Source organism: Pseudophryne corroboree (genome assembly GCF_028390025.1).
Source record: "Pseudophryne corroboree isolate aPseCor3 chromosome 12 unlocalized genomic scaffold, aPseCor3.hap2 SUPER_12_unloc_1, whole genome shotgun sequence".
NCBI lineage: Eukaryota > Metazoa > Chordata > Amphibia > Anura > Myobatrachidae > Pseudophryne > Pseudophryne corroboree.
Genome location: NW_026967485.1, coordinates 720,145 through 843,661, shown reverse-complemented (window position 1 = coordinate 843,661; position 123,517 = coordinate 720,145). Strand labels below are relative to the sequence as shown.

General features: G+C 45.2%; 73 non-coding genes and 11 pseudogenes across 73 annotated transcripts; 45 read left to right on the top strand and 39 right to left on the bottom strand.

The window, feature by feature from the left end:
* Positions 1 to 4,237: 4,237 nt before the first annotated feature.
* Positions 4,238 to 4,311, top strand: TRNAN-AUU (transfer RNA asparagine (anticodon AUU)). The gene has a single exon. It is a non-coding gene; the product is annotated as a tRNA-Asn (tRNA).
* A 5,868-nt stretch (positions 4,312 to 10,179) lies between these two features.
* Positions 10,180 to 10,330, top strand: LOC134982318 (U1 spliceosomal RNA; annotated as a pseudogene).
* A 152-nt stretch (positions 10,331 to 10,482) lies between these two features.
* LOC134982882 (U1 spliceosomal RNA) lies at positions 10,483 to 10,645 on the top strand. The gene has a single exon (XR_010191514.1). It is a non-coding gene; the product is annotated as a U1 spliceosomal RNA (small nuclear RNA).
* Positions 10,646 to 20,508: 9,863 nt separating this feature from the next.
* Positions 20,509 to 20,672, bottom strand: LOC134982585 (U1 spliceosomal RNA). The gene has a single exon (XR_010191268.1). It is a non-coding gene; the product is annotated as a U1 spliceosomal RNA (small nuclear RNA).
* Positions 20,673 to 21,326: 654 nt separating this feature from the next.
* On the bottom strand, positions 21,327 to 21,489 carry LOC134982769 (U1 spliceosomal RNA). The gene has a single exon (XR_010191435.1). It is a non-coding gene; the product is annotated as a U1 spliceosomal RNA (small nuclear RNA).
* Positions 21,490 to 21,641: 152 nt separating this feature from the next.
* LOC134982617 (U1 spliceosomal RNA) lies at positions 21,642 to 21,805 on the bottom strand. Its single transcript, XR_010191297.1, has one exon. It is a non-coding gene; the product is annotated as a U1 spliceosomal RNA (small nuclear RNA).
* Positions 21,806 to 22,479: 674 nt separating this feature from the next.
* LOC134982967 (U1 spliceosomal RNA) lies at positions 22,480 to 22,642 on the bottom strand. Its single transcript, XR_010191581.1, has one exon. It is a non-coding gene; the product is annotated as a U1 spliceosomal RNA (small nuclear RNA).
* A 152-nt stretch (positions 22,643 to 22,794) lies between these two features.
* On the bottom strand, positions 22,795 to 22,958 carry LOC134982492 (U1 spliceosomal RNA). Its single transcript, XR_010191183.1, has one exon. It is a non-coding gene; the product is annotated as a U1 spliceosomal RNA (small nuclear RNA).
* A 691-nt stretch (positions 22,959 to 23,649) lies between these two features.
* On the bottom strand, positions 23,650 to 23,791 carry LOC134982877 (U1 spliceosomal RNA; annotated as a pseudogene).
* Positions 23,792 to 23,943: 152 nt separating this feature from the next.
* Positions 23,944 to 24,107, bottom strand: LOC134982491 (U1 spliceosomal RNA). Its single transcript, XR_010191182.1, has one exon. It is a non-coding gene; the product is annotated as a U1 spliceosomal RNA (small nuclear RNA).
* Positions 24,108 to 25,411: 1,304 nt separating this feature from the next.
* Positions 25,412 to 25,485, top strand: TRNAN-AUU (transfer RNA asparagine (anticodon AUU)). Its single transcript has one exon. It is a non-coding gene; the product is annotated as a tRNA-Asn (tRNA).
* A 5,384-nt stretch (positions 25,486 to 30,869) lies between these two features.
* Positions 30,870 to 30,985, bottom strand: LOC134982439 (U5 spliceosomal RNA). Its single transcript, XR_010191135.1, has one exon. It is a non-coding gene; the product is annotated as a U5 spliceosomal RNA (small nuclear RNA).
* Positions 30,986 to 31,259: 274 nt separating this feature from the next.
* On the bottom strand, positions 31,260 to 31,375 carry LOC134982359 (U5 spliceosomal RNA). Its single transcript, XR_010191061.1, has one exon. It is a non-coding gene; the product is annotated as a U5 spliceosomal RNA (small nuclear RNA).
* A 144-nt stretch (positions 31,376 to 31,519) lies between these two features.
* Positions 31,520 to 31,682, top strand: LOC134982914 (U1 spliceosomal RNA). Its single transcript, XR_010191543.1, has one exon. It is a non-coding gene; the product is annotated as a U1 spliceosomal RNA (small nuclear RNA).
* A 671-nt stretch (positions 31,683 to 32,353) lies between these two features.
* Positions 32,354 to 32,517, top strand: LOC134982584 (U1 spliceosomal RNA). Its single transcript, XR_010191267.1, has one exon. It is a non-coding gene; the product is annotated as a U1 spliceosomal RNA (small nuclear RNA).
* A 152-nt stretch (positions 32,518 to 32,669) lies between these two features.
* Positions 32,670 to 32,832, top strand: LOC134982298 (U1 spliceosomal RNA). The gene has a single exon (XR_010191026.1). It is a non-coding gene; the product is annotated as a U1 spliceosomal RNA (small nuclear RNA).
* A 671-nt stretch (positions 32,833 to 33,503) lies between these two features.
* On the top strand, positions 33,504 to 33,667 carry LOC134982525 (U1 spliceosomal RNA). The gene has a single exon (XR_010191213.1). It is a non-coding gene; the product is annotated as a U1 spliceosomal RNA (small nuclear RNA).
* Positions 33,668 to 33,819: 152 nt separating this feature from the next.
* LOC134982236 (U1 spliceosomal RNA) lies at positions 33,820 to 33,982 on the top strand. Its single transcript, XR_010190980.1, has one exon. It is a non-coding gene; the product is annotated as a U1 spliceosomal RNA (small nuclear RNA).
* Positions 33,983 to 34,653: 671 nt separating this feature from the next.
* Positions 34,654 to 34,817, top strand: LOC134982758 (U1 spliceosomal RNA). Its single transcript, XR_010191425.1, has one exon. It is a non-coding gene; the product is annotated as a U1 spliceosomal RNA (small nuclear RNA).
* Positions 34,818 to 34,969: 152 nt separating this feature from the next.
* Positions 34,970 to 35,132, top strand: LOC134982940 (U1 spliceosomal RNA). The gene has a single exon (XR_010191566.1). It is a non-coding gene; the product is annotated as a U1 spliceosomal RNA (small nuclear RNA).
* A 615-nt stretch (positions 35,133 to 35,747) lies between these two features.
* Positions 35,748 to 35,911, top strand: LOC134982516 (U1 spliceosomal RNA). Its single transcript, XR_010191205.1, has one exon. It is a non-coding gene; the product is annotated as a U1 spliceosomal RNA (small nuclear RNA).
* A 151-nt stretch (positions 35,912 to 36,062) lies between these two features.
* LOC134982956 (U1 spliceosomal RNA) lies at positions 36,063 to 36,204 on the top strand (annotated as a pseudogene).
* Positions 36,205 to 36,896: 692 nt separating this feature from the next.
* On the top strand, positions 36,897 to 37,060 carry LOC134982489 (U1 spliceosomal RNA). The gene has a single exon (XR_010191180.1). It is a non-coding gene; the product is annotated as a U1 spliceosomal RNA (small nuclear RNA).
* Positions 37,061 to 37,212: 152 nt separating this feature from the next.
* On the top strand, positions 37,213 to 37,354 carry LOC134982259 (U1 spliceosomal RNA; annotated as a pseudogene).
* Positions 37,355 to 38,049: 695 nt separating this feature from the next.
* LOC134982718 (U1 spliceosomal RNA) lies at positions 38,050 to 38,213 on the top strand. The gene has a single exon (XR_010191390.1). It is a non-coding gene; the product is annotated as a U1 spliceosomal RNA (small nuclear RNA).
* A 152-nt stretch (positions 38,214 to 38,365) lies between these two features.
* Positions 38,366 to 38,528, top strand: LOC134982296 (U1 spliceosomal RNA). The gene has a single exon (XR_010191024.1). It is a non-coding gene; the product is annotated as a U1 spliceosomal RNA (small nuclear RNA).
* Positions 38,529 to 39,198: 670 nt separating this feature from the next.
* On the top strand, positions 39,199 to 39,362 carry LOC134982938 (U1 spliceosomal RNA). The gene has a single exon (XR_010191564.1). It is a non-coding gene; the product is annotated as a U1 spliceosomal RNA (small nuclear RNA).
* A 9,354-nt stretch (positions 39,363 to 48,716) lies between these two features.
* Positions 48,717 to 48,880, top strand: LOC134982859 (U1 spliceosomal RNA). Its single transcript, XR_010191511.1, has one exon. It is a non-coding gene; the product is annotated as a U1 spliceosomal RNA (small nuclear RNA).
* Positions 48,881 to 49,032: 152 nt separating this feature from the next.
* LOC134982293 (U1 spliceosomal RNA) lies at positions 49,033 to 49,168 on the top strand (annotated as a pseudogene).
* Positions 49,169 to 49,866: 698 nt separating this feature from the next.
* On the top strand, positions 49,867 to 50,030 carry LOC134982583 (U1 spliceosomal RNA). Its single transcript, XR_010191266.1, has one exon. It is a non-coding gene; the product is annotated as a U1 spliceosomal RNA (small nuclear RNA).
* A 152-nt stretch (positions 50,031 to 50,182) lies between these two features.
* LOC134982837 (U1 spliceosomal RNA) lies at positions 50,183 to 50,345 on the top strand. Its single transcript, XR_010191498.1, has one exon. It is a non-coding gene; the product is annotated as a U1 spliceosomal RNA (small nuclear RNA).
* A 674-nt stretch (positions 50,346 to 51,019) lies between these two features.
* Positions 51,020 to 51,183, top strand: LOC134982301 (U1 spliceosomal RNA). The gene has a single exon (XR_010191027.1). It is a non-coding gene; the product is annotated as a U1 spliceosomal RNA (small nuclear RNA).
* A 152-nt stretch (positions 51,184 to 51,335) lies between these two features.
* Positions 51,336 to 51,498, top strand: LOC134982811 (U1 spliceosomal RNA). Its single transcript, XR_010191474.1, has one exon. It is a non-coding gene; the product is annotated as a U1 spliceosomal RNA (small nuclear RNA).
* A 674-nt stretch (positions 51,499 to 52,172) lies between these two features.
* Positions 52,173 to 52,336, top strand: LOC134982700 (U1 spliceosomal RNA). The gene has a single exon (XR_010191373.1). It is a non-coding gene; the product is annotated as a U1 spliceosomal RNA (small nuclear RNA).
* Positions 52,337 to 52,488: 152 nt separating this feature from the next.
* On the top strand, positions 52,489 to 52,651 carry LOC134982810 (U1 spliceosomal RNA). Its single transcript, XR_010191473.1, has one exon. It is a non-coding gene; the product is annotated as a U1 spliceosomal RNA (small nuclear RNA).
* Positions 52,652 to 53,325: 674 nt separating this feature from the next.
* LOC134982697 (U1 spliceosomal RNA) lies at positions 53,326 to 53,489 on the top strand. Its single transcript, XR_010191371.1, has one exon. It is a non-coding gene; the product is annotated as a U1 spliceosomal RNA (small nuclear RNA).
* Positions 53,490 to 53,641: 152 nt separating this feature from the next.
* LOC134982768 (U1 spliceosomal RNA) lies at positions 53,642 to 53,804 on the top strand. The gene has a single exon (XR_010191434.1). It is a non-coding gene; the product is annotated as a U1 spliceosomal RNA (small nuclear RNA).
* A 674-nt stretch (positions 53,805 to 54,478) lies between these two features.
* LOC134982560 (U1 spliceosomal RNA) lies at positions 54,479 to 54,642 on the top strand. Its single transcript, XR_010191245.1, has one exon. It is a non-coding gene; the product is annotated as a U1 spliceosomal RNA (small nuclear RNA).
* A 152-nt stretch (positions 54,643 to 54,794) lies between these two features.
* LOC134982824 (U1 spliceosomal RNA) lies at positions 54,795 to 54,957 on the top strand. Its single transcript, XR_010191486.1, has one exon. It is a non-coding gene; the product is annotated as a U1 spliceosomal RNA (small nuclear RNA).
* Positions 54,958 to 55,501: 544 nt separating this feature from the next.
* Positions 55,502 to 55,665, top strand: LOC134982696 (U1 spliceosomal RNA). The gene has a single exon (XR_010191370.1). It is a non-coding gene; the product is annotated as a U1 spliceosomal RNA (small nuclear RNA).
* A 152-nt stretch (positions 55,666 to 55,817) lies between these two features.
* On the top strand, positions 55,818 to 55,969 carry LOC134982918 (U1 spliceosomal RNA; annotated as a pseudogene).
* An 839-nt stretch (positions 55,970 to 56,808) lies between these two features.
* On the bottom strand, positions 56,809 to 56,971 carry LOC134982767 (U1 spliceosomal RNA). Its single transcript, XR_010191433.1, has one exon. It is a non-coding gene; the product is annotated as a U1 spliceosomal RNA (small nuclear RNA).
* A 468-nt stretch (positions 56,972 to 57,439) lies between these two features.
* LOC134982766 (U1 spliceosomal RNA) lies at positions 57,440 to 57,602 on the top strand. The gene has a single exon (XR_010191432.1). It is a non-coding gene; the product is annotated as a U1 spliceosomal RNA (small nuclear RNA).
* Positions 57,603 to 58,451: 849 nt separating this feature from the next.
* Positions 58,452 to 58,593, bottom strand: LOC134982950 (U1 spliceosomal RNA; annotated as a pseudogene).
* Positions 58,594 to 58,745: 152 nt separating this feature from the next.
* Positions 58,746 to 58,909, bottom strand: LOC134982288 (U1 spliceosomal RNA). Its single transcript, XR_010191018.1, has one exon. It is a non-coding gene; the product is annotated as a U1 spliceosomal RNA (small nuclear RNA).
* Positions 58,910 to 59,583: 674 nt separating this feature from the next.
* LOC134982823 (U1 spliceosomal RNA) lies at positions 59,584 to 59,746 on the bottom strand. Its single transcript, XR_010191485.1, has one exon. It is a non-coding gene; the product is annotated as a U1 spliceosomal RNA (small nuclear RNA).
* A 152-nt stretch (positions 59,747 to 59,898) lies between these two features.
* Positions 59,899 to 60,062, bottom strand: LOC134982542 (U1 spliceosomal RNA). Its single transcript, XR_010191229.1, has one exon. It is a non-coding gene; the product is annotated as a U1 spliceosomal RNA (small nuclear RNA).
* Positions 60,063 to 60,736: 674 nt separating this feature from the next.
* Positions 60,737 to 60,899, bottom strand: LOC134982983 (U1 spliceosomal RNA). The gene has a single exon (XR_010191588.1). It is a non-coding gene; the product is annotated as a U1 spliceosomal RNA (small nuclear RNA).
* Positions 60,900 to 61,051: 152 nt separating this feature from the next.
* Positions 61,052 to 61,215, bottom strand: LOC134982669 (U1 spliceosomal RNA). The gene has a single exon (XR_010191343.1). It is a non-coding gene; the product is annotated as a U1 spliceosomal RNA (small nuclear RNA).
* A 674-nt stretch (positions 61,216 to 61,889) lies between these two features.
* Positions 61,890 to 62,052, bottom strand: LOC134982896 (U1 spliceosomal RNA). The gene has a single exon (XR_010191526.1). It is a non-coding gene; the product is annotated as a U1 spliceosomal RNA (small nuclear RNA).
* A 152-nt stretch (positions 62,053 to 62,204) lies between these two features.
* Positions 62,205 to 62,368, bottom strand: LOC134982276 (U1 spliceosomal RNA). The gene has a single exon (XR_010191007.1). It is a non-coding gene; the product is annotated as a U1 spliceosomal RNA (small nuclear RNA).
* Positions 62,369 to 63,042: 674 nt separating this feature from the next.
* On the bottom strand, positions 63,043 to 63,205 carry LOC134982821 (U1 spliceosomal RNA). Its single transcript, XR_010191483.1, has one exon. It is a non-coding gene; the product is annotated as a U1 spliceosomal RNA (small nuclear RNA).
* Positions 63,206 to 63,357: 152 nt separating this feature from the next.
* LOC134982541 (U1 spliceosomal RNA) lies at positions 63,358 to 63,521 on the bottom strand. The gene has a single exon (XR_010191228.1). It is a non-coding gene; the product is annotated as a U1 spliceosomal RNA (small nuclear RNA).
* A 674-nt stretch (positions 63,522 to 64,195) lies between these two features.
* On the bottom strand, positions 64,196 to 64,358 carry LOC134982981 (U1 spliceosomal RNA). Its single transcript, XR_010191586.1, has one exon. It is a non-coding gene; the product is annotated as a U1 spliceosomal RNA (small nuclear RNA).
* A 152-nt stretch (positions 64,359 to 64,510) lies between these two features.
* LOC134982668 (U1 spliceosomal RNA) lies at positions 64,511 to 64,674 on the bottom strand. Its single transcript, XR_010191342.1, has one exon. It is a non-coding gene; the product is annotated as a U1 spliceosomal RNA (small nuclear RNA).
* A 674-nt stretch (positions 64,675 to 65,348) lies between these two features.
* On the bottom strand, positions 65,349 to 65,511 carry LOC134982894 (U1 spliceosomal RNA). The gene has a single exon (XR_010191524.1). It is a non-coding gene; the product is annotated as a U1 spliceosomal RNA (small nuclear RNA).
* A 152-nt stretch (positions 65,512 to 65,663) lies between these two features.
* LOC134982635 (U1 spliceosomal RNA) lies at positions 65,664 to 65,827 on the bottom strand. Its single transcript, XR_010191312.1, has one exon. It is a non-coding gene; the product is annotated as a U1 spliceosomal RNA (small nuclear RNA).
* A 698-nt stretch (positions 65,828 to 66,525) lies between these two features.
* LOC134982209 (U1 spliceosomal RNA) lies at positions 66,526 to 66,661 on the bottom strand (annotated as a pseudogene).
* Positions 66,662 to 66,813: 152 nt separating this feature from the next.
* On the bottom strand, positions 66,814 to 66,977 carry LOC134982846 (U1 spliceosomal RNA). Its single transcript, XR_010191505.1, has one exon. It is a non-coding gene; the product is annotated as a U1 spliceosomal RNA (small nuclear RNA).
* Positions 66,978 to 70,205: 3,228 nt separating this feature from the next.
* On the bottom strand, positions 70,206 to 70,369 carry LOC134982815 (U1 spliceosomal RNA). The gene has a single exon (XR_010191478.1). It is a non-coding gene; the product is annotated as a U1 spliceosomal RNA (small nuclear RNA).
* Positions 70,370 to 71,039: 670 nt separating this feature from the next.
* On the bottom strand, positions 71,040 to 71,202 carry LOC134982843 (U1 spliceosomal RNA). The gene has a single exon (XR_010191503.1). It is a non-coding gene; the product is annotated as a U1 spliceosomal RNA (small nuclear RNA).
* Positions 71,203 to 71,354: 152 nt separating this feature from the next.
* On the bottom strand, positions 71,355 to 71,518 carry LOC134982571 (U1 spliceosomal RNA). Its single transcript, XR_010191255.1, has one exon. It is a non-coding gene; the product is annotated as a U1 spliceosomal RNA (small nuclear RNA).
* A 695-nt stretch (positions 71,519 to 72,213) lies between these two features.
* Positions 72,214 to 72,355, bottom strand: LOC134982258 (U1 spliceosomal RNA; annotated as a pseudogene).
* A 152-nt stretch (positions 72,356 to 72,507) lies between these two features.
* On the bottom strand, positions 72,508 to 72,671 carry LOC134982597 (U1 spliceosomal RNA). The gene has a single exon (XR_010191279.1). It is a non-coding gene; the product is annotated as a U1 spliceosomal RNA (small nuclear RNA).
* A 671-nt stretch (positions 72,672 to 73,342) lies between these two features.
* LOC134982273 (U1 spliceosomal RNA) lies at positions 73,343 to 73,505 on the bottom strand. Its single transcript, XR_010191004.1, has one exon. It is a non-coding gene; the product is annotated as a U1 spliceosomal RNA (small nuclear RNA).
* A 152-nt stretch (positions 73,506 to 73,657) lies between these two features.
* Positions 73,658 to 73,821, bottom strand: LOC134982582 (U1 spliceosomal RNA). The gene has a single exon (XR_010191265.1). It is a non-coding gene; the product is annotated as a U1 spliceosomal RNA (small nuclear RNA).
* Positions 73,822 to 74,492: 671 nt separating this feature from the next.
* Positions 74,493 to 74,655, bottom strand: LOC134982913 (U1 spliceosomal RNA). Its single transcript, XR_010191542.1, has one exon. It is a non-coding gene; the product is annotated as a U1 spliceosomal RNA (small nuclear RNA).
* Positions 74,656 to 74,799: 144 nt separating this feature from the next.
* On the top strand, positions 74,800 to 74,915 carry LOC134982358 (U5 spliceosomal RNA). The gene has a single exon (XR_010191060.1). It is a non-coding gene; the product is annotated as a U5 spliceosomal RNA (small nuclear RNA).
* A 270-nt stretch (positions 74,916 to 75,185) lies between these two features.
* Positions 75,186 to 75,301, top strand: LOC134982403 (U5 spliceosomal RNA). Its single transcript, XR_010191101.1, has one exon. It is a non-coding gene; the product is annotated as a U5 spliceosomal RNA (small nuclear RNA).
* Positions 75,302 to 75,575: 274 nt separating this feature from the next.
* On the top strand, positions 75,576 to 75,691 carry LOC134982395 (U5 spliceosomal RNA). Its single transcript, XR_010191094.1, has one exon. It is a non-coding gene; the product is annotated as a U5 spliceosomal RNA (small nuclear RNA).
* A 275-nt stretch (positions 75,692 to 75,966) lies between these two features.
* Positions 75,967 to 76,082, top strand: LOC134982438 (U5 spliceosomal RNA). Its single transcript, XR_010191134.1, has one exon. It is a non-coding gene; the product is annotated as a U5 spliceosomal RNA (small nuclear RNA).
* Positions 76,083 to 81,462: 5,380 nt separating this feature from the next.
* Positions 81,463 to 81,536, bottom strand: TRNAN-AUU (transfer RNA asparagine (anticodon AUU)). The gene has a single exon. It is a non-coding gene; the product is annotated as a tRNA-Asn (tRNA).
* Positions 81,537 to 82,834: 1,298 nt separating this feature from the next.
* On the top strand, positions 82,835 to 82,998 carry LOC134982487 (U1 spliceosomal RNA). Its single transcript, XR_010191179.1, has one exon. It is a non-coding gene; the product is annotated as a U1 spliceosomal RNA (small nuclear RNA).
* Positions 82,999 to 83,149: 151 nt separating this feature from the next.
* Positions 83,150 to 83,291, top strand: LOC134982971 (U1 spliceosomal RNA; annotated as a pseudogene).
* Positions 83,292 to 83,982: 691 nt separating this feature from the next.
* Positions 83,983 to 84,146, top strand: LOC134982686 (U1 spliceosomal RNA). Its single transcript, XR_010191361.1, has one exon. It is a non-coding gene; the product is annotated as a U1 spliceosomal RNA (small nuclear RNA).
* A 152-nt stretch (positions 84,147 to 84,298) lies between these two features.
* LOC134982961 (U1 spliceosomal RNA) lies at positions 84,299 to 84,461 on the top strand. Its single transcript, XR_010191577.1, has one exon. It is a non-coding gene; the product is annotated as a U1 spliceosomal RNA (small nuclear RNA).
* Positions 84,462 to 85,132: 671 nt separating this feature from the next.
* On the top strand, positions 85,133 to 85,296 carry LOC134982684 (U1 spliceosomal RNA). Its single transcript, XR_010191359.1, has one exon. It is a non-coding gene; the product is annotated as a U1 spliceosomal RNA (small nuclear RNA).
* Positions 85,297 to 85,448: 152 nt separating this feature from the next.
* LOC134982960 (U1 spliceosomal RNA) lies at positions 85,449 to 85,611 on the top strand. Its single transcript, XR_010191576.1, has one exon. It is a non-coding gene; the product is annotated as a U1 spliceosomal RNA (small nuclear RNA).
* Positions 85,612 to 86,265: 654 nt separating this feature from the next.
* Positions 86,266 to 86,429, top strand: LOC134982581 (U1 spliceosomal RNA). Its single transcript, XR_010191264.1, has one exon. It is a non-coding gene; the product is annotated as a U1 spliceosomal RNA (small nuclear RNA).
* Positions 86,430 to 96,527: 10,098 nt separating this feature from the next.
* Positions 96,528 to 96,690, bottom strand: LOC134982881 (U1 spliceosomal RNA). The gene has a single exon (XR_010191513.1). It is a non-coding gene; the product is annotated as a U1 spliceosomal RNA (small nuclear RNA).
* Positions 96,691 to 96,842: 152 nt separating this feature from the next.
* On the bottom strand, positions 96,843 to 97,006 carry LOC134982719 (U1 spliceosomal RNA). The gene has a single exon (XR_010191391.1). It is a non-coding gene; the product is annotated as a U1 spliceosomal RNA (small nuclear RNA).
* Positions 97,007 to 97,681: 675 nt separating this feature from the next.
* LOC134982752 (U1 spliceosomal RNA) lies at positions 97,682 to 97,844 on the bottom strand. Its single transcript, XR_010191420.1, has one exon. It is a non-coding gene; the product is annotated as a U1 spliceosomal RNA (small nuclear RNA).
* A 152-nt stretch (positions 97,845 to 97,996) lies between these two features.
* On the bottom strand, positions 97,997 to 98,160 carry LOC134982514 (U1 spliceosomal RNA). The gene has a single exon (XR_010191203.1). It is a non-coding gene; the product is annotated as a U1 spliceosomal RNA (small nuclear RNA).
* A 2,729-nt stretch (positions 98,161 to 100,889) lies between these two features.
* Positions 100,890 to 101,068, top strand: LOC134982304 (U1 spliceosomal RNA; annotated as a pseudogene).
* The last annotated feature ends 22,449 nt before the right edge of the window (positions 101,069 to 123,517 follow it).

Sequence of the window (123,517 nt, the reverse complement as noted above, 5' to 3'; positions counted from 1 at the left end):
ATGCATCCTCATTTCAATATCTACTGAAATAATACAGGTTGACACCAGGAAACATTAACGCCACTGCATCCTTGCTGCTTTCTCATGTGGAAGTCTGTTTAATGTGAAAACAAGGTGATATCTAATTAGCACACAGGTAAGGAATTAAGAAAATCTTTATTTAAGGGTGAAGATTTTTCTCACAAAATCGTTGCCCCAATGCATCATTGAAATTCAAGCTGGAAAGATGATTTTAATATATCACTTGTACATTTTGTATTGCTCTTCTGGTGACAATGTAGTTTGTTTTTGTCAATTACCATTTTAATAATCGGGTAAAGAAAATTAAGTGGATTTTTGAAAGAAAACAATACTGTCAATATACTATTAAAACAAATTAAAATGGTAAAAGTTATTGTACTTTAAGTAAAAATAAAAGAGCAAAAATATCAATCCCAGTTTTGGTTTACTTTAATTAACAAAAAAAAATGCATATAGCAGAGGATAGTTTCAATCTGCCTACCTCTGGGTTATGGACCCAGCATGCTTCCATTACAGTACTCTGCTGCACATGTAATTGCAAGAGATCCTGAAGCACTCACTCATCATGGGAAAGTACCAATGTGTTTCTTCATTGGTTGATGGAAGAAACATCTTACAAAAACTCTCCAGATTATTGACTATTTAAAGTTTTTCTAGGAAACGTTCTAGATGAATGCTTATTAGCCTTTGTCAGTATGTACTTTTGCAAAGTGTCGCTGTGGCGCAATCAGTTAGTGTGTACGGCTATTAACCAAAAGGTTAGTGGTTCAATCCCACCCAGGGACGTAATTGACCTTGTTATCAGATTTTGGTGATCTTTAAGTAGACAAGTCAAAATTTCAAAAACCCCTGTTATGGTGTAGGGTACCTGGCCTTCTCTGATGTAATCAGAGTTAGATTTGATTCAGTGATTTTATAAAAACAGCTAGGAAGCACAATTTAGCAGTGGTTTGCAGAGAAAAAGAAATATGCTGGCAAAAAAATCCAATTGAGTGATTAAACAGCTCTTCATTTTCTGGCTTTATTTTTATGCTAACAAATTTGTTCTCTGAAAAGTGTCCACAAAGCCAAGTATCTGATTAACATCTTTGTAGGGATGGTTTTTCACCTATTACTAAATTAAACTTGCTTCATTGGAAAGGCAGCAAGATGCATCCTCATTTCAATATCTACTGAAATAATACAGGTTGACACCAGGAAACATTAACGCCACTGCATCCTTGCTGCTTTCTCATGTGGAAGTCTGTTTAATGTGAAAACAAGGTGATATCTAATTAGCACACAGGTAAGGAATTAAGAAAATCTTTATTTAAGGGTGAAGATGTTTCTCACAATATCGTTGCCCCAATGCATCATTGAAATTCAAGCTGGAAAGATGATTTTAATATATCACTTGTACATGCTCTTCTGGTGACAATGTAGTTTGTTTTTGTCAATTACCATTTTAATAATAGGGTAAAGAAAATTAAGTGGATTTTTGAAAGAAAACAATACTGTCAATATACTATTAAAACAAATTAAAATGGTAAAAGTTATTGTACTTTAAGTAAAAATAAAAGAGCAAAAATATCAATCCCAGTTTTGGATTACTTTAATTAACAAAAAAAAAATGCATATAGCAGAGGATAGTTTCAATCTGCCTACCTCTGGGTTATGGGCCCAGCATGCTTCCATTGCAGTACTCTGCTGCACATGTAAGTGCAAGAGATCCTGAAGCACTCACTCATCATGGGAAAGTACCAATGCGTTTCTTCATTGGTTGATGGAAGAAACATCTTACAAAAACTCTCCAGATTATTGACTTTTTAAAGTTTTCTAGGAAACGTTCTAGATGAATGCTTATTAGCCTTTGTCAGTATGTACTTTTGCAAAGTGTCTCTGTGGTGCAATTGGTTAGTGTGTTTGGTTATTAACCAAAGGGTTGGTGGTTCAATCCCACCCAGGGATGTTATTGACCTTGTCATCAGATTTTGGTGATCTTTAAGTAGACAAGTCAAAATTTCAAACCCCCTCTTATGGTGTAGGGTACCTGGCCTACTCTGATGTAATCAGAGTTAGATTTGATTAAGTGATTTTATAAAAAAACAGCTAGGAAGCACAATTTAGCAGTGGGTTGCAGAGAAAATGAAATATGCTGGCAGAAAAATCCAATTGAGTGATTAAACAGCTCTTCATTTTCTGGCTTTATTTTTATGCTAACAAATTTGTTCTCTGAAAAGTGTCCAAAAAGCCAATTATCGGATTAACATCTTTGTAGGGATGGTTTTTCACCTATTACTAAATTAAACTTGCTTCATTGGAAAGGCAGCAAGATGCATCCTCATTTCAATATCTACTGAAATAATACAGGTTGACACCAGGAAACATTAACGCCACTGCATCCTTGCTGCTTTCTCATGTGGAAGTCTGTTTAATGTGAAAACAAGGTGATATCTAATTAGCACACAGGTAAGGAATTAAGAAAATCTTTATTTAAGGGTGAAGATGTTTCTCACAAAATCGTTGCCCCAATGCATCATTGAAATTCAAGCTGGAAAGATGATTTTAATATATCACTTGTACATTTTGTATTGCTCTTCTGGTGACAATGTAGTTTGTTTTTGTCAATTACCATTTTAATAATCGGGTAAAGAAAATTAAGTGGATTTTTGAAAGAAAACAATACTGTCAATATACTATTAAAACAAATTAAAATGGTAAAAGTTATTGTACTTTAAGTAAAAATAAAAGAGCAAAAATATCAATCCCAGTTTTTGTTTACTTTAATTAACAACAAAAAAATGCATATAGCAGAGGATAGTTTCAATCTGCCTACCTCTGGGTTATGGACCCAGCATGCTTCCATTACAGTACTCTGCTGCACATGTAATTGCAAGAGATCCTGAAGCACTCACTCATCATGGGAAAGTACCAATGTGTTTCTTCATTGGTTGATGGAAGAAACATCTTACAAAAACTCTCCAGATTATTGACTATTTAAAGTTTTTCTAGGAAACGTTCTAGATGAATGCTTATTAGCCTTTGTCAGTATATACTTTTGCAAAGTGTCGCTGTGGCGCAATCAGTTAGTGTGTATGGCTATTAACCAAAAGGTTAGTGGTTCAATCCCACCCAGGGACGTAATTGACCTTGTTATCAGATTTTGGTGATCTTTAAGTAGACAAGTCAAAATTTCAAAAACCCCTGTTATGGTGTAGGGTACCTGGCCTTCTCTGATGTAATCAGAGTTAGATTTGATTCAGTGATTTTATAAAAACAGCTAGGAAGCACAATTTAGCAGTGGTTTGCAGAGAAAAAGAAATATGCTGGCAAAAAAATCCAATTGACTGATTAAACAGCTCTTCATTTTCTGGCTTTATTTTTATGCTAACAAATTTGTTCTCTGAAAAGTGTCCACAAAGCCAAGTATCTGATTAACATCTTTGTAGGGATGGTTTTTCACCTATTACTAAATTAAACTTGCTTCATTGGAAAGGCAGCAAGATGCATCCTCATTTCAATATCTACTGAAATAATACAGGTTGACACCAGGAAACATTAACGCCACTGCATCCTTGCTGCTTTCTCACGTGGAAGTCTGTTTAATGTGAAAACAAGGTGATATCTAATTAGCACACAGGTAAGGAATTAAGAAAATCTTTATTTAAGGGTGAAGATGTTTCTCACAAAATTGTTGCCCCAATGCATCATTGAAATTCAAGCTGGAAAGATGATTTTAATATATCACTTGTACATTTTGTATTGCTCTTCTGGTGACAATGTAGTTTGTTTTTGTCAATTACCATTTTAATAATAGGGTAATGAAAATTAAGTGGATTTTTGAAAGAAAACAATACTGTCAATATACTATTAAAACAAATTAAAATGGTAAAAGTTATTGTACTTTAAGTAAAAATAAAAGAGCAAAAATATCAATCCCAGTTTTGGATTACTTTAATTAACAAAAAAAAATGCATATAGCAAAGGATAGTTTCAATCTGCCTACCTCTGGGTTATGAACCCAGCATGCTTTCATTACAGTACTCTGCTGCACATGTAAGTGCAAGAGATCCTGAAGCACTCACTCATCATGGGAAAGTACCAATGTGTTTCTTCGTTGGTTGATGGAAGAAACATCTTACAAAAACTCTCCAGATTATTGACTTTTTAAAGTTTTACTAGGAAACGTTCTAGATGAATGCTTATTAGCCTTTGTCAGTATGGACTTTCGCAAAGTGTCTCTGTGGCGCAATCGGTTAGTGTGTTTGGTTATTAACCAAAGGGTTGGTGGTTCAATCCCACCCAGGGACATAATTGACCTTGTTATCAGATTTTGGTGATCTTTAAGTAGACAAGTCAAAATTTCAAACCCCCTGTTATGGTGTAGGGTACCTGGCCTTCTCTGATGTAATCAGAGTTAGATTTGATTCAGTGATTTTATAAAAACAGCCAGGAAGCACAATTTAGCAGTGGGTTGCAGAGAAAAAGAAATATGCTGGCAGAAAAATCCAATTGAGTGATTAAACAGCTCTTCATTTTCTGGCTTTATTTTTATGCTAACGAATTTGTTCTCTGAAAAGTGTCCACAAAGCCAAGTATCTGATTAACATATTTGTAGGGATGGTTTTTCACCTATTACTAAATTAAACTTGCTTCATTGGAAAGGCAGCAAGATGCATCCTCATTTCAATATCTACTGAAATAATACAGGTTGACACCAGGAAACATTAACGCCACTGCATCCTTGCTGCTTTCTCATGTGGAAGTCTGTTTAATGTGAAAACAAGGTGATATCTAATTAGCACACAGGTAAGGAATTAAGAAAATCTTTATTTAAGGGTGAAGATGTTTCTCACAAAATCGTTGCCCCAATGCATCATTGAAATTCAAGCTGGAAAGATGATTTTAATATATCACTTGTACATTTTGTATTGCTCTTCTGGTGACAATGTAGTTTGTTTTTGTCAATTACCATTTTAATAATCGGGTAAAGAAAATTAATTGGATTTTTGAAAGAAAACAATACTGTCAATATACTATTAAAACAAATTAAAATGGTAAAAGTTATTGTACTTTAAGTAAAAATAAAAGAGCAAAAATATCAATCCCAGTTTTGGATTACTTTAATTAACAAAAAAAATGCATATAGCAGAGGATAGTTTCAATCTGCCTACCTCTGGGTTATGGACCCAGCATGCTTCCATTACAGTACTCTGCTGCACATGTAAGTGCAAGAGATCCTGAAGCACTCACTCATCATGGGAAAGTACCAATGTGTTTCTTCATTGGTTGATGGAAGAAACATCTTACAAAAACTCTCCACATTATTGACTTTTTAAAATGTTTCTAGGAATCATTCTAGATGAATGCTTATTAGCCTTTGTCAGTAAGTACTTTTGCAAAGTGTCGCTGTGGCGCAATCAGTTAGTGTGTAAGGCTATTAACCAAAAGGTTGGTGGTTCAATCCCACCCAGGGACTTAATTGACCTTGTTATCAGATTTTGGTGATCTTTAAGTAGACAAGTCAAAATTTCAAACCCCCTGTTATGGTGTAGGGTACCTGGCCTTCTCTAATGTAATCAGAGTTAGATTTGATTCAGTGATTTTATTAAAACAGCTAGGAAGAACAATTTAGCAGTGGGTTGCAGAGAAAAAGAAATATGCTGGCAGAAAAATCCAATTGAGTGATTAAACAGCTCTTCATTTTCTGGCTTTACTTTTATACTAACAAATTTGTTCTCTGAAAAGTGTCCACAAAGCCAAGTCTCTGATTAACACCTTTGTAGGGATGGTTTTTCACCTATTACTAAATTAAACTTGCTTCATTGGAAAGGCAGCAAGATGCATCTTCATTTCAATGTCTACTGAAATAATACAGGTTGACACCAGGAAACATTAACGCCACTGCATCCTTGCTGCTTTCGCATGTGGAAGTCTGTTTAATGTGAAAACAAGGTGATATCTAATTAGCACACAGGTAAGGAATTAAGAAAATCTTTATTTAAGGGTGAAGATGTTTCTCACAAAATCGTTGCCCCAATGCATCATTGAAATTCAAGCTGGAAAGATGATTTTAATATATCACTTGTACATTTTGTATTGCTCTTCTGGTGACAATGTAGTTTGTTTTTGTCAATTACCATTTTAATAATCGGGTAAAGAAAATTAAGTGGATTTTTGAAAGAAAACAATACTGTCAATATACTATTAAAACAAATTAAAATGGTAAAAGTTATTGTACTTTAAGTAAAAATAAAAGAGCAAAAATATCAATCCCAGTTTTGGATTACTTTAATTAACAAAAAAAAAATGCATATAGCAGAGGATAGTTTCAATCTGCCTACCTCTGGGTTATGGACCCAGCATGCTTCCATTACAGTACTCTGCTGCACATGTAAGTGCAAGAGGTCCTGAAGCACTCACTTATCATGGGAAAGTACCAATGTGTTTCTTCATTGGTTGATGGAAGAAACATCTTACAAAAACTCTCCACATTATTGACTTTTTAAAATGTTTCTAGGAATCGTTCTAGATGAATGCTTATTAGCCTTTGTCAGTATGTACTTTTGCAAAGTGTAGCTGTGGCGCAATCAGTTAGTGTGTAAGGCTATTAACCAAAAGGTTGGTTGTTCAATCCCACCCAGGGACTTAATTGACCTTGTTATCAGATTTTGGTGATCTTTAAGTAGACAAGTCAAAATTTCAAACCCCCTGATATGGTGTAGGGTACCTGGCCTTCTCTGATGTAATCAGAGTTAGATTTGATTCAGTTATTTTATAAAAACAGCTAGGAAGCACAATTTGGCAGTGGGTTGCAGAGAGAAAGAAATATGCTGGCAGAAAAATCCAATTGAGTGATTAAACAGCTGTTCATTTTCTGGCTTTATTTTTATGCTAACTAATTTGTTCTCTGAAAAGTGTCCACAAAGCCAAGTATCTGATTAACATATTTGTAGGGATGGTTTTTCACCTATTACTAAATTAAACTTGCTTCATTGGAAAGGCAGCAAGATGCATCCTCATTTCAATATCTACTGAAATAATACAGGTTGACACCAGGAAACATTAACGCCACTGCATCCTTGCTGCTTTCTCATGTGGAAGTCTGTTTAATGTGAAAACAAGGTGATATCTAATTAGCACACAGGTAAGGAATTAAGAAAATCTTTATTTAAGGGCGAAGATGTTTCTCACAAAATCGTTGCCCCAATGCATCATTGAAATTCAAGCTGGAAAGATGATTTTAATATATCACTTGTACATTTTGTATTGCTCTTATGGTGACAATGTAGTTTGTTTTTGTCAATTACCATTTTAATAATAGGGTAAAGAAAATTAAGTGGATTTTTGAAAGAAAACTATACTGTCAATATACTATTAAAACAAATTAAAATGGTAAAAGTTATTGTACTTTAAGTAAAAATAAAAGCTAAAATATCAATCCCAGTTTTGGATTACTTTAATGAACAAAAAAAAAATTCATATAGCAAAGGATAGTTTCAATCTGCCTACCTCTGGGTTATGGGCCCAGCATGCTTCCATTGCAGTACTCTGCTGCACATGTAAGTGCAAGAGATCCTGAAGCACTCACTCATCATGCGAAAGTACCAATGTGTTTCTTCATTGGTTGCTGGAAGAAACATCTTACATAAACTCTCCAGATTATTGACTTTTTAAAGTTTTTCTAGGAAACGTTCTAGATGAATGCTTATTAGTCTTTGTCAGTATGTGCTTTTTGCAAAGTGTCTCTGTGGCACAGTCGGTTAGTGTGTTCAGCTATTTATCAAAAGGTTGGTGGTTCAATCCCACCCAGGGACGTAATTGACCTTGTGATCAGATTTTGGTGATATTTAAGTAGACAAGTCAAAATTGCAAACCCCCTCTTATGGTGTAGGGTACCTGGCCTTCTCTGATGTAATCAGAGTTAGATTTGATTAAGTGATTTTATAAAAAAACAGCTTGGAAGCACAATTTAGCAGTGGGTTGCAGAGAAAAAGAAAAATGCTGGCAGAAAAATCCAATTGAGTGATTAAACAGCTCTTCATTTTCTGGCTTTATTTTTATGATTACAAATTTGTTCTCTGAAAAGTGTCCACAAAGCCAAGTATCTGATTAACATCTTTGTAGGGATGGTTTTTCACCTATTACTAAATTAAACTTGCTTCATTGGAAAGGCAGCAAGATGCATCCTCATTTCATTATCTACGGAAATAATACAGGTTGACACCAGGAAACATTAACGCCACTGCATCTTTGCTGTTTTCTCATGTGGAAGTCTGTTTAATGTGAAAACAAGGTGATATCTAATTAGCACACAGGTAAGGAATTAAGAAAATCTTTATTTAAGGGTGAATCGTTGCCCCAATGCATCATTGAAATTCAAGCTGGAAAGATGATTTTAATATATCACTTGTACATTTTGTATTGCTCTTCTGGTGACAATGTAGTTTGTTTTTGTCAATTACCATTTTAATAATCGGGTAAAGAAAATTAATTGGATTTTTGAAAGAAAACAATACTGTCAATATACTATTAAAACAAATTAAAATGGTAAAAGTTATTGTACTTTAAGTAAAAATAAAAGAGCAAAAATATCAATCCCAGTTTTGGATTACTTTAATTAACAAAAAAAATGCATATAGCAGAGGATAGTTTCAATCTGCCTACCTCTGGGTTATGGACCCAGCATGCTTCCATTACAGTACTCTGCTGCACATGTAAGTGCAAAAGATCCTGAAGCACTCACTCATCATGGGAAAGTACCAATGTGTTTCTTCATTGGTTGATGGAAGAAACATCTTACAAAAACTCTCCACATTATTGACTTTTTAAAATGTTTCTAGGAATCGTTCTAGATGAATGCTTATTAGCCTTTGTCAGTATGGACTTTTGCAAAGTGTCGCTGTGGCGCAATCAGTTAGTGTGTAAGGCTATTAACCAAAAGGTTGGTGGTTCAATCCCACCCAGGGACTTAATTGACCTTGTTATCAGATTTTGGTGATCTTTAAGTAGACAAGTCAAAATTTCAAACCCCCTGTTATGGTGTAGGGTACCTGGCCTTCTCTGATGTAATCAGAGTTAAATTTGATTCAGTGATTTTATAAAAACAGCTAGGAAGCACAATTTAGCAGTGGGTTGCAGAGAAAAAGAAATATGCTGGCAGAAAAATCCAGACAAAGGCTAATAAACAATCATCTAGAACGTTTCCTAGAAAAACTTTAAAAAGTCAATAATCTGGAGTGTTTTTGTAAGATGTTTCTGCCATCAACCAATGAAGAAACACATTGGTACTTTCCCATGATGAGTGAGTGCTTCAGGATCTCTTGCACTTACATGTGCAGCAGAGTACTGCAATGGAAGCATGCTGGGCCCATAACCCAGAGGTAGACAGATTGAAACTATCCTCTGCTATATGCATTTTTTTTGTTAATTAAAGTAATCCAAAACTGGGATTGATATTTTTGCTCTTTTATTTTTACTTAAAGTACAATAACTTTTACCATTTTAATTTGTTTTAATAGTATATTAACAGTATTGTTTTCTTTCAAAAATTCACTTAATTTTCTTTTCTGTGTGCTAATTAGATATCACCTTGTTTTCACATTAAATAGACTTCCACATGAGAAAGCAGCAAGGATGCAGTGGCGTTAATGTTTCCTGGTTGTAGTGGGGGACTGTGTTTTACATGCCTTACAGAGCAACTCTGGAGCTGTTACAGTGCCCAGCTGCGGCAAGAAATCAGCTTGAATGCTTCAGGGGCTGGGGCATAGCCAACATGAGCCCCACACCGAAGGAGGGTGGAGGTGTTTAATGTGAACTAGGGGTCATCCAAGCACCGCAAAAGGCCGCCATGCCCTGCATAACCCTTTTCTCTTTTCATATGCAGATGAGGGTTCCAGCCAACTTTGGCCCACTGCTTGGATGACATCACCGTATGCAAATCCGTCTTCTGCAGACCTTCACCCAGGAATGCTTTTACTAGTTGTTGCATTTGGTTTGTTGTTTGGGGGTGCTTCAGTATTAGGCAGCCTTCTGCCCTCCCATGTTCATCTGAAAATATGTGTTCTCCCTGCAGTTGTTGTCCCCAGATGAGAGTTCCCTTGTGCTGCCTCAGTTGAATCTCCTTTACTTGACAGAGATGTGCCTGAGCAGCGGCCCTCCCCAGCCCTATCCCAAATCATACTTATTACCATGGTCATGAAGATTGTTCTCCCAGGGTGAGGTTCATTCATTGCATTCTGGGTATGCTGACCCCTGTGATTTCCCCAAATGTGGGAAACTCGACTGCATTATTTGTGGTAGTGGGGGACTGTGTTTGTGCTTTCCTCTGGTCAGCTCTGGTAAAAGTCAGATTTCTTTGTCTCAGATATTCCTCTAGCCTTGTTCTTCTTTCGAGAGTTCCCTTGTGCTGCCTCAGTTGGATCTCCTTCACTTGACAGGGGGGTGCCCGAGCAGTGACCCTCCCCAGCTCTAGCCCAACTCCTACTTACCTGCCAGGTGAGATACTATGATCATGAAGGTGCTTCTCCCAGGGCAAGGCTCACCCATTGCACTCTGGGTGTGCTGCTCCTGCAATTTCCCCAAATGTGGGAAACTTGATTGCATAATTTGTGTTTCCCCTGGTCGGCTCTCGTATAATTCAGATCTCTTTGTCTCAGGTCTCTCTCCAGCCTAGTTTGCTGTCTGTTTCCACTTCTCTTTTCTGGAGCCGCTCCCTTCTATGCCCTTGCGCACTATCCTGACTTCTCCCGTCTGCTTACTTTGTGCCTTCCAACGCACAATGCGAACTACAGGTAGTGCTGCAGGGCCCACACCCTTTTAGTTGCCTTACAGAGCAGCTCTGGAGCTGTTACAGTGCCCAGCTGCTGCAAGAAATCAGCTTGAATGCTTCAGGGGCTGGGGCATAGCCAACATGAGCCCCACACCAAAGGAGGGTGGGGTTGTTTAATGCGAACTAGGGGTCATCCAAGCACTGCAAAAGGCCGCCATGCCCTGCATGCCCCTTTTCTCTTTTTATATGCAGATGAGGGTTCCAGCCAACTTTGGCCCACTGCTTGGATGACATCACCGTATGCAAATCCGTCTGCTGCAGACCTTCCCCCAGGAATGCTTGTACTAGTTGTTGCATATGGTTTGGTATTTGATGGTGCTTCAGTATTAGGCAGCCTTCCGCCCTCCCATGTTCATCTGAAAAGATGTGGTCTCCCTGCAGTTGTTGTCCCCAGACGAGAGTTCCCTTGTGCTTCCTCAGTTGAATCTCCTTAACTTGACGGGGGAGGGGCTGCCCGAGCAGCCACCCTCCCCAGCCCTATCCCAACTCATACTTATTTTGCATATGAGATCTCTTGATCATGAAGATTGTTCTCACAGGGTGAGGTTCATCCATTATATTTTAAAATAGGAAGGTACAAATTACATATTTGAATTGCATCTATGTGCTGGATTCAAATGTCCCCCCCCCCTTCCTTTCTCAATTGTGCCCGTCAGCAGCTATTCTAAGGTTGCTGCCAATGGGTGTGACACATTAATTTCTTCTGTGGGGTACACTGGACCCCACAAGGATTCACATTGGGGTGTAGAGTAGGATCTTGATCTGAGGCACCAACCGGCTCAAAGCTTTTGACTGTTCCCAAGATGCTCAGCGCATCCTCCTCTATAACCCCGCTTCCATGAACAGGGAGCTCAGTTTGTAGTTGGTGCCTTCAGTAGCAGGCCACTTAACAGGGGCCTGCCTCAGGCAGCCTATTCTTAGCTATTAATTTTGACAAGAAAAGAAGAACTTGTTTTATGAGAATCTACAAGGGCTGCAGCAGGCTAGGTCTAATAGACATCTTTACTGCAGCTTCATCACTCCCAGCGGCGCTGTATACTCCCGTGCCCTGGTTGCTGGGTCACTGCAGCGGAGGCTCCGGTTTCTTCCTAAGGTCAGTCACACACACACCGCCCTTCCGGATCACGAGGCCGCTGATGAAGGGGAGCATGGCCGTAGGGGGTGGACCGTGTGCGCACTGGTGTGGACACTGATTACTGGGCAGCCGCTCCACTAGAAACCAGGTACAGTTAAGGAGCACAGGTCTGGGGGTTTTTCTCCTATATTAAACCAATTTTGTACTGCCCGCAGCACATTGTGATAGGTAATGGGGCCTGATTCAGTTTGGATTGCAATCACAATAAGCTATCCAACTGCAAAAATTGCTAAGAGCATACGCATGTGCCTGCATTTTCTGCGGCACCCCGCAGAGAATGCGATCGCCTCTGCCTGTCAATCGGGGCAGGGGGGGGGAGAGGGGGGTCAGCAACACTCCATTTCCAAGTCAGGGATGGAGCGGTGCGGGGGCAAGGCTTCAAAATGGGGTCTGCAATGGAGGAGACACAGGGGGCGTGGTCACAGCAGCTGTATGACATCACATTCAGCCGCTGTGATCACAAAAATGGTGGCGGCTTCCTGCGCGCACATACAGTCTGTACCAGCAGGAGGCTACACCATTTTTTATGATCACGCTGAACTGCAGTGCGACTGCAATTACAGCATGGTCAAGAAGGGAGGCGTCATGCTGGGTGGCCATTAGAGATGAGCGGGTTCGGTTCCTCGGAATCCGAACCCGCCCGAACTTCACCCTTTTTTGCACGGGTCCGAGCAGACTCGGATCCTCCCGCCTTGCTCGGTTAACCCGAGCGCGCCCGAACGTCATCATCCCGCTGTCGGATTCTCACGAGACTCGGATTCTATATAAGGAGCCGCGCGTTGCCGCCATTTTCACACGTGCATTGAGATTGATAGGGAGAGGACGTGGCTGGGGTCCTCTCCGTTTAGATTAGAAGATAGAGACGAGTGACATTTGATTTACTACTAATTTGGGGAGCAGTTGAACTTGTCAGGAGTACTCAGTAGTGCAGAGTTTTGCTGATAGTGACCACCAGTTTTATTATTTATAATCCGTTCTCTGCCTGAAAAAAAACGATACACATACCATATCTGTGCTCAGCCTCAGTGTGCTGCATGATATATCATCTATGTATATCTGACTGTGCTGAGTGCTCACTGCTCACACAGCTTAATTGTGGGGGAGACTGGGGAGCAGTTATAGCAGGAGTACAGTGCACACTTTTGCTGCCAGTGTGACCACCAGTATATTGTCTGCCTGAAAAAGTTAAACACTCCTGTGGTGTTTTTTTTTTTTATTCTATAAACGCATTCTGCTGACAGTGTCCAGCAGGTCCGTCATACATTATATTATATAAATATTTACCTGCAGTAGTGTTATATTTTTTTTTTCATCTCTATCATCTTTATCATCTCTATATTAGCAGACGCAGTACGGTAGTCCACGGCTGTGGCTATCTCTGTGTCGTCAGTGCTCGTCCATAATTGTATACCTACCTACCTGTGGTGGGTTTTTTTTTTCTATCTTCTTCATACTAGTAGTTTAGGAGTCTGCTGACAGTGTCCACCAGGTCCATCATTATATTATATACCTACAGTAGTAATATATTTATTATATTATCTATACTAGCAGACGCAGTACGGTAGTCCACGGCTGTGGCTATCTCTGTGTCGTCAGTGCTCGTCCATAATTGTATACCTACCTGTGGTGGGGTTTTTTTCTATCTTCTTCATACTAGTAGTTTAGGAGTCTGCTGACAGTGTCCACCAGGTCCGTCATTATATTATATACCTACAGTAGTAATATATTTAGTATATTATCTATACTAGCAGACGCAGTACGGTAGTCCATGGCTGTACCTACCTCTGTGTCGTCACTCGTCCATAATTGTATACCTAACTGTGGTGGGTTTTTTTTCTATCTTCTTCATACTAGTAGTTTAGGAGTCTGCTGACAGTGTCCACCAGGTCCGTAATTATATTATATACCTACAGTAGTAATATATTTAGTATATTATCTATACTAGCAGACGCAGTACGGTAGTCCACAGCTGTACCTACCTCTGTGTCGTCACTCGTCCATAATTGTATACCAACCTGTGGTGGGGTTTTTTTTTTCTATCTTCTTCATACTAGTAGTTTAGGAGTCTGCTGACAGTGTCCACCAGGTCCGTCATTATATTATATACCTACAGTAGTAATATATTTAGTATATTATCTATGCTAGCAGACGCAGTACGGTAGGCCACGGCTGTGGCTATCTCTGTGTCGTCAGTGCTCGTCCATAATTGTATACCTACCTACCTGTGGTGGGGGTTTTTTTTCTATCTTCTTCATACTAGTAGTTTAGGAGTCTGCTGACAGTGTCCACCAGGTCCGTCATTATATTATATACCTACAGTAGTAATATATTTAGTATATTATCTATACTAGCAGACGCAGTACGGTAGTCCACGGCTGTACCTACCTCTGTGTCGTCACTCGTCCATAATTGTATACCTACCTGTGGTGGAGTTTTTTTTCTATCTTCTTCATACTAGTAGTTTAGCAGTCTGCTGACAGTGTCCACCAGGTCCGTCATTATATTATATATACCTACAGTAGTTATATATATTTTTTTTATATCATTAATTATCATCTCTATACTAGCAGACGCAGTATGGTAGGCCACGGCTGTGGCTATCTCTGTGTCGTCAGTGCTCGTCCATAATTGTATACCTACCTACCTGTGGTGGGGTTTTTTTTCTATCTTCTTCATACTAGTAGTTTAGCAGTCTGCTGACAGTGTCCACCAGGTCCGTCATTATATTATATATACCTACAGTAGTTATATATATTTTTTTTTTATATCATTAATTATCATCTCTATACTAGCAGACGCAGTACGGTAGTCCACGGCTGTAGCTACCTCTGTGTCGTCAGTCACTCGTCATCCATAAGTATACTAGTATCCATCCATCTCCATTGTTTACCTGAGGTGCCTTTTAGTTGTGCCTATTAAAATATGGAGAACAAAAATGTTGAGGTTCCAAAAATAGGGAAAGATCAAGATCCACTTCCACCTCGTGCTGAAGCTGCTGCCACTAGTCATGGCCGAGAAGGTGAAATTCCATCAACGTCGTCTGCCAAGGCCGATGCCCAATGTCATAGTACAGAGCATGTAAAATCCAAAACACAAAAGATCAGTAAAAAAAGGACTCAAAAATCTAAATAAAAATCGTCGGAGGAGAAGCGTAAACTTGCCAATATGCCGTTTACCACACGGAGTGGCAAGGAACGGCTGAGGCCCTGGCCTATGTTCATGGCTAGTGGTTCAGCTTCACATGAGGATGGAAGCACTCAGCCTCTCGCTAGAAAAATTAAAAGACTTAAGCTGGCAAAAGCACAGCAAAGAACTGTGCGTTCTTCAAAATCACAAATCCACAAGGAGAGTCCAATTGTGTCGGTTGCGATGCCTGACCTTCCCAACACCCCCTGCAAGTGCTGGAAGGAGCACCCACAGTCCAGTTCCTGATAGTCAGATTGAAGATGTCAGTGTTGAAGTACACCAGGATGAGGAGGATATGGGTGTTGCTGGCGCTGGGGAGGAAATTGACAAGGAGGATTCTGATGGTGAGGTGGTTTGTTTAAGTCAGGCACCCGGAGAGACACCTGTTGTCCGTGGGAGGAATATGGCCATTGACATGCCTGGTGAAAATACCAAAAAAATCAGCTCTTCGGTGTGGAAGTATTTCAACAGAAATGCGAACAACAGGTGTCAAGCCGTGTGTTGCCTTTGTCAAGCTGTAATAAGTAGGGGTAAGGACGTTAACCACCTCGGGAACATCCTCCCTTATACGTCACCTGCAGCGCATTCATCATAAGTCAGTGACAAGTTCAAAAACTTTGGGTGACAGCGGAAGCAGTCCACTAACCAGTAAATCCCTTCCTCTTGTAACCAAGCTCACGCAAACCACCCCACCAACTCCCTCAGTGTCAATTTCCTCCTTCCCCAGGAATGCCAATAGTCCTGCAGGCCATGTCACTGGCAATTCTGACGAGTTCTCTCCTGCCTGGGATTCCTCCGATGCATCCTTGAGTGTAACGCCTACTGCTGCTGGCGCTGCTGTTGTTGCTGCTGGGAGTCGATGGTCATCCCAGATAACTGAGGCCTTGGCATCCTGGGCGGTGAGAAACGTGGTTCCGGTATCCATCATTACTTCAGAGCCAACTATAGACTTGATTGAGGTACTGTGTCCCCGGTACCAAATACCATCTAGGTTCCATTTCTCTAGGCAGGCGATACCGAAAATGTACACAGACCTCAGAAAAAGACTCACCAGTGTCCTAAAAAATGCAGTTGTACCCAATGTCCACTTAACCACGGACATGTGGACAAGTGGGGCAGGGCAGACTCAGGACTATATGACTGTGACAGCCCACTGGGTAGATGTATTGACTCCCGCCGCAAGAACAGCAGCAGCGGCACCAGTAGCAGCATCTCGCAAACGCCAACTCTTTCCTAGGCAGGCTACGCTTTGTATCACCGCTTTCCAGAATACGCACACAGCTGAAAACCTCTTACCGCAACTGAGGAAGATCATCGCAGAATGGCTTACCCCAATTGGACTCTCCTGTGGATTTGTGGCATCGGACAACGCCAGCAATATTGTGCGTGCATTATATCTGGGCAAATTCCAGCACGTCCCATGTTTTGCACATACCTTGAATTTGGTGGTGCAGAATTATTTAAAAAACGACAGGGGCGTGCAAGAGATGCTGTCGGTGGCCAGAAGAATTGCGGGACACTTTCTGCGTACAGGCACCACGTACAGAAGACTGGAGCAACACCAAAAACGCCTGAACCTGCCCTGCCATCATCTGAAGCAAGAAGTGGTAACGAGGTGGAATTCAACCCTCTATATGCTTCAGAGGATGGAGGAGCAGCAAAAGGCCATTCAAGCCTATACATCTGACCACGATATAGGAGGTGGAATGCACCTGTCTCAAGCGCAGTGGAGAATGATTTCAACGTTGTGCAAGGTTCTGAAACCTTTTGAACTTGCCACACGTGAAGTCAGTTCAGACACTGCCAGCCTGAGTCAGGTCATTCCCGTCATCAGGCTTTTGCAGAAGAAGCTGGAGACATTGAAGGAGGAGCTAAGACAGAGCGATTCCGCTAGGCATGTGGGACTTGTGGATGGAGCCCTTCATTCGCTTAACCAGGATTCACGGGTGGTCAATCTGTTGAAATCAGAGCACTACATTTTGGCCACCGTGCTCGATCCTAGATTTAAAACCTACGTTGTATCTCTCTTTCCGGCAGACACAAGTCTGCAGGGGTTCAAAGACCTGCTGGTGAGAAAATTATCAAGTCAAGTAGAACTTGATCGGTCAACATCTCCTCCTTCACATTCTCCCGCAATTGGGGGTGCGAGGAAAAGGCTCAGAATTCCGAGCCCACCCGCTGGCGGTGATGCAGGGCAGTCTGGAGCGACTGCTGATGCTGACATCTGGTCCGGACTGAAGGACCTGCCAACGATTACGGACATGTCGTCTACTGTCACTGCATATGATTCTCTCACCATTGAAAGAATGGTGGAGGATTATATGAGTGACCGCATCCAAGTAGGCACGTCAGACAGTCAGTACGTATACTGGCAGGAAAAAGAGGCAATTTGGAGGCCCTTGCACAAACTGGCTTTATTCTACCTAAATTGCCCTCCCACAAGTGTGTACTCCGAAAGAGTGTTTAGTGCCGCCGCTCACCTTGTCAGCAATCGGCGTACGAGGTTACTTCCAGAAAATGTGGAGAAGATGATGTTCATTAAAATGAATTATAATCAATTGCTCCGTGGAGACATTGACCAGCAGCAATTGCCTCCACAAAGTACACAGGGAGCTGAGATGGTGGATTCCAGTGGGGACGAATTGATAATCTGTGAGGAGGGGGATGTACACGGTGATGAATCGGAGGATGATGATGAGGTGGACATCTTGCCTCTGTAGAGCCAGTTTGTGCAAGGAGAGATTAATTGCTTCTTTTTTGGTGGGGGTCCAAACCAACCCGTCATATCAGTCACAGTCGTGTGGCAGACCCTGTCACTGAAATGATGGGTTGGTTAAAGTGTGCATGTCCTGTTTATACAACATAAGGGTGGGTGGGAGGGCCCAAGGACAATTCCATCTTGCACCTCTTTTTTCTTTCATTTTTCTTTGCGTCATGTGCTGTTTGGGGAGTGTTTTTTGGAAGGGCCATCCTGCGTGACACTGCAGTGCCACTCCTAGATGGGCCAGGTGTTTGTGTCGGCCATTAGGGTCGCTGAGCTTAGTCACGCAGCTACCTCATTGCGCCTCTTTTTTTCTTTGCGTCATGTGCTGTTTGGGGAGTGTTTTTTGGAAGGGCCATCCTGCGTGACACTGCAGTGACACTCCTAGATGGGCCAGGTGTTTGTGTCGGCCACTTGGGTCGCTGAGTTTAGTCACACAGCTACCTCATTGCGCCTCTTTTTTTCTTTGCGTCATGTGCTGTTTGGGGAGTGTTTTTTGGAAGGGCCATCCTGCGTGACACTGCAGTGCCACTCCTAGATGGGCAAGGTGTTTGTGTCGGCCACTTGGGTCGCTGAGCTTAGTCACACAGCTACCTCATTGCGCCTCTTTTTTTCTTTGCGTCATGTGCTGTTTGGGGAGTGTTTTTGGAAGGGCCATCCTGCGTGACACTGCAGTGCCACTCCTAGATGGGCCAGGTGTTTGTGTTGGCCACTTGGGTCGCTGAGCTTAGTCACACAGCTACCTCATTGCGCCTCTTTTTTTCTTTGCGTCATGTGCTGTTTGGGGAGTGTTTTTTGGAAGGGCCATCCTGCGTGACACTGCAGTGCCACTCCTAGATGGGCCAGGTGTTTGTATCGGCCACTTGGGTCGCTGAGCTTAGTCATCCAGCGACCTCGGTGCAAATTTTAGGACTAAAAATAATATTGTGAGGTGTGAGGTGTTAAGAATAGACTGAAAATGAGTGGAAATTATGGTTATTGAGGTTAATAATACTTTGGGATCAAAATGACTCCCAAATTTTATGATTTAAGCTGTTTTTTAGGGTTTTTTTGAAAAAAACACCCGAATCCAAAACACACCCGAATCCGACAAAAAAAATTCGGTGAGGTTTAGCCAAAACGCGTTCGAACCCAAAACACGGCCGCGGAACCGAACCCAAAACCAAAACACAAAACCCGAAAAATTTCTGGTGCACATCTCTAGTGGCCATGCCCTGTCACTGTGCAGGAGCCAGCACCGCTCACACACTAGTCCCCGGTGCAGCCCCCAACCCCCGGGACACCCGGAGCAACAAAATGTAGATTCAGGCCACCAGGCCACGCCCCTACCTATCAAACCATGCCTCCTTTTTACCATTGCGCTGCTTATCTGCGCGCACTGCATTACAATCTCCCTCGCCACCTCTCTGGGTGTCACCAGTGATAGTGACACCTCTGCCATGCTTGTAGCAGCTGGTCCTAAGATCTACGCCTCAAGCCCTGAGTGTTTGCCCTTGTGACTTGTTGATCATCATAGCAAAGCAGATGCTTACAGAAAACTGCAGGGGCTTAGATTGAAAATAAAAAAAATTGATGGGTATAAGGTAGAGAGGAGCGGGTTCGGTTCTCCGAGAACCGAATTCCCCACGAACTCCACGTGGTTTACACTGGTCCGAGGCAGGCTCGGTTGTTCCCGCCTGACTCGGAAAACCTGAACAAGGGAAAATGTCATCATCCCGCTGTCGGATTCTCGCGAGATTCGGATTCCATATAAAGAGCTGCGCGTTGCCGCCATTTTTACTCGTGCATTGAAGAGAGAGCGGAGAGGACGTGGCTATGTTCTCTCAGTGGAAATCTCAATATCAGTGCTCAGTATCAGTGGTTACTTATTGCTGCTCAGTAATACTAGTAGTGTGTCTCTCCTGCTCAGTGTCAGTTCTCAGTAGTATCCTCATCAGTGCTCAGTATCACTGCTCATTGTCTTGTGCTGCATTGTGGTGCTCAGCATACTACAGTACATTACTAATAGTCCAGTGCTGCATCTTGCTGCTCAGTGTCAGTTCTAGTATCCTCATCAGTGCTCACTATCACTGCTCATTGCATTGTGGTGTTCTGTATACTACAGTAACATAGTAATATAGTAACATATAGTAACATAGTTTTTGAGGTTGAATAGAGGCAAATTGCCCATCGTGTTCAACCTGTTTTAAGTTGTGATGATTCTACATACTTGCTGAATAATGTTTTATGACAAGTTAGCTACTACAACTCATGTTACCCCCGGATTAACCATGTTGATATTTTAAGTATTATAACCTTGGATAGCTTTTTCATTCAGAAATGTATCCATTCCTTTTTTAAATCCAATTACAGAGTCCGCCATTACCACCTTCCCTGGCAGGGAATTCCACATCCTGATTGCCCTAACAGTGAAGATCATAGTATCTCACCTGGCAGGTAAGTAGGAGTTGGGCCAGAGCTGTGGAGGATTGCTGCTCGGGCACCCCCTGTCAAGTGAAGGAGATCCAACTGAGGCAGCACAAGGGAACTCTCGAAAGAAGAACAAGGCTAGAGGAAGATCTGAGACAAAGAAATCTGACTTTTACCAGAGCTGACCAGAGGAAAGCACAAACACAGTCCCCCACTACCACAAATAATGCAGTCGAGTTTCCCACATTTGGGGAAATCACAGGGGTCAGCATACCCAGAATGCAATGAATGAACCTCACCCTGGGAGAACAATCTTCATGACCATGGTATCGCCTATGCAAAATAAGTATGATTTGGGATAGGGCTGGGGAGGGCAGCTGCTCAGGCACATCTCTGTCAAGTATAGGAGATTCAACTGAGTCAGCACAAGGGAACTCTCATCTGGGGACAACAACTGCAGGGAGAACACATATTTTCAGATGAACATGGGAGGGCAGAAGGCTGCCTAATACTGAAGCACCCCAAACAACAAACCAAATGCAACAACTAGTACAAGCATTCCAGGGGGAAGTTCTGCAGAAGACGGATTTGCATACGGTGATGTCATCCAAGCAGTGGGCCAAAGTTGGCTGGAACCCTCATCTGCATATGAAAAGAGAAAAGGGGTATGCAGGGCATGGCGGCCTTTTGCGGCACTTGGATGACCCTTAGTTCGCATTAAACACCCCCACCCTCCTACGGTGTGGGGCTCATGTTGACAATGCCCCAGCCCCTGAAGCATTCAAGCTGATTTCTTACAGCAGCTTGGCACTGTAACAGCTCCAGAGCTGCTCTGTAAGGCAAGTAAAAGGGTGTGTAGTTTGCATTGTGCATTGGAAGGCACAAAGTAAGCAGACAGGAGGAGAAGTCAGGATAGTACACAAGGGTATAAAAGGGAGGGGCTCAAGAAAAAAGAAGTGGAAACAGACAGCAAACTAGGCTGGAGAGAGACCTGAGACAAAGAGATCTGAATTATACGAGAGCCGACCAGGGGAAACACAAATTATGCAGTCAAGTTTCCCACATTTGGGGAAATCGCAGGGGCAGCACACCCAGAGTGCAATGGGTGAGCCTTGCCCTGGGAGAAGCACCTTCATGATCATAGTATCTCACCTGGCAGGTAAGTAGGTGTTGGGCTTGAGCTGGGGAGGGTCGCTGCTCGGGCACCCCCCTGTCAAGTGAAGGAGATCCAACTGAGGCAGCACAAGGGAACTCTCGAAAGAAGAACAAGGCTAGAGGAAGATCTGAAACAAAGAAATCTGACTTTTACCAGAGCTGACCAGAGGAAAACACAAACACAGTCCCCCACTACCACAAATAATGCAGTCGAGTTACCCACATTTGGGGAAATCGCAGGGGTCAGCATACCCAGAATGCAATGAATGAACCTCACCCTGGGAGAATAATCTTCATGACCATGGTATCTCCTATGCAAAATAAGTATGATTTGGGATAGGGCTGGGGAGGGCCGCTGCTCAGGCACATCTCTGTCAAGTAAAGGAGATTCAACTGAGGCAGCACAAGGGAACTCTCATCTGGGGACAACAACTGCAGGGAGAACACATATTTTCAGATGAACATGGGAGGGCAGAACGCTGCCTAATACTGAAGCACCCCCAAACAACAAACCAAATGCAACAACTAGTGCAAGCATTCCTGGGGGAAGGCCTGCCGCAGATGGATTTGCATATGGTGATGTCATCCAAGCAGTGGGTCAAAGTTGGCTTCAACCCTCGTCTGCATATGAAAAGAGAAAAGGGGCGTGCAGGGCATGGCGGCCTTTTGCGGCGCTTGGATGACCCTTAGTTTGCATTAAACACCCCCACCCTCCTTCGGTGTTGGTCTCATGTTGGCCATGCCCCAGCCCCTGAAGCATTCAAGCTGATTTCTTGCAGCAGCTGGGCACTGTAACAGCTCCAGAGCTGCTCTGTAAGGCAAGTAAAAGGGTGTGGGCCCTGCAGCACTACCTGTAGTTTGCATTGTGCATTGGAAGGCACAAAGTAAGCAGAGAGGAGGAGAAGTCAGGATAGTGCACAAGGGTATAAAAGGGAGGGGCTCAAGAAAAAAGAAGTGGAAACAGACAGCAAACTAGGCTGTAGAGAGACCTGTGACAAAGAGATCTGAATTATACGAGAGCCGACCAGGGGAAACACAAATTCTGCAGTCAAGTTTCCCACATTTGGGGAAATCGCAGGGGCAGCACACCCAGAGTGCAATGGGTGAGCCTTGCCCTGGGAAAAGCACCTTCATGATCATAGTATCTCACCTGGCAGGTAAGTAGGAGTTGGGCTAGAGCTGGGGAGGGTCGCTGCTCGGGCACATCCCTGTCAAGTGAAGGAGATCCAACTGAGGCAGCACAAGGGAACTCTCGAAAGAAGAACAAGGCTAGAGGAAGATCTGAGACAAAGAAATCTGACTTTTACCATAGCTGACCAGAGGAAAGCACAAACACAGTCCCCCACTACCACAAATAATGCAGTTGAGTTTCCCACATTTGGGGAAATCACAGGGGTCAGCATACCCAGAATGCAATGAATGAACCTAACCCTGGGAGAACAATCTTCATGACCATGGTATCTCCTATGCAAAATAAGTATGATTTGGGATAGGGCTGGGGAGGGCCGCTGCTCAGGCACATCTCTGTCAAGTAAAGGAGATTCAACTGAGGCAGCACAAGGGAACTCTCATCTGGGGACAACAACTGCAGGGAGAACACATATTTTCAGATGAACATGGGAGGGCAGAAGGCTGCCTAATACTGAAGCACCCCCAAACAACAAACCAAATGCAACAACTAGTGCAAGCATTCCTGGGGGAAGGCCTGCAGCAGATGGATTTGAATATGGTGATGTCATCCAAGCAGTGGGTCAAAGTTGGCTTCAACCCTCGTCTGCATATGAAAAGAATAAAGGGGTGTGCAGGGCATGGCGGCCTTTTGCGGCGCTTGGATGACCCCTAGTTCGCATTAAACACCTCCACCCTCCTTCGGTGTGGGGCTCATGTTGGCTATGCCCCAGCCCCTGGAGCATTCAAGCTGATTTCTTGCAGCAGCTGGGCACTGTAACAGCTCCAGAGCTGCTCTGTAAAGCAAGTAAAAGGGTGTGGGCCCTGCAGCACTACCTGTAGTTTGCATTGTGCGTTGGAAGGCACAAAGTAAGCAGACGGGAGAAGTCAGGATAGTGCACAAGGGTATAGAAGGGAGGGGCTCAAGAAAAAGTAGTGGAAACAGACAGCAAACTAGGCTGGAGAGCGACCTGAGACAAAGAGATCTGAATTATATGAGAGCCGACCAGGGGAAACACAAATTATGCAGTCAAGTTTCCCACATTTGGGGAAATCGCAGGGGCAGCACACCCAGAGTGCAATGGGTGAGCCTTGCCCTGGGAGAAGCATCTTCATGATCATAGTATCTCACCTGGCAGGTAAGTAGGAGTTGGGCTAGAGCTGGGGAGGGTCGCTGCTCGGGCACCCCCCTGTCAAGTGAAGGAGATCCAACTGAGGCAGCACAAGGGAACTCTCGAAAGAAGAACAAGGCTAGAGGAAGATCTGAGACAAAGAAATCTGACTTTTACCAGAGCTGACCAGAGGAAAGCACAAACACAGTCCCCCACTACCACAAATAATGCAGTTGAGTTTCCCACATTTGGGGAAATCACAGGGGTCAGCATACCCAGAATGCAATGAATGAACCTAACCCTGGGAGAACAATCTTCATGACCATGGTATCTCCTATGCAAAATAAGTATGATTTGGGATAGGGCTGGGGAGGGCCGCTGCTCAGGCACATCTCTGTCAAGTAAAGGAGATTCAACTGAGGCAGCACAAGGGAACTCTCATCTGGGGACAACAACTGCAGGGAGAACACATATTTTCAGATGAACATGGGAGGGCAGAAGGCTGCCTAATACTGAAGCACCCCCAAACAACAAACCAAATGCAACAACTAGTGCAAGCATTCCTGGGGGAAGGCCTGCCGCAGATGGATTTGCATATGGTGATGTCATCCAAGCAGTGGGTCAAAGTTGGTTCAAACACCTTTGCAAAGTTCTATAAGTTTGATACCCTGGCTGAGGAGGACCTCCTGTTTGCTCAATCGGTGCTGCAGAGTCATCCGCACTCTCCTGCCCGTTTGGGAGCTTTGGTATAATCCCCATGGTCCTTACGGAGTCCCCAGCATCCTCTAGGACGTAAGAGAAAATAAGATTTTAAACCTACCGGTAAATCTTTTTCTCGTAGTCCGTAGAGGATGCTGGGTGCCCGTCCCAAGTGCGGTCTACTTCTGCAAGACTTGTATATAGTTATTGCTTACATAAGGGTTATATGTTAGTTTTCATCGGTCTTGGACTGATGCTATGTTGTTTTCATACTGTTAACTGGGTAGTATATCACAAGTTATACGGTGTGATTGGTGTGGCTGGTATGAATCTTGACCTTGGATTAACAAAAATCCTTTCCTCGTACTGTCCGTCTCCTCTGGGCACAGTTTCTCTAACTGAGGTATGGAGGAGGGGCATAGAGGGAGGAGCCAGTGCACACCCAGATCTAAAGTCTTTCTTAAAGTGCCCATGTCTGCTGCGGAGCCCGTCTATCCCCCATGGTCCTTACGGAGTCCCCATCATCCTCTACGGACTACGAGAAAAAAAAATTACCGGTAGGTTTAAAATGTTATTTTTTTCTCTGCAACCCACTGCTAAATTGTGCTTCCTAGCTGTTTTTTATAAAATCACTTAATTAAATCTAACTCTGATTACGTCAGAGAAGGCCAGGTACCCTACACCATAAGAGGGGGTTTGAAATTTTGACTTGTCTACTTAAAGATCACCAAAATCTGATGACAAGGTCAATTACATCCCTGGGTGGGATTGAACCACCAACCTTTTGGTTAATAGCCCATGTAAGTGCAAGAAATCCTGAAGCACTCACTCATCATGGGAAAGTACCAATGTGTTTCTTACAAAAATTCTCCAGATTATTGACTTTTTAAAGTTTTTCTAGGAAACGTTCTAGATGAATGATTATTAGCCTTTGTCAGTATTGACTTTTGCAAGGTGTCTCTGTGGCGCAATCGGTTAGCATGTTTGGCTATTAACCAAAAGGTTGGTGGTTCAATCCCACCCAGGGATGTAATTGACCTTGTAATCAGATTTTGGTGATCTTTAAGTAGACAAGTCAAAATTTCAAAAACCCCCCTTATGGTGTAGGGTACCTGGCCTTCTCTGATGTAATCAGAGTTAGATTTGATTAAGTGATTTTATAAAAAAAACAGCTAGGAAGCACAATTTAGCAGTGGGTTGCAGAGAAAAAAAAATATGCTGGCAGAAAAGTCCAATTGAGTGATTAAACAGCTCTTCATTTTCTGATTTTATGTTTATGCTAACAAATTTGCTCTCTGAAAAGTGTCCACAAAGCCAAGTCTCTGATTAACACCTTTGTAGGAATGGTTTTTCACCTATTACTGAAATAAACTTGCTTCATTGGAAAGGCATCAAAGATGCATCCTCATTTCAATGTCTACTGAAATAATACAGGTTGACACCAGGAAACGTCACTGCATCCTTGCTGCTTCCTCACGGGGAAGTCTGTTTAATGTGAAAACAAGGTGATATCTAATCAGCACACAGGTAAGGAATTAAGAAAATCTTTCTTTATGGGTGAAGATGTTTCTCACAAATTGTTGTCCCAATGCATCATTGAAATTCAAGATGGAAGATGATTTTCATATATCACTTGTACATTTTGCATTGCTCTTCTGGTGACAATGTAGTTTGTTTTTGTCAATTACCATTTCAGTAATAGGGTAAAGAAAATTAAGTGGATTTTTTAAAGAAAACAATGCTGTCAATATACTATTAAAACAAATTAAAATGATAAAAGTTATTGTACTTTAAGTAAAAATAAAAGAGCCAAAATATCAATCCCAGTTTTTGATTACTTTAATTATAAAAAAAAAAATGCACATAGCAGTGGATAGTTTCGATCAATCGACCTCTGGGTTATGGGCCCAGCATGCTTCCATTGCACTACTCTGCTGCTCATGGAAGTGTAAGAGATCCTGAAGACTAAATTGATTAAAGGCCTAAAAGTACTGGACTATAAGGAAAGACTTACTAGGCTGAATATTTATACACTAGAAAAGAGGTGCCTAAGAGGAGATATTATTAATATCTTCAAATATGTAAAGATACATAACAAAGAGTTATCAGAGGAATTATTTATTAAAAGAACACGTGGTCACTCGCTGCGACTGGAGGAAAGTTCAGAACGCAATGGAGGAAAGGTTTCTTCACTGTTAGGGCAATCAGGATGTGGAATTCCCTGCCAGGGAAGGTGGTAATGGCGGACTCTGTAATTGGATTTAAAAAAGGAATGGATACATTTCTGAATGAAAAAGCTATCCAAGGTTATAATACTTAAAATATCAACATGGTTAATCCGGGGGTAACATGAGTTATAGTAGCTAACTAGTCACAAAACATTATTCAGCAAGTATGTAGAATCATCACAACTTAAAACAGGTTGAACACGATGGGCAATCTGCCTCTATTTAACCTCAAAAACTATGTTACTATATTACTATGTTATTGTAGTATACAGAACACCACAATGCAATGAGCAGTGATAGTGAGCACTGATGAGGATACTAGAACTGACACTGAGCAGCAAGATGCAGCACTGGACTATTAGTAATGTACTGTAGTATGCTGAGCACCTCAATGCAGCACAAGACAATGAGCAGTGATACTGAGCACTGATGAGGATACTACTGAGAACTGACACTGAGCAGGAGAGACACACTACTAGTATTACTGAGCAGCAATAAGTAACCACTGATACTGAGCACTGATATTGAGATTTCCACTGAGAGAACATAGCCACGTCCTCTCCGCTCTCTCTTCAATGCACAAGTAAAAATGGCAGCAACGCGCAGCTCTTTATATGGAATCCGAATCTCGCGAGAATCCGACAGCGGGATGATGACATTTTCCCTTGTTCAGGTTTTCCGAGTCAGGCGGGAACAACCGAGCCTGCCTCGGACCAGTGTAAACCACGTGGAGTTCGTGGGGAATTCGGTTCTCGGAGAACCGAACCCGCTCCTCTCTACCTTATACCCATCAATTTTTTTATTTTCAATCTAAGCCCCTGCAGTTTTCTGTAAGCATCTGCTTCGCTATGATGATCAACAAGTCACAAGGGCAAACACTCAGGGTTTGAGGCGTAGATCTTAGGACCAGCTGCTACAAGCATGGCAGAGGTGTCACTATCACTGGTGACACCCAGAGAGGTGGCGAGGGAGATTGTAATGCAGTGCGCGCAGATAAGCAGCGCAATGGTAAAAAGGAGGCATGGTTTCATAGGTAGGGGCGTGGCCTGGTGGCCTGAATCTACATTTTGTTGCTCCGGGTGTCCCGGGGGTTGGGGGCTGCACCCGGGGACTAGTGTGTGAGCGGTGCTGGCTCCTGCACAGTGACAGGGCATGGCCACCCAGCATGACGCCTCCCTTCTTGACCATGCTGTAATTGCAGTCGCACTGCAGTTCAGCGTGATCATAAAAAATGGTGTAGGCTCCTGCTGGTGCAGACTGTATGTGCGCGCAGGAAGCCGCCACCATTTTTGTGATCACAGCGGCTGAATGTGATGTCATACAGCCGCTGTGACCACGCCCCCTGTGTCTCCTCCGTTGCAGACCCCATTTTGAAGCCTTGCCCCCGCACCGCTCCATCCCTGACTTGGAAATGGAGTGTTGCTGACCCACCTCTCCCCCCCTTCCCCGCCCCGATTGACAGGCAGAGGCGATCACATTCTCTGCGGGGTGCCGCAGAAAATGCAGGCACATGCGTATGCTCTTAGCAATTTTTGCAGTTGGATCGCTTATTGTGATTGCAATCCAACCTGAATCAGGCCCTATTACCTATCACAATGCGCTGCGGGCAGTACAAAATTGGGTTAATATAGGAGAAAAACCCCCAGACCTGTGCTCCTTAACTGTACCTGGTGGCTAGTGGAGCGGCTGCCCAGTAATAAGTGTCCACCGCAGTGCGCACACGGCCCACCCCCTACGGCCTCGCTCCCCTTCATCAGCGGCCTCGTGATCCGGAAGGGTGGTGTGTGTGTGACTGACCTTAGGATGAAACCGGAGCCTCCGCTGCAGTGACCCAGCAACCAGGGCACGGGAGTATATAGCGCCACTGGGAGTGATGAAGCTGCAGTAAAGATGTCTATTAGACCTAGCCTGCTGCAGCCCTTGTAGATTCTCATAAAACAAGTTCTTCTTTTCTTGTCAAAATTAATAGCTAAGAATAGGCTGCCTGAGGCAGGCCCCTGTTAATTGGCCTGCTACTGAAGGCACCAACTACAAACTGAGCTCCCTGTTCATGGAAGCGGGGTTATAGAGGAGAATGCACTGAGCTTCTTGGGAACAGTCAAAAGCTTTGAGCCGGTTGGTGCCTCAGATCAAGATCCTACTCTACACCCCAATGTGAATCCTTGTGGAGTCCAGTGTACCCCACAGAAGAAATTAATGTGTCACACCCATTGGCAGCAACCTTAGAATAGCTGCTGACGGGCACAATTGAGAAAGGAAGGGGGGGGGACATTTGAATCCAGCACATAGATGCAATTCAAATATGTAATTTGTACCTTCCTATTTTAAAATATAATGGATGAACCTCACCCTGTGAGAACAATCTTCATGATCAAGAGATCTAATATGTAAAATAAGTATGAGTTGGGATAGGGCTGGGGAGGGTGGCAGCTCGGGCAGCCCCTCCCCCGTCAAGTTAAGGAGATTCAACTGAGGAAGCACAAGGGAACTCTCGTCTGGGGACAACAACTGCAGGGAGACCACATCTTTTCAGATGAACATGGGAGGGCGGAAGGCTGCCTAATACTGAAGCACCATCAAATATCAAACCATATCCAACAACTAGTACAAGCATTCCTGGGGGAAGGTCTGCAGCAGACGGATTTGCATACGGTGATGTCATCCAAGCAGTGGGCCAAAGTTGGCTGGAACCCTCATCTGCATATAAAAAGAGAAAAGGGGCATGCAGGGCATGGCGGCCTTTTGCAGTGCTTGGATGACCCCTAGTTCGCATTAAACACCCCCACCCTCCTTTGGTGTGGGGCTCATGTTGGCCATGCCCCATCCCCTGAAGCATTCATGCTGATTTCTTGCAGCAGCTGGGCACTGTAACAGCTCCAGAGCTGCTCTGTAAGGCAAGTAAAATGGTGTGGGCCCTGCAGCACCACCTGTAGTTCGCATTGTGCGTTGGAAGGCACAAAGTAAGCAGACGGGAGGAGAAGTCAGGATAGTACACAAGGGCATCCTTTTCTCTTAGTCCGTAGAGGATGCTGGGGTCACATTAAGAACCATGGGGTATAGACGGGATCCGCAAGAGACATGGGCACTTTAAGACTTTCAAAGGGTGTGAACTGGCTCCTCCCTCTATGCCCCTCCTCCAGACTCCAGTTATAGGAACTGTGCCCAGGGAGACGGACATTTCGAGGAAAGGATTTATTGTTAAACTAAGGTGAGCATCTTACCAGCTCACACCTTAAGCATGCCGCAGAACGTGGCATTCAACAGAACACAAGCCAACGGCATGAACAATTGCAGCAAAAAGCTGACCAGAACCGTAACACAACATGTGTATAACCACAAGTAATAACTGCAGACACAGTATGGACTGGGACGGGTGCCCAGCATCCTCTAAGTACTAAGAGAAAAGGATTTACCGGTAGGTATTAAAATCCTATTTTCTCATACGAACTAGAGGATGCTGGGGTCACATTAAGAACCATGGGGTTATACCAAAGCTCTTGAACGGGTGGGAGAGTGCGTACGACTCTGCAGCACCGAATGACCCAACTTGAGGTTATCATCAGCCAAGGTATCAAACTTGTAAAACTTAGCAAAAGTGTTTACTAAATAGCTGCTCGGCAAAGTTGCAATGCCGAGACTCCCCGACCAGCTGCCCAGGATGAACCCACCTTTCTAGTAGAATGGGTCTTCACCTAATTCAGTAACGGCAATCCTGCCGTGGAATGAGCATGCTGAATCTTACCACAGATCCAGCGCATAATGGTCTGCATGGAAGCAGGACACCCAATCATGTTGGGAGCATACAGGACAAACAGAGCCTCTGTTTTCCTAATCTGAACCGTTCTGGTGACATAAATTTTCAAAGTTCTGACCACAGCCAGAGACTTTGACTCAACGAAGGTGTCAGTGGCCAAAGGCACCATGTGGAAAGATGAACCACCTTCGGCAGAAATTGTTGACGTGTCCTCAATTCTGCTCTATCTTCATGAAAGATCAAATAAAGGCTCTTGTGATACTGCATGGTTTGTACTGTTTTCCATGTGCTCCCAGATCTTTCAAGCAAGTAGCATGGTCAAGAAAGTTCTGTTTGAAAAGAAACAAACATTTACTGTCATTGTTATGCAAATAAACTTACATTAAAGCTAACAAGAAAGCACACTCGTTCTGTCTTTAAACTGATAAAAGAAACCCCAATAATATGGGGCATGCAAAAATTGAGATAAAACTCAGTTTTGCTCCTCTCCACGGAAATCTTTAATAAAAGGCAAAATATTTGTTAGTTCTGAAGAGAAACCAGAGCATGACCAAGATTCCACCTGTCGCCTGAGTGCCATGCCAGCAGTTCTCATTCAGCTCAAAGTGAGCACCCAATTTGAATGAAAGAAAGCAGATTTCTCACCAGGCTTCCCCTTGCTATAAACATGGTTTGTACTCTTTTCCATGTGCTCCCAGATCTTTCAAACAATTAGTGTGGTCAAGAAAGTTCTGTTTGAAAAGAAACAAACATTTACTGTCATTTCTATGCAAATGAGCTTACATTAAAGCACACTCATTCTATCTTTAAACCGATAAAAGAAACCCCAAAAAGATGGGGCATGCAAAAATTGAGATAAAACTCGGTTTTGCTCCTCTCCACGGAAATCTTTAGTAAAAGGCGAAAGATTTGTTCGTTCTGAAGAGAAACCAGAGCATGACCAAGATTTTTATCTGAAAATATGTGTTCTCCCTGCAGTTGTTGTCCCCAGATGAGAGTTCCCTTGTGCTGCCTCAGTTGAATCTCCTTTACTTGACAGGGGGATGCTCGAGCAGCGACCCTCCCCAGCTCTAGCCCAACTCCTACTTACCTGCCAGGTGAGATACTATGATCATGAAGGTGCTTCTCCCAGGGCAAGGCTCACCCATTGCACTCTGGGTGTGCTGCTTCTGCGATTTCCCCAAATGTGGGAAACTTGACTGCATAATTTGTGTTTCCCCTGGTCGGCTCTCGTATAATTCAGATCTCTTTGTCTCAGGTCTCTCTCCAGCCTAGTTTGCTGTCTGTTTCTACTTCTCTTTTCTTGAGCCGCTCCCTTCTATGCCCTTGCGCACTATCCTGACTTCTCCCGTCTGCTTACTTCGTGCCTTCCAACGCACAATGCAAACTACAGGTAGTGCTGCAGGACCCACACCCTTTTACTTGCCTTACAGAGCGTCTCTGGAGCAGTTACAGTGCCCAGCTGCTGCAAGAAATCAGCTTGAATGCTTCAGGGGCTGGGGAATAGCCAACATGAGCCCCACACCGAAGGAGGGTGGAGGTGTGTAATGCGAACTAGGGGTCATCCAAGCGCCGCAAAAGGCCGCCATGCCCTGCACGCCCCTTGTCTCTTTTCATATGCAGACGAGTGTTGAAGCCAACTTTGACCCACTGTTTGCATGACATCACCATATGCAAATCCATCTGCTGCAGGCCTTCCCCCAGGAATGCTTGCACTAGTTGTTGCATTTGGTTTGTTGTTTGGGGGTGCTTCAGTATTAGGCAGCCTTCTGCTCTCCCATGTTCATCTGAAAATATGTGTTCTCCCTGCAGTTGTTGTCCCCAGATGAGAGTTCCCTTGTGCTGCCTCAGTTGAATCTCCTTTACTTGACAGAGATGTGCCTGGGCAGCGGCCCTCCCCAGCCCTATCCCAAATCATACTTATTTTGCATAGGCGATACCATGGTCATGAAGATTGTTCTCCCAGGGTGAGGTTCATTCATTGCATTCTGGGTATGCTGACCCCTGTGATTTCCCCAAATGTGGGAAACTCGACTGCATTATTTGTGGTAGTGGGGGACTGTGTTTGTGCTTTCCTCTGGTCAGCTCTGGTTAAAATCAGATTTCTTTATCTCAGATCTTCCTCTAGCCTTGTTCTTCTTTCGAGAGTTCCCCTGTGCTGCCTCAGTTGGATCTCTTTCACTTGACAGGGGGGTGCCCGAGCAGCGACCCTCCCCAGCTCTAGCCCAACTCCTACTTACCTGCCAGGTGAGATACTATGATCATGAAGGTGCTTCTCCCAGGGCAAGGCTCACCCATTGCACTCTGGTTGTGCTGCAACTGTGATTTCCCCAAATGTGGGAAACTTGACTGCATAATTTGTGTTTCCCTTGGTCGGCTCTCGTATAATTCAGATCTCTTTGTCTCAGGTCTCTCTCCAGCCTAGTTTGCTGTCTGTTTCCACTTCTCTTTTCTTGAGCCGCTCCCTTCTATGCCCTTGCGCACTATCCTGACTTCTCCCGTCTGCTTACTTCGTGCCTTCCAACGCACAATGCAAACTACAGGTAGTGCTGCAGGGCCCACACCCTTTTACTTGCCTTACAGAGCAGCTCTGGAGCAGTTACAGTGCCCAGCTGCTGCAAGAAATCAGCTTGAATGCTTCAGGGGCTGGGGCATAGCCAACATGAGCCCCACACCGAAGGAGGGTGGAGGTGTGTAATGCGAACTAGGGGTCATCCAAGCGCCGCAAAAGGCCGCCATGCCCTGCACGCCCCTTTTCTCTTTTCATATGCAGACGAGGGTTGAAGCCAACTTTGACCCACTGCTTGGATGGCATCACCATATGCAAATCCATCTGCTGCAGGCCTTCCCCCAGGAATGCTTGCACTAGTTGTTGCATTTGGTTTGTTGTTTGGGGGTGCTTCAGTATTAGGCAGCCTTCTGCCCTCCCATGTTCATCTGAAAATATGTGTTCTCCCTGCAGTTGTTGTCCCCAGATGAGAGTTCCCTTGTGCTGCCTCAGTTGAATCTCCTTTACTTGACAGAGATGTGCCTGAGCAGCGGCCCTCCCCAGCCCTATCCCAAATCATACTTATTTTGCATAGGAGAGACCATGGTCTTGAAGATTGTTCTCCCAGGGTGAGGTTCATTCATTGCATTCTGGGTATGCTGACCCCTGTGATTTCCCCAAATGTGGGAAACTCAACTGCATTATTTGTGGTAGTGGGGGACTGTGTTTGTGCTTTCCTCTGGTCAGCTCTGGTAAAAGTCAGATTTCTTTGTTTCAGTTCTTCCTCTAGCCTTGTTCTTCTTTCGAGAGTTCCCTTGTGCTGCCTCAGTTGGATCTCCTTCACTTGACAGGGGGGTGCCCGAGCAGCGACCCTCCCCAGCTCTAGCCCAACTTCTACTTACCTGCCAGGTGAGATACTATAATCATGAAGGTGCTTCTCCCAGGGCAAGGCTCACCCATTGCACTCTGGATGTGCTGCCCCTGCGATTTCCCCAAATGTGGGAAACTTGACTGCATAATTTGTGTTTCCCCTGGTCGGCTCTCGTATAATTCAGATCTCTTTGTCTCAGGTCTCTCTCCAGCCTAGTTTGCTGTCTGTTTCCACTTCTCTTTTCTTAAGCCGCTCCATTCTATGGCCTTGCGCACTATCCTTACTTCTTTCGTCTGCTTACTTTGTGCCTTCCAATGCACAATGCAAACTACAGGTAGTGCTGCAGGGCCCACACCCTTTTACTTGCCTTACAGAGCAGCTCTGGAGCTGTTACAGTGCCCAGCTACTGCAAGAAATCAGCTTGAATGCTTCAGGGGCTGGGGCATAGCCAACATGAGCCCCACACCAAAGGAGGGTGGAGGTGTTTAATGCGAACTAGGGGTCATCCAAGCGCCGCAAAAGGCCGCCATGCCCTGCACGCCCCTTTTCTCTTTTCATATGCAGACGAGGGTTGAAGCCAACTTTGACCCACTGCTTGGATGACATCACCATATGCAAATCCATCTGCTGCAGGCCTTCCCCCAGGAATGCTTGCACTAGTTGTTGCATTTGGTTTGTTGTTTGGGGGTGCTTCAGTATTAGGCAGCCTTCTGCCCTCCCATGTTCATCTGAAAATATGTGTTCTCCCTGCAGTTGTTGTCCCCAGATGAGAGTTCCCTTATGCTGCCTCAGTTGAATCTCCTTTACTTGACAGAGATGTGCCTGAGCAGCGGCCCTCCCCAGCCCTATCCCAAATCATACTTATTTTGCATAGGAGATACCATGGTCATGAAGATTATTCTCCCAGTGTGAGGTTCATTCATTGCATTCTGGGTATGCTGACCCCTGTGATTTCCCCAAATGTGTGAAACTCGACAGCATTATTTGTGGTAGTGGGGGACTGTGTTTGTGTTTTCCTCTGGTCAGCTCAGGTAAAAGTCAGATTTCTTTGTCTCAGATCTTCCTCTAGCCTTGTTCTTCTTTCGAGAATTCCCTTGTGCTGCCTCAGTTGGATCTCCTTCACTTGACAGGGGGGTACCCGAGCAGCGACCCTCCCCAGCTCTAGCCCAACTCCTACTTACCTGCCAGGTGAGATACTATGATCACGTAGGTGCTTCTCCCAGGGCAAGGCTCACCCATTGCACTCTGGGTGTGCTGCTCCTGCGATTTCCCCAAATGTGGGAAACTTGACTGCATAATTTGTGTTTCCCCTGGTCGGCTCTCGTATAATTCAGATCTCTTTGTCTCAGGTCTCTCTCCAGCCTAGTTTGCTGTCTGTTTCCTCTTCTCTATTCTTAAGTGCCTTCCAATGCACAATGCAAACTACAGGTAGTGCTGCAGGGCCCACACCCTTTTACTTGCCGTACAGAGCAGCTCTGGAGCTGTTACAGTGCCCAGCTGCTGCAAGAAATCAGCTTGAATGCTTCAGGGGCTGGGGCATAGCCAACATGAGCCCCACACCGAAGGAGGGTGGGGGTGTTTAATGCGAACTAAGGGTCATCCAAGCGCCGCAAAAGGCCGCCATGCCCTGCATACCCCTTTTCTCTTTTCATATGCAGATGAGGGTTCCAGCCAACTTTGGCCCACTGCTTGGATGACATCACCGTATGCAAATCCCTCTTCTGCAGAACTTCCCCCAGGAATGCTTGTACTAGTTGTTGCATTTGGTTTGTTGTTTGGGGGTGCTTCAGTATTAGGCAGCCTTCTGCCCTCCCATGTTCATCTGAAAATATGTGTTCTCCCTGCAGTTGTTGTCCCCAGATGGGAGTTCCCTTGTGCTGCCTCAGTTGAATCTCCTTTACTTGACAGAGATGTGCCTGAGCAGCGGCCCTCCCCAGCCCTATCCCAAATCATACTTATTTTGCATAGGAGATACCATGGTCATGAAGATTGTTCTCCGAGGGTGAGGTTCATTCATTGCATTTTGGGTATGCTGACCCCTGTGATTTCCCCAAATGTGGGAAACTCGACTGCATTATTTGTGGTAGTGGGGGACTGTGTTTGTGCTTTCCTCTGGTCAGCTCTGGTAAAAGTCAGATTTCTTTGTCTCAGATTTTCCTCTAGCCTTGTTCTTCTTTGAGAGTTCCCTTGTGCTGCCTCAGTTGGATCTCCTTCACTTGACAGGGGGGTACCCGAGCAGCAACCCTCCCCAGCTCTAGCCCAACTCCTACTTACCTGCCAGGTGAGATACTATGATCATGAAGGTGCTTCTCCCAGGGCAAGGCTCACCCATTGCACTCTGGGTGTGCTGCTCCTGCGATTTCCCCAAATGTGGGACACTTGACTGCATAATTTGTGTTTCCCCTGGTCGGCTCTCGTATAATTTAGATCTCTTTGTCTCAGGTCTCTCTCCAGCCTAGTTTGCTGCCTGTTTCCACTTCTCTTTTCTTGAGCCGCTCCCTTCTATGCCCTTGCGCACTATCCTGACTTCTCCCGTCTGCTTACTTTGTGCCTTCCAACGCACAATGCGAACTACAGGTAGTGCTGCAGGGCCCACACCCTTTTACTTGCCTTACAGAGCAGCTCTGGAGCTGTTACAGTGCCCAGCTGCTGCAAGAAATCAGCTTGAATACTTCAGGGGCTGGGGCATAGCCAACATGAGCCCCACACCGAAGGAGAATGGAGGTGTTTAATGCGAACTAGGGGTCATCCAAGCGCCGCAAAAGGCCGCCATGCCCTGCATAACCCTTTTCTCTTTTCATATGCAGATGAGGGTTCCAGCCAACTTTGGCCCACTGCTTGGATGACATCACCGTATGCAAATCCGTCTTCTGCAGACCTTCTCCCAGGAATGCTTTTACTAGTTGTTGCATTTGGTTTGTTGTTTGGGGGTGCTTCAGTATTAGGCAGCCTTCTGCCCTCCCATGTTCATCTGAAAATATGTGTTCTCCCTGCAGTTGTTGTCCCCAGATGAGAGTTCCCTTGTGCTGCCTCAGTTGAATCTCCTTTACTTGACAGAGATGTGCCTGAGCAGCGGCCCTCCCCAGCCCTATCCCAAATCATACTTATTTTGCATAGGAGATACCATGGTCATGAAGATTGTTCTCCCAGGGTTAGGTTCATTCATTGCATTCTGGGTATGCTGACCCCTGTGATTTCCCCAAATGTGGGAAACTCAACTGCATTATTTGTGGTAGTGGGGGACTGTGTTTGTGCTTTCCTCTGGTCAGCTCTGGTAAAAGTCAGATTTCTTTGTCTCAGATCTTCCTCTAGCCTTGTTCTTCTTTCGAGAGTTCCCTTGTGCTGCCTCAGTTGGATCTCCTTCACTTGACAGGGGGGTGCCCGAGCAGCGACCCTCCCCAGCTCTAGCCCAACTCCTACTTACCTGCCAGGTGAGATACTATGATCATGTAGGTGCTTCTCCCAGGGCAAGGCTCACCCAATGCACTCTGGGTGTGCTGCCCCTGCGATTTCCCCAAATGTGGGAAACTTGACTGCATAATTTGTGTTTCCCCTGGTCGGCTCTCATATAATTCAGATCTCTTTGTCTCAGGTCTCTCTCCAGCCTAGTTTGCTGTCTGTTTCCACTTCTTTTTTCTTAAGCCCCTCCCTTCAATACCCTTGTGGACTATCCTGACATCTCCTCCTGTCTGCTTACTTTGTGCCTTCCAATGCACAATGCAAACTACAGGTAGTGCTGCAGGGCCCACACCCTTTTACTTGCCTTACAGAGCAGCTCTGGAGCTGTTACAGTGCCCAGCTGCTGCAAGAAATCAGCTTGAATGCTTCAGGGGCTGGGGCATAGCCAACATGAGCCCCACACCGACGGAGGGTGGAGGTGTTTAATGCAAACTAAGGGTCATCCAAGCACCGCAAAAGGCCGCCATGCCCTGCATACCCCTTTTCACTTTTCATATGCAGATGAGGGTTCCAGCCAACTTTGGCCCACTGCTTGGATGACATCACCGTATGCAAATCCGTCTTCTGCAGACCTTTTCCCAGGAATGCTTGTACTAGTTGTTGCATTTGGTTTGTTGTTTGGGGGTGCTTCAGTATTAGGCAGCCTTCTGCTCTCCCATTTTCATCTGAAAATATGTGTTCTCCCTGCAGTTGTTGTCCCCAGATGAGAGTTCCCTTGTGCTGCCTCAGTTGAATCTCCTTTACTTGACAGAGATGTGCCTGAGCAGCGGCCCTCCCCAGCCCTATCCCAAATCATACTTATTTTGCATAGAAGATACCATTATCATGAAGATTGATCTCCCAGGGTGAGGTTCATTCATTGCATTCTGGGTATGCTGACCCCTGTGATTTCCCCAAATGTGGGAAACTCGACTGCATTATTTGTTGTAGTGGGGGACTGTGTTTGTGCTTTCCTCTGGTCAGCTCTGGTAAAAGTCAGATTTCTATGTCTCAGATCTTCATCTAGCCTTGTTCTTTTTTCAAGAGTTTCCTTGTGCTGCCTCAGTTGGATCTCCTTCACTTGACAGGGGGGTGCCCGTACAGCGACCCTCCCCAGCTCTAGCCCAACTCCTACTTACCTGCCAGGTGAGATACTATGATCAGGAAGGTGCTTCTCCCAGGGCAAGGCTCACCCAATGCACTCTGGGTGTGCTGCTCCTACGATTTCCCCAAATGTGGGACACTTGATTACATAATTTGTGTTTCCTCTGGTCGGCTCTCGTATAATTCAGATCTCTTTGTCTCAGGTCTCTCTCCAGCCTAGTTTGCTGTCTGTTTCCATTTCTCTTTTCTTGAGCCGCTCCCTTCTATGCCCTTGTGCACTATCCTGACTTCCCCGTCTGCTTACTTTGTGCCTTCCAACGCACAATGCAAACTACAGGTAGTGCTGCAGGGCCCACACCCTTTTACTTGCTTTACAGAGCAGCTCTGGAGCTGTTACAGTGCCCAGCTGCTGCAAGAAATCAGCTTGAATGCTTCAGGGGCTGGGGCATAGCCAACATGAGCCCCACACCGAAGGAGGGTGGAGGTGTTTAATGCGAACTAGGGGTCATCCAAGCGCCGCAAAAGGCCGCCATGCCCTGCACACCCCTTTTTTATTTTCATATGCAGACGAGGGTTGAAGCCAACTTTGACCCACTGCTTGGATGACATCACCATATGCAAATCCGTCTGCTGCAGGCCTTCCCCCAGGAATGCTTGCATTAGTAGTTGCATTTGGTTTGTTGTTTGGGGGTGCTTCAGTATTAGGCAGCCTTCTGCCCTCCCATGTTCATCTGAAAATATGTGTTCTCCCTGCAGTTGTTGTCCCCAGATGAGAGTTCCCTTGTGCTGCCTCAGTTGAATCTCCTTTTCTTGACAGAGATGTGCCTGAGCAGCGGCCCTCCCCAGCCCTATCCCAAATCATACTTATTTTGCATAGGAGATACCATGGTCATGAAGATTGTTCTCCCAGGGTGAGGTTCATTCATTGCACTCTGGGTATGCTGACCCCTGTGATTTCCCCAAATGTGGGAAACTCGACTGCATTATTTGTGGTAGTGGGGGACTGTGTTTGTGCTTTCCTCTGGTCAGCTCTGGTAAAAGTCAGATTTCTTTGTCTCAGATCTTCCTCTAGCCTTGTTCTTCTTTCGAGAGTTCCCTTGTGCTGCCTCAGTTGGATCTCCTTCACTTGACAGGGGGTGCCCGAGCAGCAATCCTCCACAGCTCTAGCCCAACTCCTACTTACCTGCCAGGTGAGATACTATGATCTTCACTGTTAGGGCAATCAGGATGTGGAATTCCCTGCCAGGGAAGGTGGTAATGGCGGACTCTGTAATTGGATTTAAAAAAGGAATGGATACATTTCTGAATGAAAAAGCTATCCAAGGTTATAATACTTAAAATATCAACATGGTTAATCCGGGGGTAACATGAGTTATAGTAGCTAACTAGTCATAAAACATTATTCAGCAAGTATGTAGAATCATCACAACTTAAAACAGGTTGAACACGATGGGCAATTTGCCTCTATTCAACCTCAAAAACTATGTTACTATATGTTACTATATTACTATGTTACTGTAGTATACAGAACACCACAATGTAATGAGCAGTGATAGTGAGCACTGATGAGGATACTAGAACTGACACTGAGCAGCAAGATGCAGCACTGGAATATTAGTAATGTACTGTAGTATGCTGAGCACCACAATGCAGCACAAGACAATGAGCAGTGATACTGAGCACTGATGAGGATACTACTGAGAACTGACACTGAGCAGGAGAGACACACTACTAGTATTACTGAGCAGCAATAAGTAACCACTGATACTGAGCACTGATATTGAGATTTCCACTGAGAGAACATAGCCACGTCCTCTCCGCTCTCTCTTCAATGCACGAGTAAAAATGGCGGCAACGCGCAGCTCTTTATATGGAATCCGAATCTCGCGAGAATCCGACAGCGGGATGATGACATTTTCCCTTGTTCAGGTTTTCCGAGTCAGGCGGGAACAACCGAGCCTGCCTCGGACCAGTGTAAACCACGTGGAGTTCGTCGGGAATTCGGTTCTCGGAGAACCGAACCCGCTCCTCTATATATACTATATTACTATGTTACTGTAGTATACAGAACACCACAATGCAATGAGCAGTGATAGTGAGCACTGATGAGGATACTAGAACTGACACTGAGCAGCAAGATGCAGCACTGGACTATTAGTAATGTACTGTAGTATGCTGAGCACCACAATGCAGCACAAGACAATGAGCAGTGATACTGAGCACTGATGAGGATACTACTGAGAACTGACACTGAGCAGGAGAGACACACTACTAGTATTACTGAGCAGCAATAAGTAACCACTGATACTGAGCACTGATATTGAGATTTCCACTGAGAGAACATAGCCACGTCCTCTCCGCTCTCTCTTCAATGCACGAGTAAAAATGGCAGCAACGCGCAGCTCTTTATATGGAATCCGAATCTCACGAGAATCTGACAGCGGGATGATGACATTTTCCCTTGTTCAGGTTTTCCAAGTCAGGCGGGAACAACCGAGCCTGCCTCGGACCAGTGTAAACCACGTGGAGTTCGTGGGGAATTCGGTTCTCGGAGAACCGAACCCGCTCCTCTCTACCTTATACCCATCAATTTTTTTTATTTTCAATCTAAGCCCCTGCAGTTTTCTGTAAGCATCTGCTTCGCTATGATGATCAACAAGTCACAAGGGCAAACACTCAGGGCTTGAGGCGTAGATCTTAGGACCAGCTGCTACAAGCATGGCAGAGGTGTCACTATCACTGGTGACACCCAGAGAGGTGGCGAGGGAGATTGTAATGCAGTGCGCGCAGATAAACAGCGCAATGGTAAAAAGGAGGCATGGTTTCATAGGTAGGGGCGTGGCCTGGTGGCCTGAATCTACATTTTGTTGCTCCGGGTGTCCCGGGGGTTGGGGGCTGCACCCGGGGACTAGTGTGTGAGCGGTGCTGGCTCCTGCACAGTGACAGGGCATGGCCACCCAGCATGACGCCTCCCTTCTTGACCATGCTGTAATTGCAGTCGCACTGCAGTTCAGCGTGATCATAAAAAATGGTGTAGGCTCCTGCTGGTGCAGACTGTAGAGAAAAGCTGCTGTGACCACTAGAGGTGAGCGGGTTCGGTTTCTATGAATCCGAACCCGCACGAACTTCATGTTTTTTTCACGGGTCCGAGCAGACTCGGATCCTCCCGCCTTGCTCGGTTAACCCGAGCGCGCCCGAACGTCATCATGACGCTGTCGGATTCTCGCGAGACTCGGATTCTATATAAGGAGCCGCGCGTCGCCGCCATTTTCACACGTGCATTGAGATTGATAGGGAGAGGACGTGGCTGGCGTCCTCTCCATTTAGATTAGGGTTGAGAGAGAGAGAGATTGACCTGAGGCTGTGATACTGTAGAAGAGAGTGCAGAGTTTAGTGACTGACGACCACAGTGACCACCAGACAGTGCAGTTGTTTGTTTTATTTAATATATCCGTTCTCTGCCTGAAAAAAACGATACACACAGTGACTCAGTCACATACCATATCTGTGTGCACTGCTCAGCCCAGTGTGCTGCATCAATGTATATATATATCTGACTGTGCTCAGCTCACACAGCTTATAATTGTGGGGGAGACTGGGGAGCACTGCAGTGCCAGTTATAGGTTATAGCAGGAGCCAGGAGTACATAATATTATATTAAAATTAAACAGTGCACACTTTTGCTGCAGGAGTGCCACTGCCAGTGTGACTAGTGACCAGTGACCTGACCACCAGTATATATAATATTAGTAGTATACTATCTCTTTATCAACCAGTCTATATTAGCAGCAGACACAGTACAGTGCGGTAGTTCACGGCTGTGGCTACCTCTGTGTCGGCACTCGGCAGCCCGTCCATAATTGTATATACCACCTAACCGTGGTTTTTTTTTCTTTCTTTATACATACATACTAGTTACGAGTATACTATCTCTTTATCAACCAGTCTATATTAGCAGCAGACACAGTACAGTGCGGTAGTTCACGGCTGTGGCTACCTCTGTGTCGGCACTCGGCAGCCCGTCCATAATTGTATATACCACCTAACCGTGGTTTTTTTTTCTTTCTTTATACATACATACTAGTTACGAGTATACTATCTCTTTATCAACCAGTCTATATATTAGCAGCAGACACAGTACAGTGCGGTAGTTCACGGCTGTGGCTACCTCTGTGTCGGCACTCGGCAGCCCGTCCATAATTGTATATACCACCTAACCGTGGTTTTTTTTTCTTTCTTTATACATACATACTAGTTACGAGTATACTATCTCTTTATCAACCAGTCTATATATTAGCAGCAGACACAGTACAGTGCGGTAGTTCACGGCTGTGGCTACCTCTGTGTCGGCACTCGGCAGCCCGTCCATAATTGTATATACCACCTAACCGTGGTTTTTTTTTCTTTCTTTATAGTCATACTAGTTACGAGTATACTATCTCTTTATCAACCAGTCTATATTAGCAGCAGACACAGTACAGTGCGGTAGTTCACGGCTGTGGCTACCTCTGTGTCGGCACTCGGCAGCCCGTCCATAATTGTATATACCACCTAACCGTGGTTTTTTTTCTTTCTTTATACATACATACTAGTTACGAGTATACTATCTCTTTATCAACCAGTCTATATTAGCAGCAGACACAGTACAGTGCGGTAGTTCACGGCTGTGGCTACCTCTGTGTCGGCACTCGGCAGCCCGTCCATAATTGTATATACCACCTAACCGTGGTTTTTTTTTCTTTCTTTATACATACATACTAGTTACGAGTATACTATCTCTTTATCAATCAGTCTATATATTAGCAGCAGACACAGTACAGTGCGGTAGTTCACGGCTGTGGCTACCTCTGTGTCGGCACTCGGCAGCCCGTCCATAATTGTATACTAGTATCCAATCCATCCATCTCCATTGTTTACCTGAGGTGCCTTTTAGTTGTGCCTATTAAAATATGGAGAACAAAAATGTTGAGGTTCCAAAATTAGGGAAAGATCAAGATCCACTTCCACCTCGTGCTGAAGCTGCTGCCACTAGTCATGGCCGAGACGATGAAATGCCAGCAACGTCGTCTGCCAAGGCCGATGCCCAATGTCATAGTACAGAGCATGTCAAATCCAAAACACCAAATATCAGTAAAAAAAGGACTCCAAAACCTAAAATAAAATTGTCGGAGGAGAAGCGTAAACTTGCCAATATGCCATTTACCACACGGAGTGGCAAGGAACGGCTGAGGCCCTGGCCTATGTTCATGGCTAGTGGTTCAGCTTCACATGAGGATGGAAGCACTCAGCCTCTCGCTAGAAAAATGAAAAGACTAAAGCTGGCAAAAGCAGTAGCACCGTAAAGAACTGTGCGTTCTTCGAAATCCCAAATCCACAAGGAGAGTCCGACTCCAATTGTGTCGGTTGCGATGCCTGACCTTCCCAACACTGGACGTGAAGAGCATGCGCCTTCCACCATTTGCACGCCCCCTGCAAGTGATGGAAGGAGCACCCGCAGTCCAGTTCCTGATAGTCAGATTGAAGATGTCAGTGTTGAAGTACACCAGGATGAGGAGGATATGGGTGTTGCTGGCGCTGGGGAGGAAATTGACCAGGAGGATTCTGATGGTGAGGTGGTTTGTTTAAGTCAGGCACCCGGGGAGACACCTGTTGTCCGTGGTAGGAATATGGCCGTTGACATGCCTGGTGAAAATACCAAAAAAATCAGCTCTTCGGTGTGAAAGTATTTCACCAGAAATGCGGACAACAGGTGTCAAGCCGTGTGTTCCCTTTGTCAAGCTGTAATAAGTAGGGGTAAGGACGTTAACCACCTCGGAACATCCTCCCTTATACGTCACCTGCAGCGCATTCATAATAAGTCAGTGACAAGTTCAAAAACTTTGGGTGACAGCGGAAGCAGTCCACTGACCAGTAAATCCCTTCCTCTTGTAACCAAGCTCACGCAAACCACCCCACCAACTCCCTCAGTGTCAATTTCCTCCTTCCCCAGGAATGCCAATAGTCCTGCAGGCAATGTCACTGGCAATTCTGACGAGTCCTCTCCTGCCTGGGATTCCTCCGATGCATCCTTGCGTGTAACGCCTACTGCTGCTGGCGCTGCTGTTGTTGCTGCTGGGAGTCGATGGTCATCCCAGAAGGGAAGTCGTAAGCACACTTTTACTACTTCCACCAAGCAATTGACTGTCCAACAGTCCTTTGCGAGGAAGATGAAATATCACAGCAGTCATCCTGTTGCAAAGCGGATAACTGAGGCCTTGACAACTATGTTGGTTTTAGACGTGCGTCCGGTATCCGCCGTTAGTTCACAGGGAACTAGACAATTTCTTGAGGTAGTGTGCCCCCGTTACCAAATACCATCTAGGTTCCACTTCTCTATGCAGGCGATACCGAGAATGTACACGGACATCAGAAAAAGACTAACCAGTGTCCTAAAAAATGCAGTTGTACCCAATGTCCACTTAACCACGGACATGTGGACAAGTGGAGCAGGGCAGGGTCAGGACTATATGACTGTGACAGCCCACTGGGTAGATGTATGGACTCCCGCCGCAAGAACAGCAGCGGCGGCACCAGTAGCAGCATCTCGCAAACGCCAACTCTTTCCTAGGCAGGCTACGCTTTGTATCACCGGTTTCCAGAATACGCACACAGCTGAAAACCTCTTACGGCAACTGAGGAAGATCATCGCGGAATGGCTTACCCCAATTGGACTCTCCTGTGGATTTGTGGCATCGGACAACGCCAGCAATATTGTGTGTGCATTAAATCTGGGCCAATTCCAGCACGTCCCATGTTTTGCACATACCTTGAATTTGGTGGTGCAGAATTTTTTAAAAAACGACAGGGGCGTGCAAGAGATGCTGTCGGTGGCCAGAAGAATTGCGGGACACTTTCGGCGTACAGGCACCACGTACAGAAAACAGGAGCACCACCAAAAACTACTGAACCTGCCCTGCCATCATCTGAAGCAAGAAGTGGTAACGAGGTGGAATTCAACCCTGTATATGCTTCAGAGGTTGGAGGAGCAGCAAAAGGCCATTCAAGCCTATACAATTGAGCACGATATAGGAGGTGGGATGCACCTGTCTCAAGCGCAGTGGAGAATGATTTCAACGTTGTGCAAGGTTCTGATGCCCTTTGAACTTGCCACACGTGAAGTCAGTTCAGACACTGCCAGCCTGAGTCAGGTCATTCCCCTCATCAGGCTTTTGCAGAAGAAGCTGGAGACATTGAAGGAGGAGCTAACACGGAGCGATTCCGCTAGGCATGTGGGACTTGTGGATGGAGCCCTTAATTCGCTTAGCAAGGATTCACGGGTGGTCAATCTGTTGAAATCAGAGCACTTCATTTTGGCCACCGTGCTCGATCCTAGATTTAAAGCCTACCTTGGATCTCTCTTTCCGGCAGACACAAGTCTGCTGGGGTTCAAACACCTGCTGGTGAGTAAATTGTCAAGTCAAGCGGAACGCGACCTGTCAACAACATCTCCTCCTTCACATTCTCCCGCAACTGGGGGTGCGAGGAAAAGGCTCAGAATTCCGAGCCCACCCGCTGGCGGTGATGCAGGGCAGTCTGGAGTGACTGCTGATGCTGACATCTGGTCCGGACTGAAGGACCTGACAACGATTACGGACATGTCGTCTACTGTCACTGCATATGATTCTCTCCCCATTGAAAGAATGGTGGAGGATTATATGAGTGACCGCATCCAAGTAGGCACGTCACACAGTCCGTACTTATACTGGCAGGAAAAAGAGGCAATTTGGAGGCCCTTGCACAAACTGGCTTTATTCTACCTAAGTTGCCCTCCCACAAGTGTGTACTCCGAAAGAGTGTTTAGTGCCGCCGCTCACCTTGTCAGCAATCGGCGTACGAGGTTACATCCAGAAAATGTGGAGAAGATGATGTTCATTAAAATGAATTATAATCAATTCCTCCGTGGAGACATTGACCAGCAGCAATTGCCTCCACAAAGTACACAGGGAGCTGAGATGGTGGATTCCAGTGGGGACAAATTGATAATCTGTGAGGAGGGGGATGTACACGGTGATATATCGGAGGATGATGATGAGGTGGACATCTTGCCTCTGTAGAGCCAGTTTGTGCAAGGAGAGATTAATTGCTTCTTTTTTGGTGGGGGTCCAAACCAACCCGTCATATCAGTCACAGTCGTGTGGCAGACCCTGTCACTGAAATGATGGGTTGGTTAAAGTGTGCATGTCCTGTTTATACAACATAAGGGTGGGTGGGAGGGCCCAAGGACAATTCCATCTTGCACCTCTTTTTTCTTTTCTTTTTCTTTGCGTCATGTGCTGTTTGGGGAGGGTTTTTTGGAAGGGACATCCTGCGTGACACTGCAGTGCCACTCCTAGATGGGCCCGGTGTTTGTGTCGGCCACTAGGGTCGCTTATCTTACTCACACAGCTACCTCATTGCGCCTCTTTTTTTCTTTGCGTCATGTGCTGTTTGGGGAGGGTTTTTTGGAAGGGACATCCTGCGTGACACTGCAGTGACACTCCTAGATGGGCCCGGTGTTTGTGTCGGCCACTAGGGTCGCTTATCTTACTCACACAGCTACCTCATTGCGCCTCTTTTTTTCTTTGCGTCATGTGCTGTTTGGGGAGGGTTTTTTGGAAGGGACATCCTGCGTGACACTGCAGTGCCACTCCTAGATGGGCCCGGTGTTTGTGTCGGCCACTAGGGTCGCTAATCTTACTCACACAGCTACCTCATTGCGCCTCTTTTTTTCTTTGCGTCATGTGCTGTTTGGGGAGGGTTTTTTGGAAGGGCCATCCTGCGTGACACTGCAGTGCCACTCCTAGATGGGCCCGGTGTTTGTGTCGGCCACTAGGGTCGCTTTTCTTACTCACACAGCGACCTCGGTGCAAATTTTAGGACTAAAAATAATATTGTGAGGTGTGAGGTATTCAGAATAGACTGAAAATGAGTGGAAATTATGGTTTTTGAGGTTAATAATACTTTGGGATCAAAATGACCGCCAAATTCTATGATTTAAGCTGTTTTTTAGGTTTTTTGGAAAAAAACACCCGAATCCAAAACACACCCGAATCCGACAAAAAAAATTCGGTGAGGTTTTGCCAAAACGCGGTCGAACCCAAAACACGGCCGCGGAACCGAACCCAAAACCAAAACACAAAACCCGAAAAATTTCCGGCGCTCATCTCTAGTGACCACGCCCCCTGTGTCTCCTCCGTTGCAGACCCCATTTTGAAGCCTTGCCCCCGGACTAAGAGAAAAGAATGCCCTTGCGCACTATCCTGACTTCTCCTCCCGTCTGCTTAATTTGTGCCTTCCAACGCACAATGCGAACAACAGGTGGTGCTGCAGGGCCCACACCCTTTTACTTGCCTTACAGAACAGCTCTGGAGCTGTTACAGTGCCCAGCTGCTGCAAGAAATCAGCTTGAATGCATCAGGGGATGGGGCATGGCCAACATGAGCCCCACACCAAAGGAGGGTGGGGGTGTTTAATGCGAACTAGGGGTCATCCAAGCACTGCAAAAGGCCGCCATGCCCTGCATGCCCCTTTTCTCTTTTCATATGCAGATGAGGGTTCCAGTCAACTTTGGCCCACTGCTTGGATAACATCACCGTATGCAAATCCGTCTGCTGCAGACCTTCCCCCAGGAGTGCTTGTACTAGTTGTTGCATATGGACCCTCATTCCGAGTCGTTCGCTCTGTAAATTTCATCGCATCGCAGTGAAATTCTGCTTAGTACGCATGCGCAATATTCGCACTGCGACTGCGCCAAGTAATTTTACAATGAAGAAAGTATTTTTACTCACGGCTTTTTCTTCGCTCCGGCGATCGTAATGTGATTGACAGGAAATGGGTGTTACTGGGCGGAAACAGGCCGTTTTATGGGCGTGTGGGAAAAAACGCTACAGTTTCCGGAAAAAACGCAGGAGTGGCCGGAGAAACGGGGGAGTGTCTGGGCGAACTCTGGGAGTGTTTGTGACGTCAAACCAGGAACGACAAGCACTGAACTGATCGCAGATGCCGAGTAAGTCTGAAGCTACTCTGAAACTGCTAAGTAGTTTGTAATCGCAATATTGCAAATACATCGGTCGCAATTTTAAGAAGCTAAGATTCACTCCCAGTAGGCGGCGGCTTAGCGTGTGTAACTCTGCTAAAATCGCCTTGCGAGCGATCAACTCGGAATGAGGGCCATGGTTTGATATTTGATGGTGCTTCAGTATTAGGCAGCCTTCCGCCCTCCCATGTTCATCTGAAAAGATGTGGTCTCCCTGCAGTTGTTGTCCCCAGATGAGAGTTCCCTTGTGCTGCCTCAGTTGAATCTCCTTTACTTGACAGAGATGTGCCTGAGCAGCGGCCCTCACCAGCCCTATCCCAAATCATACTTATTTTGCATAGGAGATACCATGGTCATGAAGATTGTTCTCCCAGGGTGAGGTTCATTCATTGCATTCTGGGTATGCTGACCCCTGTGATTTTCCCAAATGTGGGAAACTCGACTGCATTATTTGTGGTAGTGGGGGACTGTGTTTGTGCTTTCCTCTGGTCAGCTCTGGTAAAAGTCAGATTTCTTTGTCTCAGATCTTCCTCTAGCCTTGTTCTTCCTTCGAGAGTTCCCTGGTGCTGCATCAGTTGGATCTCCTTCACTTCACAGGGGGGAACCCGAGCAGCGACCCTCCCCAGCTCTAGCCCAACTCCTACTTACCTGCCAGGTGAGATACTATGATCATGAAGGTGCTTCTCCCAGGGCAAGGCTCAACCATTGCACTCTGGGTGTGCTGCTCCTGCGATTTCCCCAAATGTGGGAAACTTGACTCCATAATTTGTGTTTCCCCTCGTCGGCTCTCGTATAATTCAGATCTCTTTGTCTCAGGTCTCTCTCCAGCCTAGTTTGCTGTCTGTTTCCACTTCTCTTTTCTTGAGCCGCTCCCTTCTATGCCCTTGCGCACTATCCTGACTTCTCCCGTCTGCTTACTTCGTGCCTTCCAACGCACAATGCGAACTACAGGTAGTGCTGCAGGGCCCACACCCTTTTACTTGCCTTACAGAGTAGCTCTGGAGCAGTTACAGTGCCCAGCTGCTGCAAGAAATCAGCTTGAATGCTTCAGGGGCTGGGGCATAGCCAACATGAGCCCCACACCGAAGGAGGGAGGAGGTGTGTAATGCAAACTAGGGGTCATCCAAGCGCTGCAAAAGGCCGCCATGCCCTGCACGCCCCTTTTCTCTTTTCATATGCAGACGAGGGTTGAAGCCAACTTTGACCCACTGCTTGGATGACATCACCATATGCAAATCCATCTGCTGCAGGCCTTCCCCCAGGAATGCTTGCACTAGTTGTTGCATTTGGTTTGTTGTTTGGGGGTGCTTCAGTATTAGGCAGCCTTCTGCCCTCACATGTTCATCTGAAAATATGTGTTCTCCCTGCAGTTGTTGTCCCAAGATGAGAGTTCCCTTGTGCTGCCTCAGTTGAATCTCCTTTACTTGACAGAGATGTGCCTGAGCAGCGGCCCTCCCCAGCCCTATCCCAAATCATACTTATTTTGCATAGGCGATACCATGGTCATGAAGATTGTTCTCCCAGGGTGAGGTTCATTCATTGCATTCTGGGTATGCTGACCCCTGTGATTTCCCCAAATGTGGGAAACTCGACTGCATTATTTGTGGTAGTGGGGGACTGTGTTTGTGCTTTCCTCTGGCCAGCTCTGGAAAAAGTCAGATTTCTTTGTCTCAGATCTTCCTCTAGCCTTGTTCTTCTTTCGAGAGTTCCCTTGTGCTGCCTCAGTTGGATCTCTTTCACTTGACAGGGGGGTGCCCGAACAGCGACCCTCCCCAGCTCTAGCCCAACTCCTACTTACCTGCCAGGTGAGATACTATGATCATGAAGGTGCTTCTCCCAGGGCAAGGCTCACCCATTGCACTCTGGGTGTGCTGCCCCTGCGATTTCCCCAAATGTGGGAAACTTGACTGCATAATTTGTGTTTCCCTTGGTCGGCTCTCGTATAATTCAGATCTCTTTGTCTCAGGTCTCTCTCCAGCCTAGTTTGCTGTCTGTTTCCACTTCTCTTTTCTTCAGCCGCTCCCTTCTATACCCTTGTGCACTATCCTGACTTCTCCTCCCGTCTGCTTACTTTGTGCCTTCCAATGCACAATGCAAACTACAGGTAGTGCTGCAGGGCCCACACCCTTTTACTTGCCTTACAGAGCAGCTCTGGAGCTGTTACAGTGCCCAGCTGCTGCAAGAAATCAGCTTGAATGCTTCAGGGGATGGGGCATGGCCAACATGAGCCCCACACCAAAGGAGGGTGGAGGTGTTTAATGCGAACTAGGGGTAATCCAAGCACCGCAAAAGGCCGCCATGCCCTGCACGCCCCTTTTCTCTTTTCATATGCAGATGAGGGTTGAAGCCAACTTTGACCCACTGCTTGGATGACATCACCGTATGCAAATCCGTCTTCTGCAGAACTTTCCCCAGGAATGCTTGCACTAGTTGTTGCATTTGGTTTGTTGTTTGGGGGTGCTTCAGTATTAGGCAGCCTTCTGCCCTCCCATGTTCATCTGAAAATATGTGTTCTCCCTGCAGTTGTTGTCCCCAGATGAGAGTTCCCTTGTGCTGCCTCCGTTAAATCTCCTTTACTTGACAGAGATGTGCATGAGCAGCGGCCCTCCCCAGCCCTATTCCAAATCATACTTATTTTGCATAGGAGATACCATGGTCATGAAGATTTTTCTCCCAGGGTGAGGTTCATTCATTGCATTTTGGGTATGCTGACCCCTGTGATTTCCCCAAATGTGGGAAACTCAACTGCATTATTTGTGGTAGTGGGGGACTGTGTTTGTGCTTTCCTCTGGTCAGCTCTGGTAAAAGTCAGATTTCTTTGTCTCAGATTTTCCTCTAGCCTTGTTCTTCTTTCGAGAGTTCCCTTGTGCTGCCTTAGTTGGATCTCCTTCACTTTACAGGGGGGTACCCGAGCAGCGACCCTCCCCAGCTCTAGCCCAACTCCTACTTACCTGCCAGGTGAGATACTATGATCATGAAGGTGCTTCTCCCAGGGCAAGGCTCACCCATTGCACTCTGGGTGTGCTGCTCCTGCGATTTCCCCAAATGTGGGAAACTTGACTGTATAATTTGTGTTTCCCCTGGTCGGCTCTCGTATAATTCAGATCTCTTTGTCTCAGGTCTCTCTCCAGCCTAGTTTGCTGTCTGTTTCCACTTCTCTTTTCTTGAGCCGCTCCCTTCTATGCCCTTGCGCACTATCCTGACTTCTCCTCCTGTCTGCTTACTTTGTGCCTTCCAACGCACAATGCGAACTACAGGTAGTGCTGCAGGGCCCACACCCTTTTACTTGCCTTACAGAGCAGCTCTGGAGCTGTTACAGTGCCCAGCTGCTGCAAGAAATCAGCTTGAATGCTTCAGGGGCTGGGGCATAGCCAACATGAGCCCCACACCAAAGGAGGGTGGAGGTGTTTAATGCAAACTAGGGGTCAGCCAAGCGCCGCAAAAGGCCACCATGCCCTGCACGCCCCTTTTCTCTTTTCATATGCAGACGAGGGTTGAAGCCAACTTTGACCCACTGCTTGGATGACATCACCATATGCAAATCCATCTGCGGCAGGCCTTCCCCCAGGAATGCTTGCACTAGTTGTTGCATTTGGTTTGTTGTTTGGGGGTGCTTCAGTATTAGGCAGTCTTCTGCCCTCCCATGTTCATCTGAAAATATATGTTCTCCCTGCAGTTGTTGTCCCAAGATGAGAGTTCCCTTGTGCTGCCTCAGTTGAATCTCCTTTACTTGACAGAGATGTGCCTGAGCAGCGGCCCTCCCCAGCCCTATTCCAAATCATACTTATTTTGCATAGGAGATACCATGGTCATGAAGATTTTTCTCCCAGGGTGAGGTTCATTCATTGCATTTTGGGTATGCTGACCCCTGTGATTTCCCCAAATGTGGGAAACTTGACTGCATTATTTGTGGTAGTGGGAGACTGTGTTTGTGCTTTCCTCTGGTCAGCTCTGGTAAAAGTCAGATTTCTTTGTCTCAGATCTTCCTCTAGCCTTGTTCTTCTTTCGAGAGTTCCCTGGTGCTGCCTCAGTTGGATCTCCTTCACTTCACAGGGGGGAACCCGAGCAGCGACCCTCCCCAGCTCTAGCCCAACTCCTACTTACCTGCCAGGTGAGATACTATGATCATGAAGGTGCTTCTCCCAGGGCAAGGCTCACCCATTGCACTCTGGGTGTGCTGCTCCTGCGATTTCCCCAAATGTGGGAAACTTGACTGTATAATTTGTGTTTCCCCTGGTCGGCTCTCGTATAATTCAGATCTCTTTGTCTCAGGTCTCTCTCCAGCCTAGTTTGCTGTCTGTTTCCACTTCTCTTTTCTTGAGCCGCTCCCTTCTATGCCCTTGCGCACTATCCTGACTTCTCCTCCTGTCTGCTTACTTTGTGCCTTCCAACGCACAATGCGAACTACAGGTAGTGCTGCAGGGCCCACACCCTTTTACTTGCCTTACAGAGCAGCTCTGGAGCTGTTACAGTGCCCAGCTGCTGCAAGAAATCAGCTTGAATGCTTCAGGGGCTGGGGCATAGCCAACATGAGCCCCACACCAAAGGAGGGTGGAGGTGTTTAATGCAAACTAGGGGTCAGCCAAGCGCCGCAAAAGGCCACCATGCCCTGCACGCCCCTTTTCTCTTTTCATATGCAGACGAGGGTTGAAGCCAACTTTGACCCACTGCTTGGATGACATCACCATATGCAAATCCATCTGCGGCAGGCCTTCCCCCAGGAATGCTTGCACTAGTTGTTGCATTTGGTTTGTTGTTTGGGGGTGCTTCAGTATTAGGCAGTCTTCTGCCCTCCCATGTTCATCTGAAAATATATGTTCTCCCTGCAGTTGTTGTCCCAAGATGAGAGTTCCCTTGTGCTGCCTCAGTTGAATCTCCTTTACTTGACAGAGATGTGCCTGAGCAGCGGCCCTCCCCAGCCCTATTCCAAATCATACTTATTTTGCATAGGAGATACCATGGTCATGAAGATTTTTCTCCCAGGGTGAGGTTCATTCATTGCATTTTGGGTATGCTGACCCCTGTGATTTCCCCAAATGTGGGAAACTTGACTGCATTATTTGTGGTAGTGGGAGACTGTGTTTGTGCTTTCCTCTGGTCAGCTCTGGTAAAAGTCAGATTTCTTTGTCTCAGATCTTCCTCTAGCCTTGTTCTTCTTTCGAGAGTTCCCTGGTGCTGCCTCAGTTGGATCTCCTTCACTTCACAGGGGGGAACCCGAGCAGCGACCCTCCCCAGCTCTAGCCCAACTCCTACTTACCTGCCAGGTGAGATACTATGATCATGAAGGTGCTTCTCCCAGGGCAAGGCTCACCCATTGCACTCTGGGTGTGCTGCCCCTGCGATTTCCCCAAATGTGGGAAACTTGACTGCATAATTTGTGTTTCCCCTGGTCGGCTCTCGTATAATTCAGATCTCTTTGTCTCAGGTCTCTCTCCAGCCTAGTTTGCTGTCTGTTTCCACTTCTCTTTTCTTCAGCCGCTCCCTTCTATACCCTTGTGCACTATCCTGACTTCTCCTCCCGTCTGCTTACTTTGTGCCTTCCAATGCACAATGCAAACTACAGGTAGTGCTGCAGGGCCCACACCCTTTTACTTGCCTTACAGAGCAGCTCTGGAGCTGTTACAGTGCCCAGCTGCTGCAAGAAATCTGCTTGAATGCTTCAGGGGATGGGGCATGGCCAACATGAGCCCCACACCAAAGGAGGGTGGAGGTGTTTAATGCGAACTAGGGGTCATCCAAGCACCGTAAAAGGCCGCCATGCCCTGCACGCCCCTTTTCTCTTTTCATATGCAGATGAGGGTTGAAGCCAACTTTGACCCACTGCTTGGATGACATCACCGTATGCAAATCCGTCTTCTGCAGAACTTCCCCCAGGAATGCTTGCACTAGTTGTTGCATTTGGTTTGTTGTTTGGGGGTGCTTCAGTATTAGGCAGCCTTCTGCCCTCCCATGTTCATCTGAAAATATGTGTTCTCCCTGCAGTTGTTGTCCCCAGATGAGAGTTCCCTTGTGCTGCCTCAGTTGAATCTCCTTTACTTGACAGAGATGTGCATGAGCAGCGGCCCTCCCCAGCCCTATTCCAAATCATACTTATTTTGCATAGGAGATACCATGGTCATGAAGATTGTTCTCCCAGAGTGAGGTTCATTCATTGCATTTTGGGTATGCTGACCCCTGTGATTTCCCCAAATGTGGGAAACTCAACTGCATTATTTGTGGTAGTGGGGGACTGTGTTTGTGCTTTCCTCTGGTCAGCTCTGGTAAAAGTCAGATTTCTTTGTCTCAGATTTTCCTCTTGCCTTGTTCTTCTTTCGAGAGTTCCCTTGTGCTGCCTCAGTTGGATCTCCTTCACTTTACAGGGGGGTACCCGAGCAGCGACCCTCCCCAGCTCTAGCCCAACTCCTACTTACCTGCCAGGTGAGATACTATGATCATGAAGGTGCTTCTCCCAGGGCAAGGCTCACCCATTGCACTCTGGGTGTGCTGCTCCTGCGATTTCCCCAAATGTGGGAAACTTGACTGCATAATTTGTGTTTCCCCTGGTCGGCTCTCGTATAATTCAGATCTCTTTGTCTCAGGTCTCTCTCCAGCCTAGTTTGCTGTCTGTTTCCACTTCTCTTTTCTTGAGCCGCTCCCTTCTATGCCCTTGCGCACTATCCTGACTTCTCCTCCTGTCTGCTTACTTTGTGCCTTCCAACGCACAATGCGAACTACACACCAAAGGAGGGTGGACGTGTTTAATGCAAACTAGGGGTCAGCCAAGCGCCGCAAAAGGCCACCATGCCCTGCACGCCCCTTTTCTCTTTTCATATGCAGACGAGGGTTGAAGCCAACTTTGACCCACTGCTTGGATGACATCACCATATGCAAATCCATCTGCGGCAGGCCTTCCCCCAGGAATGCTTGCACTAGTTGTTGCATTTGGTTTGTTGTTTGGGGGTGCTTCAGTATTAGGCAGCCTTCTGCCCTCCCATGTTCATCTGAAAATATATGTTCTCCCTGCAGTTGTTGTCCCCAGATGAGAGTTCCCTTTTGCTGCCTCAGTTGAATCTCCTTTACTTGACAGAGATGTGCATGAGCAGCGGCCCTCCCCAGCCCTATTCCAAATCATACTTATTTTGCATAGGAGATACCATGGTCATGAAGATTTTTCTCCCAGGGTGAGGTTCATTCATTGCATTTTGGGTATGCTGACCCCTGTGATTTCCCCAAATGTGGGAAACTTGACTGCATTATTTGTGGTAGTGGGAGACTGTGTTTGTGCTTTCCTCTGGTCAGCTCTGGTAAAAGTCAGATTTCTTTGTCTCAGATTTTCCTTTAGCCTTGTTCTTGTTTCGAGAGTTCCCTTGTGCTGCCTCAGTTGGATCTCCTTCACTTTACAGGGGGGTACCCGAGCAGCGACCCTCCCCAGCTCTAGCCCAACTCCTACTTACCTGCCAGGTGAGATACTATGATCATGAAGGTGCTTCTCCCAGGGCAAGGCTCACCCATTGTACTCTGGGTGTGCTGCTCCTGCGATTTCCCCAAATGTGGGAAACTTGACTGCATAATTTGTGTTTCCCATGGTCGGCTCTCGTATAATTCAGATCTCTTTGTCTCAGGTCTCTCTCCAGCCTAGTTTGCTGTCTGTTTCCACTTCTCTTTTCTTTAAACGCTCCCTTCTATACCCTTGTGCACTATCCTGACTTCTCCTCCCGTCTGCTTACTTTGTGCCTTTGAATGCACAATGCAAACTACAGGTAGTGCTGCAGGGCCCACACCCTTTTACTTGCCTTACAGAGCAGCTCTGGAGCTGTTACAGTGCCCAGCTGCTGCAAGAAATCTGCTTGAATGCTTCAGGGGCTGGGGCATAGCCAACATGAGCCCCACACCGAAGGAGGGTGGAGGTGTTTAATGCAAACTAGGGGTCGGTCAAGCGCCGCAAAAGGCCACCATGCCCTGCACGCCCCTTTTCTGTTTTCATATGCAGACAAGGGTTGAAGCTAACTTTGACCCACTGCTTGGATGACATCACCATATGCAAATCCGTCTGCGGCAGGCCTTCCCCCAGGAATGCTTGCACTAGTTGTTGCATTTGGTTTGTTGTTTGGGTGTGCTTCAGTATTAGTCAGCCTTCTGCTCCACCCTCCTTTGGTGTGGGGCTCATGTTGGCCATGTCCCATCCCCTGAAGCATTCAAGCAGATTTCTTGCAGCAGCTGGGCACTGTAACAGCTCCAGAGCTGCTCTGTAAGGCAAGTAAAAGGGTGTGGGCCCTGCAGCACTACCTGTAGTTTGCATTGTGCATTGGAAGGCACAAAGTAAGCAGACGGGAGGAGAAGTCAGGATAGTGCACAAGGGTATAGAAGGGAGCGGCTGAAGAAAAGAGAAGTGGAAACAGACAGCAAACTAGGCTGGAGAGAGATCTGAGACAAAGAGATCTGAATTATACGAGAGCCGACCAGGGGAAACACAAATTATGCAGTCAAGTTTCCCACATTTGGGGAAATCGCAGGGGCAGCACACCCAGAGTGCAATGGGTGAGCCTTGCCCTGGGAGAAGCACCTTCATGATCATAGTATCTCACCTGGCAGGTAAGTAGTAGTTGGGCTAGAGCTGGGGAGGGTCGCTGCTCGGGCACCCCCCTGTTAAGTGAAGGAGATCCAACTGAGGCAGCACAAGGGAACTCTCAAAAGAAGAACAAGGCTAGAGGAAGATCTGAAACAAAGAAATCTGACTTTTACCAGAGCTGACCAGAAGAAAACACAAACACAGTCCCCCACTACCACAAATAAAGCAGTCGAGTTTCCCACATTTGGGGAAATCACAGGGGTCAGCATACCCAAAATGCAATGAATGAACCTCACCTCAACTGCTTTATTTGTGGTAGTGGGGGACTGTGTTTGTGTTTTCTTCTGGTCAGCTCTGGTAAAAGTCAGATTTCTTTGTTTCAGATCTTCCTCTAGCCTTGTTCTTCTTTTGAGAGTTCCCTTGTGCTGCCTCAGTTGGATTTCCTTCACTTAACAGGGGGGTGCCCGACCAGCGACCCTCCCCAGCTCTAGCCCAACTCCTACTTACCTGCCAGGTGAGATACTATGATCATGAAGGTGCTTCTCCCAGGGCAAGGCTCACCCATTGCACTCTGGGTGTGCTGCCCCTGCGATTTCCCCAAATGTGGGAAACTTGACTGCATAATTTGTGTTTCCCCTGGTCGGCTCTCGTATAATTCAGATCTCTTTGTCTCAGATCTCTCTCCAGCCTAGTTTGCTGTCTGTTTCCACTTCTCTTTTCTTCAGCCGCTCCCTTCTATACCCTTGTGCACTATCCTGACTTCTCCTCCTGTCTGCTTACTTTGTGCCTTCCAATGCACAATGCAAACTACAGGTAGTGCTGCAGGGCCCACACCCTTTTACTTGCCTTACAGAGCAGCTCTTGAGCTCTTACAGTGCCCAGCTGCTGCAAGAAATCTGCTTGAAAGCTTCAGGGGATGGGGCATGGCCAACATGAGCCCCACACCAAAGCAGGGTGCAGCAGAAGGCTGCCTAATACTGAAGCACCCCCAAACAACAAACCAAATGCAACAACTAGTGCAAGCATTCCTGGGGGTAGGCCTGCCGCAGATGGATTTGCATATGGTGATGTCATCCAAGCAGTGGGTCAAAGTTGGCTTCAACCCTCGTCTGCATATGAAAACAGAAAAGGGGCGTGCAGGGCATGGTGGCCTTTTGCGGCGCTTGACTGACCCCTAGTTTGCATTAAACACCTCCACCCTCCTTCGGTGTGGGGCTGATGTTGGCTATGCCCCAGCCCCTGAAGCATTCAAGCTGATTTCTTGCAGCAGCTGGGCACTGTAACAGCTCCAGAGCTGCTCTGTAAGGCAAGTAAAAGGGTGTGGGCCCTGAAGCACTACCTGTAGTTTGCATTGTGCATTGGAAGGCACAAAGTAAGCAGACGGGAGGAGAAGTCAGGATAGTGCACAAGGGTATAGAAGGGAGCGGCTGAAGAAAAGAGAAGTGGAAACAGACAGCAAACTAGGCTGGAGAGAGACCTGAGACAAAGAGATCTCAATTATACGAGAGCCGACCAGGGGAAACACAAATTATGCAGTCAAGTTTCCCACATTTGGGGAAATCGCAGGAGCAGCACACCCAGAGTACAATGGGTGAGCCTTGCCCTGGGAGAAGCACCTTCATGATCATAGTATCTCACCTGGCAGGTAAGTAGGAGTTGGGCTAGAGCTGGGGAGGGTCGCTGCTCGGGTACCCCCCTGTAAAGTGAAGGAGATCCAACTAAGGCAGCACAAGGGAACTCTCGAAAGAAGAACAAGGCTAGAGGAAAATCTGAGACAAAGAAATCTGACTTTTACTAGAGCTGACCAGAGGAAAGCACAAACACAGTCCCCCACTACCACAAATAATGCAGTTGAGTTTCCCACATTTGGGGAAATCACAGGGGTCAGCATACCCAAAATGCAATGAATGAACCTCACCCTGGGAGAAAAATCTTCATGACCATGGTATCTCCTATGCAAAATAAGTATGATTTGGAATAGGGCTGGGGAGGGCCGCTGCTCATGCACATCTCTGTCAAGTAAAGGAGATTCAACTGAGGCAGCACAAGGGAACTCTCATCTGGGGACAACAACTGCAGGGAGAACATATATTTTCAGATGAACATGGGAGGGCAGAAGGCTGCCTAATACTGAAGCACCCCCAAACAACAAACCAAATGCAACAACTAGTGCAAGCATTCCTGGGGGAAGGCCTGCCGCAGATGGATTTGCATATGGTGATGTCATCCAAGCAGTGGGTCAAAGTTGGCTTCAACCCTCGTCTGCATATGAAAAGAGAAAAGGGGCGTGCAGGGCATGGTGGCCTTTTGCGGCGCTTGGCTGACCCCTAGTTTGCATTAAACACCTCCACCCTCCTTTGGTGTGGGGCTCATGTTGGCTATACCCCAGCCCCTGAAGCATTCAAGCTGATTTCTTGCAGCAGCTGGGCACTGTAACAGCTCCAGAGCTGCTCTGTAAGGCAAGTAAAAGGGTGTGGGCCCTGCAGCACTACCTGTAGTTCGCATTGTGCGTTGGAAGGCACAAAGTAAGCGGACAGGAGGAGAAGTCAGGATAGTGCGCAAGGGCATAGAAGGGAGCGGCTCAAGAAAAGAGAAGTGGAAACAGACAGCAAACTAGGCTGGAGAGAGACCTGAGACAAAGAGATCTGAATTATACGAGAGCCGACCAGGGGAAACACAAATTATGCAGTCAAGTTTCCCACATTTGGGGAAATCGCAGGAGCAGCACACCCAGAGTGCAATGGGTGAGCCTTGCCCTGGGAGAAGCACCTTCATGATCATAGTATCTCACCTGGCAGGTAAGTAGGAGTTGGGCTAGAGCTGGGGAGGATCGCTGCTCGGGTACCCCCCTGTAAACTGAAGGAGATCCAACTGAGGCAGCACAAGGGAACTCTCGAAAGAAGAACAAGGCTAGAGGAAAATCTGAGACAAAGAAATCTGACTTTTACCAGAGCTGACCAGAGGAAAGCACAAACACAGTCCCCCACTACCACAAATAATGCAGTCAAGTTTCCCACATTTGGGGAAATCACAGGGGTCAGCATACCCAAAATGCAATGAATGAACCTCACCCTGGGAGAACAATCTTCATGACCATGGTATCTCCTATGCAAAATAAGTATGATTTGGAATAGGGCTGGGGAGGGCCGCTGCTCATGCACATCTCTGTCAAGTAAAGGAGATTCAACTGAGGCAGCACAAGGGAACTCTCATCTGGGGACAACAACTGCAGGGAGAACACATATTTTCAGATGAACATGGGAGGGCAGAAGGCTGCCTAATACTGAAGCACCCCCAAACAACAAACCAAATGCAACAACTAGTGCAAGCATTCCTGGGGGAAGTTCTATAGAAGACGGATTTGCATACAGTGATGTCATCCAAGCAGTGGGTCAAAGTTGGCTTCAACCCTCATCTGCATATGAAAAGAGAAAAGGAGCGTGCAGGGCATGGCGGCCTTTTGCGGTGCTTGGATGACCCCTAGTTCGCATTAAACACCTCCACCCTCCTTTGGTGTGGGGCTCATGTTGGCCATGCCCCATCCCCTGAAGCATTCAAGCAGATTTCTTGCAGCAGCTGGGCACTGTAACATCTCCAGAGCTGCTCTGTAAGGCAAGTAAAAGGGTGTGGGCCCTGCAGCACTACCTGTAGTTTGCATTGTGCATTGGAAGGCACAAAGTAAGCAGACGGGAGGAGAAGTCAGGATAGTGCACAAGGGTATAGAAGGGAGCGGCTGAAGAAAAGAGAAGTGGAAACAGACAGCAAACTAGGTTGGAGAGAGACCTGAGACAAAGAGATCTGAATTATACGAGAGCCGACCAGGGGAAACACAAATTATGCAGTTAAGTTTCCCACATTTGGGGAAATCGCAGGGGCAGCACACCCAGAGTGCAATGGGTGAGCCTTGCCCTGGGAGAAGCACCTTCATGATCATAGTATCTCACCTGGCAGGTAAGTAGGAGTTGGGCTAGAGCTGGGGAGGGTCTCTGCTTGGGCACCCCCCTGTCAAGTGAAGGAGATCCAACTGAGGCAGCACAAGGGAACTCTCGAAAGAAGAACAAGGCTAGAGGAAGATCTGAAACAAAGAAATCTGACTTTTACCAGAGCTGACCAGAGGAACACACAAACACAGTCCCCCACTACCACAAATAAAGCAGTCGAGTTTCCCACATTTGGGGAAATCACAGGGGTCAGCATACCCAGAATGCAATGAATGAACCTCACCCTGGGAGAATAATCTTCATGACCATGGTATCTCCTATGCAAAATAAGTATGATTTGGGATAGAGCTGGGGAGGGCCGCTGCTCAGGCACATCTCTGTCAAGTTAAGGAGATTCAACTGAGGCAGCACAAGGTAACTCTCATCTGGGGACAACAACTGCAGGGAGAACACATATTTTCAGATGAACATGGGAGGGCAGAAGGCTGCCTAATACTGAAGCACCCCCAAACAACAAACCAAATGCAACAACTAGTGCAAGCATTCCTGGGGGAAGTTCTGCAGAAGACGGATTTGCATATGGTAATGTCATCCAAGCAGTGGGTCAAAGTTGGCTTCAACCCTCGTCTGCATATGAAAACAGAAAAGGGGCGTGCAGGGCATGGTGGCCTTTTGCGGCGCTTGTCTGACCCCTAGTTTGCATTAAACACCTCCACCCTCCTTCGGTGTGGGGCTCATGTTGGCTATGCCCCAGCCCCTGAAGCATTCAAGCTGATTTCTTGCAGCAGCTGGGCACTGTAACAGCTCCAGAGCTGCTCTGTAAGGCAAGTAAAAGGGTGTGGGCCCTGCAGCACTACCTGTAGTTTGCATTGTGCATTGGAAGGCACAAAGTAAGCAGACGGGAGGAGAAGTCAGGATAGTGCACAAGGGTATAGAAGGGAGCGGCTGAAGAAAAGAGAAGTGGAAACAGACAGCAAACTAGGCTGGAGAGAGACCTGAGACAAAGAGATCTGAATTATACGAGAGCCGACCAGGGGAAACACAAATTATGCAGTCAAGTTTCCCACATTTGGGGAAATCGCAGGAGCAGCACACCCAGAGTACAATGGGTGAGCCTTGCCCTGGGAGAAGCACCTTCATGATCATAGTATCTCACCTGGCAGGTAAGTAGGAGTTGGGCTAGAGCTGGGGAGGGTCGCTGCTCGGGTACCCCCCTGTAAAGTGAAGGAGATCCAACTAAGGCAGCACAAGGGAACTCTCGAAAGAAGAACAAGGCTAGAGGAAAATCTGAGACAAAGAAATCTGACTTTTACTAGAGCTGACCAGAGGAAAGCACAAACACAGTCCCCCACTACCACAAATAATGCAGTTGAGTTTCCCACATTTGGGGAAATCACAGGGGTCAGCATACCCAAAATGCAATGAATGAACCTCACCCTGGGAGAAAAATCTTCATGACCATGGTATCTCCTATGCAAAATAAGTATGATTTGGAATAGGGCTGGGGAGGGCCGCTGCTCATGCACATCTCTGTCAAGTAAAGGAGATTCAACTGAGGCAGCACAAGGGAACTCTCATCTGGGGACAACAACTGCAGGGAGAACATATATTTTCAGATGAACATGGGAGGGCAGAAGGCTGCCTAATACTGAAGCACCCCCAAACAACAAACCAAATGCAACAACTAGTGCAAGCATTCCTGGGGGAAGGCCTGCCGCAGATGGATTTGCATATGGTGATGTCATCCAAGCAGTGGGTCAAAGTTGGCTTCAACCCTCGTCTGCATATGAAAAGAGAAAAGGGGCGTGCAGGGCATGGTGGCCTTTTGCGGCGCTTGGCTGACCCCTAGTTTGCATTAAACACCTCCACCCTCCTTTGGTGTGGGGCTCATGTTGGCTATACCCCAGCCCCTGAAGCATTCAAGCTGATTTCTTGCAGCAGCTGGGCACTGTAACAGCTCCAGAGCTGCTCTGTAAGGCAAGTAAAAGGGTGTGGGCCCTGCAGCACTACCTGTAGTTCGCATTGTGCGTTGGAAGGCACAAAGTAAGCGGACAGGAGGAGAAGTCAGGATAGTGCGCAAGGGCATAGAAGGGAGCGGCTCAAGAAAAGAGAAGTGGAAACAGACAGCAAACTAGGCTGGAGAGAGACCTGAGACAAAGAGATCTGAATTATACGAGAGCCGACCAGGGGAAACACAAATTATGCAGTCAAGTTTCCCACATTTGGGGAAATCGCAGGAGCAGCACACCCAGAGTGCAATGGGTGAGCCTTGCCCTGGGAGAAGCACCTTCATGATCATAGTATCTCACCTGGCAGGTAAGTAGGAGTTGGGCTAGAGCTGGGGAGGATCGCTGCTCGGGTACCCCCCTGTAAACTGAAGGAGATCCAACTGAGGCAGCACAAGGGAACTCTCGAAAGAAGAACAAGGCTAGAGGAAAATCTGAGACAAAGAAATCTGACTTTTACCAGAGCTGACCAGAGGAAAGCACAAACACAGTCCCCCACTACCACAAATAATGCAGTCAAGTTTCCCACATTTGGGGAAATCACAGGGGTCAGCATACCCAAAATGCAATGAATGAACCTCACCCTGGGAGAACAATCTTCATGACCATGGTATCTCCTATGCAAAATAAGTATGATTTGGAATAGGGCTGGGGAGGGCCGCTGCTCATGCACATCTCTGTCAAGTAAAGGAGATTCAACTGAGGCAGCACAAGGGAACTCTCATCTGGGGACAACAACTGCAGGGAGAACACATATTTTCAGATGAACATGGGAGGGCAGAAGGCTGCCTAATACTGAAGCACCCCCAAACAACAAACCAAATGCAACAACTAGTGCAAGCATTCCTGGGGGAAGTTCTATAGAAGACGGATTTGCATACAGTGATGTCATCCAAGCAGTGGGTCAAAGTTGGCTTCAACCCTCATCTGCATATGAAAAGAGAAAAGGAGCGTGCAGGGCATGGCGGCCTTTTGCGGTGCTTGGATGACCCCTAGTTCGCATTAAACACCTCCACCCTCCTTTGGTGTGGGGCTCATGTTGGCCATGCCCCATCCCCTGAAGCATTCAAGCAGATTTCTTGCAGCAGCTGGGCACTGTAACATCTCCAGAGCTGCTCTGTAAGGCAAGTAAAAGGGTGTGGGCCCTGCAGCACTACCTGTAGTTTGCATTGTGCATTGGAAGGCACAAAGTAAGCAGACGGGAGGAGAAGTCAGGATAGTGCACAAGGGTATAGAAGGGAGCGGCTGAAGAAAAGAGAAGTGGAAACAGACAGCAAACTAGGTTGGAGAGAGACCTGAGACAAAGAGATCTGAATTATACGAGAGCCGACCAGGGGAAACACAAATTATGCAGTTAAGTTTCCCACATTTGGGGAAATCGCAGGGGCAGCACACCCAGAGTGCAATGGGTGAGCCTTGCCCTGGGAGAAGCACCTTCATGATCATAGTATCTCACCTGGCAGGTAAGTAGGAGTTGGGCTAGAGCTGGGGAGGGTCTCTGCTTGGGCACCCCCCTGTCAAGTGAAGGAGATCCAACTGAGGCAGCACAAGGGAACTCTCGAAAGAAGAACAAGGCTAGAGGAAGATCTGAAACAAAGAAATCTGACTTTTACCAGAGCTGACCAGAGGAACACACAAACACAGTCCCCCACTACCACAAATAAAGCAGTCGAGTTTCCCACATTTGGGGAAATCACAGGGGTCAGCATACCCAGAATGCAATGAATGAACCTCACCCTGGGAGAATAATCTTCATGACCATGGTATCTCCTATGCAAAATAAGTATGATTTGGGATAGAGCTGGGGAGGGCCGCTGCTCAGGCACATCTCTGTCAAGTTAAGGAGATTCAACTGAGGCAGCACAAGGTAACTCTCATCTGGGGACAACAACTGCAGGGAGAACACATATTTTCAGATGAACATGGGAGGGCAGAAGGCTGCCTAATACTGAAGCACCCCCAAACAACAAACCAAATGCAACAACTAGTGCAAGCATTCCTGGGGGAAGTTCTGCAGAAGACGGATTTGCATATGGTAATGTCATCCAAGCAGTGGGTCAAAGTTGGCTTCAACCCTCGTCTGCATATGAAAACAGAAAAGGGGCGTGCAGGGCATGGTGGCCTTTTGCGGCGCTTGTCTGTCCCCTAGTTTGCATTAAACACCTCCACCCTCCTTCGGTGTGGGGCTCATGTTGGCTATGCCCCAGCCCCTGAAGCATTCAAGCTGATTTCTTGCAGCAGCTGGGCACTGTAACAGCTCCAGAGCTGCTCTGTAAGGCAAGTAAAAGGGTGTGGGCCCTGCAGCACTACCTGTAGTTTGCATTGTGCATTGGAAGGCACAAAGTAAGCAGACGGGAGGAGAAGTCAGGATAGTGCACAAGGGTATAGAAGGGAGCGGCTGAAGAAAAGAGAAGTGGAAACAGACAGCAAACTAGGCTGGAGAGAGACCTGAGACAAAGAGATCTGAATTATACGAGAGCCGACCAGGGGAAACACAAATTATGCAGTCAAGTTTCCCACATTTGGGGAAATCGCAGGAGCAGCACACCCAGAGTACAATGGGTGAGCCTTGCCCTGGGAGAAGCACCTTCATGATCATAGTATCTCACCTGGCAGGTAAGTAGGAGTTGGGCTAGAGCTGGGGAGGGTCGCTGCTCGGTTACCCCCCTGTAAAGTGAAGGAGATCCAACTGAGGCAGCACAAGGGAACTCTCGAAAGAAGAACAAGGCTAAAGGAAAATCTGAGACAAAGAAATCTGACTTTTACCAGAGCTGACCAGAGGAAAGCACAAACACAGTCTCCCACTACCACAAATAATGCAGTCGAGTTTCCCACATTTGGGGAAATCACAGGGGTCAGCATACCCAAAATGCAATGAATGAACCTCACCCTGGGAGAAAAATCTTCATGACCATGGTATCTCCTATGCAAAATAAGTATGATTTGGAATAGGGCTGGGGAGGGCCGCTGCTCATGCACATCTCTGTCAAGTAAAGGAGATTCAACTGAGGCAGCACAAGGGAACTCTCATCTTGGGACAACAACTGCAGGGAGAACATATATTTTCAGATGAACATGGGAGGGCAGAAGGCTGCCTAGTACTGAAGCACCCCCAAACAACAAACCAAATGCAACAACTAGTGCAAGCATTCCTGGGGGATGGCCTGCCGCAGATGGATTTGCATATGGTGATGTCATCCAAGCAGTGGGTCAAAGTTGGCTTCAACCCTCGTCTGCATATGAAAAGAGAAAAGGGGCGTGCAGGGCATGGCGGCCTTTTGCAGCGCTTGGATGACCCCTAGTTTGCATTACACACCTCCTCCCTCCTTCGGTGTGGGGCTCATGTTGGCTATGCCCCAGCCCCTGAAGCATTCAAGCTGATTTCTTGCAGCAGCTGGGCACTGTAACTGCTCCAGAGCTACTCTGTAAGGCAAGTAAAAGGGTGTGGGCCCTGCAGCACTACCTGTAGTTCGCATTGTGCGTTGGAAGGCACGAAGTAAGCAGACGGGAGAAGTCAGGATAGTGCGCAAGGGCATAGAAGGGAGCGGCTCAAGAAAAGAGAAGTGGAAACAGACAGCAAACTAGGCTGGAGAGAGACCTGAGACAAAGAGATCTGAATTATACGAGAGCCGACGAGGGGAAACACAAATTATGCAGTCAAGTTTCCCACATTTGGGGAAATCGCAGGAGCAGCACACCCAGAGTGCAATGGTTGAGCCTTGCCCTGGGAGAAGCACCTTCATGATCATAGTATCTCACCTGGCAGGTAAGTAGGAGTTGGGCTAGAGCTGGGGAGGGTCGCTGCTCGGGTTCCCCCCTGTGAAGTGAAGGAGATCCAACTGATGCAGCACCAGGGAACCCTCGAAAGAAGAACAAGGCTAGAGGAAGTTCTGAGACAAAGAAATCTGACTTTTACCAGAGCTGACCAGAGGAAAGCACAAACACAGTCCCCCACTACCACAAATAATGCAGTCGAGTTTCCCACATTTGGGAAAATCACAGGGGTCAGCATACCCAGAATGCAATGAATGAACCTCACCCTGGGAGAACAATCTTCATGACCATGGTATCTCCTATGCAAAATAAGTATGATTTGGGATAGGGCTGGTGAGGGCCGCTGCTCAGGCACATCTCTGTCAAGTAAAGGAGATTCAACTGAGGCAGCACAAGGGAACTCTCATCTGGGGACAACAACTGCAGGGAGACCACATCTTTTCAGATGAACATGGGAGGGCGGAAGGCTGCCTAATACTGAAGCACCATCAAATATCAAACCATGGCCCTCATTCCGAGTTGATCGCTCGCAAGGCGATTTTAGCAGAGTTACACACGCTAAGCCGCCGCCTACTGGGAGTGAATCTTAGCTTCTTAAAATTGCGACCGATGTATTCGCAATATTGCGATTACAAACTACTTAGCAGTTTCAGAGTAGCTTCAGACTTACTCGGCATCTGCGATCAGTTCAGTGCTTGTCGTTCCTGGTTTGACGTCACAAACACTCCCAGAGTTCGCCCAGACACTCCCCCGTTTCTCCGGCCACTCCTGCGTTTTTCCGGAAATTGTAGCGTTTTTTCCCACACGCCCATAAAACGGCCTGTTTCCGCCCAGTATCACCCATTTCCTGTCAATCACATTACGATCGCCGGAGCGAAGAAAAAGCCGTGAGTAAAAATACTTTCTTCATTGTAAAATTACTTGGCGCAGTCGCAGTGCGAATATTGCGCATGCGTACTAAGCAGAATTTCACTGCGATGCGATGAAATTTACAGAGCGAACGACTCGGAATGAGGGTCCATATGCAACAACTAGTACAAGCACTCCTGGGGGAAGGTCTGCAGCAGACGGATTTGCATACGGTGATGTTATCCAAGCAGTGGGCCAAAGTTGACTGGAACCCTCATCTGCATATGAAAAGAGAAAAGGGGCATGCAGGGCATGGCGGCCTTTTGCAGTGCTTGGATGACCCCTAGTTCGCATTAAACACCCCCACCCTCCTTTGGTGTGGGGCTCATGTTGGCCATGCCCCATCCCCTGATGCATTCAAGCTGATTTCTTGCAGCAGCTGGGCACTCCAGAGCTGTTCTGTAAGGCAAGTAGAAGGGTGTGGGCCCTGCAGCACCACCTGTTGTTCGCATTGTGCGTTGGAAGGCACAAATTAAGCAGACGGGAGGAGAAGTCAGGATAGTGCGCAAGGGCATTCTTTTCTCTTAGTCCGGGGGCAAGGCTTCAAAATGGGGTCTGCAACGGAGGAGACACAGGGGGCGTGGTCACAGCAGCTTTTCTCTACAGTCTGCACCAGCAGGAGCCTACACCATTTTTTATGATCACGCTGAACTGCAGTGCGACTGCAATTACAGCATGGTCAAGAAGGGAGGCGTCATGCTGGGTGGCCATGCCCTGTCACTGTGCAGGAGCCAGCACCGCTCACACACTAGTCCCCGGGTGCAGCCCCCAACCCCGGGACACCCGGAGCAACAAAATGTAGATTCAGGCCACCAGGCCACGCCCCTACCTATGAAACCATGCCTCCTTTTTACCATTGCGCTGTTTATCTGCGCGCACTGCATTACAATCTCCCTCGCCACCTCTCTGGGTGTCACCAGTGATAGTGACACCTCTGCCATGCTTGTAGCAGCTGGTCCTAAGATCTACGCCTCAAGCCCTGAGTGTTTGCCCTTGTGACTTGTTGATCATCATAGCGAAGCAGATGCTTACAGAAAACTGCAGGGGCTTAGATTGAAAATAAAAAAAATTGATGGGTATAAGGTAGAGAGGAGCGGGTTCGGTTCTCCGAGAACCGAATTCCCCACGAACTCCACGTGGTTTACACTGGTCCGAGGCAGGCTCGGTTGTTCCCGCCTGACTTGGAAAACCTGAACAAGGGAAAATGTCATCATCCCGCTGTCAGATTCTCGTGAGATTCGGATTCCATATAAAGAGCTGCGCGTTGCTGCCATTTTTACTCGTGCATTGAAGAGAGAGCGGAGAGGACGTGGCTATGTTCTCTCAGTGGAAATCTCAATATCAGTGCTCAGTATCAGTGGTTACTTATTGCTGCTCAGTAATACTAGTAGTGTGTCTCTCCTGCTCAGTGTCAGTTCTCAGTAGTATCCTCATCAGTGCTCAGTATCACTGCTCATTGTCTTGTGCTGCATTGTGGTGCTCAGCATACTACAGTACATTACTAATAGTCCAGTGCTGCATCTTGCTGCTCAGTGTCAGTTCTAGTATCCTCATCAGTGCTCACTATCACTGCTCATTGCATTGTGGTGTTCTGTATACTACAGTAACATAGTAATATAGTATATATAGAGGAGCGGGTTCGGTTCTCCGAGAACCGAATTCCCGACGAACTCCACGTGGTTTACACTGGTCCGAGGCAGGCTCGGTTGTTCCCGCCTGACTCGGAAAACCTGAACAAGGGAAAATGTCATCATCCCGCTGTCGGATTCTCGCGAGATTCGGATTCCATATAAAGAGCTGCGCGTTGCCGCCATTTTTACTCGTGCATTGAAGAGAGAGCGGAGAGGACGTGGCTATGTTATCTCAGTGGAAATCTCAATATCAGTGCTCAGTATCAGTGGTTACTTATTGCTGCTCAGTAATACTAGTAGTGTGTCTCTCCTGCTCAGTGTCAGTTCTCAGTAGTATCCTCATCAGTGCTCAGTATCACTGCTCATTGTCTTGTGCTGCATTGTGGTGCTCAGCATACTACAGTACATTACTAATAGTCCAGTGCTGCATCTTGCTGCTCAGTGTCAGTTCTAGTATCCTCATCAGTGCTCACTATCACTGCTCATTACATTGTGGTGTTCTGTATACTACAGTAACATAGTAATATAGTAACATATAGTAACATAGTTTTTGAGGTTGAATAGAGGCAAATTGCCCATCGTGTTCAACCTGTTTTAAGTTGTGATGATTCTACATACTTGCTGAATAATGTTTTATGACTAGTTAGCTACTATAACTCATGTTACCCCCGGATTAACCATGTTGATATTTTAAGTATTATAACCTTGGATAGCTTTTTCATTCAGAAATGTATCCATTCCATTTTTAAATCCAATTACAGAGTCCGCCATTACCACCTTCCCTGGCAGGGAATTCCACATCCTGATTGCCCTAACAGTGAAGATCATAGTATCTCACCTGGCAGGTAAGTAGGAGTTGGGCTAGAGCTGTGGAGGATTGCTGCTCGGGCACCCCCTGTCAAGTGAAGGAGATCCAACTGAGGCAGCACAAGGGAACTCTCGAAAGAAGAACAAGGCTAGAGGAAGATCTGAGACAAAGAAATCTGACTTTTACCAGAGCTGACCAGAGGAAAGCACAAACACAGTCCCCCACTACCACAAATAATGCAGTCGAGTTTCCCACATTTGGGGAAATCACAGGGGTCAGCATACCCAGAGTGCAATGAATGAACCTCACCCTGGGAGAACAATCTTCATGACCATGGTATCTCCTATGCAAAATAAGTATGATTTGGGATAGGGCTGGGGAGGGCCGCTGCTTAGGCACATCTCTGTCAAGTAAAGGAGATTCAACTGAGGCAGCACAAGGGAACTCTCATCTGGGGACAACAACTGCAGGGAGAACACATATTTTCAGATGAACATGGGAGGGCAGAAGGCTGCCTAATACTTATGCACCCCCAAACAACAAACCAAATGCAACTACTAGTGCAAGCATTCCTGGGGGAAGGCCTGCAGCAGACGGATTTGCATATGGTGATGTCATCCAAACAGTGGGTCAAAGTTGGCTTCAACCCTCGTCTGCATATGAAAATAAAAAAGGGGTGTGCAGGGCATGGCGGCCTTTTGCGGCGCTTGGATGACCCCTAGTTCGCATTAAACACCTCCACCCTCCTTCGGTGTGGGGCTCATGTTGGCTATGCCCCAGCCCCTGAAGCATTCAAGCTGATTTCTTGCAGCAGCTGGGCACTGTAACAGCTCCAGAGCTGCTCTGTAAAGCAAGTAAAAGGGTGTGGGCCCTGCAGCACTACCTGTAGTTTGCATTGTGCGTTGGAAGGCACAAAGTAAGCAGACGGGGAAGTCAGGATAGTGCACAAGGGCATAGAAGGGAGCGGCTCAAGAAAAGAGAAGTGGAAACAGACAGCAAACTAGGCTGGAGAGAGACCTGAGACAAAGAGATCTGAATTATACGAGAGCCGACCAGGGGAAACACAAATTATACAGTCAAGTTTCCCACATTTGGGGAAATCGCAGGAGCAGCACACCCAGAGTGCAATGGGTGAGCCTTGCCCTGGGAGAAGCACCTTCCTGATCATAGTATCTCACCTGGCAGGTAAGTAGGAGTTGGGCTAGAGCTGGGGAGGGTCGCTGTACGGGCACCCCCCTGTCAAGTGAAGGAGATCCAACTGAGGCAGCACAAGGAAACTCTCGAAAAAAGAACAAGGCTAGATGAAGATCTGAGACATAGAAATCTGACTTTTACCAGAGCTGACCAGAGGAAAGCACAAACACAGTCCCCCACTACAACAAATAATGCAGTCGAGTTTCCCACATTTGGGGAAATCACAGGGGTCAGCATACCCAGAATGCAATGAATGAACCTCACCCTGGGAGAACAATCTTCATGATAATGGTATCTCCTATGCAAAATAAGTATGATTTGGGATAGGGCTGGGGAGGGCCGCTGCTCAGGCACATCTCTGTCAAGTAAAGGAGATTCAACTGAGGCAGCACAAGGGAACTCTCATCTGGGGACAACAACTGCAGGGAGAACACATATTTTCAGATGAAAATGGGAGAGCAGAAGGCTGCCTAATACTGAAGCACCCCCAAACAACAAACCAAATGCAACAACTAGTTCAAGCATTCCTGGGAAAAGGTCTGCAGAAGACGGATTTGCATACGGTGATGTCATCCAAGCAGTGGGCCAAAGTTGGCTGGAACCCTCATCTGCATATGAAAAGAGAAAAGGGGTATGCAGGGCATGGCGGCCTTTTGCGGTGCTTGGATGACCCTTAGTTTGCATTAAACACCTCCACCCTCCGTCGGTGTGGGGCTCATGTTGGCTATGCCCCAGCCCCTGAAGCATTCAAGCTGATTTCTTGCAGCAGCTGGGCACTGTAACAGCTCCAGAGCTGCTCTGTAAGGCAAGTAAAAGGGTGTGGGCCCTGCAGCACTACCTGTAGTTTGCATTGTGCATTGGAAGGCACAAAGTAAGCAGACAGGAGGAGATGTCAGGATAGTCCACAAGGGTATAGAAGGGAGGGGCTTAAGAAAAAAGAAGTGGAAACAGACAGCAAACTTGGCTGGAGAGAGACCTGAGACAAAGAGATCTGAATTATATGAGAGCCGACCAGGGGAAACACAAATTATGCAGTCAAGTTTCCCACATTTGGGGAAATCGCAGGGGCAGCACACCCAGAGTGCATTGGGTGAGCCTTGCCCTGGGAGAAGCACCTACATGATCATAGTATCTCACCTGGCAGGTAAGTAGGAGTTGGGCTAGAGCTGGGGAGGGTCGCTGCTCGGGCACCCCCCTGTCAAGTGAAGGAGATCCAACTGAGGCAGCACAAGGGAACTCTCGAAAGAAGAACAAGGCTAGAGGAAGATCTGAGACAAAGAAATCTGACTTTTACCAGAGCTGACCAGAGGAAAGCACAAACACAGTCCCCCACTACCACAAATAATGCAGTTGAGTTTCCCACATTTCGGGAAATCACAGGGGTCAGCATACCCAGAATGCAATGAATGAACCTAACCCTGGGAGAACAATCTTCATGACCATGGTATCTCCTATGCAAAATAAGTATGATTTGGGATAGGGCTGGGGAGGGCCGCTGCTCATGCACATCTCTGTCAAGTAAAGGAGATTCAACTGAGGCAGCACAAGGGAACTCTCATCTGGGGACAACAACTGCAGGGAGAACACATATTTTCAGATGAACATGGGAGGGCAGAAGGCTGCCTAATACTGAAGCACCCCCAAACAACAAACCAAATGCAACAACTAGTGCAAGCATTCCTGGGGGAAGGCCTGCAGCAGATGGATTTGCATATGGTGATGCCATCCAAGCAGTGGGTCAAAGTTGGCTTCAACCCTCGTCTCCATATGAAGAGAGAAAAGGGGCGTGCAGGGCATGGCGGCCTTTTGCGGCGCTTGGATGACCCCTAGTTCGCATTACACACCTCCACCCTCCTTTGGTGTGGGGCTCATGTTGGCTATGCCCCAGCCCCTGAAGCATTCAAGCTGATTTCTTGCAGCAGCTGGGCACTGTAACTGCTCCAGAGCTGCTCTGTAAGGCAAGTAAAAGGGTGTGGGCCCTGCAGCACTACCTGTAGTTTGCATTGTGCGTTGGAAGGCACGAAGTAAGCAGACGGGAGAAGTCAGGATAGTGCGCAAGGGCATAGAAGGGAGCGGCTCAAGAAAAGAGAAGTGGAAACAGACAGCAAACTAGGCTGGAGAGAGACCTGAGACAAAGAGATCTGAATTATACGAGAGCCGACCAAGGGAAACACAAATTATGCAGTCAAGTTTATCACATTTGGGGAAATCACAGGGGCAGCACAACCAGAGTGCAATGGGTGAGCCTTGCCCTGGGAGAAGCACCTTCATGATCATAGTATCTCACCTGGCAGGTAAGTAGGAGTTGGGCTAGAGCTGGGGAGGGTCGCTGCTCGGGCACCCCCCTGTCAAGTGAAAGAGATCCAACTGAGGCAGCACAGGGGAACTCTCGAAAGAGGAACAAGGCTAGAGGAAGATCTGAGATAAAGAAATCTGATTTTTACCAGAGCTGACCAGAGGAAAGCACAAACACAGTCCCCCACTACCACAAATAATGCAGTCGAGTTTCCCACATTTGGGGAAATCACAGGGGTCAGCATACCCAGAATGCAATGAATGAACCTCACCCTGGGAGAACAATCTTCATGACCATGGTATCGCCTATGCAAAATAAGTATGATTTGGGATAGGGCTGGGGAGGGCCGCTGCTCAGGCACATCTCTGTCAAGTAAAGGAGATTCAACTGAGGCAGCACAAGGGAACTCTCATCTGGGGACAACAACTGCAGGGAGAACACATATTTTCAGATGAACATGGGAGGGCAGAAGGCTGCCTAATACTGAAGCACCCCCAAACAACAAACCAAATGCAACAACTAGTGCAAGCATTCCTGGGGGAAGGCCTGCAGCAGATGGATTTGCATATGGTGATGTCATCCAAACAGTGGGTCAAAGTTGGCTTCAACCCTCGTCTGCATATGAAAAGAGACAAGGGGCGTGCAGGGCATGGCGGCCTTTTGCGGCGCTTGGATGACCCCTAGTTCGCATTACACACCTCCACCCTCCTTCGGTGTGGGGCTCATGTTGGCTATTCCCCAGCCCCTGAAGCATTCAAGCTGATTTCTTGCAGCAGCTGGGCACTGTAACTGCTCCAGAGACGCTCTGTAAGGCAAGTAAAAGGGTGTGGGTCCTGCAGCACTACCTGTAGTTTGCATTGTGCGTTGGAAGGCACGAAGTAAGCAGACGGGAGAAGTCAGGATAGTGCGCAAGGGCATAGAAGGGAGCGGCTCAAGAAAAGAGAAGTAGAAACAGACAGCAAACTAGGCTGGAGAGAGACCTGAGACAAAGAGATCTGAATTATACGAGAGCCGACCAGGGGAAACACAAATTATGCAGTCAAGTTTCCCACATTTGGGGAAATCGCAGAAGCAGCACACCCAGAGTGCAATGGGTGAGCCTTGCCCTGGGAGAAGCACCTTCATGATCATAGTATCTCACCTGGCAGGTAAGTAGGAGTTGGGCTAGAGCTTGGGAGGGTCGCTGCTCGAGCATCCCCCTGTCAAGTAAAGGAGATTCAACTGAGGCAGCACAAGGGAACTCTCATCTGGGGACAACAACTGCAGGGAGAACACATATTTTCAGATAAAAATCTTGGTCATGCTCTGGTTTCTCTTCAGAACGAACAAATCTTTCGCCTTTTACTAAAGATTTCCGTGGAGAGGAGCAAAACCGAGTTTTATCTCAATTTTTGCATGCCCCATCTTTTTGGGGTTTCTTTTATCGGTTTAAAGATAGAATGAGTGTGCTTTAATGTAAGCTCATTTGCATAGAAATGACAGTAAATGTTTGTTTCTTTTCAAACAGAACTTTCTTGACCATGCTACTTGCTTGAAAGATCTGGGAGCACAAGGAATACAGTACAAACCATGCTTATAGCAAGGAGAAGACAGGTGAGAAATCTGCTTTCTTTCAAATTGGGCGCTCACTTTGATCTGAATGAGGACTGCTGGCACGGCACTCAGGCGACAGGTGGAATCTTGGTCATGCTCTGGTTTCTCTTCAGAACGAACAAATCTTTTGCCTTTTACTAAAGATTTCTGTGGAGAGGAGCAAAACTGAGTTTTATCTCAATTTTTGCATGCCCCGTCTTATTGGGGTTTCTTTTATCAGTTTAAAGATAGAACGAGTGTGCTTTAATGTAAGCTCATTTGCGTAGAAATGACAGTAAATGTTTGTTTCTTTTCAAACAGAACTTTCTTGACTATACTAATTGCTTGAAAGATCTGGGAGCACATGGAAAAGAGTACAAACCATGTTTATAGCAAGGGGAAGCCTGGTGAGAAATCTGCTTTCTTTCTTTCAAATTGGGTGCTCACTTTGAGCTGAATGAGGACTGCTGGCATGGCACTCAGGCGACAGGTAGAATCTTGGTCATGCTGTGGTTTCTCTTCAGAACGAACAAATCTTTCGCCTTTTACTAAAGATTTCCGTGGAGAGGAGCAAAACTGAGTTTTATCTCAATTTTTGCATGCCCCATCTTATTGGGGTTTTATTTTATTGGTTTAAAGATAGAACGAGTGTGCTTTAATGTAAGCTCATTTGCATAGAAATGACAGTAAATGTTTGTTTCTTTTCAAACAGAACTTTCTTGACCACACTAATTGTTTGAAAGATCTGGGAGCACATGGAAAAGAGTACAAACCATGTTTATAGCAAGGGGAAGCCTGGTGAGAAATCTGCTTTCTTTCATTCAAATTGGGTGCTCACTTTGAGCTGAATGAGAACTGCTGGCATGGCACTCAGGCGACAGGTGGAATCTTGGTCATGCTCTGGTTTCTCTTCAGAACTAACAAATATTTTGCCTTTTATTAAAGATTTCCGTGGAGAGGAGCAAAACTGAGTTTTATCTCAATTTTTGCATGCCCCATATTATTGGGGTTTCTTTTATCAGTTTAAAGACAGAACGAGTGTGCTTTCTTGTTAGCTTTAATGTAAGTTTATTTGCATAACAATGACAGTAAATGTTTGTTTCTTTTCAAACAGAACTTTCTTGACCATGCTACTTGCTTGAAAGATCTGGGAGCACATGGAAAACAGTACAAACCATGCAGTATCACAAGAGCCTTTATTTGATCTTTCATGAAGATAGAGCAGAATTGAGGACACGTCAACAATTTCTGCCGAAGGTGGTTCATCTTTCCACATGGTGCCTTTGGCCACTGACACCTTCGTTGAGTCAAAGTCTCTGGCTGTGGTCAGAACTTTGAAAATTTATGTCACCAGAACGGTTCAGATTAGGAAAACAGAGGCTCTGTTTGTCCTGTATGCTCCCAACATGATTGGGTGTCCTGCTTCCATGCAGACCATTATGCGCTGGATCTGTGGTAAGATTCAGCATGCTCATTCCACGGCAGGATTGCCGTTACTGAATTAGGTGAAGACCCATTCTACTAGAAAGGTGGGTTCATCCTGGGCAGCTGGTCGGGGAGTCTCGGCATTGCAACTTTGCCGAGCAGCTATTTAGTAAACACTTTTGCTAAGTTTTACAAGTTTGATACCTTGGCTGATGATAACCTCAAGTTGGGTCATTCGGTGCTGCAGAGTCGTACGCACTCTCCCACCCGTTCAAGAGCTTTGGTATAACCCCATGGTTCTTAATGTGACCGCATCCTCTAGGTCGTATGAGAAAATAGGATTTTAATACCTACCGGTAAATCCTTTTCTCTTAGTACGTAGAGGATGCTGGGCACCCGTCCCAGTCCATACTGTGTCTGCAGTTATTACTTGTGGTTATACACATGTTGTGTTACGGTTCTGGTCAGCTTTTTGCTGCAATTGTTCATGCCGTTGGCTTGTGTTCTGTTGAATGCCACGTTCTGCGGCATGCTTAAGGTGTGAGCTGGTAAGATGCTCACCTTAGTTTAACAATAAATCCTTTCCTCGAAATGTCCGTCTCCCTGGGCACAGTTCCTATAACTGGAGTCTGGAGGAGGGGCATAGAGGGAGGAGCCAGTTCACACCCTTTGAAAGTCTTAAAGTGCCCATGTCTCTTGCGGATCCCGTCTATACCCCTTGGTTCTTAATGTGACCCCAGCATCCTCTACGGACTAAGAGAAAAGGATGCCCTTGTGTACTATCCTGACTTCTCCTCCCGTCTGCTTACTTTGTGCCTTCCAACGCACAATGCGAACTACAGGTGGTGCTGCAGGGCCCACACCCTTTTACTTGCCTTACAGAGCAGCTCTGGAGCTGTTACAGTGCCCAGCTGCTGCAAGAAATCAGCATGAATGCTTCAGGGGATGGGGCATGGCCAACATGAGCCCCACACCAAAGGAGGGTGGGGGTGTTTAATGCGAACTAGGGGTCATCCAAGCACTGCAAAAGGCCGCCATGCCCTGCATGCCCCTTTTCTCTTTTTATATGCAGATGAGGGTTCCAGCCAACTTTGGCCCACTGCTTGGATGACATCACCATATGCAAATCCGTCTGCTGCAGACCTTCCCCCAGGAGTGCTTGTACTAGTTGTTGGATATGGTTTGATATTTGATGGTGCTTCAGTATTAGGCAGCCTTCCGCCCTCCCATGTTCATCTGAAAAGATGTGGTCTCCCTGCAGTTGTTGTCCCCAGACGAGAGTTCCCTTGTGCTTCCTCAGTTGAATCTCCTTAACTTGACGGGGGAGGGGCTGCCCGAGCTGCCACCCTCCCCAGCCCTATCCCAACTCATACTTATTTTACATATTAGATCTCTTGATCATGAAGATTGTTCTCACAGGGTGAGGTTCATCCATTATATTTTAAAATAGGAAGGTACAAATTACATATTTGAATTGCATCTATGTGCTGGATTCAAATGTCCCCCCCCCTTCCTTTCTCAATTGTGCCCGTCAGCAGCTATTCTAAGGTTGCTGCCAATGGGTGTGACACATTAATTTCTTCTGTGGGGTACACTGGACTCCACAAGGATTCACATTGGGGTGTAGAGTAGGATCTTGATCTGAGGCACCAACCGGCTCAAAGCTTTTGACTGTTCCCAAGAAGCTCAGTGCATTCTCCTCTATAACCCCGCTTCCATGAACAGGGAGCTCAGTTTGTAGTTGGTGCTTTCAGTAGCAGGCCAATTAACAGGGTCCTGCCTCAGGCAGCCTATTCTTAGCTATTAATTTTGACAAGAAAAGAAGAACTTGTTTTATGAGAATCTACAAGGGCTGCAGCAGGCTAGGTCTAATAGACATCTTTACTGCAGCTTCATCACTCCCAGCGGCGCTATATACTCCCGTGCCCTGGTTGCTGGGTCACTGCAGCGGAGGCTCCGGTTTCATCCTAAGGTCAGTCACACACACACCACCCTTCCGGATCACGAGGCCGCTGATGAAGGGGAGCGAGGCCGTAGGGGGTGGGCCGTGTGCGCACTGCGGTGGACACTGATTACTGGGCAGCCGCTCCACTAGCCACCAGGTACAGTTAAGGAGCACAGGTCTGGGGGTTTTTCTCCTATATTAACCCAATTTTGTACTGCCCGCAGCGCATTGTGATAGGTAATAGGGCCTGATTCAGGTTGGATTGCAATCACAATAAGCGATCCAACTGCAAAAATTGCTAAGAGCATACGCATGTGCCTGCATTTTCTGCGGCACCCCGCAGAGAATGTGATCGCCTCTGCCTGTCAATCGGGGCGGGGAAGGGGGGGAGAGGTGGGTCAGCAACACTCCATTTCCAAGTCAGGGATGGAGCGGTGCGGGGGCAAGGCTTCAAAATGGGGTCTGCAACGGAGGAGACACAGGGGGCGTGGTCACAGCGGCTGTATGACATCACATTCAGCCGCTGTGATCACAAAAATGGTGGCGGCTTCCTGCGCGCACATACAGTCTGCACCAGCAGGAGCCTACACCATTTTTTATGATCACGCTGAACTGCAGTGCGACTGCAATTACAGCATGGTCAAGAAGGGAGGCGTCATGCTGGGTGGCCATGCCCTGTCACTGTGCAGGAGCCAGCACCGCTCACACACTAGTCCCCGGGTGCAGCCCCCAACCCCCGGGACACCCGGAGCAACAAAATGTAGATTCAGGCCACCAGGCCACGCCCCTACCTATGAAACCATGCCTCCTTTTTACCATTGCGCTGCTTATCTGCGCGCACTGCATTACAATCTCCCTCGCCACCTCTCTGGGTGTCACCAGTGATAGTGACACCTCTGCCATGCTTGTAGCAGCTGGTCCTAAGATCTACGCCTCAAACCCTGAGTGTTTGCCCTTGTGACTTGTTGATCATCATAGCGAAGCAGATGCTTACAGAAAACTGCAGGGGCTTAGATTGAAAATAAAAAAATTGATGGGTATAAGGTAGAGAGGAGCGGGTTCGGTTCTCCGAGAACCGAATTCCCCACGAACTCCACGTGGTTTACACTGGTCCGAGGCAGGCTCGGTTGTTCCCGCCTGACTCGGAAAACCTGAACAAGGGAAAATGTCATCATCCCGCTGTCGGATTCTCGCGAGATTCGGATTCCATATAAAGAGCTGCGCGTTGCTGCCATTTTTACTCGTGCATTGAAGAGAGAGCGGAGAGGACGTGGCTATGTTCTCTCAGTGGAAATCTCAATATCAGTGCTCAGTATCAGTGGTTACTTATTGCTGCTCAGTAATACTAGTAGTGTGTCTCTCCTGCTCAGTGTCAGTTCTCAGTAGTATCCTCATCAGTGCTCAGTATCACTGCTCATTGTCTTGTGCTGCTTTGTGGTGCTCAGCATACTACAGTACATTACTAATAGTCCAGTGCTGCATCTTGCTGCTCAGTGTCAGTTCTAGTATCCTCATCAGTGCTCACTATCACTGCTCATTGCATTGTGGTGTTCTGTATACTACAATAACATAGTAATATAGTAACATAGTTTTTGAGGTTGAATAGAGGCAAATTGCCCATCGTGTTCAACCTGTTTTAAGTTGTGATGATTCTACATACTTGCTGAATAATGTTTTATGACTAGTTAGCTACTATAACTCATGTTACCCCCGGATTAACCATGTTGATATTTTAAGTATTATAACCTTGGATAGCTTTTTCATTCAGAAATGTATCCATTCCTTTTTTAAATCCAATTACAGAGTCCGCCATTACCACCTTCCCTGGCAGGGAATTCCACATCCTGATTGCCCTAACAGTGAAGAAACCTTTCCTCCATTGCGTTCTGAACTTTCCTCCAGTCGCAGCGAGTGACCACGTGTTCTTTTAATAAATAATTCCTCTGATAACTCTTTGTTATGTATCTTTACATATTTGAAGATATTAATAATATCTCCTCTTAGGCACCTCTTTTCTAGTGTATAAATATTCAGCCTAGTAAGTCTTTCCTTATAGTCCAGTACTTTTAGGCCTTTAATCAATTTAGTCTTCAGGATCTCTTACACTTCCATGAGCAGCAGAGTAGTGCAATGGAAGCATGCTGGGCCCATAACCCAGAGGTCGATTGATCGAAACTATCCTCTGCTATGTGCATTTTTTTTTTTATAATTAAAGTAATCAAAAACTGGGATTGATATTTTGGCTCTTTTATTTTTACTTAAAGTACAATAACTTTTATCATTTTAATTTGTTTTAATAGTATATTGACAGCATTGTTTTCTTTAAAAAATCCACTTAATTTTCTTTACCCTATTACTGAAATGGTAATTGACAAAAACAAACTACATTGTCACCAGAAGAGCAATGCAAAATGTACAAGTGATATATGAAAATCATCTTCCATCTTGAATTTCAATGATGCATTGGGACAACAATTTGTGAGAAACATCTTCACCCATAAAGAAAGATTTTCTTAATTCCTTACCTGTGTGCTGATTAGATATCACCTTGTTTTCACATTAAACAGACTTCCCCGTGAGGAAGCAGCAAGGATGCAGTGACGTTTCCTGGTGTCAACCTGTATTATTTCAGTAGACATTGAAATGAGGATGCATCTTTGATGCCTTTCCAATGAAGCAAGTTTATTTCAGTAATAGGTGAAAAACCATTCCTACAAAGGTGTTAATCAGAGACTTGGCTTTGTGGACACTTTTCAGAGAGCAAATTTGTTAGCATAAACATAAAATCAGAAAATGAAGAGCTGTTTAATCACTCAATTGGACTTTTCTGCCAGCATATTTTTTTTTCTCTGCAACCCACTGCTAAATTGTGCTTCCTAGCTGTTTTTTTATAAAATCACTTAATCAAATCTAACTCTGATTACATCAGAGAAGGCCAGGTACCCTACACCATAAGGGGGGTTTTTGAAATTTTGACTTGTCTACTTAAAGATCACCAAAATCTGATTACAAGGTCAATTACATCCCTGGGTGGGATTGAACCACCAACCTTTTGGTTAATAGCCAAACATGCTAACCGATTGCGCCACAGAGACACCTTGCAAAAGTCAATACTGACAAAGGCTAATAATCATTCATCTAGAACGTTTCCTAGAAAAACTTTAAAAAGTCAATAATCTGGAGAATTTTTGTAAGAAACACATTGGTACTTTCCCATGATGAGTGAGTGCTTCAGGATTTCTTGCACTTACATGGGCTATTAACCAAAAGGTTGGTGGTTCAATCCCACCCAGGGATGTAATTGACCTTGTCATCAGATTTTGGTGATCTTTAAGTAGACAAGTCAAAATTTCAAACCCCCTCTTATGGTGTAGGGTACCTGGCCTTCTCTGACGTAGTTAGATTTAATTAAGTGATTTTATAAAAAACAGCTAGGAAGCACAATTTAGCAGTGGGTTGCAGAGAAAAAAATAACATTTTAAACCTACCGGTAATTTTTTTTTCTCGTAGTCCGTAGAGGATGATGGGGACTCCGTAAGGACCATGGGGGATAGACGGGCTCCGCAGCAGACATGGGCACTTTAAGAAAGACTTTAGATCTGGGTGTGCACTGGCTCCTCCCTCTATGCCCCTCCTCCATACCTCAGTTAGAGAAACTGTGCCCAGAGGAGACGGACAGTACGAGGAAAGGATTTTTGTTAATCCAAGGTCAAGATTCATACCAGCCACACCAATCACACCGTATAACTTGTGATATACTACCCAGTTAACAGTATGAAAACAACATAGCATCAGTCCAAGACCGATGAAAACTAACATATAACCCTTATGTAAGCAATAACTATATACAAGTCTTGCAGAAGTAGACCGCACTTGGGACGGGCACCCAGCATCCTCTACGGACTACGAGAAAAAGATTTACCGGTAGGTTTAAAATCTTATTTTCTCTTACGTCCTAGAGGATGCTGGGGACTCTGTAAGGACCATGGGGATTATACCAAAGCTCCCAAACGGGCAGGAGAGTGCGGATGACTCTGCAGCACCGATTGAGCAAACAGGAGGTCCTCCTCAGCCAGGGTATCAAACTTATAGAACTTTGCAAAGGTGTTTGAACCAACTTTGACACACTGCTTGGATGACATCACCATATGCAAATCCATCTGCGGCAGGCCTTCCCCCAGGAATGCTTGCACTAGTTGTTGCATTTGGTTTGTTGTTTGGGGGTGCTTCAGTATTAGGCAGCCTTCTGCCCTCCCATGTTCATCTGAAAATATGTGTTCTCCCTGCAGTTGTTGTCCCCAGATGAGAGTTCCCTTGTGCTGCCTCAGTTGAATCTCCTTTACTTGACAGAGATGTGCCTGAGCAGCGGCCCTCCCCAGCCCTATCCCAAATCATACTTATTTTGCATAGGAGATACCATGGTCATGAAGATTGTTCTCCCAGGGTTAGGTTCATTCATTGCATTCTGGGTATGCTGACCCCTGTGATTTCCCCAAATGTGGGAAACTCAACTGCATTATTTGTGGTAGTGGGGGACTGTGTTTGTGCTTTCCTCTGGTCAGCTCTGGTAAAAGTCAGATTTCTTTGTCTCAGATCTCCTCTAGCCTTGTTCTTCTTTCGAGAGTTCCCTTGTGCTGCCTCAGTTGGATCTCCTTCACTTGACAGGGGGGTGCCCGAGCAGCGACCCTCCCCAGCTCTAGCCCAACTCCTACTTACCAGCCAGGTGAGATACTATGATCATGAAGATGCTTCTCCCAGGGCAAGGCTCACCCATTGCACTCTGGGTGTGCTGCCCCTGCGATTTCCCCAAATGTGGGAAACTTGACTGCATAATTTGTGTTTCCCCTGGTCGGCTCTCATATAATTCAGATCTCTTTGTCTCAGGTCGCTCTCCAGCCTAGTTTGCTGTCTGTTTCCACTACTTTTTCTTGAGCCCCTCCCTTCTATACCCTTGTGCACTATCCTGACTTCTCCCGTCTGCTTACTTTGTGCCTTCCAACGCACAATGCAAACTACAGGTAGTGCTGCAGGGCCCACACCCTTTTACTTGCTTTACAGAGCAGCTCTGGAGCTGTTACAGTGCCCAGCTGCTGCAAGAAATCAGCTTGAATGCTCCAGGGGCTGGGGCATAGCCAACATGAGACCAACACCGAAGGAGGGTGGGGGTGTTTAATGCAAACTAAGGGTCATCCAAGCGCCGCAAAAGGCCGCCATGCCCTGCACGCCCCTTTTCTCTTTTCATATGCAGACGAGGGTTGAAGCCAACTTTGACCCACTGCTTGGATGACATCACCATATGCAAATCCATCTGCGGCAGGCCTTCCCCCAGGAATGCTTGCACTAGTTGTTGCATTTGGTTTGTTGTTTGGGGGTGCTTCAGTATTAGGCAGCCTTCTGCCCTCCCATGTTCATCTGAAAATATGTGTTCTCCCTGCAGTTGTTGTCCCCAGATGAGAGTTCCCTTGTGCTGCCTCAGTTGAATCTCCTTTACTTGACAGAGATGTGCCTGAGCAGCGGCCCTCCCCAGCCCTATCCCAAATCATACTTATTTTGCATAGGAGATACCATGGTCATGAAGATTATTCTCCCAGGGTGAGGTTCATTCATTGCATTCTGGGTATGCTGACCCCTGTGATTTCCCCAAATGTGGGTAACTCGACTGCATTATTTGTGGTAGTGGGGGACTGTGTTTGTGTTTTCCTCTGGTCAGCTCTGGTAAAAGTCAGATTTCTTTGTTTCAGATCTTCCTCTAGCCTTGTTCTTCTTTCGAGAGTTCCCTTGTGCTGCCTCAGTTGGATCTCCTTCACTTGACAGGGGGGTGCCCGAGCAGCGACCCTCCCCAGCTCAAGCCCAACACCTTCTTACCTGCCAGGTGAGATACTATGATCATGAAGGTGCTTCTCCCAGGGCAAGGCTCACCCATTGCACTCTGGGTGTGCTGCCCCTGCGATTTCCCCAAATGTGGGAAACTTGACTGCATAATTTGTGTTTCCCCTGGTCGGATCTCGTATAATTCAGATCTCTTTGTCTCAGGTCTCTCTCCAGCCTAGTTTGCTGTCTGTTTCCACTTCTCTTTTCTGGAGCCGCTCCCTTCTATGCCCTTGCGCACTATCCTGACTTCTCCCGTCTGCTTACTTTGTGCCTTCCAACGCACAATGCGAACTACAGGTAGTGCTGCAGGGCCCACACCCTTTTACTTGCTTTACAGAGCAGCTCTGGAGCTGTTACAGTGCCCAGCTGCTGCAAGAAATCAGCTTGAATGCTCCAGGGGCTGGGGCATAGCCAACATGAGACCAACACCGAAGGAGGGTGGGGGTGTTTAATGCAAACTAAGGGTCATCCAAGCGCCGCAAAAGGCCGCCATGCCCTGCACGCCCCTTTTCTCTTTTCATATGCAGACGAGGGTTGAAGCCAACTTTGACCCACTGCTTGGATGACATCACCATATGCAAATCCATCTGCGGCAGGCCTTCCCCCAGGAATGCTTGCACTAGTTGTTGCATTTGGTTTGTTGTTTGGGGGTGCTTCAGTATTAGGCAGCCTTCTGCCCTCCCATGTTCATCTGAAAATATGTGTTCTCCCTGCAGTTGTTGTCCCCAGATGAGAGTTCCCTTGTGCTGCCTCAGTTGAATCTCCTTTACTTGACAGAGATGTGCCTGAGCAGCGGCCCTCCCCAGCCCTATCCCAAATCATACTTATTTTGCATAGGAGATACCATGGTCATGAAGATTATTCTCCCAGGGTGAGGTTCATTCATTGCATTCTGGGTATGCTGACCCCTGTGATTTCCCCAAATGTGGGTAACTCGACTGCATTATTTGTGGTAGTGGGGGACTGTGTTTGTGTTTTCCTCTGGTCAGCTCTGGTAAAAGTCAGATTTCTTTGTTTCAGATCTTCCTCTAGCCTTGTTCTTCTTTCGAGAGTTCCCTTGTGCTGCCTCAGTTGGATCTCCTTCACTTGACAGGGGGGTGCCCGAGCAGCGACCCTCCCCAGCTCAAGCCCAACACCTTCTTACCTGCCAGGTGAGATACTATGATCATGAAGGTGCTTCTCCCAGGGCAAGGCTCACCCATTGCACTCTGGGTGTGCTGCCCCTGCGATTTCCCCAAATGTGGGAAACTTGACTGCATAATTTGTGTTTCCCCTGGTCGGATCTCGTATAATTCAGATCTCTTTGTCTCAGGTCTCTCTCCAGCCTAGTTTGCTGTCTGTTTCCACTTCTTTTTTCTTGAGCCCCTCCCTTTTATACCCTTGTGTACTATCCTGACTTATCCTCCTGTCTGCTTACTTTGTGCCTTCCAATGCACAATGCAAACAACACACCCTTTTACTTGCCTTACAGAGCAGCTCTGGAGCTGTTACAGTGCCAAGCTGCTGTAAGAAATCAGCTTGAATGCTTCAGGGGCTGGGGCATTGTCAACATGAGCCCCACACCGTAGGAGGGTGGGGGTGTTTAATGCGTACTAAGGGTCATCCAAGTGCCGCAAAAGGCCGCCATGCCCTGCATACCCCTTTTCTCTTTTCATATGCAGATGAGGGTTCCAGCCAACTTTGGCCCACTGCTTGGATGACATCACCGTATGCAAATCCGTCTTCTGCAGAACTTCCCCCAGGAATGCTTGTACTAGTTGTTGCATTTGGTTTGTTGTTTGGGGTGCTTCAGTATTAGGCAGCCTTCTGCCCTCCCATGTTCATCTGAAAATATGTGTTCTCCCTGCAGTTGTTGTCCCCAGATGAGAGTTCCCTTGTGCTGCCTCAGTTGAATCTCCTATACTTGACAGAGATGTGCCTGAGCAGCGGCCCTCCCCAGCCCTATCCCAAATCATACTTATTTTGCATAGGCGATACCATGGTCATGAAGATTGTTCTCCCAGGGTGAGGTTCATTCATTGCATTCTGGGTATGCTGACCCCTGTGATTTCCCCAAATGTGGGAAACTCGACTGCATTATTTGTGGTAGTGGGGGACTGTGTTTGTGCTTTCCTCTGGTCAGCTCTGGTAAAAGTCAGATTTCTTTGTCTCAGATCTTCCTCTAGCCTTGTTTTTCTTTCGAGAGTTCCCTTGTGCTGCCTCAGTTGGATCTCCTTCACTTGACAGGGGGTGCCCGAGCAGCAATCCTCCACAGCTCTGGCCCAACTCCTACTTACCTGCCAGGTGAGATACTATGATCTTCACTGTTAGGGCAATCAGGATGTGGAATTCCCTGCCAGGGAAGGTGGTAATGGCGGACTCTGTAATTGGATTTAAAAAAGGAATGGATACATTTCTGAATGAAAAAGCTATCCAAGGTTATAATACTTAAAATATCAACATGGTTAATCCGGGGGTAACATGAGTTGTAGTAGCTAACTTGTCATAAAACATTATTCAGCAAGTATGTAGAATCATCACAACTTAAAACAGGTTGAACACGATGGGCAATTTGCCTCTATTCAACCTCAAAAACTATGTTACTAAATGTTACTATATTACTATGTTACTGTAGTATACAGAACACCACAATGCAATGAGCAGTGATAGTGAGCACTGATGAGGATACTAGAACTGACACTGAGCAGCAAGATGCAGCACTGGACTATTAGTAATGTACTGTAGTATGCTGAGCACAACAATGCAGCACAAGACAATGAGCAGTGATACTGAGCACTGATGAGGATACTACTGAGAACTGACACTGAGCAGGAGAGACACACTACTAGTATTACTGAGCAGCAATAAGTATCCACTGATACTGAGCACTGATATTGAGATTTCCACTGAGAGAACATAGCCACGTCCTCTCCGCTCTCTCTTCAATGCACGAGTAAAAATGGCGGCAACGCGCAGCTCTTTATATGGAATCCGAATCTCGCGAGAATCCGACAGCGGGATGATGACATTTTCCCTTGTTTAGGTTTTCCGAGTCAGGCGGGAACAACCGAGCCTGCCTCGGACCAGTGTAAACCACGTGGAGTTCGTGGGGAATTCGGTTCTCGGAGAACCGAACCCGCTCCTCTCTACCTTATACCCATCAATTTTTTTTATTTTCAATCTAAGCCCCTGCAGTTTTCTGTAAGCATCTGCTTTGCTATGATGATCAACAAGTCACAAGGGCAAACACTCAGGGCTTGAGGCGTAGATCTTAGGACCAGCTGCTACAAGCATGGCAGAGGTGTCACTATCACTGGTGACACCCAGAGAGGTGGCGAGGGAGATTGTAATGCAGTGCGCGCAGATAAGCAGCGCAATGGTAAAAAGGAGGCATGGTTTCATAGGTAGGGGCGTGGCCTGGTGGCCTGAATCTACATTTTGTTGCTCCGGGTGTCCCGGGGGTTGGGGGCTGCACCGGGGACTAGTGTGTGAGTGGTGCTGGCTCCTGCACAGTGACAGGGCATGGCCACTAGAGATGTGCACCAGAAATTTTTCGGGTTTTGTGTTTTGGTTTTGGGTTCGGTTCCGCGGCCGTGTTTTGGGTTCAAACGCGTTTTGGCTAAACCTCACCGAATTTTTTTTGTCGGATTCGGGTGTGTTTTGGATTCGGGTGTTTTTTTCAAAAAAACCCTAAAAAACAGCTTAAATCATAGAATTTGGGAGTCATTTTGATCCCAAAGTATTATTAACCTCAATAACCATAATTTCCACTCATTTTCAGTCTATTCTTAACACCTCACACCTCACAATATTATTTTTAGTCCTAAAATTTGCACCGAGGTCGCTGGATGACTAAGCTCAGCGACCCAAGTGGCCGATACAAACACCTGGCCCATCTAGGAGTGGCACTGCAGTGTCACGCAGGATGGCCCTTCCAAAAAACACTCCCCAAACAGCACATGACGCAAAGAAAAAAAGAGGCGCAATGAGGTAGCTGTGTGACTAAGCTCAGCGACCCAAGTGGCCGACACAAACACCTGGCCCATCTAGGAGTGGCACTGCAGTGTCACGCAGGATGGCCCTTCCAAAAACACTCCCCAAACAGCACATGACGCAAAGAAAAAAAGAGGCGCAATGAGGTAGCTGTGTGACTAAGCTCAGCGACCCAAGTGGCCGACACAAACACCTTGCCCATCTAGGAGTGGCACTGCAGTGTCACGCAGGATGGCCCTTCCAAAAAACACTCCCCAAACAGCACATGACGCAAAGAAAAAAAGAGGCGCAATGAGGTAGCTGTGTGACTAAGCTCAGCGACCCAAGTGGCCGACACAAACACCTGGCCCATCTAGGAGTGTCACTGCAGTGTCACGCAGGATGGCCCTTCCAAAAAACACTCCCCAAACAGCACATGACGCAAAGAAAAAAAGAGGCGCAATGAGGTAGCTGTGTGACTAAGCTCAGCGACCCAAGTGGCCGACACAAACACCTGGCCCATCTAGGAGTGGCACTGCAGTGTCACGCAGGATGGCCCTTCCAAAAAACACTCCCCAAACAGCACATGACGCAAAGAAAAATGAAAGAAAAAAGAGGTGCAAGATGGAATTGTCCTTGGGCCCTCCCACCCACCCTTATGTTGTATAAACAGGACATGCACACTTTAACCAACCCATCATTTCAGTGACAGGGTCTGCCACACGACTGTGACTGAAATGACGGGTTGGTTTGGACCCCCACCAAAAAAGAAGCAATTAATCTCTCCTTGCACAAACTGGCTCTACAGAGGCAAGATGTCCACCTCATCATCATCCTCCGATTCATCACCGTGTACATCCCCCTCCTCACAGATTATCAATTCGTCCCCACTGGAATCCACCATCTCAGCTCCCTGTGTACTTTGTGGAGGCAATTGCTGCTGGTCAATGTCTCCACGGAGCAATTGATTATAATTCATTTTAATGAACATCATCTTCTCCACATTTTCTGGAAGTAACCTCGTACGCCGATTGCTGACAAGGTGAGCGGCGGCACTAAACACTCTTTCGGAGTACACACTTGTGGGAGGGCAACTTAGGTAGAATAAAGCCAGTTTGTGCAAGGGCCTCCAAATTGCCTCTTTTTCCTGCCAGTATACGTACGGACTGTCTGACGTGCCTACTTGGATGCGGTCACTCATATAATCCTCCACCATTCTTTCAATGGTGAGAGAATCATATGCAGTGACAGTAGACGACATGTCCGTAATCGTTGGCAGGTCCTTCAGTCCGGACCAGATGTCAGCATCAGCAGTCGCTCCAGACTGCCCTGCATCACCGCCAGCGGGTGGGCTCGGAATTCTGAGCCTTTTCCTCGCACCCCCAATTGCGGGAGAATGTGAAGGAGGAGCTGTTGACCGATCAAGTTCCACTTGACTTGATAATTTTCTCACCAGCAGGTCTTTGAACCCCTGCAGACTTGTGTCTGCCGGAAAGAGAGATACAACGTAGGTTTTAAATCTAGGATCGAGCACGGTGGCCAAAATGTAGTGCTCTGATTTCAACAGATTGACCACCCGTGAATCCTGGTTAAGCGAATGAAGGGCTCCATCCACAAGTCCCACATGCCTAGCGGAATCGCTCTGTCTTAGCTCCTCCTTCAATGTCTCCAGCTTCTTCTGCAAAAGCCTGATGACGGGAATGACCTGACTCAGGCTGGCAGTGTCTGAACTGACTTCACGTGTGGCAAGTTCAAAAGGTTTCAGAACCTTGCACAACGTTGAAATCATTCTCCACTGCGCTTGAGACAGGTGCATTCCACCTCCTATATCGTGGTCAGATGTATAGGCTTGAATGGCCTTTTGCTGCTCCTCCATCCTCTGAAGCATATAGAGGGTTGAATTCCACCTCGTTACCACTTCTTGCTTCAGATGATGGCAGGGCAGGTTCAGGCGTTTTTGGTGTTGCTCCAGTCTTCTGTACGTGGTGCCTGTACGCAGAAAGTGTCCCGCAATTCTTCTGGCCACCGACAGCATCTCTTGCACGCCCCTGTCGTTTTTTAAATAATTCTGCACCACCAAATTCAAGGTATGTGCAAAACATGGGACGTGCTGGAATTTGCCCAGATATAATGCACGCACAATATTGCTGGCGTTGTCCGATGCCACAAATCCACAGGAGAGTCCAATTGGGGTAAGCCATTCTGCGATGATCTTCCTCAGTTGCCGTAAGAGGTTTTCAGCTGTGTGCGTATTCTGGAAAGCGGTGATACAAAGCGTAGCCTGCCTAGGAAAGAGTTGGCGTTTGCGAGATGCTGCTACTGGTGCCGCCGCTGCTGTTCTTGCGGCGGGAGTCAATACATCTACCCAGTGGGCTGTCACAGTCATATAGTCCTGAGTCTGCCCTGCCCCACTTGTCCACATGTCCGTGGTTAAGTGGACATTGGGTACAACTGCATTTTTTAGGACACTGGTGAGTCTTTTTCTGAGGTCTGTGTACATTTTCGGTATCGCCTGCCTAGAGAAATGGAACCTAGATGGTATTTGGTACCGGGGACACAGTACCTCAATCAAGTCTATAGTTGGCTCTGAAGTAATGATGGATACCGGAACCACGTTTCTCACCGCCCAGGATGCCAAGGCCTCAGTTATCTGGGATGACCATCGACTCCCAGCAGCAACAACAGCAGCGCCAGCAGCAGTAGGCGTTACACTCAAGGATGCATCGGAGGAATCCCAGGCAGGAGAGAACTCGTCAGAATTGCCAGTGACATGGCCTGCAGGACTATTGGCATTCCTGGGGAAGGAGGAAATTGACACTGAGGGAGTTGGTGGGGTGGTTTGCGTGAGCTTGGTTACAAGAGGAAGGGATTTACTGGTCAGTGGACTGCTTCCGCTGTCGCCCAAAGTTTTTGAACTTGTCACTGACTTATGATGAATGCGCTGCAGGTGACGTATAAGGGAGGATGTTCCCGAGGTGGTTAACGTCCTTACCCCTACTTATTACAGCTTGACAAAGGCAATACACGGCTTGACACCTGTTGTTCGCATTTCTGTTGAAATACTTCCACACCGAAGAGCTGATTTTTTTTGTATTTTCACCAGGCATGTCAATGGCCATATTCCTCCCACGGACAAAAGGTGTCTCTCCGGGTGCCTGACTTAAACAAACCACCTCACCATCAGAATCCTCCTTGTCAATTTCCTCCCCAGCGCCAGCAACACCCATATCCTCCTCATCCTGGTGTACTTCAACACTGACATCTTCAATCTGACTATCAGGAACTGGACTGTGGGTGCTCCTTCCAGCACTTGCAGGGGGTGTGCAAATGGTGGAAGGTGCATGCTCTTCACGTCCAGTGTTGGGAAGGTCAGGCATCGCAACCGACACAATTGGACTCTCCTTGTGGATTTGTGATTTTGAAGAACGCACAGTTCTTTGCTGTGCTTTTGCCAGCTTAAGTCTTTTCATTTTTCTAGCGAGAGGCTGAGTGCTTCCATCCTCATGTGAAGCTGAACCACTAGCCATGAACATAGGCCAGGGCCTCAGCCGTTCCTTGCCACTCCGTGTGGTAAATGGCATATTGGCAAGTTTACGCTTCTCCTCCGACGATTTTTATTTAGATTTTTGAGTCCTTTTTTTACTGATCTTTTGTGTTTTGGATTTTACATGCTCTGTACTATGACATTGGGCATCGGCCTTGGCAGACGACGTTGATGGAATTTCATCTTCTCGGCCATGACTAGTGGCAGCAGCTTCAGCACGAGGTGGAAGTGGATCTTGATCTTTCCCTATTTTTGGAAACTCAACATTTTTGTTCTCCATATTTTAATAGGCACAACTAAAAGGCACCTCAGGTAAACAATGGAGATGGATGGATACTAGTATACTTATGGATGACGAGTGACTGACGACACAGAGGTAGCTACAGCCGTGGACTACCGTACTGCGTCTGCTAGTATAGAGATGATAATTAATGATATAAAAAAAATATATATATAACTACTGTAGGTATATATAATATAATGACGGACCTGGTGGACACTGTCAGCAGACTGCTAAACTACTAGTATGAAGAAGATAGAAAAAAACCCCCACCACAGGTAGGTAGGTATACAATTATGGACGAGCACTGACGACACAGAGATAGCCACAGCCGTGGCCTACCATACTGCGTCTGCTAGTATATAGATGATAATTAATGATATAAAAAATATATATATAACTACTGTAGGTATATATAATATAATGACGGACCTGGTGGACACTGTCAGCAGACTGCTAAACTACTAGTATGAAGAAGATAGAAAAAAAACTCCACCACAGGTAGGTATACAATTATGGACGAGTGACGACACAGAGGTAGGTACAGCCGTGGACTACCGTACTGCGTCTGCTAGTATAGATAATATACTAAATATATTACTACTGTAGGTATATAATATAATGACGGACCTGGTGGACACTGTCAGCAGACTCCTAAACTACTAGTATGAAGAAGATAGAAAAAAAAACCCACCACAGGTAGGTAGGTATACAATTATGGACGAGCACTGACGACACAGAGATAGCCACAGCCGTGGCCTACCGTACTGCGTCTGCTAGCATAGATAATATACTAAATATATTACTACTGTAGGTATATAATATAATGACGGACCTGGTGGACACTGTCAGCAGACTCCTAAACTACTAGTATGAAGAAGATAGAAAAAAAAACCCACCACAGTTAGGTATACAATTATGGACGAGTGACGACACAGAGGTAGGTACAGCCATGGACTACCGTACTGCGTCTGCTAGTATAGATAATATACTAAATATATTACTACTGTAGGTATATAATATAATGACGGACCTGGTGGACACTGTCAGCAGACTCCTAAACTACTAGTATGAAGAAGATAGAAAAAAAACCCCACCACAGGTTGGTATACAATTATGGACGAGTGACGACACAGAGGTAGGTACAGCCGTGGACTACCGTACTGCGTCTGCTAGTATAGATAATATACTAAATATATTACTACTGTAGGTATATAATATAATTACGGACCTGGTGGACACTGTCAGCAGACTCCTAAACTACTAGTATGAAGAAGATAGAAAAAAAAACCCACCACAGTTAGGTATACAATTATGGACGAGTGACGACACAGAGGTAGGTACAGCCATGGACTACCGTACTGCGTCTGCTAGTATAGATAATATACTAAATATATTACTACTGTAGGTATATAATATAATGACGGACCTGGTGGACACTGTCAGCAGACTCCTAAACTACTAGTATGAAGAAGATAGAAAAAAAACCCCACCACAGGTAGGTATACAATTATGGACGAGCACTGACGACACAGAGATAGCCACAGCCGTGGACTACCGTACTGCGTCTGCTAGTATAGATAATATAATAAATATATTACTACTGTAGGTATATAATATAATGATGGACCTGGTGGACACTGTCAGCAGACTCCTAAACTACTAGTATGAAGAAGATAGAAAAAAAAAAACCCACCACAGGTAGGTAGGTATACAATTATGGACGAGCACTGACGACACAGAGATAGCCACAGCCGTGGACTACCGTACTGCGTCTGCTAATATAGAGATGATAAAGATGATAGAGATGAAAAAAAAAAATATAACACTACTGCAGGTAAATATTTATATAATATAATGTATGACGGACCTGCTGGACACTGTCAGCAGAATGCGTTTATAGAATAAAAAAAAAAAACACCACAGGAGTGTTTAACTTTTTCAGGCAGACAATATACTGGTGGTCACACTGGCAGCAAAAGTGTGCACTGTACTCCTGCTATAACTGCTCCCCAGTCTCCCCCACAATTAAGCTGTGTGAGCAGTGAGCACTCAGCACAGTCAGATATACATAGATGATATATCATGCAGCACACTGAGGCTGAGCACAGATATGGTATGTGTATCGTTTTTTTTCAGGCAGAGAACGGATTATAAATAATAAAACTGGTGGTCACTATCAGCAAAACTCTGCACTACTGAGTACTCCTGACAAGTTCAACTGCTCCCCAAATTAGTAGTAAATCAAATGTCACTCGTCTCTATCTTCTAATCTAAACGGAGAGGACGCCAGCCACGTCCTCTCCCTATCAATCTCAATGCACGTGTGAAAATGGCGGCAACGCGCGGCTCCTTATATAGAATCCGAGTCTCGTGAGAATCCGACAGCGGGATGATGACGTTCGGGCGCGCTCGGGTTAACCGAGCAAGGCGGGAGGATCCGAGTCTGCTCGGACCCGTGCAAAAAAGGGTGAAGTTCGGGCGGGTTCGGATTCCGAGGAACCGAACCCGCTCATCTCTAATGGCCACCCAGCATGACGCCTCCCTTCTTGACCATGCTGTAATTGCAGTCGCACTGCAGTTCAGCGTGATCATAAAAAATGGTGTAGCCTCCTGCTGGTACAGACTGTATGTGCGCGCAGGAAGCCGCCACCATTTTTGTGATCACAGCGGCTGAATGTGATGTCATACAGCTGCTGTGACCACGCCCCCTGTGTCTCCTCCATTGCAGACCCCATTTTGAAGCCTTGCCCCCGCACCGCTCCATCCCTGACTTGGAAATGGAGTGTTGCTGACCCCCCTCTCCCCCCCCTGCCCCGATTGACAGGCAGAGGCGATCGCATTCTCTGCGGGGTGCCGCAGAAAATGCAGGCACATGCGTATGCTCTTAGCAATTTTTGCAGTTGGATCGCTTATTGTGATTGCAATCCAAACTGAATCAGGCCCTATTACCTATCACAATGCGCTGCGGGCAGTACAAAATTGGTTTAATATAGGAGAAAAACCCCCAGACCTGTGCTCCTTAACTGTACCTGGTGGCTAGTGGAGCGGCTGCCCAGTAATCAGTGTCCACACCAGTGCGCACACGGTCCACCCCCTACGGCCATGCTCCCCTTCATCAGCGGCCTCGTGATCCGGAAGGGCGGTGTGTGTGTGACTGACCTTAGGAAGAAACCGGAGCCTCCGCTGCAGTGACCCAGCAACCAGGGCACGGGAGTATACAGCGCCGCTGGGAGTGATGAAGCTGCAGTAAAGATGTCTATTAGACCTAGCCTGCTGCAGCCCTTGTAGATTCTCATAAAACAAGTTCTTCTTTTCTTGTCAAAATTAATAGCTAAGAATAGGCTGCCTGAGGCAGGCCCCTGTTAAGTGGCCTGCTACTGAAGGCACCAACTACAAACTGAGCTCCCTGTTCATGGAAGCGGGGTTATAGAGGAGGATGCGCTGAGCATCTTGGGAACAGTCAAAAGCTTTGAGCCGGTTGGTGCCTCAGATCAAGATCCTACTCTACACCCCAATGTGAATCCTTGTGGAGTCCAGTGTACCCCACAGAAGAAATTAATGTGTCACACCCATTGGCAGCAACCTTAGAATAGCTGCTGACGGGCACAATTGAGAAAGGAAGGGGGGGGGACATTTGAATCCAGCACATAGATGCAATTCAAATATGTAATTTGTACCTTCCTATTTTAAAATATAATGGATGAACCTCACCCTGTGAGAACAATCTTCATGATCAAGAGATCTCATATGCAAAATAAGTATGAGTTGGGATAGGGCTGGGGAGGGTGGCTGCTCGGGCAGCCCCTCCCCCGTCAAGTTAAGGAGATTCAACTGAGGAAGCACAAGGGAACTCTCGTCTGGGGACAACAACTGCAGGGAGACCACATCTTTTCAGATGAACATGGGAGGGCGGAAGGCTGCCTAATACTGAAGCACCATCAAATATCAAACCATATGCAACAACTAGTACAAGCATTCCTGGGGGAAGGTCTGGAGCAGACGGATTTGCATACGGTGATGTCATCCAAGCAGTGGGCCAAAGTTGGCTGGAACCCTCATCTGCATATGAAAAGAGAAAAGGGGCGTGCAGGGCATGGCGACCTTTTGCGGTGCTTGGATGACCCCTAGTTCGCATTAAACAACCCCACCCTCCTTTGGTGTGGGGCTCATGTTGGCTATGCCCCAGCCCCTGAAGCATTCAAGCTGATTTCTTGCAGCAGCTGGGCACTGTAACAGCTCCAGAGCTGCTCTGTAAGGCAACTAAAAGGGTGTGGGCCCTGCAGCACTACCTGTAGTTCGCATTGTGCGTTGGAAGGCACAAAGTAAGCAGACGGGAGAAGTCAGGATAGTGCGTAAGGGCATAGAAGGGAGCGGCTCCAGAAAAGAGAAGTGGAAACAGACAGCAAACTAGGCTGGAGAGAGACCTGAGACAAAGAGATCTGAATTATACGAGAGCCGACCAGGGGAAACACAAATTATGCAATCAAGTTTCCCACATTTGGGGAAATTGCAGGAGCAGCACACCCAGAGTGCAATGGGTGAGCCTTGCCCTGGGAGAAGCACCTTCATGATCATAGTATCTCACCTGGCAGGTAAGTAGGAGTTGGGCTAGAGCTGGGGAGGGTCACTGCTCGGGCACCCCCCTGTCAAGTGAAGGAGATCCAACTGAGGCAGCACAAGGGAACTCTCGAAAGAAGAACAAGGCTAGAGGAATATCTGAGACAAAGAAATCTGACTTTTACCAGAGCTGACCAGAGGAAAACACAAACACAGTCCCCCACTACCACAAAAAATGCAGGCGAGTTTCCCACATTTGGGGAAATCACAGGGGTCAGCATACCCAGAATGCAATGAATGAACCTCACCCTGGGTGAACAATCTTCATGACCATGGTGTCTCCTATGCAAAATAAGTATGATCTGGGATAGGGCTGGGGAGGGCCGCTGCTCAGGCACATCTCTGTCAAGTAAAGGAGATTCAACTGAGGCAGCACAAGGGAACTCTCATCTGGGGACAATAACTGCAGGGAGAACACATATTTTCAGATGAACATGGGAGGGCAGAAGGCTGCCTAATACTGAAGCACCCCCAAACAACAAACCAAATGCAACAACTAGTGCAAGCATTCCTGGGGGAAGGCCTGCAGCAGATGGATTTGCATATGGTGATGTCATCCAAGCAGTGGGTCAAAGTTGGCTTCAACCCTCATCTGCATATGAAAAGAGAAAAGGGGCGTGCAGGGCATGGCGGCCTTTTGCGGTGCTTGGATGACCCCTAGTTCGCATTAAACACCCCCACCCTCCTTTGGTGTGGGGCTCATGTTGGCCATGCCCCATCCCCTGAGCATTCAAGCTGATTTCTTGCAGCAGCTGGGCACTGTAACAGCTCCAGAGCTGCTCTGTAAGGCAAGTAAAATATTGTGTGGGCCCTGCAGCACTACCTGTAGTTTGCATTGTGCATTGGAAGGCACAAAGTAAGCAGACGGGAGGAGAAGTCAGGATAGTGCACAAGGGTATAGAAGGGAGGGGCTCAAGATAAAAGAAGTGGAAACAGACAGCAAACTAGGCTGGAGAAAGACCTGAGACAAAGAGATCTGAATTATACGAGAACCGACCAGAGGAAACACAAATTATGCAGTCAAGTGTCCCACATTTGGGGAAATCGTAGGAGCAGCACACCCAGAGTGCAATGGGTGAGCCTTGCCCTGGGAGAAGCACCTTCCTGATCATAGTATCTCACCTGGCAGGTAAGTAGGAGTTGGGCTAGAGCTGGGGAGGGTCGCTGCTCGGGCACCCCCCTGTCAAGTGAAGGAGATCCAACTGAGGCAGCACAAAGAAACTCTCGAAAGAAGAACAAGGCTAGAGGAAGATCTGAGACAAAGAAATCTGACTTTTACCAGAGCTGACCAGAGGAAAGCACAAACACAGTCCCCCACTACCACAAATAATGCAGTCGAGTTTCCCACATTTGGGGAAATCACAGGGGTCAGCATACCCAGAATGCAATGAATGAACCTCACCCTGGGAGAACAATCTTCATGACCATAGTATCTCCTATGCAAAATAAGTATGATTTGGGATAGGGCTGGGGAGGGCCGCTGCTCAGGCACATCTCTGTCAAGTAAAGGAGATTCAACTGAGGCAGCACAAGGGAACTCTCATCTGGGGACAACAACTGCAGGGAGAACACATATTTTCAGATGAACATGGGAGGGCAGAAGGCTGCCTAATACTGAAGCACCCCCAAACAACAAACCAAATGCAACAACTAGTAAAAGCATTCCTGGGTAAAGGTCTGCAGAAGACGGATTTGCATACGGTGATGTCATCCAAGCAGTGGGCCAAAGTTGGCTGGAACCCTCATCTGCATATGAAAAGAGAAAAGGGTTATGCAGGGCATGGCGGCCTTTTGCGGCGCTTGGATGACCCCTAGTTCACATTAAACACCTCCACCCTCCTTCGGTGTGGGGCTCATGTTGGCTATGCCCCAGCCCCTGAAGCATTCAAGCTGATTTCTTGCCGCAGCTGGGCACTGTAACAGCTCCAGAGTTGCTCTGTAAGGCATGTAAAACACAGTCCCCCACTACAACCAGGAAACATTAACGCCACTGCATCCTTGCTGCTTTCTCATGTGGAAGTCTATTTAATGTGAAAACAAGGTGATATCTAATTAGCACACAGAAAAGAAAATTAAGTGAATTTTTGAAAGAAAACAATACTGTTAATATACTATTAAAACAAATTAAAATGGTAAAAGTTATTGTACTTTAAGTAAAAATAAAAGAGCAAAAATATCAATCCCAGTTTTGGATTACTTTAATTAAAAAAAAAAATGCATATAGCAGAGGATAGTTTCAATCTGTCTACCTCTGGGTTATGGGCCCAGCATGCTTCCATTGCAGTACTCTGCTGCACATGTAAGTGCAAGAGATCCTGAAGCACTCACTCATCATGGGAAAGTACCAATGTGTTTCTTCATTGGTTGATGGCAGAAACATCTTACAAAAACACTCCAGATTATTGACTTTTTAAAGTTTTTCTAGGAAACGTTCTAGATGATTGTTTATTAGCCTTTGTCAGTATGTACTTTTGCAAAGTGTCGCTGTGGCGCAATCAGTTAGTGTGTATGGCTATTAACCAAAAGGTTGGTGGTTCAATCCCACCCAGGGATGTAATTGACCTTGTTATCAGATTTTGGTGATCTTTAAGTAGACAAGTCAAAATTTCAAACCCCCTGTTATGGTGTTAGGTATTTAGACTTCTCTGATGTAATCAGAGTTAGATTTGATTCAGTGATTTTATAAAAACAGCTAGGAAGCACAATTTAGCAGTGGGTTGCAGAGAAAAAGAAATATGCTTGCAAAAAAATCCAATTGAGTGATTAAACAGCTCTTGGATGGTTTTTCACCTATTACTAAATTAAACTTGCTTCATTGGAAAGGCAGCAAGATGCATCCTCATTTCAATAGCTACTCTTTGTCTCAGGTCTTTCTCCAGCCTAGTTTGCTGTCTGTTTCCACTTCTTTTATCTTGAGCCCCTCCCTTCTATACCCTTGTGCACTATCCTGACTTCTCCTCCCGTCTGCTTACTTTGTGCCTTCCAATGCACAATGCAAACTACAGGTAGTGCTGCAGGGCCCACACAATATTTTACTCCCTGAAAAGCACCCAGTCTCCTCTGGGCACAGTAGTAAACTGAGGTCTGGAGGAGGGGCATAGAGGGAGGAGCCAGTGCACACCCAGATCTAAAGTCTTTCTTAAAGTGCCCATGTCTCCTGCGGAGCCCGTCTATCCCCCATGGTCCTTACGGAGTCCCCAGCATCCTCTAGGACGTAAGAGAAAAATTATGCTGGCAGAAAAATCCAATTGAGTGATTAAACAGCTCCAGAGCTGCTCTGTAAGGCAAGTAAAAGGGTGTGGGCCCTGCAGCACTACCTGTAGTTTGCATTGTGCATTGAAAGCCTAGTTTGCTGTCTGTTTCCACTTCTTTTTTCTTGAGCCCCTCCCGTCTATACCCTTGTGCACTATCCTGACTTCTCCTCCCGTCTGCTTACTTTGTGCCTTCCAATGCACAATGCAAACTACAGGTAGTGCTGCAGGGCCCACACCCTTTTACTTGCCTTACAGAGCAGCTCTTGAGCTGTTACAGTGCCCAGCTGCTGCAAGAAATCAGTGTGAATGCTTCAGGGGCTGGGGCATGGCCAACATGAGCCCCACACCGAAGGAGGGTGGGGGTGTTTAATGCGAACTAGGGGTCTCGCACAATGCGAACTACAGGTAGTGCTGCAGGGCCCACACCCTTTTACTTGCCTTACAGAGCAGCTCTGGAGCTGTTACAGTGCCCAGCTGCTGCAAGAAATCAGCTTGAATCCTTTAGGGGCTGGGGCATAGCCAACATGAGCCCCACACCGACGGAGGGTGGAGGTGTTTAATGCGAACTAGGGGTCATCCAAGTGCCGCAAAAGGCCGCCATGCCCTGCACGCCCCTTTTCTCTTTTCATATGCAGACGAGGGTTGAAGCCAACTTTGACCCACTGCTTGGATGACATCGCCATATGCAAATCCATCTTCTGCAGGCCTTCCCCCAGGAATGCTTGCACTAGTTGTTGCATTTGGTTTGTTGTTTGGGGGTGCTTCAGTATTAGGCAGCCTTCTGCCCTCCCATGTTCATCTGAAAATATGTGTTCTCCCTGCAGTTGTTGTCCCCAGATCAGAGTTCCCTTGTGCTGCCTCAGTTGAATCTCCTTTACTTGACAGAGATGTGCCTGAGCAGCGGCCCTCCCCAGCCCTATCCCAAATCATACTTATTTTGCATAGGAGATACCATGGTCATGAAGACTGTTCTCCCAGGGTGCGGTTCATTCATTGCATTCTGGGTATGCTGACCCCTGTGATTTCCCCAAATGTGGGAAACTCGACTGCATTATTTAATGCGAACTAGGGGTCATCCAAGCACCGCAAAAGGCCGCCATGCCCTGCATACCCCTTTTCTCTTTTCATAAGCAGACGAGGTTTGAAGCCAACTTTGACCCACTGCTTGGATGACATCACTTGCTGCCTTTCCAATGAAGCAAGTTTAATTTAATAATAGGTGAAAAACCATCCCTACAAAGGTGTTAATCAGATACTTGGCTTTGTGGACACTTTTCAGAGCACAAATTTGTTAGCATAAAAATAAAGCCAGAAAATGAAGAGCTGTTTAATCACTCAATTGGATTTTTCTGCCAGCATATTTCTTTTTCTCTGCAACCCACTGCTAAATTGTGCTTCCTAGCTGTTTTTATAAAATCACTGAATCAAATCTAACTCTGATTACATCAGAGAAGGCCAGGTACCCTACACCATAACAGGGGGTTTGAAATTTTGACTTGTCTACTTAAAGATCACCAAAATCTGATAACAAGGTCAATTAAGTCCCTGGGTGGGATTGAACCACCAACCTTTTGGTTAGTAGCCTTACACACTAACTGATTGCGCCACAGCGACACTTTGCAAAAGTACATACTGACAAAGGCTAATAAGCATTCATCTAGAACGATTCCTAGAAACATTTTAAAAAGTCAATAATGTGGAGAGTTTTTGTAAGATGTTTCTTCCATCAACCAATGAAGAAACACATTGGTACTTTCCCATGATGAGTGAGTGCTTCAGGATCTTTTGCACTTACATGTGCAGCAGAGTACTGTAATGGAAGCATGCTGGGTCCATAACCCAGAGGTAGGCAGATTGAAACTATCCTCTGCTATATGCATTTTTTTTTTGTTAATTAAAGTAATCCAAAACTGGGATTGATATTTTTGCTCTTTTATTTTTACTTAAAGTACAATAACTTTTACCATTTTAATTTGTTTTAATAGTATATTGACAGTATTGTTTTCTTTCAAAAATCCAATTAATTTTCTTTACCCGATTATTAAAATGGTAATTGACAAAAACAAACTACATTGTCACCAGAAGAGCAATACAAAATGTACAAGTGATATATTAAAATCATCTTTCCAGCTTGAATTTCAATGATGCATTGGGGCAACGATTCACCCTTAAATAAAGATTTTCTTAATTCCTTACTTGTGTGCTAATTAGATATCACCTTGTTTTCACATTAAACAGACTTCCACATGAGAAAACAGCAAAGATGCAGTGGCGTTAATGTTTCCTGGTGTCAACCTGTATTATTTCCGTAGATATTGAAATGAGGATGCATCTTGCTGCCTTTCCAATGAAGCAAGTTTAATTTAGTAATAGGTGAAAAACCATCCCTACAAAGATGTTAATCAGATACTTGGCTTTGTGGACACTTTTCAGAGAACAAATTTGTTATCATAAAAATAAAGCCAGAAAATGAAGAGCTGTTTAATCACTCAATTGGATTTTTCTGCCAGCATTTTTCTTTTTCTCTGCAACCCACTGCTAAATTGTGCTTCCTAGCTGTTTTTTTATAAAATCACTTAATCAAATCTAACTCTGATTACATCAGAGAAGGCCAGGTACCCTACACCATAAGAGGGGGTTTGCAATTTTGACTTGTCTACTTAAATATCACCAAAATCTGATCACAAGGTCAATTACGTCCCTGGGTGGGATTGAACCACCAACTTTTTGATAAATAGCTGAACACACTAAGCGATTGTGCCACAGAGACACTTTGCAAAAAGCACATACTGACAAAGACTAATAAGCATTCATCTAGAACGTTTCCTAGAAAAACTTTAAAAAGTCAATATTCTGGAGAGTTTATGTAAGATGTTTCTTCCAGCAACCAATGAAGAAACACATTGGTACTTTTGCATGATGAGTGAGTGCTTCAGGATCTCTTGCACTTACATGTGCAGCAGAGTACTGCAATGGAAGCATGCTGGGCCCATAACCCAGAGGTAGGCAGATTGAAACTATCCTTTGCTATATGAATTTTTTTTTTGTTCATTAAAGTAATCCAAAACTGGGATTGATATTTTAGCTTTTATTTTTACTTAAAGTACAATAACTTTTACCATTTTAATTTGTTTTAATAGTATATTGACAGTATTGTTTTCTTTCAAAAATCCACTTAATTTTCTTTACCCTATTATTAAAATGGTAATTGACAAAAACAAACTACATTGTCACCATAAGAGCAATACAAAATGTACAAGTGATATATTAAAATCATCTTTCCAGCTTGAATTTCAATGATGCATTGGGGCAACGATTTTGTGAGAAACATCTTCACCCTTAAATAAAGATTTTCTTAATTCCTTACCTGTGTGCTAATTAGATATCACCTTGTTTTCACATTAAACAGACTTCCACATGAGAAAGCAGCAAGGATGCAGTGGCGTTAATGTTTCCTGGTGTCAACCTGTATTATTTCAGTAGATATTGAAATGAGGATGCATCTTGCTGCCTTTCCAATGAAGCAAGTTTAATTTAGTAATAGGTGAAAAACCATCCCTACAAATATGTTAATCAGATACTTGGCTTTGTGGACACTTTTCAGAGAACAAATTAGTTAGCATAAAAATAAAGCCAGAAAATGAAGAGCTGTTTAATCACTCAATTGGATTTTTCTGCCAGCATATTTCTTTTTCTCTGCAACCCACTGCCAAATTGTGCTTCCTAGCTGTTTTTATAAAATCACTGAATCAAATCTAACTCTGATTACATCAGAGAAGGCCAGGTACCCTACACCATAACAGGGGGTTTGAAATTTTGACTTGTCTACTTAAAGATCACCAAAATCTGATAACAAGGTCAATTAAGTCCCTGGGTGGGATTGAACAACCAACCTTTTGGTTAATAGCCTTACACACTAACTGATTGCGCCACAGCTACACTTTGCAAAAGTACCTACTGACAAAGGCTAATAAGCATTCATCTAGAACGATTCCTAGAAACATTTTAAAAAGTCAATAATGTGGAGAGTTTTTGTAAGATGTTTCTTCCATCAACCAATGAAGAAACACATTGGTACTTTCCCATGATAAGTGAGTGCTTCAGGACCTCTTGCACTTACATGTGCAGCAGAGTACTGTAATGGAAGCATGCTGGGTCCATAACCCAGAGGTAGGCAGATTGAAACTATCCTCTGCTATATGCATTTTTTTTTTGTTAATTAAAGTAATCCAAAACTGGGATTGATATTTTTGCTCTTTTATTTTTACTTAAAGTACAATAACTTTTACCATTTTAATTTGTTTTAATAGTATATTGACAGTATTGTTTTCTTTCAAAAATCCACTTAATTTTCTTTACCCGATTATTAAAATGGTAATTGACAAAAACAAACTACATTGTCACCAGAAGAGCAATACAAAATGTACAAGTGATATATTAAAATCATCTTTCCAGCTTGAATTTCAATGATGCATTGGGGCAACGATTTTGTGAGAAACATCTTCACCCTTAAATAAAGATTTTCTTAATTCCTTACCTGTGTGCTAATTAGATATCACCTTGTTTTCACATTAAACAGACTTCCACATGCGAAAGCAGCAAGGATGCAGTGGCGTTAATGTTTCCTGGTGTCAACCTGTATTATTTCAGTAGACATTGAAATGAAGATGCATCTTGCTGCCTTTCCAATGAAGCAAGTTTAATTTAGTAATAGGTGAAAAACCATCCCTACAAAGGTGTTAATCAGAGACTTGGCTTTGTGGACACTTTTCAGAGAACAAATTTGTTAGTATAAAAATAAAGCCAGAAAATGAAGAGCTGTTTAATCACTCAATTGGATTTTTCTGCCAGCATATTTCTTTTTCTCTGCAACCCACTGCTAAATTGTTCTTCCTAGCTGTTTTAATAAAATCACTGAATCAAATCTAACTCTGATTACATTAGAGAAGGCCAGGTACCCTACACCATAACAGGGGGTTTGAAATTTTGACTTGTCTACTTAAAGATCACCAAAATCTGATAACAAGGTCAATTAAGTGCCTGGGTGGGATTGAACCACCAACCTTTTGGTTAATAGCCTTACACACTAACTGATTGCGCCACAGCGACACTTTGCAAAAGAACATACTGACAAAGGCTAATAAGCATTCATCTAGAACAGGGGTGTCAAACTCAAATTCATCTGGGGCCGCATCAGCAGTTTGGTCCCCATCAAAGGGCCGGTTGTATCTGTAGGTCTATCCAAAATTTACCGCTCCACCTGCCTTTTAAAGTGCCCAGCCATGTGCCCCCTTTTAAAGTGCCCAGCCATGTGCCCCCTTTTATAGTGCCCAGCCATGTGCCCCCTTTTATAGTGCACAGGTCCCCATTTTACACATTGCGGCAGGCACAGGTCCCCATTTTACACATTGCGGCAGGCACAGGTCCCCATTTTACACATAGCGGCAGGTACAGGTCCCCATTTTACACATTGTGGCAGGCACAGGTCCCCATTTTACACATAGCGGCAGGTACAGGTCCCCATTTTACACATTGTGGCAGGCACAGGTCCCCATTTTACACATTGTGGCAGGCACAGGTCCCCATTTTACACATTGTGGCAGGCACAGGTCCCCATTTTACACATAGCGGCAGGTACAGGTCCCCATTTTACACATTGTGGCAGGCACAGGTCCCCATTTTACACATTGTGGCAGGCACAGGTCCCCATTTTACACATTGCGGCAGGCACAGGTCCCCATTTTACACATAGCGGCAGGTACAGGTCCCCATTTTACACATTGTGGCAGGCACAGGTCCCCATTTTACACATTGTGGCAGGCACAGGTCCCCATTTTACACACAGCGGCAGGTACAGGTCCCCATTTTACACATAGCGGCAGGTACAGGTCCCCATTTTACACATTGTGGCAGGTGGTGGAAGGAGGGAGAGAGAGAGAAAGAGAGGAAGGGAGAGGGGCTGACTTACATTTGAAGCGGTTCTCGCCGCTCTTCAGCCGCCTCTCCCTCCTCGTCTGCGCGGCTCCCTTCTCCCTCCTCCGACGGGGTTTCGTTGAATGACGCGTTTGCGCCGTGACGTCACGACGCAATCGCATCATTCCGCGAAACCCCGCCCCCCCCCCGAGCTGGGCACTCGGGAGAAGGGGGTTTCATGGCGGCGGCACCGCGGGCCATCAGACGAGGTCTGGCGGGCCGGATTTGGCCCGCGGGCCTTGTCTTTGACACCCCTGATCTAGAACGATTCCTAGAAACATTTTAAAAAGTCAATAATGTGGAGAGTTTTTGTAAGATGTTTCTTCCATCAACCAATGAAGAAACACATTGGTACTTTCCCATGATGAGTGAGTGCTTCAGGATCTCTTGCATTGGAAAATGCAGGGCTATAACGTGTAGATGAAGCACTAACAGGAGGCTTTACAATTTTCATTCTAGTGTCTTTCGTTTGGGAGAAAAATGCAAAAGTACAATGCAACTTTTCCTTGCCGATATCTCTCTTTTGCAAAGAGATAGGCATTGGAAAATGCAGGGCTATAACGTGTAGATGAAGCACTAACAGGAGGCTTTAAAATTTTCATTCTAGTGTCTTTCGTTTGGGAGAAAAATGCAAAGGTACAATACAGCATTTCCTTGCCGATATCTCTCTTTTGCAAAGAGATAGGCATTGGAAAATGCAGGGCTATAACGTGTAGATGAAGCACTAACAGGAGGCTTTAAAATTTTCATTCTAGTGTCTTTCGTTTGGGAGAAAAATGCAAAAGTACAATACACTTTTCCTTGCCGATATCTCTCTTTTGCAAAGAGATAGGCATTGGAAAATTCAGGGCTATAACGTGTAGATGAAGCACTAATAGGAGGCTTTAAAATTTTCATTCTAGTGTCCTTCGTTTGGGAGAAAAATGCAAAGGTACAATACAGCTTTTCCTTGCCGATATCTCTCTTTTGCAAAGAGATAGGCATTGGAAAATTAAGGGCTATAACGTGTAGATGAAGCACTAACAGGAGGCTTTTAAATCTTCATTCTAGTGTCCTTCGTTTGGGAGAAAAATGCAAAGGTACAATACAGCTTTTCCTTGCCGATATCTCTCTTTTGCAAAGAGATAGGCATTGGAAAATTCAGGGCTATAACGTGTAGATGAAGCACTAACAGGAGGCTTTAAAATTTTCATTCTAGTGTCTTTCGTTTGGGAGAAAAATGCAAAGGTACAATACAGTTTTTCCATGCCGATATCTCTCTTTTGCAAAGAGATAGGCATTGGAAAATGCAGGGCTATAACGTGTAGATGAAGCACTAACAGGAGGCTTTAAAATTTTCATTCTAGTGTCCTTCGTTTGGGAGAAAAATGCAAAGGTACAATACAGCTTTTCCTTGCCAATATCTCTCTTTTGCAAAGAGCTAGGCATTGGAAAATTCAGGGCTATACCGTGTAGATGAAGCACTAACAGGAGGCTTTTAAATCTTCATTCTAGTGTCCTTCGTTTGGGAGAAAAATGCAAAGGTACAATACAGCTTTTCCTTGCCGATATCTCTCTTTTGCAAAGAGATAGGCATTGGAAAATTCAGGGCTATAACGTGTAGATGAAGCACTAACAGGAGGCTTTTAAATCTTCATTCTAGTGTCCTTCGTTTGGGAGAAAAATGCAAAAGTACAATGCAGCTTTTCCTTGCCGATATCTCTCTTTTGCAAAGAGATAGGCATTGGAAAATGCAGGGCTATAACGTGTAGATGAAGCACTAACAGGAGGCTTTAAAATTTTCATTCTAGTGTCTTTCGTTTGGGAGAAAAATGCAAAAGTACAATGCAACTTTTCCTTGCAGATATCTCTCTTTTGCAAAGAGATAGGCATTGGAAAATGCAGGGCTATAACGTGTAGATGAAGCACTAACAGGAGGCTTTAAAATTTTCATTCTAGTGTCTTTCGTTTGGGAGAAAAATGCAAAGGTACAATACAGCATTTCCTTGCCGATATCTCTCTTTTGCAAAGAGATAGGCATTGGAAAATTCAGGGCTATTACGCGTAGATGAAGCACTAACAGGAGGCTTTAAAATTTTTATTCTAGTGTCTTTCGTTTGGGAGAAAAATGCAAAAGTACAATGCAGCTTTTCCTTGCCGATATCTCTCTTTTGCAAAGAGATAGGCATTGGAAAATGCAGGGCTATAACGTGTAGATGAAGCACTAACAGGAGGCTTTAAAATTTTCATTCTAGTGTCTTTCGTTTGGGAGAAAAATGCAAAGGTACAATACAGCATTTCCTTGCCGATATCTCTCTTTTGCAAAGAGATAGGCATTGGAAAATTCAGGGCTATAACGTGTAGATGAAGCACTAACAGGAGGCTTTAAAATTTTCATTCTAGTGTCTTTCGTTTGGGAGAAAAATGCAAAGGTACAATACAGTTTTTCCTTGCCGATATCTCTCTTTTGCAAAGAGATAGGCATTGGAAAATGCAGGGCTATAACGTGTAGATGAAGCACTAACAGGAGGCTTTAAAATTTTCATTCTAGTGTCCTTCGTTTGGGAGAAAAATGCAAAGGTACAATACAGCTTTTCCTTGCCAATATCTCTCTTTTGCAAAGAGCTAGGCATTGGAAAATTCAGGGCTATACCGTGTAGATGAAGCACTAACAGGAGGCTTTTAAATCTTCATTCTAGTGTCCTTCGTTTGGGAGAAAAATGCAAAGGTACAATACAGCTTTTCCTTGCCGATATCTCTCTTTTGCAAAGAGCTAGGCATTGGAAAATTCAGGGCTATAACGTGTAGATGAAGCACTAACAGTAGGCTTTAACATTTTCATTCTAGTGTCTTTCGTTTGGGAGAAAAATGCAAAGGTACAATACAGCTTTTCCTTGCCGATATCTCTCTTTTGCAAAGAGATAGGCATTGGAAAATTCAGGGCTATAACGTGTAGATGAAGCACTAACAGGAGGCTTTAAAATTTTCATTCTAGTGTCTTTCGTTTGGGAGAAAAATGCAAAAGTACAATGCAGCTTTTCCTTGCCGATATCTCTCTTTTGCAAAGAGATAGGCATTGGAAAATGCAGGGCTATAACGTGTAGATGAAGCACTAACAGGAGGCTTTAAAATTTTCATTCTAGTGTCTTTCGTTTTGGAGAAAAATGCAAAAGTACAATACACTTTTCCTTGCCGATATCTCTCTTTTGCAAAGAGATAGGCATTGGAAAATTCAGGGCTATAACGTGTAGATGAAGCACTAATAGGAGGCTTTAAAATTTTCATTCTAGTGTCCTTCGTTTGGGAGAAAAATGCAAAGGTACAATACAGCTTTTCCTTGCCGATATCTCTCTTTTGCAAAGAGATAGGCATTGGAAAATTCAGGGCTATAACGTGTAGATGAAGCACTAACAGGAGGCTTTAAAATTTTCATTCTAGTGTCTTTCGTTTGGGAGAAAAATGCAAAGGTACAATACAGCTTTTCCTTGCCGATATCTCTCTTTTGCAAAGAGCTAGGCATTGGAAAATTCAGGGCTATAACGTGTAGATGAAGCACTAACAGGAGGCTTTAAAATTTTCATTCTAGTGTCTTTCGTTTGGGAGAAAAATGCAAAGGTACAATACAGCTTTTCCTTGCCGATATCTCTCTTTTGCAAAGAGCTAGGCATTGGAAAATTCAGGGCTATAACGTGTAGATGAAGCACTAACAGTAGGCTTTAACATTTTCATTCTAGTGTCTTTCGTTTGGGAGAAAAATGCAAAGGTACAATACAGCTTTTCCTTGCCGATATCTCTCTTTTGCAAAGAGATAGGCATTGAAAAATTCAGGGCTATTACGTGTAGATGAAGCACTAACAGGAGGCTTTAAAATTTTCATTCTAGTGTCCTTCGTTTGGGAGAAAAATGCAAAGGTACAATACAGCTTTTCCTTGCCGATATCTCTCTTTTGCAAAGAGATAGGCATTGGAAAATTCAGGGCTATAACGTGTAGATGAAGCACTAACAGGAGGCTTTAAAATTTTCATTCTAGTGTCTTTCGTTTGGGAGAAAAATGCAAAGGTACAATACAGCTTTTCCTTGTCGATATCTCTCTTTTGCAAAGAGATAGGCATTGGAAAATTCAGGGCTATAACGTGTAGATGAAGCACTAACAGTAGGATTTAAAATTTTCATTCTAGTGTCTTTCGTTTGGGAGAAAAATGCAAAGGTACAATACAGCTTTTCCTTGCCGATATCTCTCTTTTGCAAAGAGATAGGCATTGGAAAATTCAGGGCTATAACGTGTAGATGAAGCACTAATAGGAGGCTTTAAAATTTTCATTCTAGTGTCCTTCGTTTGGGAGAAAAATGCAAAGGTACAATACAGCTTTTCCTTGCCGATATCTCTCTTTTGCAAAGAGATAGGCATTGGAAAATTCAGGGCTATAACGTGTAGATAAAGCACTAACAGGAGGCTTTAAAATTTTCATTCTAGTGTCTTTCGTGTGGGAGAAAAATGCAAAGGTACAATAAAGCTTTTCCTTGCCGATTTCTCTCTTTTGCAAAGAGATAGGCATTGGAAAATTCAGGGCTATAACGTGTAGATGAAGCACTAACAGTAGGCTTTAACATTTTCATTCTAGTGTCTTTCGTTTGGGAGAAAAATGCAAAGGTACAATACAGCTTTTCCTTGCCGATATCTCTCTTTTGCAAAGAGATAGGCATTGGAAAATTCAGGGCTATAACGTGTAGATGAAGCACTAATAGGAGGCTTTAAAATTTTCATTCTAGTGTCCTTCGTTTGGGAGAAAAATGCAAAGGTACAATACAGCTTTTCCTTGCCGATATCTCTCTTTTGCAAAGAGATAGGCATTGGAAAATTCAGGGCTATAACGTGTTTATGAAGCACTAATAGGAGGCTTTAAAATTTTCATTCTAGTGTCTTTCGTTTGGGAGAAAAATGCAAAGGTACAATACAGCTTTTCCTTGCCGATATCTCTCTTTTGCAAAGAGCTAGGCATTGGAAAATTCAGGGCTATAACGTGTAGATGAAGCACTAAGAGTAGGCTTTAACATTTTCATTCTAGTGTCTTTCGTTTGGGAGAAAAATGCAAAGGTACAATACAGCTTTTCCTTACCGATATCTCTCTTTTGCAAAGAGATAGGCATTGGAAATTTCAGGGCTATAACGTGTAGATGAAGCACTAACAGGAGGCTTTAAAATTTTCATTCTAGTGTCTTTCGTTTGGGAGAAAAATGCAAAAGTACAATGCAGCTTTTCCTTGCCGATATCTCTCTTTTGCAAAGAGATAGGCATTGGAAAATGCAGGGCTATAACGTGTAGATGAAGCACTAACAGGAGGCTTTAAAATTTTCATTCTAGTGTCTTTCGTTTGGGAGAAAAATGCAAAAGTACAATACACTTTTCCTTGCCGATATCTCTCTTTTGCAAAGAGATAGGCATTGGAAAATTCAGGGCTATAACGTGTAGATGAAGCACTAATAGGAGGCTTTAAAATTTTCATTCTAGTGTCCTTCGTTTGGGAGAAAAATGCAAAGGTACAATACAGCTTTTCCTTGCCGATATCTCTCTTTTGCAAAGAGATAGGCATTGGAAAATTAAGGGCTATAACGTGTAGATGAAGCACTAACAGGAGGCTTTAAAATTTTCATTCTAGTGTCTTTCGTTTGGGAGAAAAATGCAAAGGTACAATACAGCTTTTCCTTGCCGATATCTCTCTTTTGCAAAGAGATAGGCATTGGAAAATTCAGGGCTATAACGTGTAGATGAAGCACTAACAGGAGGCTTTAAAATTTTCATTCTAGTGTCTTTCGTTTGGGAGAAAAATGCAAAAGTACAATGCAGCTTTTCCTTGCCGATATCTCTCTTTTGCAAAGAGATAGGCATTGGAAAATGCAGGGCTATAACGTGTAGATGAAGCACTAACAGGAGGCTTTAAAATTTTCATTCTAGTGTCTTTCGTTTGGGAGAAAAATGCAAAAGTACAATGCAACTTTTCCTTGCCGATATCTCTCTTTTGCAAAGAGATAGGCATTGGAAAATGCAGGGCTATAACGTGTAGATGAAGCACTAACAGGAGGCTTTAAAATTTTCATTCTAGTGTCTTTCGTTTGGGAGAAAAATGCAAAGGTACAATACAGCATTTCCTTGCCGATATCTCTCTTTTGCAAAGAGATAGGCATTGGAAAATTCAGGGCTATAACGTGTAGATGAAGCACTAACAGGAGGCTTTAAAATTTTCATTCTAGTGTCTTTCGTTTGGGAGAAAAATGCAAAGGTACAATACAGCTTTTCCTTGCCGATATCTCTCTTTTGCAAAGAGATAGGCATTGGAAAATTCAGGGCTATAACGTGTAGATGAAGCACTAACAGGAGGCTTTAACATTTTCATTCTAGTGTACTTCGTTTGGGAGAAAAATGCAAAGGTACAATACAGCTTTTCCTTGCCGATATCTCTCTTTTGCAAAGAGATAGGCATTGGAAAATTCAGGGCTATAACGTGTAGATGAAGCACTAATAGGAGGCTTTAAAATTTTCATTCTAGTGTCCTTCGTTTGGGAGAAAAATGCAAAGGTACAATACAGCTTTTCCTTGCCGATATCTCTCTTTTGCAAAGAGATAGGCATTGGAAAATTCAGGGCTATAACGTGTAGATGAAGCACTAACAGGAGGCTTTAAAAATTTTCATTCTAGTGTCTTTCGTTTGGGAGAAAAATGCAAAGGTACAATACAGCTTTTCCTTGCCGATATCTCTCTTTTGCAAAGAGCTAGGCATTGGAAAATTCAGGGCTATAACGTGTAGATGAAGCACTAACAGGAGGCTTTAAAATTTTCATTCTAGTGTCTTTCGTTTGGGAGAAAAATGCAAAGGTACAATACAGCTTTTCCTTGCCGATATCTCTCTTTTGCAAAGAGATAGGCATTGGAAAATTCAGGGCTATAACGTGTAGATGAAGCACTAACAGTAGGCTTTAACATTTTCATTCTAGTGTCTTTCGTTTGGGAGAAAAATGCAAAGGTACAATACAGCTTTTCCTTGCCGATATCTCTCTTTTGCAAAGAGATAGGCATTGGAAAATGCAGGGCTATAACGTGTAGATGAAGCACTAACAGGAGGCTTTACAATTTTCATTCTAGTGTCTTTCGTTTGGGAGAAAAATGCAAAAGTACAATGCAACTTTTCCTTGCCGATATCTCTCTTTTGCAAAGAGATAGGCATTGGAAAATGCAGGGCTATAACGTGTAGATGAAGCACTAACAGGAGGCTTTAAAATTTTCATTCTAGTGTCTTTCGTTTGGGAGAAAAATGCAAAGGTACAATACAGCATTTCCTTGCCGATATCTCTCTTTTGCAAAGAGATAGGCATTGGAAAATTCAGGGCTATTACGTGTAGATGAAGCACTAACAGGAGGCTTTAAAATTTTCATTCTAGTGTCTTTCGTTTGGGAGAAAAATGCAAAGGTACAATACAGCTTTTCCTTGTCGATATCTCTCTTTTGCAAAGAGCTAGGCATTGGAAAATTCAGGGCTATAACGTGTAGATGAAGCACTAACAGTAGGATTTAAAATTTTCATTCTAGTGTCTTTCGTTTGGGAGAAAAATGCAAAGGTACAATACAGCTTTTCCTTGCCGATATCTCTATTTTGCAAAGAGATAGGCATTGGAAAATTCAGGGCTATAACGTGTAGATGAAGCACTAACAGGAGGCTTTAACATTTTCATTCTAGTGTACTTCGTTTGGGAGAAAAATGCAAAGGTACAATACAGCTTTTCCTTGCCGATATCTCTCTTTTGCAAAGAGATAGGCATTGGAAAATTCAGGGCTATAACGTGTAGATGAAGCACTAATAGGAGGCTTTAAAATTTTCATTCTAGTGTCCTTCGTTTGGGAGAAAAATGCAAAGGTACAATACAGCTTTTCCTTGCCGATATCTCTCTTTTGCAAAGAGATAGGAATTGGAAAATTCAGGGCTATAACGTGTAGATGAAGCACTAACAGGAGGCTTTAAAATTTTCATTCTAGTGTCTTTCGTTTGGGAGAAAAATGCAAAGGTACAATACAGCTTTTCCTTGCCGATATCTCTCTTTTGCAAAGAGCTAGGCATTGGAAAATTCAGGGCTATAACGTGTAGATGAAGCACTAACAGGAGGCTTTAAAATTTTCATTCTAGTGTCTTTCGTTAGGGAGAAAAATGCAAAGGTACAATACAGCTTTTCCTTGCCGATATCTCTCTTTTGCAAAGAGATAGGCATTGGAAAATTCAGGGCTATAACGTGTAGATGAAGCACTAACAGTAGGCTTTAACATTTTCATTCTAGTGTCTTTCGTTTGGGAGAAAAATGCAAAGGTACAATACAGCTTTTCCTTGCCGATATCTCTCTTTTGCAAAGAGATAGGCATTGGAAAATGCAGGGCTATAACGTGTAGATGAAGCACTAACAGGAGGCTTTACAATTTTCATTCTAGTGTCTTTCGTTTGGGAGAAAAATGCAAAAGTACAATGCAACTTTTCCTTGCCGATATCTCTCTTTTGCAAAGAGATAGGCATTGGAAAATGCAGGGCTATAACGTGTAGATGAAGCACTAACAGGAGGCTTTAAAATTTTCATTCTAGTGTCTTTCGTTTGGGAGAAAAATGCAAAGGTACAATACAGCATTTCCTTGCCGATATCTCTCTTTTGCAAAGAGATAGGCATTGGAAAATTCAGGGCTATTACGTGTAGATGAAGCACTAACAGGAGGCTTTAAAATTTTCATTCTAGTGTCTTTCGTTTGGGAGAAAAATGCAAAGGTACAATACAGCTTTTCCTTGTCGATATCTCTCTTTTGCAAAGAGCTAGGCATTGGAAAATTCAGGGCTATAACGTGTAGATGAAGCACTAACAGTAGGATTTAAAATTTTCATTCTAGTGTCTTTCGTTTGGGAGAAAAATGCAAAGGTACAATACAGCTTTTCCTTGCCGATATCTCTCTTTTGCAAAGAGATAGGCATTGGAAAATTCAGGGCTATAACGTGTAGATGAAGCACTAACAGGAGGCTTTAACATTTTCATTCTAGTGTACTTCGTTTGGGAGAAAAATGCAAAGGTACAATACAGCTTTTCCTTGCCGATATCTCTCTTTTGCAAAGAGATAGGCATTGGAAAATTCAGGGCTATAACGTGTAGATGAAGCACTAATAGGAGGCTTTAAAATTTTCATTCTAGTGTCCTTCGTTTGGGAGAAAAATGCAAAGGTACAATACAGCTTTTCCTTGCCGATATCTCTCTTTTGCAAAGAGATAGGCATTGGAAAATTCAGGGCTATAACGTGTAGATGAAGCACTAACAGGAGGCTTTAAAATTTTCATTCTAGTGTCTTTCGTTTGGGAGAAAAATGCAAAGGTACAATACAGCTTTTCCTTGCCGATATCTCTCTTTTGCAAAGAGCTAGGCATTGGAAAATTCAGGGCTATAACGTGTAGATGAAGCACTAACAGGAGGCTTTAAAATTTTCATTCTAGTGTCTTTCGTTAGGGAGAAAAATGCAAAGGTACAATACAGCTTTTCCTTGCCGATATCTCTCTTTTGCAAAGAGATAGGCATTGGAAAATTCAGGGCTATAACGTGTAGATGAAGCACTAACAGTAGGCTTTAACATTTTCATTCTAGTGTCTTTCGTTTGGGAGAAAAATGCAAAGGTACAATACAGCTTTTCCTTGCCGATATCTCTCTTTTGCAAAGAGATAGGCATTGGAAAATGCAGGGCTATAACGTGTAGATGAAGCACTAACAGGAGGCTTTACAATTTTCATTCTAGTGTCTTTCGTTTGGGAGAAAAATGCAAAAGTACAATGCAACTTTTCCTTGCCGATATCTCTCTTTTGCAAAGAGATAGGCATTGGAAAATGCAGGGCTATAACGTGTAGATGAAGCACTAACAGGAGGCTTTAAAATTTTCATTCTAGTGTCTTTCGTTTGGGAGAAAAATGCAAAGGTACAATACAGCATTTCCTTGCCGATATCTCTCTTTTGCAAAGAGATAGGCATTGGAAAATTCAGGGCTATAACGTGTAGATGAAGCACTAACAGGAGGCTTTAAAATTTTCATTCTAGTGTCTTTCGTTTGGGAGAAAAATGCAAAGGTACAATACAGTTTTTCCATGCCGATATCTCTCTTTTGCAAAGAGATAGGCATTGGAAAATGCAGGGCTATAACGTGTAGATGAAGCACTAACAGGAGGCTTTAAAATTTTCATTCTAGTGTCCTTCGTTTGGGAGAAAAATGCAAAGGTACAATACAGCTTTTCCTTGCCAATATCTCTCTTTTGCAAAGAGCTAGGCATTGGAAAATTCAGGGCTATACCGTGTAGATGAAGCACTAACAGGAGGCTTTTAAATCTTCATTCTAGTGTCCTTCGTTTGGGAGAAAAATGCAAAGGTACAATACAGCTTTTCCTTGCCGATATCTCTCTTTTGCAAAGAGATAGGCATTGGAAATTTCAGGGCTATAACGTGTAGATGAAGCACTAACAGGAGGCTTTAAAATTTTCATTCTAGTGTCTTTCGTTTGGGAGAAAAATGCAAAAGTACAATGCAGCTTTTCCTTGCCGATATCTCTCTTTTGCAAAGAGATAGGCATTGGAAAATGCAGGGCTATAACGTGTAGATGAAGCACTAACAGGAGGCTTTAAAATTTTCATTCTAGTGTCTTTCGTTTGGGAGAAAAATGCAAAAGTACAATACACTTTTCCTTGCCGATATCTCTCTTTTGCAAAGAGATAGGCATTGGAAAATTCAGGGCTATAACGTGTAGATGAAGCACTAATAGGAGGCTTTAAAATTTTCATTCTAGTGTCCTTCGTTTGGGAGAAAAATGCAAAGGTACAATACAGCTTTTCCTTGCCGATATCTCTCTTTTGCAAAGAGATAGGCATTGGAAAATTAAGGGCTATAACGTGTAGATGAAGCACTAACAGGAGGCTTTTAAATCTTCATTCTAGTGTCCTTCGTTTGGGAGAAAAATGCAAAGGTACAATACAGCTTTTCCTTGCCGATATCTCTCTTTTGCAAAGAGATAGGCATTGGAAAATTCAGGGCTATAACGTGTAGATGAAGCACTAACAGGAGGCTTTAAAATTTTCATTCTAGTGTCTTTCGTTTGGGAGAAAATGCAAAGGTACAATACAGTTTTTCCATGCCGATATCTCTCTTTTGCAAAGAGATAGGCATTGGAAAATGCAGGGCTATAACGTGTAGATGAAGCACTAACAGGAGGCTTTAAAATTTTCATTCTAGTGTCCTTCGTTTGGGAGAAAAATGCAAAGGTACAATACAGCTTTTCCTTGCCAATATCTCTCTTTTGCAAAGAGCTAGGCATTGGAAAATTCAGGGCTATACCGTGTAGATGAAGCACTAACAGGAGGCTTTTAAATCTTCATTCTAGTGTCCTTCGTTTGGGAGAAAAATGCAAAGGTACAATACAGCTTTTCCTTGCCGATATCTCTCTTTTGCAAAGAGATAGGCATTGGAAATTTCAGGGCTATAACGTGTAGATGAAGCACTAACAGGAGGCTTTAAAATTTTCATTCTAGTGTCTTTCGTTTGGGAGAAAAATGCAAAAGTACAATGCAGCTTTTCCTTGCCGATATCTCTCTTTTGCAAAGAGATAGGCATTGGAAAATGCAGGGCTATAACGTGTAGATGAAGCACTAACAGGAGGCTTTAAAATTTTCATTCTAGTGTCTTTCGTTTGGGAGAAAAATGCAAAAGTACAATACACTTTTCCTTGCCGATATCTCTCTTTTGCAAAGAGATAGGCATTGGAAAATTCAGGGCTATAACGTGTAGATGAAGCACTAATAGGAGGCTTTAAAATTTTCATTCTAGTGTCCTTCGTTTGGGAGAAAAATGCAAAGGTACAATACAGCTTTTCCTTGCCGATATCTCTCTTTTGCAAAGAGATAGGCATTGGAAAATTAAGGGCTATAACGTGTAGATGAAGCACTAACAGGAGGCTTTAAAATTTTCATTCTAGTGTCTTTCGTTTGGGAGAAAAATGCAAAGGTACAATACAGCTTTTCCTTGCCGATATCTCTCTTTTGCAAAGAGATAGGCATTGGAAAATTCAGGGCTATAACGTGTAGATGAAGCACTAACAGGAGGCTTTAAAATTTTCATTCTAGTGTCTTTCGTTTGGGAGAAAAATGCAAAAGTACAATGCAGCTTTTCCTTGCCGATATCTCTCTTTTGCAAAGAGATAGGCATTGGAAAATGCAGGGCTATAACGTGTAGATGAAGCACTAACAGGAGGCTTTAAAATTTTCATTCTAGTGTCTTTCGTTTGGGAGAAAAATGCAAAAGTACAATGCAACTTTTCCTTGCCGATATCTCTCTTTTGCAAAGAGATAGGCATTGGAAAATGCAGGGCTATAACGTGTAGATGAAGCACTAACAGGAGGCTTTAAAATTTTCATTCTAGTGTCTTTCGTTTGGGAGAAAAATGCAAAGGTACAATACAGCATTTCCTTGCCGATATCTCTCTTTTGCAAAGAGATAGGCATTGGAAAATTCAGGGCTATTACGCGTAGATGAAGCACTAACAGGAGGCTTTAAAATTTTTATTCTAGTGTCTTTCGTTTGGGAGAAAAATGCAAAAGTACAATGCAGCTTTTCCTTGCCGATATCTCTCTTTTGCAAAGAGATAGGCATTGGAAAATGCAGGGCTATAACGTGTAGATGAAGCACTAACAGGAGGCTTTAAAATTTTCATTCTAGTGTCTTTCGTTTGGGAGAAAAATGCAAAGGTACAATACAGCATTTCCTTGCCGATATCTCTCTTTTGCAAAGAGATAGGCATTGGAAAATTCAGGGCTATAACGTGTAGATGAAGCACTAACAGGAGGCTTTAAAATTTTCATTCTAGTGTCTTTCGTTTGGGAGAAAAATGCAAAGGTACAATACAGTTTTTCCTTGCCGATATCTCTCTTTTGCAAAGAGATAGGCATTGGAAAATGCAGGGCTATAACGTGTAGATGAAGCACTAACAGGAGGCTTTAAAATTTTCATTCTAGTGTCCTTCGTTTGGGAGAAAAATGCAAAGGTACAATACAGCTTTTCCTTGCCAATATCTCTCTTTTGCAAAGAGCTAGGCATTGGAAAATTCAGGGCTATACCGTGTAGATGAAGCACTAACAGGAGGCCTTTAAATCTTCATTCTAGTGTCCTTCGTTTGGGAGAAAAATGCAAAGGTACAATACAGCTTTTCCTTGCCGATATCTCTCTTTTGCAAAGAGCTAGGCATTGGAAAATTCAGGGCTATAACGTGTAGATGAAGCACTAACAGTAGGCTTTAACATTTTCATTCTAGTGTCTTTCGTTTGGGAGAAAAATGCAAAGGTACAATACAGCTTTTCCTTGCCGATATCTCTCTTTTGCAAAGAGATAGGCATTGGAAAATTCAGGGCTATAACGTGTAGATGAAGCACTAACAGGAGGCTTTAAAATTTTCATTCTAGTGTCTTTCGTTTGGGAGAAAAATGCAAAAGTACAATGCAGCTTTTCCTTGCCGATATCTCTCTTTTGCAAAGAGATAGGCATTGGAAAATGCAGGGCTATAACGTGTAGATGAAGCACTAACAGGAGGCTTTAAAATTTTCATTCTAGTGTCTTTCGTTTGGGAGAAAAATGCAAAAGTACAATACACTTTTCCTTGCCGATATCTCTCTTTTGCAAAGAGATAGGCATTGGAAAATTCAGGGCTATAACGTGTAGATGAAGCACTAATAGGAGGCTTTAAAATTTTCATTCTAGTGTCCTTCGTTTGGGAGAAAAATGCAAAGGTACAATACAGCTTTTCCTTGCCGATATCTCTCTTTTGCAAAGAGATAGGCATTGGAAAATTCAGGGCTATAACGTGTAGATGAAGCACTAACAGGAGGCTTTAAAATTTTCATTCTAGTGTCTTTCGTTTGGGAGAAAAATGCAAAGGTACAATACAGCTTTTCCTTGCCGATATCTCTCTTTTGCAAAGAGCTAGGCATTGGAAAATTCAGGGCTATAACGTGTAGATGAAGCACTAACAGGAGGCTTTAAAATTTTCATTCTAGTGTCTTTCGTTTGGGAGAAAAATGCAAAGGTACAATACAGCATTTCCTTGCCGATATCTCTCTTTTGCAAAGAGATAGGCATTGGAAAATTCAGGGCTATAACGTGTAGATGAAGCACTAACAGGAGGCTTTAAAATTTTCATTCTATTGTCTTTCGTTTGGGAGAAAAATGCAAAGGTACAATACAGTTTTTCCATGCCGATATCTCTCTTTTGCAAAGAGATAGGCATTGGAAAATGCAGGGCTATAACGTGTAGATGAAGCACTAACAGGAGGCTTTAAAATTTTCATTCTAGTGTCCTTCGTTTGGGAGAAAAATGCAAAGGTACAATACAGCTTTTCCTTGCCAATATCTCTCTTTTGCAAAGAGCTAGGCATTGGAAAATTCAGGGCTATACCGTGTAGATGAAGCACTAACAGGAGGCTTTTAAATCTTCATTCTAGTGTCCTTCGTTTGGGAGAAAAATGCAAAGGTACAATACAGCTTTTCCTTGCCGATATCTCTCTTTTGCAAAGAGATAGGCATTGGAAATTTCAGGGCTATAACGTGTAGATGAAGCACTAACAGGAGGCTTTAAAATTTTCATTCTAGTGTCTTTCGTTTGGGAGAAAAATGCAAAAGTACAATGCAGCTTTTCCTTGCCGATATCTCTCTTTTGCAAAGAGATAGGCATTGGAAAATGCAGGGCTATAACGTGTAGATGAAGCACTAACAGGAGGCTTTAAAATTTTCATTCTAGTGTCTTTCGTTTGGGAGAAAAATGCAAAAGTACAATACACTTTTCCTTGCCGATATCTCTCTTTTGCAAAGAGATAGGCATTGGAAAATTCAGGGCTATAACGTGTAGATGAAGCACTAATAGGAGGCTTTAAAATTTTCATTCTAGTGTCCTTCGTTTGGGAGAAAAAATGCAAAGGTACAATACAGCTTTTCCTTGCCGATATCTCTCTTTTGCAAAGAGATAGGCATTGGAAAATTAAGGGCTATAACGTGTAGATGAAGCACTAACAGGAGGCTTTTAAATCTTCATTCTAGTGTCCTTCGTTTGGGAGAAAAATGCAAAGGTACAATACAGCTTTTCCTTGCCGATATCTCTCTTTTGCAAAGAGATAGGCATTGGAAAATTCAGGGCTATAACGTGTAGATGAAGCACTAACAGGAGGCTTTAAAATTTTCATTCTAGTGTCTTTCGTTTTGGAGAAAAATGCAAAGGTACAATACAGTTTTTCCATGCCGATATCTCTCTTTTGCAAAGAGATAGGCATTGGAAAATGCAGGGCTATAACGTGTAGATGAAGCACTAACAGGAGGCTTTAAAATTTTCATTCTAGTGTCCTTCGTTTGGGAGAAAAATGCAAAGGTACAATACAGCTTTTCCTTGCCAATATCTCTCTTTTGCAAAGAGCTAGGCATTGGAAAATTCAGGGCTATACCGTGTAGATGAAGCACTAACAGGAGGCTTTTAAATCTTCATTCTAGTGTCCTTCGTTTGGGAGAAAAATGCAAAGGTACAATACAGCTTTTCCTTGCCGATATCTCTCTTTTGCAAAGAGATAGGCATTGGAAATTTCAGGGCTATAACGTGTAGATGAAGCACTAACAGGAGGCTTTAAAATTTTCATTCTAGTGTCTTTCGTTTGGGAGAAAAAAGCAAAAGTACAATGCAGCTTTTCCTTGCCGATATCTCTCTTTTGCAAAGAGATAGGCATTGGAAAATGCAGGGCTATAACGTGTAGATGAAGCACTAACAGGAGGCTTTAAAATTTTCATTCTAGTGTCTTTCGTTTGGGAGAAAAATGCAAAAGTACAATACACTTTTCCTTGCCGATATCTCTCTTTTGCAAAGAGATAGGCATTGGAAAATTCAGGGCTATAACGTGTAGATGAAGCACTAATAGGAGGCTTTAAAATTTTCATTCTAGTGTCCTTCGTTTGGGAGAAAAATGCAAAGGTACAATACAGCTTTTCCTTGCCGATATCTCTCTTTTGCAAAGAGATAGGCATTGGAAAATTAAGGGCTATAACGTGTAGATGAAGCACTAACAGGAGGCTTTAAAATTTTCATTCTAGTGTCTTTCGTTTGGGAGAAAAATGCAAAGGTACAATACAGCTTTTCCTTGCCGATATCTCTCTTTTGCAAAGAGATAGGCATTGGAAAATTCAGGGCTATAACGTGTAGATGAAGCACTAACAGGAGGCTTTAAAATTTTCATTCTAGTGTCTTTCGTTTGGGAGAAAAATGCAAAAGTACAATGCAGCTTTTCCTTGCCGATATCTCTCTTTTGCAAAGAGATAGGCATTGGAAAATGCAGGGCTATAACGTGTAGATGAAGCACTAACAGGAGGCTTTAAAATTTTCATTCTAGTGTCTTTCGTTTGGGAGAAAAATGCAAAGGTACAATACAGTTTTTCCATGCCGATATCTCTCTTTTGCAAAGAGATAGGCATTGGAAAATGCAGGGCTATAACGTGTAGATGAAGCACTAACAGGAGGCTTTAAAATTTTCATTCTAGTGTCCTTCGTTTGGGAGAAAAATGCAAAGGTACAATACAGCTTTTCCTTGCCAATATCTCTCTTTTGCAAAGAGCTAGGCATTGGAAAATTCAGGGCTATACCGTGTAGATGAAGCACTAACAGGAGGCTTTTAAATCTTCATTCTAGTGTCCTTCGTTTGGGAGAAAAATGCAAAGGTACAATACAGCTTTTCCTTGCCGATATCTCTCTTTTGCAAAGAGATAGGCATTGGAAATTTCAGGGCTATAACGTGTAGATGAAGCACTAACAGGAGGCTTTAAAATTTTCATTCTAGTGTCTTTCGTTTGGGAGAAAAATGCAAAAGTACAATGCAGCTTTTCCTTGCCGATATCTCTCTTTTGCAAAGAGATAGGCATTGGAAAATGCAGGGCTATAACGTGTAGATGAAGCACTAACAGGAGGCTTTAAAATTTTCATTCTAGTGTCTTTCGTTTGGGAGAAAAATGCAAAAGTACAATACACTTTTACTTGCCGATATCTCTCTTTTGCAAAGAGATAGGCATTGGAAAATTCAGGGCTATAACGTGTAGATGAAGCACTAATAGGAGGCTTTAAAATTTTCATTCTAGTGTCCTTCGTTTGGGAGAAAAATGCAAAGGTACAATACAGCTTTTCCTTGCCGATATCTCTCTTTTGCAAAGAGATAGGCATTGGAAAATTCAGGGCTATAACGTGTAGATGAAGCACTAACAGGAGGCTTTAAAATTTTCATTCTAGTGTCTTTCGTTTGGGAGAAAAATGCAAAGGTACAATACAGCTTTTCCTTGCCGATATCTCTCTTTTGCAAAGAGCTAGGCATTGGAAAATTCAGGGCTATAACGTTTAGATGAAGCACTAACAGGAGGCTTTAAAATTTTCATTCTAGTGTCTTTCGTTTGGGAGAAAAATGCAAAGGTACAATACAGCATTTCCTTGCCGATATCTCTCTTTTGCAAAGAGATAGGCATTGGAAAATTCAGGGCTATAACGTGTAGATG